The 144,179-nt window shown below is 44.9% G+C and overlaps 1 long non-coding RNA gene across 1 annotated transcript; it reads right to left on the bottom strand.

Annotated features, from left to right (window-relative positions):
* Positions 1 to 55,145: 55,145 nt before the first annotated feature.
* On the bottom strand, positions 55,146 to 117,500 carry LOC144761275 (uncharacterized). The gene is made up of 2 exons (XR_013595657.1): positions 117,355 to 117,500; positions 55,146 to 55,653 (listed from the first exon to the last, which is right to left on the bottom strand). It is a non-coding gene; the product is annotated as an uncharacterized LOC144761275 (long non-coding RNA).
* Between the last annotated feature and the right edge of the window lie 26,679 nt (positions 117,501 to 144,179).

Here is a 144,179-nt window from a genome sequence, read left to right on the forward strand (position 1 = left end):
AGTTGGCGCTATCTTAGGCTGCTGACCAGTCAGATGTTGTTGAAATCAAGGTGATGTTTTTAAAACGCTCAGCTATAGCTGTCTGTTTTTTTTTCTCTGAGTTTTATATAGCGCAAACTTGATCCGAGGGTATCAGTGCGCTTTTCATGAGCACCAGTTGCGTTACATAAGGACACATTCATTTTTGTTAGGCACAGGGAGATTAAGTGATTTGCCCAGAATCATAGGATGTTGAGAATTGTTGCCGAGACTTGAACTCAGTTCGCCAGATTTGAGGTCCGCCACCCTAGCCGTTAAGAATTTGTTAAATAATTAATTTATATGATATATCAAATACATTAATTTATATTCCCCCTCTCTCCTGCACACTTGCAAAAGGACTTCAGGATGTTTGTCCCTGCTTAAAAACATACTTGTGTAGAGTATGGGAAGGGATGGGCCATGAAAATGCGACAGACATTTCCTACAATGCGTTAGTCCCTTAATGTTTCTCTCGTGTTGAGTAAATGAGGACAGAGCATTCAAAGTAAAGGGAACAAGAGTGACACACTTTTCGTATTTGTTCAGGGAATTTGCACAGTTTGGTTGTATGTCTGTAAGACTCTTGAGGAAAGGGCAGATGAAGGTACAACCTCTGTATATCGGCCTAACTCTATTAATGACTGGAATGGCTTCAATCACTAGAGAACTCTCCACTTTCGTGAGTGAGTGCCTTGTGTCCTACCCAGAAGACAAGAACATGGTCTTTGTCTGACAGTAGCAGACAACAAGTAGTGTAACAGCCTAATCTAAGGATGCTCTTTCAAAACGGTGACTCCAGGCTCAAGACTTCGGAGTTACTTCTTATGTAAAAAGGAAGCATTACAAACAACAGATGGGGTGATGATGCCCTGAAGCTGTAAAAAATTGCAGGAACTGCTTGCAAATATGGGGACAGGCAAAGTATGAGTCTTATCCTAAGCAAGGACTCAAAGAAGAACGTTTTCCATGAGTGTATGGCTTTCAATTTTGTGGAAAGATCAACATGTGAGTTGCTGCAATGCTGACAAACTAATTTATTTAGTCACATGTCCATGTCAACTGCGGTATGTGGGTATGACCACTGGCAGGGTCAAACTTCACATTTTAGAACACAAAAGCAGGTGTAACAAACAAGCAACTAAGCTTACAAATAATTTCTTAGCTCACAAACACACAGCCGATGAACTTCATTGGACAGCGCTGGAGCAACCACACAGTCCCTTGCACATAACAGATGTGTCTAAATTCCTGTTTATCAGAGAACAACGTTGGGTTTTCAAACAACAGAGTGACAAGAAGGGTCTTAATGATGAGATACCCTGGACCCTACTTTAGGCTACCCTGACAACTAACGATGATCACGTTGGACACTGTAGCCTCAATAAGCTTCATTGTGCTTAGAAAATACCTGTGTGTCTTATTAACATGAACATTATCAGCATTCAAACTGGCCAATTAATCTTTTACAAGATATATTTGTGATGACTTGGGAGGTCTCTGTTTTCACCCAAATGCTCGTTGTCAGTATAATAAATACACTTGATGTTCCTTGACTTAAAAAAACATCCTTTCTGTACACTCTCTCATAGGTGCATTCAGAGTCAGAGTCAAAATTAGCTTTATTTGGTTAAAATTTAAAACCATCAAAGCACAGGACAATATTTCATAATGTAAACAATCCCATTAAAAGGCACAATATGATATTTACGACCTATTACAAGATATACAAAAACTATCACTAAAACATAAAGCAAAAAAATAACATAACACCATCGAAAAAAACACTTGGCATATAAATATACAATTTAAAAAGTTTGTCACCTTTCGAGCACTCCTTTTAAAATCCAGTAATTCATCATATAAGTTGTCACACCACAAATTTCTATTTAAAAATCGCAACAGATAAAAAGGACGGGGACGGTTGCAATTATAACTGTACTTTGTTTCTTCGCCTAATAGCCCCGGTAATGTAACTGGCTACCCCAAAGCACACCACTGATGATCCAAGCATTTGCAAGTAGGCCAACGCTGGTCTAACTTGCTTGAAGTTACAACCCCTTAATAATGGCAAAATGAATTTCTTACGTAGGGTAACATAAAAATCGCAGAAGAAAACCATATGTAACGTATTCTGCTCAGAGAAGTTATCACAGGGGCAAGACTCCAAGGCCCCTTCTTTAGAAAAACCTTTCGGAATGATAATAACCATGGGAGCATGTTATACTTGAACCTCAATAAAACAAACAGATGGTATGGCTTGTTTATATAGGTCAAGTATGGCTGGATTTCTCTTCCTATACTCAGCATTACAAAACTCCTAACTGAGGGTTTTACCAATTCCGCTTCCTCCCTTTTTAACATTGCCATGTTCAGGAACTGAGACTTTACGGCCTTGATAGCCGTCTTACCTAGTGCACTAGGATTTGTAAACAGATCAGGGTTGCCGAGTGAATCCATTTGGGTCTTAATATAACGGATCCACGGGATAGTAAGGGCCCTATCTAAAGACATACAGTCTTGAATAATTAGTTGGTTTAGATTTGGAGGCTGCTGTGCCCAGATTCTCAGCCAACCCAGTGAAGGGGCAACAGCAATCTGATCTGAAATATAACCCGCCCCAAGGTCCTCGTGAATGTTAAAAGTAGCAAAAGAAGTGGGGAGCAACAACACCTTTCTTAGGAAAACATTTTCTGCTATTTGGATTTCGCTCACATCTGCGTAGCCCCATACCTCACTCCCATATAGCACCATTGGAACACACTTTGCATTATAAATTTTCATGAGGGCCGGGAGTGGCTTGCAACCTAATCGCTTTGCAAACCCTAACAAAGCCCCCGATGCCCTGGCGAGGGTATTCTTTTTATGGGCGCGCTGCATGACCCATGACCTTCTGTCATCAAAAAGCATCCCTAAATAAGGGAAGGCTGGGACTTTAATAAGCTTGTGCCCTTTGCAGAAAAATTTTACCTTTTTTGCCCGTCCTCCAACTAATTACATTGAGTGTGACTTTTTAAAATTAGTTACCAGGTCTAGAGAATCCATAAAATTAATAAACCAATCTAAAAGCGATTGTAGCCCTCTTGCCGTTCTAGCCACTAAGACTGCATCGTCTGCATATAACAATGCGGTGATAATTTTTGAGCCAGCTCTTGGAATATCTTTACAAGATGAAATGAATTGGTCTCCCAAGTTATTAATGTAAAGGGTAAACAGCAAGGGAGCAAGAATACATTCTTGCCTTACCCCTCGCTTAACTGGCCAAGCATCTGTCAGGCTCCCGTTCTCATTATATCGGACCGCTGCCGTCGTATTTTCATGGATATAAGCCAGAAAAGATATCAATACAGGGTCCAATCCTAAGCCATATAGGGAAACCCAGAGCTTATCCCTGTTCACAAGGTCGAAAGCAGTTGACAAATCCATAAAAGCTAAATAGATATCCCACTGCTTTGCGACCGTGTATTTCCCTATCACCAGATGTAAATTAAGGCATTGTACCCCTTCCCTGTCTGAACCCATACTGTAGGTCGGAGACAACAGAGTTTTTATCCAGACAATCTGTCAAGCTGGCCAATACAGCTTTTCCCATAATTTTTGCAGCCAAGTCCAAGAGCGAGATAGGCCTATAACAGGCCGGATCTTCTCTTGAGCCCTTTTTAGGTCGAGCTAGAATACGCATGCTTGCATGCGTCTAGCTCGACAACTATAGCCGTCCGTCTCCTGGGAATCTGAGACAGGGGCCGGGCACAAGCGTCAACTTCACCTCGTGGGCGCGCACGCCCAGCCCGGCGCCGTGCACATCCCTTGCCTCAGATTCACAGCAAGACAGGCTCTCGCCGCTCTAAATCGCGCGCTTGCGCACACACAGACACACACACGCACACACACACATGCACGCCCCCCCCCGCTCACGCGCACACACGCACAGCCACGCACGCACCCTCCTCTCCCCCCCACTACAGTAGACAGCGAGCTTGCCCTCCGCTGCTGCCGGTCCTCTGCTTTAATCCGACTCCCGACCGCAGCCTCACTTCATGCCTTTCAATCACGCCCCACGCCGCTGCCCGCTCCCTGGCCACACACCGAGCAAGGTGTCTCCGCTCCCCGCTGCCGCCGCCACCAAACGCTGTAAAAATGAGCCAGGAGGAGTCTCGTACCTGGTGACGCGCTCCTCCTGCCCCCACTGCAGCTTATTTTCAGTTTCTGCTCTCGCGTTTCTTGTCCTCCCCGCCCTACTTGTAAGCCCCGCCCCCGTGCACCTCCCTCCTCTGGGCGACAACTTGTTTTGCATTTGTTCCCCGGACCCGCCTTGCATCTGGGCTTCGGCGGAGCGGGCAAGGAAGATGCTTATCAGCACAGGCCGTGCCGGCTCCCAAGGAAGGCAGCAGCTCCCCGAATCCACTCTGCCTGCCCGTTGGAGCCAGCCCAGCAGACAACCCGAGGGTGGAGAACCGACAACCCCACCCTGTCCGCCCGTCGAAAAGCACTACATCTCGCTCCGCCTGACGAAAGCACAACATCCTCGCTCCCCCTCCCTCAGCAGCACCCTGGCAACACACAAGCACACAGCCTCGTCACACAGCAGCACCCTCTTTCTACATCCCCGCTCCCCCTCCCCGCTTCCCAGTACCTTAGGGTGACCAGATTCTCAAAACAAAAAACGGGGACAGGTCATGGACATAGAAGTAGGACTTCGGTTTGCATTAACCATCGACATAAAAGTAGGATTATTTGACAGCTGTCATAGACATAGAAAAAGGACTACAATGACCACTCCCTCCGGTTGTATGTCAGCACAACGCGGGCTATTACCACGCGTGCCATTACAACGCTGTTTTTACAACGCAAGTCGTTACAATGACTTGCGCTGTAAGCGCTGGATAGTGGAATAGTTTAATTAAACTCCAGCCCACGTTACAGTAGGGAAGGTGTTGGAATAGAAAATTAAACTATTCCTTGTCCAACAGCTCCCTCCAGTGCAAGTCGTTGAAACGACGTGCGTTGTAAAAGCAGCGTAGTAATGGCAGCGCGTGATAATGCCCGCATTGTAAAGGCTGTTCCCCCTCCCTCCACAGACCGAGATGAAGGATTACAGAAAACAAATCCGAGGTCTTTTATTGGCACCCCTCTCCTTTACACAGCAGCATTAGTACTTTTTATTACATTTACATTTTTAAGGACTATAGCATATATTTGCCAAAAATCAATAAAACATCACAGGCTAGCAAACGCCAGTGCAAAGAGAGCATGCGGGCGCATGCTCACCCGGAACAATGAAAAACAGGGACATTTCTGTGTTTAACCGGGACACTGTTTGAAAACGGGGACATTTGAGTCACTTGGAGAAAAGTGTCGGGACACAGGGACACTTCTCCAAAAACGGGGACCGTCCTGGGAAAACGGGGACGTCTGGTCACCCTACAGTACCTCCGCCATGGGCATCACAGATGCTGCATAACAGAGCCCAATTGAACAGCGGCGCCACGCCATCCCCTGGGAAATACAACACCGGCCAGCTGAAAGCGCTTCATCTGCGCCTCCACCACTGCCCATTGCGCAGCCCCAACGCACCCGTGACTGACCTGAAGGTGTAACCACGAAGCCCCCCAGCCCCCAATCACCGGCGTCCCTATGGTGGTGCCAACACTATCAGTCACGCTCACACCTGGTCAGCACCCAGGACATGCTAACATGCAGTCCAGCCTCCCGGGACTGCAGTATCATCCCCGCGTATCACCACTGCCTCGCGCCCCTAGAGCCCCCTCCCCCCTTTCCTGAAGGTGACCGTCCGCTCCCCAACCATCTGCGCAAAGTACCTCCCGGCTCCCCTGAATTTCTCCCTGTATTGCGCATATCCCCTCTTGTTTTAGGATGTTATTTACTGAGCGCTAAAGGGGTTCAAGGCATTGATGGATCTTCCATCGGCGTCAGCAAGCATGGCATGTTACATTCTCAGACTTAGTAAAGTATTTTGTATTTGTTGTTTGCAGTGTGCTAACATCTGATTGCTTCCTCCGGTTGGGATTCTTTTACCCAAAAAGGAGATTCTGTCATCGCATTGCAGGGGTTGGGACTCAGTGGACTAACGCATCCACTGCAGGGAGCTGTGTTTGACCTACGGTCACGGGTTCGAACTGCGACATGTCCACTCCACTTTCATTCTTCCGATGTTGATAAAAAAGGTACCATTGTTTTGGTAAAAACAATATAAAAAATGATTTATCACTGTCAATAGCACCAACATGCCCCCAAGTAAACGTGCGCCCTATGCATATTATGTAATAGAGGGGTCCGCCTTCTACTGTTATCACGTTTTGCACGCTGCTGACGTTAGACAACAGAGGAATGTGTCAGCCCCTCAAACAGCTTTTTAGTCCTCTGTACGTATACTTGGATATTGTGTATTGCGAACTAAGACGAAGCAGATCTCACGGACACCGAGGCGATATCCTTGTGCAACAGTGAACTCTTTTCTAAAAGGGACTGTCCTGCCACTCACCCGGGGACCCCTGCTCAATGAGCAGGCACAGTGGGCCCCAGCCTTATAAAATAAAACTCCACCCGTTATATAAGTTGCTTGGACAGCGGATACTGCGGTCATTTTCCTCTAGTTGCCCAGAGAGGGAGGGGGAGGGATGGGGCTGTTGCAGTTCATGAACTGAGTGGTTGCCACTGACCCCATGTGTGACCTTGGGCTAAGTTACATCCCAGTTTAGCCATTGCACATTTTGGGACAAATATCACCGGGCGTCTCAAGTTGGGAGACTGCAACACCCCAGGGGTGGTTTCATGTAATTAAAAAACTGCTGGCAAAATAAACCTACGTGTGGAGAATACCACTACACATTAGTACGTAATTCCAAAGCTAACGCGTGCACATTCCAAAGTTTGAATTCTTTAAAACAAACTGAAAAGTTGTATGACAGACAAAGCTATCTGTAGTGTCTGTGTGGTAATTTCATTATATTGGAATTATATAGCGCTAACTACCTCGACAAGGCGTTGAAGCGCTTTATTATGTATTTTTTTGCTCCCTAAGAACGGCGAACCCTAGCATTGCCTCATTGCTGCCAAAACCTTCGGTTGTATAGTTGTGAAATTGCGCCTCGCTCTTGTTATTTCACATCGACACTTTGTGTGGGAGCCACAAATGTTAGCAGGCAGTTTGGACGCATTTTTGGCAGGTCTGTTTCTCCCCGTCTCTGCTGTTGCAGAATGTAAGCAGCATATTCTATACCGTGGGAAGAGCAAGCATGTCTGCTGGCACAGTGCTGCAGACGCCGGAGCAGCGTGGTGTGGGTTTTTTCACCCTGCAGTAACGCTTCCCAACACCCCTTAGCTGCACAGGGGCTGACGGCAGCGTGCGCCCCGTGGTTAGCCTCGCATTGTCTCACTTTTCCGTCTCCGTGCTGTAATCTTTCTGTCTCCCTGGCAGGCTTCCTCTCTGTTCCCTAGGCCTGCTTTGTGGCAGCGCTTCCTCCCATTAGCCCTCTGCTGGCTCTCCTCCAGCCCTGGTATAGTTCCTTTCTTCGCCAGGGGAAGCCATGGCTCAGGCTCAAAATGAGCATCGCAGGCCGATTGAGCAGTGCTTGTTCATCCAAACTTTTTAGAGACGCCCAGCCTAGGTGCTTAATCCAATTCAAAGTATGTATCCACACAAGCATTTTCGTTGTGTTCTGTTACTCGTTTTTGCGCCATTCCTTTATTAATTCAGGAGACTACAAGTACCAGAATGCACAGTAAGGGCATTGCTGTAAGTGCCAGGGACCCCAGCAAAGGAAGGCTTGTGTGCTCTTAGACCAGGTCGTGTCGGTGTGCTGGAAAAAACATGTTCTGGTTCTAAGTTTAAGCAAACTTGATGTCTGCTGGCTGTGTGACGAAACATCCACTTAGACTTGCGTAGTCATCAGAACACCCAAGCGGGTTTGTGAAAGGTCACCAAAAAAGGTTGCTGAGAAAATACACCACCACATCACACAGCCCAACCACACCATCACTCAGCACCACAACAGCACTGTCCTTGCTTGCTACCAACAAGCATTGCCATAGCCAATAGGACTCGCATTTGGAAAATGTAAGCTATTGGCTTTGGGAATAACAATGCTATTAATTTATATATTTTCAAAGCCAACACATATTAAAAAAAAATTGTAATTTACAATACCAATAGCTCACACTTTCCTAATGCGAGACCTATTGCATTGCAAATGCTTGTTAAATATTGGGACTATAACTGCTTTACCCCAAGACGTTGGCAGACCAGCTTTAGAAGCTGCATTAAAAACAGAAGTTAAAATCTTCGCCCAGAGGTTAGCCCTATATAAATCGTCCGGGACCCCATCTGGTCCTGGTGCCTTTCCCTTTGGCGTGCCCACCATTCCATTTGTGATGCCTGGCTGTTTGTGTGACGCTTTGTCCAGGTCCAGGTTAACACATTGTTGTTAAAATATTTCTAGCCAATCTGCGTAACATGTATAAAATACTGTGGCTGCTGGTTTAAAACGAACTGACAAAAGCTGCAAGCCCACTGATCCCGTGGAACATTGGCCCACATGCATCAAGCATTTTTGGAGTCGCAAACGGTGCGATTCCTTAAAATCGGCCGTTTGCGATTCCAAAAGTGCTGTTTGGGATGCATCATGTTATTTTAGAAGTTGCAACTTTTTTACGATTTCCAAAATTGCGATAGCATATAAGAAATCGCAATTGTGCGATTTCTTAAATGCTATGCATCATTTAAAAAAAAGTGCGATTTTTCAAATAGGAAGTGCAAATTACCACGAAGTTCAACCTTGTGGTAATTTGCGAAATTGTTTAAAAATGCACAAAAATGCATTTTTTAAACTGTTAAGTTACAGACACACATGTCCTTAGGACATGTGTGTATGTAACTTATACTGAAAAGTACATTTCATGGGTGCAGGGGGGGGTCATTTGGACCCCCCTCTCCACCCTTGAAATGCATTGATGAATTGCGATTTCAAATAGCGAATTCGCAATTCCCATTCATTCCTATGGGCATTTTGGCCCATAGGAATGAATGGGAATTGTGAATTCGCAATTGAAAATTTGCATTTTTTATGAAATTCGGTAAAAATAGCGATTTTTACCGAATTGCAAAAAAAATGCAAAAATATTCATGCATAGGCTTTTACAATTTCTAAATTGCAAATCGTTATTTTTCGCAATTTAGAACTCGCAAAAGCCGATATTGATGCATGTGGGCCATTAAAACTACAACTCCCATGGTTTTCGTAATTTTACTTAAATTGCGAGTCTATATGTGCTTTAAAAAACTAATTTCCCAGCAACACTGAGGTATGAAGAGTAGTTCTATTGTGTCATCCTTGAGCGCAATGCTAATTAGGTCACAAGGACCACAAGGGCTAATTACTTTTGTATAAATACAACTACCTCCGTGATCGGCATTACCTCCGACTACGGCTTGGGGAAGCCAGGGGTACCTATGAAGAGGTGAGATACCTGTCAAGTTCTCCAATATTAGCGATTGTTAAAGCTAGTTTTTTACTTTGCCCCGTTGTCTTTATATCATCGCTCTCGAGCCAGACTACTCGCTTGGGCTCCCGAGCGATACTCGTATGTCCAGTGACCTGGTTTTAAAGGTCTTTAAATCGCCTTTAGCCAGGAAGAGTAGTCTGCACAACTCTATACTATAGAGTGGGGAAGATATGTGCTTCAGATATGAACCTGTTAATTAGTCTCTATGAGCTAAGTTATTTAACTGACACAAGTTTAGTGTCAGTTCTTTTTACGACGTACAACTCCCTTTTGTATTGACAGTCGTTACAGCTCACAACAGGCAGTCGTTATATATAGCCTTCGTGTTACTTTTTATTCTCTCTGCTTGTTATTTTCTCTGCCATTAGAATCCGTACAGAGGTCTCTGCAAAATAATGAGCACTACCCATACTAATTGAGTCCCACTGTAGGCTTCACACATGCTTTTTATTAGTCTGAGTGAAGCTTCGCATGGTTCTATGCAAACTCAATATTACACAATATGATATACAGTTAGATACACTAGCCCGTCTTTTGTCTGGTAGCAGACTTATTCTACTTCGTGCTAGAGGCTGGCCTATCGCCCCTCATTTATATTACTCATTACACAGTTGGGGCGACACCTAGCAGGGTTGTAGGGAGGGGAGAGTTGGGTAAAATGTTTAAATTTATTATGTGGGATTGCATGTGCGCTCAAGACCATCGCAGCCGGACAACACAGCAGGTTGACGGAAGACCAACACAAGGGAGGGGAGGATTAACAGGAGTGAATTTCATGACCGTAAGTTATGGGAGACGTAGATAAAATACAAATGTGGACCAGGAATGTAAACAGGCTATGGAACAAGATCAAGCGCACATTGGTATTCCAACACATTAAGAGGCATTCCCCGGACGTCCCACCTGAGAGGGAGCAAATGTAAGGCTCTAGATCGATTTGGCTATAGACTAGTGGCCCGCTCTGGATATTCGCTGGGGGCTCAGGAGTGGGAATCCTGGTTCGCAACACATTGTCTATGGCTGTGACTGGCTCCTGGGTAGATGATGCAGGTTGCTGTGTTGCAGTAGAGGGTAAATGGGAGGGGCGCTCGATTATATTATGTTCAATTTATACACCGCTCGGACTTTACAGCATTATTTTTCCAAAAGTTGGTTTGTTCCTGATTAAACTGCTTCTGGGCACGCTTCTAGTGGTAGGAGACACAAACGCTGTTATGAACCCGGAACTAGATTGGTCTGGTTCTCGAGAGGGCCAGAAGGGAGAGCAAGACCTGCCAGGCTTCCTGGTGGTCATGGGTCTAGTAGATTTGTGGCGGGTGTACCCTACCTACACTAACCAAAGAAGCGCGTGAGGCCCTGGAGGCTAACCTCACAGATGAAGAACTAGGGGGGCCCTAGGACTCCTTAATTCAGGGAAGGCAGGGGGTCTATCTATCTGAATTCAGGTATGGCAGCGGGTCTAACCTTGTCTATCAGCTCCCTCTGCTGTTCCCTGTGATGGATAACAATAGTCCCAACACCACAAGTGTCCTTTTGGGCACCTCGCTTTAAATTAGTCTGCACCCTTACAGTATCACTCCTAAACTTCCTCACCCCATCCTCCATGGTGTCAATAAAGTTTCAATACAGGGGTGAACATCCCTTCTTTCACTTATCTGTTCATTGTCTCTGATCAGGGCTGTTTGGCCTTTGCTCAGTCTCTGGCCCTTTGGTGGTGTGACCGTTCCTAGGCAATGTTCGTCTTTTGCCCCCTTTTCATTAAACAGTTCGCTAGCCCTCTAGCCAGTTCCTCGTCTCAGCCAGTGAGTCAAAGAAGTACGCCTTCCCCTCGTCAATTATTTTGAGTTTCGCTGGAAATAGCATCATGTATTTCACATTTTTCTCTCGATGGGCCCTTTTAGACTGCGTAAAATGTACGTCTCTGGCGCTGGACATGGAGCGTAAAATCCGGAAAAAACGGATAATGGCATTTTCATGATAAAGATCCCCATGCTGGCATGCCACTTGTAAGATGTCATCTCTTTCTCTGAAATTCAATATCCGGTCTATGATCGTGCAAAGGGGTGCTCGCAGATGGGGCCTACCTCCCAGGGCCTGGTGTGAACGTTCTATAGGGAAGAATTTGGATAGACGTTTAGGCTTCAATTTATTCAGCATCAGGTCCTCCAGAAAGAGGTCAATCGATGGTCATTCCATTCCCTCTGGCACACACACCGCCCAAATGTTGTTCCGTCGGGCTCTTCCCTCCTGATCTTCAAGACGGGCAAATATTTCACATTTATCCTTAGTGAGTACTGAGACCTGTTCTTCTAGGCATTTGGTTTTGGACTGTGGACCCCCAATACCTGCCTCCACCTTGGATACATTCTCAGACATTTTTCGGAGGTCAGCACGAAGCAGGTTTACCACCTCGGTGACAGAGCCTAGTTTAGGTTCTAGGGTCCCACGCAGTTCCTTAATTGCCTCCATACTGTCTTTTCAGGGAGGGCTCTGGGCACTGAGTAGTTATCTATGTGATTGGCCTGCCCAGGCCTCATCACCTTTTTGCGGCCCATAGTTTAAATGCACAAGACTTTACCGGCGGGCTCGGGTTCTGAGTTCTGCCGTGTCTCCTGACATAGTATGCTATACTGGAACCAGTGTCCAAGGCATCTACTTAGTGTCTCTCTTTCTTGTGGGCGCAACAAAGGGTTTCAGGAGCACCACAGCTTTTGTCGTGCAATCAGAGATTACCTCACAGACTCAGTAAATCAAGGCGGGATTTCACCGGACTCCATCAGCCTTAGCCACATCTTGTAGGCCCCAGATTCTCAAGTAGACTCCTGTGTGGGGCTCCCACTATGCATACATTCCAGAACCCATTGCCTCACTTCCGGGCTTGCTGCTGTCCCTGTATACCCGGGAACTGTGTCTCAGACCAATCAACTCTGAGGCCGCTCCCCACTTGCACCTGCAATGACGGGGAATGAAGGGGGAACGTGTCTCTAGCTTCTGGTCTGCCTTTCAATCACTCCGCTGGCAGGCCTAACCTCCTACACTGTCCCTCGGTCTCGTGCTCCCTCGTCAGCAATTCCTCATACCAGCTTAGTTGTAATCGGCCGGGTCTGGCGCGGAGCTCGATCGCACACACTCCCACTGTGTGGAGCACTCCGACTACTACAGTCTCTGCTCTGGATCGGCACCAGTAATTATGCATGTCGCAGTGGTCGGCACTTCACAATAGCTTTGTACCGGGGCCATGAGCGAATACCTGCTGTGCGACCACGGGGTGTCCTGGCTTCTCGGGCCGTTCGCCAGGGTTTCCTTGCTCCCTGAGCTACACGGGTGACGCCATCTTTCTCCCGCTGGCCAATCTTGCTTCGAGCCACTTTTCCAGTCCCCCGCTGCAATTTAAGGGCCGTTTTAAATTGCAATACAGCCACTGTATGCTTAATTGACTTCCTATACCTGGTTGCACTTCAAACTACGGATTATGCTGGATATTTCGGGCTTGTTTGCTGGCAACTAGAGCAGCTCCCTCACATGGCGACCATCTTCAGAGGCTGCTGGCCGCGTCCCACAACTAAGATTCTTGAAGTCAGAGACCCTAGTCAGGAAAGCGCTTAAGACTTGGATCTTTACAGCTCCAGACTCCCTCTGTCGCTCTTTGGTGTAATCTTTAATGGTCTGAATTTTCTGTTCACACCCGCATAGCGCCAAGATGCTCCTGCCTGAGTGACTGTGCGCTTTATAAATGCACAAATCAAATCAAATCAGACCTCTGAGACCCAGGTGCACAGAGGAAACCTCCCGGTCCCCAGCACCCCATTCGGGTGCTGGGACGCAGGACAGGGCCCAGGACAGGGGTCAGAGCTTATGAAACCAGCCATGCCGAGGAAGGCTCTCGTCATGGAGCCTTGACTGTGCAGCAGTCCAGAGGACAGAGCCAAGTGTGGGAGGGCCCACCTCAAGGATCTCCAAGGCAGTTGGAGCTCCTAGACCCAGGCACGCAGGGGAGGCATGCAGAGGAGGCTTCGACAGGACCCCTTCCGAAGTACTTGGACACGCAGCAGGCTACAGGACAGGGTTCTGAACAGGGGGCCCACACCTGAGGGACTTACGGGGCCCAAGTCAGAGTTCCTGGATCCAGGTGCACAGCGGAGGCCTCCCAAGGCCCGCAAGACCCCAACCCAGGTGCTTGGACAGGTGGCGGCTGCATGACAGGGGACCCCCATCCCAGAGCAGGGGAAGCCTACCTGGGCCCGATTGTCCCTCTCCCCGGGTCCTTGGTGGTGCGACAGGTTGGAGCCCAGGTGGAGGGGGCCATGGACGTGGGCCATCTGGTCACCAGCTGAGAACAGCCGGAACTCGAGGGGGTCTGAGGTACCCTGTCCCTAGTAATCTGGAGGTAGACTGGTCCCCTTTCTTGTAACCCATGTATATCGAATGACAGAGAGGACCAAAGGCGAAGATGCACCTTGCCTCCTGGAGCGCTGGCTGGACTCAAGGAAGCAAATGAGCCCTCACTGGGCCATCTGATCGCCTCATTGGAAAGTATGGCATGCAACCAGATAGCCAGGCTCAGGGGATCCTGCCACCCAGGTGCTTGGAGCCCCAGTTGGGCCTCAAGCACAGGACTGGGAGAGGGGCCCTGATGGAGCTACAAGCAAGGGTCTGCGGGCACCATCACGCCCAGGCAAAGTGAGGGACCAGATGACCAGGAACCCAGGACAGAGGCCAAGGACCCTGGCCCATGACCCACGACCCAGGCTCCTTGACTCAGACACCAGGGGCTATGACCCAGTCCTCAGTACCCAGTACCCAGTTCCTAGACCCCAGGCCCAGGGCTCATGACCCAAGATCTAGTCCCCAGGACCCCTGTCCTGGCCGATCAGCTGGCCGGAGGATGTAGCCCGGCATGGGACTCAGACATGCAGGGGAAGCCTCCCTGGGCCTGGACAATTTGTTATAGCACTTGTTCTACCATTTTTGTTCCCTTAGATTTTTTACCCTATCTCATCCAGCACCTAGGGAAACTTAGCCAACCTAGGGTTATACAGGGTGGTCTGACTTGTGTGGCTCGCACCACATTTTATTACCCAGAACCCCTTGCAAACCTCAAACTTTGACTATAAAAACACATTTTCCTCAAATTTTTGTGATGAAAATTTCTGGTATCTGCAGAGAGCCACAAACTTCCTTCCACCCAGCATTCCCCAAGTCTCCCCATACAACTGGTACCTCACTTGTGTAGGTAGAGCTAGTGCCCACAACAGGAAACGGCCAAAAATGCAACATGAACACGGCAAATTTTTTCATCAAAAAAGGACCCTTTTTTTCCCAATGAGCCAATTGGCTCATTTCACTTTCAATGTAATTATGTCAATGCACCATGGGCACCGATCGTCATTACACAAAAAAAAAAAAAAATGCCTCGGTGGCAGGGGAAGCTCTTCCCCCTGCTCCTGAGGCTGGAAAATAAAAGAAAAGACGAGGGATTTTCTGGACGTGTGTGGAGAATGTAATGGTTACGTCCTCCGTGAGGATGGAAATGCTACATCTTTAGCAGAGAAAGGGTCAATGTGTGTAAAACAGCTACACCAGTTCCTTAGCATTAGAGATAATGGGGTAACCCTGTGTCTCTCAGAACCTGGATGTGTATAATATATAAAAAACTGGTTCTGTCGGGGGAATAGCAATTCCTTTGTTCAATGTACGTAATACATCCTGTGATGTGTTACATACATTAAACAGAACCACTTTTCTATATATTAGCATAAGCATGAGTCACACTGTGTGCCTTGGTAGATGAGCAGGTATTGTAGTGTAAACACCTCAGACCTCCTCAGGGAACATATTCATACTTTGTCACTGTCTTAGTCTGGGTAACTGCAGCAATATGCAACGTATTCAACAAATGCCCAAGGTGTGGACAGGGTCCATCCGATATGGCCCACATGTTCTGTGACTGCAGCAAACTGGATGTATTGAAGGAGGGGATTGAAACGTTTTTATGTCAAAACCTGGGGCGGGCTGTTTCCTTTACTTCAACCATGTTGCTATTTGGTTTTGTCGACAGTCTACAGTCAGAAAGTTGACTTAGCTATTCTAACAGAATCATAGCTCAATGACTCTTCATCTCCATGCCTGGACCTCTTAGACCCTCCCGGTTACAACATTGCCAGACTAGACAAGCAATCTAACAAGAAAGGAGGAGGCATCGCCTGCATCTACCGATCCAACCTCAGTGCCACCGAACTCCTGGCGGATTCTCCTGACTCTTGTGAATACCTTGCACTCTCCATCTGTAGCAACTCCACTCTCTTATGCAAGCTACATATCAACTATCATCCCCCTGGCACGAACGACTCCTTCACTGTCCAACTCATGGAACTTATCACTGCTAAGTCCTCCTCAAACTCTAAAGATATCTTCCTGGGCGATTTCAACCTGCACTGGAATGACTCCAAGGACTCTCATGTCAACGCCATCAAAGACCTCCTGTCCGATCAAGCCCTGAACCAAGCCTTGTCACTCCCAACTCACTTGAAAGGGGCCACCCTCGACTGGATCATCTCTAAGGACTCAACAGTCAAGCTTATCTCTATAGACCCGTGTGACTGGCCGACCACCACGCAATCACATTCCTACTACCTGGCACCCACAAGATAGGGGGACCTCAACCAATGTTTCCTAAATGCTGGATTAGAGACACTAGAAACCTAGACCTCCCTAGACCTCAATGAACTGAAGGCTCACTGCACATCTGACCTCCCCCCTCCCCCCATTTCTCAACGGTCAATGACCTTAATAATCATTACTCTACAACTATCTCAAACATCATGGATGAACTAGCCCCACTAAAGCTAAAAAGAACCCAACAAAAAGATAAGAACCCCTGGTTCACTGGACCCCTCAATGATGAGAGGAGATGCCTCCGGCAATCCGAAAGAATCTGGAGACTGCACCTCTCCGCCTCACATCTTAAACTTCTCCGCCAGGCCAGAAAGGCCTACAATAAGAACATCCTTAACTCAAAAAAAGAATTTTTCAGATCCGAACTAGAAAACGCCAAGAACAGACCTCGCAAACTCTTCGACATGGTCAAACACCAATCCAATATACTGGCTAAAACCTCGAAAGAAACACCCAAGTCCTTAATATCATCGGAGGAATTCTCCTCCTTTTTTGCAGACAAAGTCACAGCCTTAGAAAATGAACTTAGTGCCGCCACATACTCTCTACTCCTCCCAGGCATGCACCCTCCTCCTGTGATGCCCCCACAGACTTCACCTAAGAACTAAGCAATTTGGACTGACTTCAACCTTTATAACGAAGACTCTGTTTCTAAAATCCTATCGTCCCTAAAACGGAACAACCAATTCAACAACCCGCTCCCCTCCAACTGCCTATTGGCCGTGGCCCAATCCATTATCCCTAGCTGGACTGCAATAATTAACGCCTCGCTCCAGCAGGGTTCCATTCCTGACTCTCTTAAAGCCGGCCAAGTCCTCCCCATTTTGAAAAAGCCGTCGCTGGACCCAGCCATTCCAGACAATTTCAGACCTATCTCCAACATCCCCCTCTTAGCCAAAGTATTGGAGAAGTGTGTACAACAGCAACTAAGTCAACACATCAACAACTTCCACCTTCTCGATGACTTCCAATCTGGATTCAGACCTGGGCACAGTACTGAAACGACCATGCTCCACATCGTTAACGACGCCCTCCTAGCTTTAGACCAAGGGAAAACATGCCTTTTAATCCTCCTAGATCTTTTGTAGTGTAGCTCCTATTTTCCCAATAGGCTCTGCGCATTGGAATAGTACCTACAGCAGTAAAGGCCTAGGCCAGACGTTAACTAGGTCTACTACTGTCGATACTAGACTTAATTTTTGGGTTTGCCAGCTAAGCTCAGAGTTCGCTAGAAACTTTCTCGAATGTTCAAGGAAGGATTAACTCCCCTGATTAGACAAGAAGGGATTTAGTTTCTGACAACCATAGAACATGACAACTTTGCTCTCCCCTAATCAAGAGTCAATCTCAAGAGTCGTGTGAGCACAAGGCAATTATTTTACTCAGTCAGTACGTGCATTCTTAGTCTCATCAGAATGTAGAGAAAAGGAAGAGACGGGCGTGTTCAATAAAAGGTGTTATTTATTGATCAGTCTCTTTTCTCGTACAAGAGAAATGGATCGATATTATTGCAATACTTATAGTTAAGTAAAGTGCATACATTAAAAGCAATAGTATAAAATAGTACTGTAAAAACATTGATATGGTTTCTGAGCCATATGATGTTTTAAAATGATTAAAATATATTTACATACACATATACATTTGACTAAACGTACTCAACTGGTGTTTCTAAATACGCCTACCCCGTGTACCTGACCTAAGTCTAATGCGTGGGCGGGAATAGAAAGTTACAGTTTAAGTTAAGTTTGTTTTTGCCAAGTGAATAACTAAAGAATTCTCTGTGAGGGGTTATTCAGTTCTGTACCTGGAATTTAGGATGGATGAGGAATGGTATCTCTTTCTCTGCTCTCGATATTCCAGGCTGCCTGCGAGGGCTGCCCAGAAGCGCCGGTGCTGGGTCTCTCGGCTTGAGATAGCAGCGCGTCTCTCAGCGCGTCAGGAAGGCGGGGCTGCTGCCAGCGGGGTCTGCTTCTGCTCTCGGCTTCGGCAAGTATGGCTGCTCCGTCTTGTCACCACGCGTGTGTTTGCATAGGGCAAGGTCGGCAATATTTATACCTTAAAGGTGCCGAGATTGACGTAAGGATGGACATAGGTACGTCAATAAAGATGTCATACGACTTGCTCGTTAGCACATTCTTTTGCAAAAGTTCTCTGTGAAATCAAAACAATGGCCGCACGGATTTTCCAGGTTGTCATAGGTTTGATTTGTTATGAGAACGTCGTATGCCTTATCAGGGGCTGGAGGAATGTCGCTTGTCTAATTAGATCTCAAGCGTTATGACCTAATCAGATAACACGTTCCTGTGCCGTAGTGTGACTGCGTCAGATAACGGTATCTGCATCATGGGGGTTTTCTTGCCTCATGGGCTGACTGTTAGTTAACTAGCTAGGTAGTTTAACCAGAATAGGGTCAGGAATAGGGGGATCGATTCAGAACCTATAGAAATACACGACACCCACTCCACGCTAACTATGGTCATATCTACTAATCTATGCATAGTATAACATAGTACAACATACTATAGAGTATAGTGTATACCTTACCACCCCAAAATACATAAATGCATTTCGAAATTTTCAAATATACTGAAAAATTGCAGTCATATATATTGTATGCACTTAAGCTATGAATTAAATGCAAAAGTAAACACGCATTGTAATGCATTATTGCTTTTTGGTATATGAGAAATACACATGAAATGGCTCTTAATATAGCTATACAGAAAGGAAAGTCGAGACCATTTCATCACATAATAAAATATTTGTGAACATACCAGCGGGCAGCTAAAGTCTATATAAAGTATCTAAAAATAGAAATCTTAGTTCTCTAGGAATAGTTTCTTACTTTAAGCAGAAGATCAGTGTCCCGGGGAAAAAATATATAGAAAAATATTTTATGGGCTTGCTGAAAAAAATTGCTGTCCGTGAACTGGATTGTAATTGTTCATGTGACTTTATTTTTTAAAAGTTGAAGGCCGAATTCAGGGAACGCCGTGTGCGAGTTTACTCAAAAGTCTCTATTTCTGTTCCGGAGAGAACATCATATCATTCAGGCTTTCGAAAAAACTGTCAACAGCTTCATGGGAAAGTTCCACTAAGTCAGAAATAGGGGTAACCATGCATTCATGCGCATGATTGTCTCCATTGACATTCTGAATTGCATTGCTGACAGAAGGTCGTACCTGTTCGATGTTGCTTTCATCTTGAACTTCACTACTCTTCAATCGTAGTGGTGAAGATTCCAGGAATGCCGTCATCAGAATTGGCAGCCTTTGAGGGCAGCACAGTGCGTGAACCTTGGTAGGAACCAACAGTGTATCTGCATCCACTGGCGCATCCGATTGTAGCGTCAGACAGGTGTCTAACACGCATTCTTCTCCGCATAGCAGACACCTTAGTACAGGTAAAACACACCTTTGTCACATTGGTCGAAATGATAGAAACCAAGTCATGTTTAGGTCTCTAAGCCGGGAGAGTCCCAGGATTTTTGATATCCGGTCCCGGTATCCAATGGCTAGGATCGTATCTTCCATTGTCGCGAGAGTTTGATCTGTGACATGGGTTGCCATAACGAAAAATAAGGACTAGGAATAGGATTCCTGCAATTAGTCCCAGGATCAGGGGAAGTCCGCCAAAAATCGAATGAACGAAATCTGGAAAAATACCCAGTATGGCTTTGAATGGTGTTAATGCCATCGAAAATACTGTCTTAAATACCTTTGAGACCCCAGTGGTATCAGAAATATTTAAGATTTCGCTCAGGATTTCCGCGAAATGTACGGGGGAATTAGTCGATAATAATGTATGTATCTCTGCAGTCGTCCTTGCGACTTGTAGATCATATGTTTCTTTTGATGACGTGAGCCTTGTAGGCGTCTGTAGAAGCACTGTTTTCATTCTGCTTAAAGTATCTATTCGAATAGAAGTAATTTTCAAACCGGGCCATGCCCTTGCCTCCCTGTCTGGTAAGGAGCTGGGGAACAAAGAACGTCCACAGCACTTGACCTTCGCCGTCGTGGTGACGAGATAAGGAGTCCCGGGCATAAGACTACAACATCTGCGGTCTACAATAAGAATGTAACTCCCATTATAGAGTCTTTGAAAGAATGGTTCTATTTCAGTTGCAGGTGCGCCTTGCTGGTGACATGAAAGGTTGTATGAATTCCCTTCACAGGCTCCGTGCAAACTAATTCCGTTACACAGAAGCGTGCCGCTTAGTGACATAGCACAATTGTTGCCACTAAGAAACACTTTCTGTCCTTTATTACTGACACATGCATGTGAATAGGGCAGGTTCCAAGTTGTTTTAAGGTACCCCTTTCCCAATTTCTCGTACATGCCAGCCTGTATATATTTTTGGCAGTATTGAAACCTGAAGGTTGAGATTGGAATATTTATGATTCCGTGGATTATCCATTCACTGACAGGTCGTTCTGACATTGTCATCGGTAATCTTTCTAGTTTTTCAATGCTCAAGATTGTATAATCAGCACCCTTCTGCGCCATACCGATTTGTCTATCAGTAAGGTTAAAGATTTGGAATAGTGACGTTGTGTTGATTAAACGCCAAGGCACATAGCCTGAACGCAGATTTTGTAACGTCCAGCCAAGCTGTACAATAGAGCGCAATTGTGACTGACCATGTTGTAATAACAGTAAGTCTTGCGATAATATATCGATTGCTGAAGACACAATGCTGTCCAATGAAAAAATTCTGGAGGACAGAGTCATTAACCCATTGTCCACTACAGAAAGTGATTTTTCCAAATGAATACGATCAATTTCACGTATTCTCTCTGCTGTTTCAATTTGAGTAACCTTCCAGGCCTCATTGTATGCTGCATATACAGAGGCTGCTATGAAACGCTTTTGACGCTGTTTGCGTGGTCCCAGTATGAAATCACGCAAGTCAGCACCATTAGTAAGTAAAGTTAGGTGTTGCTTAATTTCAGGCAGTGTGGAAGACTGTAGCCATTGAAGGCATAATTTGCCCACACTGTAGGTTGTTATTATCCCTGGGTGATGTCTTTGGGGATATCTAGGGTCTGGCCTGGTCATTTTGAAACCCTGTGTTTTATTCAGGAATCTATCTTGACAGTGATTTGTATCTGTGGGCCAGATCAACCATTGTTTCCAATCAGGATGTGTTCTGTTTTGGTTAAGTATATGGTTTATGTCTATTTCTTCATCTGTTTCAGAGCTATTGCTAAACATTGTTGGCTTTGGAATAGACGGGTTATTTAAATCTTTGATTTTGGCTAAGCCAAGACAGGTGGTTTGTTGAACAGTGTCATTTAAAAATATCATTTGTTCTGGGATCATGCAGGCTCTAAACAAAGCTTCTATACCCTGTACTTGCCATTCTTTTGTACCCCAAACACTTTTCAAATCAACATTTTTGTCCCAATAATCAAATCCAAATGTATTCATTTTTTCAAAGAATGAATCTGAATATATCAATTTTGTGTTGGTTATCATGGTTTTCATCCCTGTCTTGTTTGACAATTTGTAATAAAATGTTTCAGCATTAGTTATGTTAAAACCTGAAAAATATGAATATTTGTCATAAACGGTTCTAGAGCTCCCTTTTGGAGGTGTAGCACAATGTTCCCATTGATTATAATTTAAAACATTTCTAGGTTGTGCAGATTTATGCAAGAAATGGTTACCATAATGGTTATAGCAATACATACTATCATAATTTGTAGAACCTTGCAAATAATCATGTTTTGTAAATTTAGCAGACATTACTAAGTCAGACATCATATTGTTTATACTTTCAAAGTCCCAATCATCAGCAAATGAGTTTGGTTTTGCAAAATCACTCAAGGAGATCTTGATTTGGTGTGGATATTTCAGGATCTCGACCGGACCATAAATTTCATAGTCAGTGTTGTCCCAGGCTACCCCACCAGGTATTGGAATTGCTGTGAAGTTGGCTGAAGAAAGTTCTGAAGAAAGTTCTCGTTTCTCGACGTGTGAAGATGTGTGTGGTTTGAGGACCAAGTTGATGTTCTGACTTGCTGTGTCCATTTTAGCATATTTTCCCTCAATGAAGCGTCCCAAGGTAAATACCATGATGAGCCAAAGTATGAGGATAAATGCACCAAAACCCACCCAAAATTCAATCCATGGAGTAACCAGATATGTTTCTTTCAGTTGTTTCAAAATTTCCTTAGCTTTGTCTTTAAAGGATTTTGATGATGGCTGTGTCTTTTGTTCGCTGAAACCTTCAGAGGAATCATCGAAGTTGATGAAGTAACCAGATGCAGTTCTGTCAATTGTTCCAATTGGTTCAGGATTTTTGTTTCTTGCATTTTCACTTGGAACTTCATTGTAGATTGGTGTGTCTCTGCTAAATGTCTTTATTTGGGTTTTCAGAGGTCTGAGTTCTATTGCATTGTTGCATAGTCCTTGTTGTTCTTCTTTAGGCGTTTCGAATGTGATGAGCCTCTTTGTTAGGACCTCTGTACTGGTAGCAAACCTTGGTGTTCTGCTACTTATTGGGAGTCCACTTGGCCTACTGTTTGTTATCGGCCACATGTTGTGGTTTTACCAGGTCGATGGATACAACTCGGTTCTCCTTTTTTCCAGCAAGTGGCGGTAGTACAACTGATCTTGTCCCGTTGACAGACAAGACAGGAACTGCTTTTCTGTAAGAAGGCCCAAATTCCTTCTTTACCGCGATCTTCTCCCTGACTAGATCCCCGACTTTTGGAATCCAGACAGGTCTTGCTGGGACAGGTGGTGATTCTTCAGTGGTTGTTGGCTGTTGTTTCAACTGTATGTTGCTCAGGTCTTTTCTTGTTTTGTTTAAGTCCTGCAAAATAGCCAAACGGTCTTTGACATCAAAGGTTTTTTCTATTACCACTGAAGTCTGACTATCAAGGTCAGAGATCAACATCCTAGTTCCGAATAATAATTCGTACGGACTGAATCCCTTCAGAGAATTTCTTGGCAAGTTATTTAGACTACGTTGGACACTTATTAGATGTTTGACCCACCCAGCTCCCGAACCTAATGTCCTTTCCATTATAGATTGCTTTCTGCCTTGGTTTTTTCTTTACACCATCCCATACCCTCAGGAAGGAAGTGAGAAGATTCCCGCTGGGCTGTGCTCATTTGGCCATTCTTTCCCCCCCCAGGCTGGATTGCCTGAGAGAAAAAAAAAAAATGGTCGAACGTAGCATGCTCTTAGCGTATATGCCATTTAGACTCGCAAATCTTGTATAACAGTCCGGACGTCAGCCGAGTGCTGTGGATCTACATTATAAGTGGAACTAGCCTGTGTATGTTAATCGCAAGCCATTCTTTTTGTTGGTAATATTATCTGCCTTGATACGACGAGGTATTAAGCTGCTTCTCTCCCCACTGCGATCTCTGTTGCAGTTTGGGCAGTTTTTTACAAACATGGTGTAGTGCAGGCTCATGCCTGGCCACCAGTACCGTGATTGTAATTCTTCCAGAGAATCTTTTAATTTAAGGTGTCTGAGACCCTCGCCCATGTGTGCGTCTGCGATTAACAAGGGTCTCCTGTCCATGTTTGGAATCACTCTATCCCCCACTCCAGGGATTCGAGCAAAAGGGACGGAGTTTGCATCGATTATGTATGTATAATTGAGTGGATAGTTGATCGGTAACGCTGAGCAGTCGCCTTTTGATGACGTTTTCACCGCCAGCATTGTTTCACCGTCAATGTATTTTAATGTACGCTTTTTTCGATCTACGGGAGCCGATTTAGTGGCTGCCGCTGCGGCTGTTTCAGCCAATGAATTCCCTACAACGTGAACGCCATCACGTTGATGACTCAGTGAGTGTGTCACGTGAGTCTTTGGTAGTTCTTTTTTCAAAAGAGCTACTTGTTCCCAGAGTAGTCTCTGCTTTATTGGTGCATCTGTGTCATCTTTATAACCGTTCTGAATCCATGTCTGCAAATCCTTGTTATATGCTTTGAAGCAGTAATATGAATCTGACACTATAAGTGTCGGGAATTCGCGATCCGCATTATCCAGCGCCATTTTCAAACCTATTATTTCAGTTTGTAGTTCTGAATTAGTTTCTACTTAGTGTGATTTTGTTAATAGAGGTTTTAGTTTACCTCCGCGCCACACTTCTTTTGTAATCTCACATGTGGGGTTGTATGCATGTTCTCCCCAAACGGAGGGTTGAGCATGTCCGTCTGTATAGATTACACAGGCGTAATGTCGTAGAGGCAGAATGTCGATTGGCAAAGGATACGTCTTTTCATATTTTAGATTTTTTAATTCTTCTAGTTCTTAAAAGACTGTCAACCAGGCAATACTTGATAATTCATATCCTCCGTACTGGATTTTCAGATGGGCAATTCTGGATTTTTTGAAGTTGAATTTGTAACCCTCTGCAGCGAAACCAAGTATTATGGTGTTCACTCTTTTCAAGTGAGTCTCCAAGTCATCATCTGTTAAGTAAATGTCATCGACATAAGATAATGCTTCATCATCATATAGTTGTAGTAATTCTGTTACTCTTGCTGAGAATACCCCCGGGCTGTTCTTGTACCCCTGGGCTAACCGACAGAATTGTTTTTGAGTGCCATTTACTGAGAAAGCTGTTAAATATCTGCTCTCTGGTGCTATGTTTTGACAAAAGAATCCATTGGAGATGTCCAAGGTTGTTTTGTATTTTTTGCGCACTATGTTATTCATTAGTGCAGCACTGTGTGAGTTTTGCACTGCAAAAGTTTTGCAACATGTGTTAAGGTGTCGGTAATCCAAAACTAGATGGTATGAATTGTCTGGTTTGGAGACCGGAAACAAAGGATTGTTCATTTGTGAGGTGCAAGTTTCAATCACCCCCTGGTATTCTAGCTGATCTAGTATTTCATTTACTTGTTTTTTAGCTTCTTGCTTAATTGGGTACTGCCTTTGTGCAGTAGGTTGTGATTTTAACTGGATTTTGTGAGGAGGAGAGTCCTCATCCCATCCTACATGATTTTTGTATAAAGCAGGTGCTAAGGCCACTGCCCACTTTCTAGCAAGTGTGTATTTTTTATGAATCGGTATTTGATTCGAGAAGGCAGGCATAATTACTTCTTCGCCATGAGGGCACTCCCTGACAAACTCTGGTGGCCAGTCTTTTTCAGCTAGAAGGATGTCATAGCCCTTGGATAGGTTATCCCAAAATAGTCCCCTTATTTTCCTAGTCTTATCTCCCTCTATACGTAATGTTATCTCGTATATTTTGTGGGGCTTGCTAACTCTGGTATCTGCAGTTTCCACTTGAAGGTATTCATTCGTGTCCACTGTCTCCAGATGATTCATAAGGACTTTGCGAGCTATGCTCACCTCTGCTGCGCTGTCTAGCATTGTCTGAGCCCACTCTCCGTTTTTCAGTTGTGTCCTCAGTATTCTCGGCATTGTTAACTACCTTGATACTGGCTACCTTCTTTTTTGGAAATTGTGATTTCTTTTTCAGTTGAGCAGGTTCCTTGTCTTTGGACTTGGCGTGCTCTTCTGATCGTCCTCTTCTTTCCGATTTCTGCGAGGAATTCTGAAAAGATTGAGAGGGACGTGTATCAATGTCTTGATATCTGTCAGGTTTTTTAATATTATCCCTATTTCTAAGGTTATATCTATTCCCAGAGGGGTCACTCTGGGGTGACCTTTGTCTCGGGTTTGGAGATTTCTCTCTTCGCCTAGGAGACCTTCCTCTGGACTGGAATTTCTTTTCTTTAGGATTGGATTGTTTGTTCCCATCCCAGTTCTTTTTTGGTGAATTATTATTATTATTAAAAAAAAAAAATTCTGGACTTGTAGTCAGTTGCGGTTTTACCGGTATTCCACCTAGACTATCTCTGCCTAGTTCTTCATAGGATTTTTCTATGATTCTGGCAATTTCAGCTGGTTGGTCTGCTATATCTGTCTCTTTTAACCTCTGGCGGATCGCCACGTTTGCTGCTTCACCCTTTATGTTGGCTAGTAATATAGCCGAAACCTGTTTGAAGTCTTTTAGTAATTTCATACCAAGAGTTAAAGCAGGTTCTGGACCGTATTCATCTTGAATTTGTTTAAGCACATCTGGTATTACCGAAATGGATGGAACACCGTGCGTTTTTGTATAGATGGAAGCAAAGACTGTACCCCAAGTGTCACAGTCCTCAATGTGTGGTGCGATTCCCATTGGGAGACATATAGTCAGAATCCTGTGTTTTTCCAGCGGGGTGGTGTCAGGAAACACCGCCTCTATTTGGGTAATTTTCTGTGCCAACCAGAATGGTATCTGTTCCCGTTTAGCTGGAACTTTACCTAGGCAGGATTGGATGTTCTGTGGTGTAATTTTATTTGTGTTCCCCTGGTGAGGGGTCAGCTGTGGAAGTTTAATCGCTGGCTGAATTGTTGAAGTCCGCATTACATACTGAACTAATTGTCTGTGAATTTTTAGTAGTTGTTTTAGCTGTATTAACAGCTCTGCTGCAGGCATTCTTTCGATGTCTGGATGTGGTGTGTATCCGGCTAGGACCGGCCACGTTGCTCCTGGTCTTCCTAAAGGACCGAGCCTTGTAATGTGATTGTTATGTATTAGGGCGCCATCAAATAAGAGCAAATGCTCTTGGAATTTGAGTGGTACTTCCACCTCCTCGAAAGGAGTGTACGTTTCAGGAGGTTCCTCTACTTTGTAATAGTGGAAGTACTTTGTTACAGCATTTGCTGCTGGAAAATGTATCCATGTATAGTATACCTCTGTCTGCCGATATTCGTGTGCCTCAATTACGAATATGACTGTGCCACCTCTAGGTGTCAGTCCATTTTCTATAAGTTTTAAGGTTATAGATCTCCTTTTAATGACCGGAATGAGTATTATATCCGCGTCTGCTGCTTGCATGGTAGCATCAGCATCTGCTATTTCAGTAGCTAATCTAATTGCCTCTCTTTCTCCATCACTGTCTCCCATTTTACTGACAGGATGGTATTATTTTTATTTGCAGATCAGGTTTCTTTATGGAAACAGAGATTAGATGCACAATATTCTGGAACTGTTTTATCCTTCAACGTTGACTAGACCAAAAACCATACATAGGAGTTCCCTCCTGCGAGGTTTTGGAGGATATAATAACCTTTCACCCACTCCAGACGTCTTTGGAGTATTTGGGAAAAGGGGTCTGAGTGAGAAAGCACGACTGAGTTACTCTAAATGTCTTACGTTAGTTTTATCGCCCTTTCCAAACGCGTTGGGCGCCATGTAGTGTAGCTCCTATTTTCCCAATAGGCTCTGCGCATTGGAATAGTACCTACAGCAGTAAAGGCCTAGGCCAGACGTTAACTAGGTCTACTACTGTCGATACTAGACTTAATTTTTGGGTTTGCCAGCTAAGCTCAGAGTTCGCTAGAAACTTTCTCGAATGTTCAAGGAAGGATTAACTCCCCTGATTAGACAAGAAGGGATTTAGTTTCTGACAACCATAGAACATGACAACTTTGCTCTCCCCTAATCAAGAGTCAATCTCAAGAGTCGTGTGAGCACAAGGCAATTATTTTACTCAGTCAGTACGTGCATTCTTAGTCTCATCAGAATGTAGAGAAAAGGAAGAGACGGGCGTGTTCAATAAAAGGTGTTATTTATTGATCAGTCTCTTTTCTCGTACAAGAGAAATGGATCGATATTATTGCAATACTTATAGTTAAGTAAAGTGCATACATTAAAAGCAATAGTATAAAATAGTACTGTAAAAACATTGATATGGTTTCTGAGCCATATGATGTTTTAAAATGATTAAAATATATTTACATACACATATACATTTGACTAAACGTACTCAACTGGTGTTTCTAAATACGCCTACCCCGTGTACCTGACCTAAGTCTAATGCGTGGGCGGGAATAGAAAGTTACAGTTTAAGTTAAGTTTGTTTTTGCCAAGTGAATAACTAAAGAATTCTCTGTGAGGGGTTATTCAGTTCTGTACCTGGAATTTAGGATGGATGAGGAATGGTATCTCTTTCTCTGCTCTCGATATTCCAGGCTGCCTGCGAGGGCTGCCCAGAAGCGCCGGTGCTGGGTCTCTCGGCTTGAGATAGCAGCGCGTCTCTCAGCGCGTCAGGAAGGCGGGGCTGCTGCCAGCGGGGTCTGCTTCTGCTCTCGGCTTCGGCAAGTATGGCTGCTCCGTCTTGTCACCACGCGTGTGTTTGCATAGGGCAAGGTCGGCAATATTTATACCTTAAAGGTGCCGAGATTGACGTAAGGATGGACATAGGTACGTCAATAAAGATGTCATACGACTTGCTCGTTAGCACATTCTTTTGCAAAAGTTCTCTGTGAAATCAAAACAATGGCCGCACGGATTTTCCAGGTTGTCATAGGTTTGATTTGTTATGAGAACGTCGTATGCCTTATCAGGGGCTGGAGGAATGTCGCTTGTCTAATTAGATCTCAAGCGTTATGACCTAATCAGATAACACGTTCCTGTGCCGTAGTGTGACTGCGTCAGATAACGGTATCTGCATCATGGGGGTTTTCTTGCCTCATGGGCTGACTGTTAGTTAACTAGCTAGGTAGTTTAACCAGAATAGGGTCAGGAATAGGGGGATCGATTCAGAACCTATAGAAATACACGACACTTTCATCGGCCTTCGACATGGTCAACCACGAAAAACTAATCGAACACCTCAAACTCAGGATGGGATTGAATGGCGCTGTTCTAAATTGGTTTAGATCTTTCCTCCAAAACCGTTTGCAGCGATTCCTAATCAACGGCAACCTCTCTGCTCCCTCTCCGGTCAAAGTTGGAGTCCCCCAAGGATCAACCCTGTCCCCTACCCTCTTCAACCTCTACCTTGAACCACTTGCCGAACTATTAAGCTCAGCAAATATCTCCTACCATATGTATGTTGACGACACCCTACTCTACATCAAAGCCTCCTCTCTCGAGGATATTCTCTCCCTGAATGAGGCCCTGAAATCAACCATCCACTGGCTCACCTCCAATCAACTCAAGCTCAACGCCAAGAAAACAGAATTTCTCTTAATTTCCCCTCCAAAAACCAATCCCGAGACGCAGCTTTGGATCAAGTCTATCACAGCCCTAGATTGCCCACCGACCATCGTGGACTCAGCAAAATCTCTGGGAATAACCCTTGACTGCAAGTTGAACATGCGGGACTACATCAACCTGATGGCCAAATCAGCCAGATTCCACTTAAGCTCCCTCTGGAAACTGAAACCCTTCCTTGACACTACCGACCTAAAAAGTGCAGTCCAAGCACTGGTAATCTCTAGACTGGAATATGGATGCTCCACTCTCTCTGGTTTACCTAAGATCTCCCTGGCACCTCTGAGAGCCTGCCTCAATTCTGCCGCCAGACTTCTTACAAGCTCAAAAAAATCTGACCATATAACCCCACACCTGAAAGCACTGAACTGGCTTCCCCTCGAGGACAGAATACAACTCAAACTGGCCTGCAATACATACAAGGCCGTATACTCAAAGTCCCCGGCTTATCTTGCACAGAAACTGGTGATATCTGGTGGAATCAGAAACTCCCGGTCTGCCAGAGACCTCTTACTCCAACCTGCTCGGTTCCGGGGAAAAAAAAACTTTTAACCGGGCTTTCTCTGGATCCGCCCCAAGAATATGGAACTCTCTCCCGCCTGCCATCAGAAGAATCCCCTCTTTGGCACGTTTCAAAAAGGAGGCCTAACCCTTCCTTATGGGTAAATTCCTCCCCTAAATGCTGCCTCCTACAAATACATAGACTTTGACTTACTACTGGCTAGCGACTCCCTTCGGAATACCAAGCTACCTCATCAGGAAACCTGGGGCCGTATCTGGAGCTATTTAAATGTAACTGTACATACTTGTCCTCTACCCTTAATGTGTTTCCTTGCCTAATGTGATCTCATGTAAAGCGCTCTGATACCCTAACGGGTCAAGTTCGCACTCTATAAAACAATAAACAAACAAACTAGTTTATCTTTGCTTTGTGGTAACAGCTATTTTCCGTATAATGATTGCTTCTAAGTGGAAGGATGAGGACCCTCTGACATATCAGGCATGGTATGCCAGGCTTTTTCACGTATTTAATTTGGAGATTGCATTATATAAATGTACGGGCAGGAGAGTGAAGAAAAGGGGTTGGTTAGTCTGGGGGCCCCTGATGGAACAGTAGCTGAAATTGGAGGGTCTCCAATTATGCATATTATTGTCTTTTCTTTTTTCATACATATGTGTTCTTTTGTTATGATGTCTGTCTTTTGTTGATTTTCTCCAGATGTGTGTGTCTTAAAGAATAGAATGTAACTACTGCTTCCTGGAATTTAAAATTTTTTTTAAAAAGAAACAAAGCAAACATTTGCTATGTTCTAAATAGTTAGGTTCGTTACAGCATGTGCGTGATATCAGGGGTCCATACTATTTGGTCACCAGAGAGTTATAGTGATTTCAAATTGTGGTTTGCACAGTAACATTTCTGGTCCTGTTTTAGGACACTACTACAGAGTTAACTGACTGGCAATAGTCCATGTCAGCACACAACACAAAACATACATGTATTGATACATGTGGATACAAAAAGGGGCTTTTGGCAGCCACTTTCATCAATTGGCTACTGTGATTCAGCTTGCCTTAGGCACTGACATTAGGAGTTGTCCGCTTACTCTCCCCTAGCTCCTTAACTCTCTCTAATTGTGCCCCCTTCCAGCCATTCCACTCATCCATTTTTCCCGAGGGCATATCCTTCCCTGTCTCAATTCCTGCTGTTTTTTAATTTTTTTTATTGAGGGCCCAGTTGCTGTACAGTGCTACTCGGCTGTCCCTTGCAGTTTTCATGTTATCAAGGCACTTAAAAAAAATGTTTTACTTTAGTTTTCTAACTTGGTCACTCCTTTTGGAATGGTAAGGAAAATATAGAAAAATGGTTGCAGTGTGTCACAATGCATCTGTTGCTATACATAACTGCATCACATACATTTGCAGAGCTGTGACATGCAATACATGCACGCATGTGGTACACACTTTGAATGGTTTCTCTTATCATTCCAAAATGGCCACCATGTAGCCCATGAAGGTGCACTGTCACTTCATGGTTACATTTTATTTATTTTTATTTTATTTATTTGAGGAGTTTTATGTCGCACGAACATGACCCGTCAGGGTATCAGAGCGATGCACAAATACAAGTATTACAAATAGTGGACAGGTTGTAGATACAGGTTGAGATGCAATCAGGATTAAGCGAGCAGCAATACAGTTATTTCATACCAGACGGCTGGCAAATTCATGATTGGGAGATGCCCTCAGGAAAAATAGTAAAGTTGACGGGCTTTTGGGCGTCTACTGGCAGAGTTAATTCATTATAAGCATTTCTTTTGAAGGAGGTAGTCGAGGTATTTGACCAGATTTTAGGAGGCAGTGTATTACATATTTTTGGGGCTAGACCAGAGAAGGAGTGGTTGTATGTTTTCTTTTTGTTGAACTTCTGTGGTTTCACGAGTAGGGAGTTGGTGCTTCTCAAGGTACTACTACCACCAGACAGAGTTTATTTGCCAGGTAGATGGGAGTATTATGGTGAAGGCCCTTGTGTGTCATTCAGGCTATCTTCAACTGGATCATTGCTTAAAACCAGAGCCGTTTCAGATGTATTCGGTTTGGAGTAATGTGGTTAAATCTTTTGGCTCCAGTTTTGAGCCTAACAGCTGAGTTCAGTGTGGTTCTTAGCAGCGCCAGGCTAACATTTGGTAGGCCTGCAAGAGTCGCACTCCCATTATCTAGGCAGGAGATAACCAGGGATTGGACTGCTAATTAAATCATCTGAGTGCAAAGAAGGTTTGAAAGTCCTTAGTGGTTCGGTTAGACATTGGCTCCCCTAGTGGTTCCACTGATATGAGCTTGCATATTCAAGTGTTTGCCCAATGTTATATCTAGCAACCTAATGGAGGGAAGAGTGAGTGTGGGGGGCAATCAAGAGGAATTCTGTTTTGAGTAAAAGAGTATTGCCTGTTAACCATTGTTAGGTTTTCAGTATGGTGCAGTTGAGTGTTTTGATATTTTCGGATGTGGAGATTTTCAGTTACAACTGTGCCTCATCAGCGTACATGTGGTAATGATTGTTTGATTGGTTCAGAATTTCGATAATAGAGTCCAAGAACCAGGAGAATAACATGGGTGTGAGAATGGATCCTTGGGGCCCATTTAAACGAGACGGACTAGAGTCAGAAAGGGGTTGGTTGACTTTGATTCTATGAGCTCTGATACGAAGGAATGAGGCAAACTAATTTAACACAGAAACACACAGCCCCATCCTTCGTTCCAGAAGTTCCATCATGCTGTTGTTTTTGACTGTGTTGAACACAGAGGAGATATCAAGAAGTATAAGCAGGCATGGATCATTCTGGTCAAGCAGTCTCGGGGGGGGAGGTCAACATTTGAATTTTAAAGTACAGAGCTACTGTCTTTGCCAATGCAAGTTCTAAATAACTCTATTGTTTATAGAGCCTGGTCATGAGCTATATTAGTATCAAGTGATTCAATATCTATTTCGAGTCTGGATGGCACTTTTAATGTGAGGAATTGTTCACTAAAGAAAGTACATCAGAGCTGTATATGGAGGGTACACCCAGGAACAGTTTTAAGGTCTAACTCCCAGCAACTGGAAAAGAAAGATATGTAATTCCTCCTTTGAGCCATTTGAAAAACATTCACATGGACTGGCCCTACCAGTGCTCATAGAATGGATATCACACACGCTTACTATCATGAATTTTGACACAATTGTCTGCTTGCATATGCTTACACATATAAGAACAGATTAAATTAGCTCCTGCCTAAATGGATGTTTTGCTGTCAGCATTCACTTTAAATGAACAATGTGTTTCCCTACATGGAATTCTGCTGAGAAATAAATGGCTAGAAACCTGTGAATATACTGACAGTAACTATAATCAGTGCCAGATTGGCCATTTAACTCATCGGGTATTTCCCTGGTAGGCTGAAGCCACTGCAGGCTAATTTTTGAAGGTCGATGGCCACTGCCTCTGTCACTCTCACCAGCGATTCATGTGTATGACGGTAGGTAAAAAGGAAGAGGGAATGAGAGTGAGAGATAGAAAGAGTGAGAGAGAGCACAAATACGGCAGAGAATGAAAGAGAGGAAGAAAGTGAGATTGGTTTGAATACATTTGCCAGGGATGCTTTTGGTTCCCAGACTGACCCTGACCATAATTGACAACTGAATACCATATCTCATAGTTTGAACCAGGGTTCTCCAAAGTCAGTCCTAGAGGGCCGGATCCATGCTAGATTTTTTAGAAAACTGCATTTATATAAATGGGGATATGATAAAAATCTGGAATGGGTCCGGCCCTCCAGTTTAAACAAACACTTGCAGACCCCAAGGCTGAAATGGACTTTGTTAGATTTGGGGGTCTCTAGTTGGCATAGGTAGGTACCTGAGTCAAATAGGGACCCTTGCCTCTAGTCAGGATAAGGGGGTACACTCCTAAAATAACCCCTGCTCACCCCCTTGGTAGCTTGGCACGAGTAGACAGGCTTAGACAGTTAAGCAAGAAAATACCTACTTTCTAAAAGCGGTATTTTCAAACACACAATGTTAAAAACAACTTCACTAAAAGATGTACAGGCGTACTAAACTCTAATTTCTACCTAGTTGCCTGAGTCAGTTAGGATTATAAAATGTAATATTCAAACTGCTTATTCTGGCCTATGGGGAACGGGTAGCCTTAAAACACACAAGATGATGGACGGAATGTTTCACAATGGCAAAACATTCATCCCCAGTCACAGATCTGGGTTTAATCCATTGTTATTTTGCTCACCAAGCCACCCCAGTTCTGACATGGCCATATGCAAATCAGTCTTGACCCTGTGCCTCATGGGAACAGTCCAGCCCGAACTGCCAAGCCATGTCTTCCCTGGAGCGGAATCAAGCACCCTAGGACCAGTTTCTGGCTATCAACCGTCTTCAGCCAGGATAGCTTGACTCCAGTGGCTTAGTGAGCACGGAACCCACATCTGGGCATACCCTTCCCACATAGGGTGAACACCAAAACACACAAGATGATGGACGGAATGTTTCACAATGGCAAAACATTCACCCCAGTCACAGATCTGGGTTTAATCCATTGTTATTTTGCTAACCAAGCCACCCCAGTTCAGACATGGCCATATGAAAATCAGTCTTGACCCTGTGCCTCATGGGAACAGTCCAGCCCGAACTGCCAAGCCATGTCTTCCCTGGAGCGGAATCAAGCATCCTAGGACCGGTTTCTGGCTATCAGCCGTCTTCAGCCAGGATAGCTTGACTCCAGTGGCTTAGTGAGCACGGGACCCACGTCTGGGCATACCCTTCCCACATAGGGTGAACACCAAAACACACAAGATGATGGACAGAATGTTGCAGAATGGCAAAACATTCACCCCCAGTCACAGATCTGGGTTTAATCCATTATTATTTTGCTCACCAAGCCACCCCAGTTCAGACATGGCCATATGAAAATCAGTCTTGACCCTGTGCCTCATGGGAACAGTCCAGCCCGAACTGCCAAGCCATGTCTGCCCTGGACCGGAATCAAGCATCCTAGGACCGGTTTCTGGCTATCAGCCGTCTTCAGCCAGGATAGCTTGACTCCAGTGGCTTAGTGAACAGGTAGCCTTGCAATAGTGAAAAACGAAAATGGCTTTAATTCACTATTAAGACATGTCACACACCCCAGGGCATGTCCTACCTTTTACCTACAATGTACCCTGCTCTTTGCCCTACCATAGGGGTGACTAATATGCAGAAAAGGGAAGGTTTAGGGACTGGCAAGTGGGTGCTCTTGCCCAGTCAACATGGCAGTACCAAACTGCACGCAGGCTCTGCGATGGCAGACCTGAGACACACTTTTACAGGCTGCTTCTGTGGGTGGCACAAAAAGTGCTGCAAGCCCACCAACAGCATATGGTTTACAAGCCCTGGGCACACTCAATGCACTATACTAGGGTCTGACAAGTAAACCAAACCAGCCAATCATGGAATCACTAATCCAATCATCAATTTACCATAGGGAGAGCATATGCACTTTAGCACTGATCAGCAGTGGTAAAGTGCCCAGAGTCATAAAACAGGCAACAACAGATCAGAAAAAATAAAGAAGGCAAAAAGTTCAGGGATGACCCTGCAAAAAGGGCCAAGTCCAACAGACTTTTACCGCTAACACACACCCAGAAGTTACTGAATGTGCTTCCCTTTATGTTCACACAGTTTCTTTTCAACATTCGTTGAAATAATTTTATCGGGCAGGCTCTGTTTAAAAATACTACAGACAACTGTGCCTGAGGTATATTTACATTCAGACGTGTTTTCCAACTGTCCAAGAGATTTGAACTGGGCTTTATTTTCTGGGACTGATTTTCAAGTAGGGGCATGTTCTCTTAATAATACATTCCATCATACACACAACACTGGAACACAATTAAAGATTATTGCAGCTTTAATCCCATATCTGCACACAAACATGATCTACTATGGAAATACTGCGATCACCATCATAGCACAAACTACATCTGTTAGAGTGAAACACCTTTTTTTCTGATACGTCACCTTTGATTTGACCAAGAGTGCTATGAAAAACTACACTACATATTTGTCTTCGGTTATTTAGGAATAGTTTACCATGATGATTTACTAACCGATAACTTAAGCTAATAAGTAATTTCCTCGCATGTATGTTTATAGAAAAATCAGTATTTGCATCGTTCTTGATATAGCATTATACAATTGTTAATCACCAAGTAACTCAGGAGGGGCAAATTCCTGAAAAATTGGAAATTCACTTTTTTAGGGTCATTGCTTAGGTTGAAGTTTGGGCTTCTCTAGAAGTAAAAAAGACAGCAACATTTCTAGATATCTATAAACGTCGTTGCTATCCAGGAGTATTCAAATGCATAACTATTTCTGTATATGAAAATGTAACAAGTGTGCAGTTTGATAAGTGGAAATATAATACAAAAGTGCTTGATGGGATAGGGAACATGACGGCCGTGAGCTGAGCGGTCGCATGCTGGCGCCGGAAGCTCTTCTGCTCCATTAACTGTATAGCACGCTGTAGCCATATCTAAAAATACGGGGAACGGTCAGCCTGTTGTTTTGTTAATTTAAAACATTAAGAAGAAGAAAAAGTGGAGACAGCACCAATCGCAAAATAAATTGCATGAAACCAAAATTTTGCAAAAATAGAATTTTCTTTTATTTTCTTTTTTTCAAAGTGCACAGGACAGCCAACGCGTTTCACTCCCCAACCATGGGAGCTTCATCGGGGCTGAAAGCAAGGTGAGATATATATATATATATTAATGACATGTACTCACACATGACAACAAATACATCACAATACATACATAATCATGAACACAATATACAAAATCTAAAAACACGAAAGGTGGCACTTAACACAATAAAATCACATGTACATGTACATTAGGGCAACAGACTTCGTGGGTTGGGAGAGATCCATAACTGAAAGATGGCAGTAAAATCGCCACTCAGTTCAATATGAGGCAGGGCTTCCCCACAATGTCATCATTACTGAATATTGAGAAAAACGCATAAGAAATACAAGAAATTGTAACAAAATGGTAAAGAAATGGGAAGAAAATGAACATTGAAATGACCAGACATTAAATCTTTAGGATAAATTAAATACTAATGATTGGAAAGAATAATAGGTGTAAATAAATATTGTCACCAAGATTCAAAAGATATATGTCCACCGCCAATGCAGTATAAAGTATGGATGAAAAGGACTAGATGCACCGATATAGAGGTGCAGCTACTGAAAAAGGAAGAGTACAGTGAGCTATACATAACATTCAGGTATAAAAATATAAGTGTCAAAAGAAAACAATTGAATCCAACCAAACAAGGTATAGATCCGAAGTCTATAAGTATCTTTAGTATAGAAAAGAGCCATATCTCCTCACCTAATCAAAGGTTCCGTGATGCGACTGAATGAAGGGCCATGTAATATGTCGATGCAAAAAGTATCAAATCGTCATCATTAGGTATATTTGTATAGCAAAAAGTAGAGAAATGGGTATAACAAAGTGTGAAAACATCTCAATGCAACCCTATCAGTCTTAAAGCGTTTAGCTGTGTACAAGAATACTAATTTAAAAGGTATAAAATCTCTAATCCACATAATACGGAGCCATGACGTGACCCCCATCTACAATTGGAATTTGAGACACAGAAACAGTAAAATAGAACTCACAACGTCATAGGCAACCAGATATGAGAACTCAAAGTTAAAACACATGATGTCCAAAAGCGTAATATCATAGTACCAACATTAAATATAATGTAAGTAATATGAGGCAATATCGAAAAGACGATTTTATCAGTCAGTGGATGAATAAGAATGAAAGTGACAACTTACATGTATACCCTTTGAGATGTCTCAGGACAAATAAGTGAAAAAACAGTCCTTGATAAGCCGCTAACTCAAATATCTACAATAAATATAAGGATATAAGGTATAGTACAATCACATGTACACCCATCCATAGCCAGTATAACAAAGTCCATAAGCGCATATGCGCAGCACTTAAAAAAAGAAAATGTAAATAAACAGTAATATGTATCTCCACATATTGTTGAAACTTCGAATCACTAAACACATGTGCGTTGTATTTAAAAGGATAGAACACAGATAAAGTCTAAACTGGGTCCATTATTCGAACATCACGTGGAAATCGAAAAATACTTGAAAAATGATTTATTAATTAAACACTCGGAATGGCCCGGATAGAGCCCGTATCCATTCGTCATTCACAGCAAAACGTGAGTAACGCAGTCACGTAACCAAAATCGGGCACATCGGGCAGGGACAAAATGGTACATATGTCTCCGCCTTTCATAGTCTACAAACAAGTATCGAGTCCCTTGTAAGTTACCGTATCTTATAATTATCCTCGTATACTAGAGCATTAGTTTTAGCTACAGGTACCGAGGGACCCTAAGGAATTGTTGACTTAAGAAACAACTTTTTTGAGAGGAAAATTCTACAACGAATTCCCTCCATACATTATATCATCTAAGAAGTGCTTACCTCGAAACAAAGTTCTAAGCACACCACCGGCCTCAGCAAAATTTGGCAAACGACCTAAAGGAAACCGGGCAGATTTTAAAGACCGGCATGCCAATCACATGGTCACACTCCCTGGTAATGGTAGTGGAAGTAGGACAAGTCCGAAATCGGAAATGTGGTGGCCATATTAGACTGGCTACGATATAATATAAAGAAAAAAGAAATAGGCACCCGAAGCCCTATAAAGCTTATGTCATAGTCATTTAGAAAGATGACATGAGTATCTGGAGCCACTAGACTGGTGTAAAATATCATAGTCATGTAAAATAAAAAATCGGATTAAATATATACTGGAATAGGCATGTGTAGGTGTAAACTACAAGATATAGAAATAGAAAAGGCTGATCAACCGCCGACAGGTGTTTGTTAGTCCATATAACAAGATATATGCTACGGTATATGGAATGCCAAAAGGGCCATCGGAGAAATATTAAGTTCCGTTTTCATGAATTAACATTTAGACGGAATTGATACCTCGAGCTCCCAACTGACAAGACTCAAATCTTGATTTAAAAGGAGAATAACAATATTGGATAGAAAAGGAACTATGGTATTGAGACCCTATATAGGGCATACTATAATTTGGCATGCACATAGTAAAATAGATAAAAAAAGTTCTATAGTACTGACACAATCAAATACCTAAGATTCTTGTGTAAAGATCAGATAACAAACCAATCTGATATCACAGTTAACATAATTCATACTTATCATCATTGCACATTGTTGTTAAAGGAAACTCTTTGGTATTATATACAGGCATATGAAGTAGTTGGATATACAGTTAGACCATGCCTAGGAAATATCGATCACAAAGATTTGTACAAAAACAAATGGAAACAGGGAATATGGCAGAAAATGCATTATAAGAAATGATGCGTTTCGTTCGTTCTATTAGAAGATTTCAGATTTTTCTTGGTGTTGACAGGTTGTTCAGGTACTGATGTTACTCTTGGATTGTTTTAGGCTTCTAAAATCGAAAGATTTCTTCTGTAATAGAGGTTTGAGCAATGACAATACAACAGAGAGAATAGGTGAGCGTGAACATTCTGTTGCCTCTATCCGTGCTGTTCATTGCCTCATGACATTGGATGAGGATGAACAGATGGAGTTACCTGCCTTGATGGAAGAATTGGGTATCAGTCAAGAAATTACCAACGATAGTGGTTTACATCCCAAATCTAAATTTGTTCCCACCTTTGGTTATCGTCCCAATATAGATCTCTTTCACAAGAAGGTGACGGATGAACTATATAAATTGGACAAATTGCAACCAATCAGCCTAGGAACCAAAGCTAATCTTAACCATTTAGAGAGACGAGCCCTTAAATGCCTTAGGGATGATCCTGATATTGTAATACGCGAGGCGGACAAGGGTGGGAGTGTGGTAATCATGAACAGGGTTGATTATCTCAGTGAGATTAGACGTCAACTGGATGACCGTCACAGCTACAGAGAAATTATGAGTAATCCCATATCATATGTAGTGAATAACATCAATGAGAGACTGTGTGAATGGAAGGACTCATGTCTATTGACGGAAGACGAATTCAGGTTTTTACACGTGTCACACCCATCCTTCCCTTGTATCTATATTCTTCCAAAAATACACAAGGGAGGGGATGGCTTCCCACCTGGCAGGCCCATCATCTCAGGGGTGGGCTCGCCCACAGAGGGCCTGTCACACTATGTAGACCTTAAACTACAGAAATATGTATTTGGGCTCCCCTCGTACATCCGTGACAGCAAGGACATCCTTGTGAAATTGAATGATTTTGAGTGGTCGGATGACCTCAGTTTTGTGACAATGGATGTCACCAGTCTTTATACATGCATTGACATAACTCATGGCAAAAGGGCAGTTCAGTCGTTTTTAGATAGGGAGGATGCTAAACTCTATTCACAAAATGAAATGATCATGCAAATGATTGACTTGATTTTGCTTAACAACTTTTTCCTTTTTGATGGCCATTGGTACCAACAGACCAGTGGTACCTCGATGGGTTCCAGGTTTGCCCCCTCGTACGCCTGCCTCTTTATGGGGTGGTACAAGAGGGAGCATGCCTGGGCCCGATGTGCCTCCCCCTGGACCAATTACATCGTGTTCTGGGGGAGGTACATCGATGATGTGATTTGCCTCTGGTCAGGTTCCACTGAAGAACTTGATAGCTATTTCCTTTACTTGAATGACAATGCTTATAATGTTAAGTTCACGATGTCACATGATAAGAACAGCATCAACTTCTTGGATGTTACATTTTATGTATAAAACGGTCGGGTTCAAAGCAAACTCTATCGTAAAGAAACCTCCTGTAATTCAGTACTGCATGCGTCTAGTGCGCATGCCAGCTCAGTAATCAACAACATCCCCTTTGGGGGAACTTACCAGGGTACGCAGGACTTGTAGTGAACATAATACGTTCAAGGAAAATGTAAATGAGACCAAAGTGAGATTCCTTAGACGTGGCTATGATCGAAAAGTCCTTGATAGAGCAGTATCTAGGATTGAGTCACTGGACAGGGAATCAACCCTTAAGAATGATTGTGAGAGAACCGGACGGGATAAAGGGTTGAGCAAAGTCAGATTTGTTACGCAATACACGTCACACAGCGACAAAATATTCAATGTCTTTCGGAGGAACTGGCACTTGCTGACCGGAATTGTGGGTATCAAGAATCATATAGGCGACAAGCCATCGGTCACCTATAGGATGGGTGTTTCTTTGCGTAACCAGCTTTGTCCAAGCTATATTACCACGCCTCCCAATGAAGGCAACTGGTTACCCCCCAAACCGGCAGGTTTCTTCACCTGTGGGGTGTGCATTGTGTGTGATATGGGTAGGAACAAGACCACCACTTTTTCATACAATGGCGACCAAAGGTTTAAGATGACTCATTTTTGCAACTGCAATACTCCCTTTACTGTTTATGTCCTAGGCTGCCCATGTGGTCGTATATATGTTGGAAGCAGTATACGACCACTCAAATTAAGAATACAAGAACATCGTAGGGCAATCATTAACAGGGACATCAGACATCCACTCATTGAACATTATAATTCTGTGCATGCCAGTGATGACACTTTCTGGTTCCATGCAATTCAACACATTCCCTATAATAAGAGAGGTGGAAATAGGGAGTTGATCTTGAGGAGGGAGGAAGCGAAATGGATTTGTCGTCTTCGGGCGATCAACCATGGACATAATTCTGACAACGAAATGCATCATTTCTTATAATGCATTTTCTGCCATAATACCTGTTGCCATTTGTTTTTGTACAAATCTTTGTGATCGATATTTCCTAGGGATGGTCTAACTGTATATCCAACTACTTCATATGCCTGTATATAATAACAAAGAGTTTCCTTTAACAACAATGTGCAATGATGATAAGTATGAATTATGTTAACTGTTATATCAGATTGGTTTGTTATCTGATCTTTACACAAGAATCCTAGGTATTTGATCGTGTCAGTACTATAGAACTTTTTTTTATCTATTTTACTATGTGCATGCCAAATTATAGTATGCCCTATATAGGGTCTCAATACCATAGTTCCTTTTCTATCCAATATTGTTAATCTCCTTTTAAATCAAGATTTGAGTCTTGTCAGTTGGGAGCTCGAGGTATCAATTCCGTCTAAATGTTAATTCATGAAAACGGAACTTAATATTTCTCCGATGGCCCTTTTGGCATTCCATATACCGTAGCATATATCTTGTTATATGGACTAACAAACACCTGTCGGCGGTTGATCAGCCTTTTCTATTTCTATATCTTGTAGTTTACACCTACACATGCCTATTCCAGTATATATTTAATCTGATTTTTATTTTACATGACTATGATATTTTACACCAGTCTAGTGGCTCCAGATACTCATGTCATCTTTCTAACTGACTATGACATAAGCTTTATAGGGCTTCGGGTGTCTATTTCTTTTTTCTTTATATTATATCGTAGCCAGTCTAATATGGCCGCCACATTTCCGATTTCGGACTTGTCCTACTTCCACTACCATTACCAGGGAGTGTGACCATGTGATCAGCATGCCAGTCTTTAAAATCTGCCCGGTTTCCTTTAGGTCGTTTGCCAAATTTTGCTGAGGCCGGTGGTGTGCTTAGAACTTTGTTTCGAGGTAAGCACTTCTTAGATGATATAATGTATGGAGGGAATTCGATGTGGAATTTTCCTCTCAAAAAAGTTGTTTCTTTAGTCAACAATTCCTTAGGGTCCCTCGGTACCTGTAGTTAAAACTAATGCTCAATAGTATACGAGGATAATTATAAGATACGGTAACTTACAAGGGACTTGATACTTGTTTGTAGACTATGAAAGGCGGAGACATATGTACCATTTTGTCCCTGCCCGATGTGCCCGATTTTGGTTACGTGACTGCGTTACTCACGTTTTACTGTGAATGACGAATGGATACGGGCTCTATCCGGGCCATTCCGAGTGTTTAATTAATAAATCATTTTTCAAGTATTTTTCGATTTCCACGTGATGTTCGAATAATGGACCCAGTTTAGACTTTATCTGTGTTCTATCCTTTTAAATACAACGCACATGTGTTTAGTGATTCGAAGTATCAACAATATGTGGAGATACATATTACTGTTTATTTACATTTTCTTTTTTTAAGTGCTGCGCATATGCGCATATGGACTTTGTTATACTGGCTATGGATGGGTGTACATGTGATTGTTCTATACCTTATATCCTTATATTTATTGTAGATATTTGAGTTAGCGGCTTATCAAGGACTGTTTTTTCACTTATTTGTCCTGAGACATCTCAAAGGGTATACATGTAAGTTGTCACTTTCATTCTTATTTATCCACTGACTGATAAAATTGTCTTTTCGATATTGCCTCACATTACTTACATTATATTTAATGTTGGTAGTATGATATAACGCTTTTGGACATCATGTGTTTTACCTTTGAGTTCCCATATCTGGTTGCCTATGACGTTGTGAGTTCTATTTTACTGTTTCTGTGTCTCCAATTCCAATTGTAGATGGGGGGGCACGTCATGGCTCCGTATTATGTGGATTAGAGATTTTATACCTTTCAAATTAGTATTCTTGTACACAGCTAAACGCTTTAAGACTGATAGGGTGGCATTGAGATGTTTTCACACTTTGTTATACCCATTTCTCTACTTTTTGCTATACAGATATACCTAATGATGACAATTTGATACTTTTTGCATCGACATATTACATGGCCCTTCATTCAGTCGCATCACGGAACCTTTGATTAGGTGAGGAGATATGGCTCTTTTCTATATTAAAGATACTTATAGACTTCGGATCTATACCTGTTTGGTTGGATTCAATTGTTTTATTTTGACACTTACATTTTTATACCTGAATGTTATGTATAGCTCACTGTACTCTTCCTTTTTCAGTAGCTGCACCTCTATATCGGTGCATCTCGTCCTTTTCATCCATACTTTATACTGCATTGGCGGTGGACAAATATCTTTTGAATCTTGGTGAGAATATTTATTTACACCTATTATTCTTTCCAATCATTAGTATTTAATTTATCCTAAAGATTTAATGTCTGGTCATTTCAATGTTCATTTTCTTCCCATTTCTTTATCATTTTGTTACAATTTCTTGTATTTCTTATGCGTTTTTCTCAATATTCAGTGATGATAACATTGTGGGGAAGCCCTGCTTCATATTGAACTGAGTGGCGATTTTACTGCCATCTTTCAGTTATGGATCTCTCCCAACCCATGAAGTCTGTTGCCCTAATGTACATGTACATGTGATTTTATTGTGTTAAGTGCCACCTTTCGTGTTTTTAGATTTTGTATATTGTGTTCATGATGATGTATGTATTGTGATGTATTTGTTGTCATGTGTGAGTACATGTCATTAATATATATATATATCTCACGTTGCTTTCAGCCCTGATGAAGCTCCCATGGTTGCGGAGTGAAACGCGTTTGTTGTCCTGTGCACTTTGAAAAAAAGAAAATAAAAGAAAATTCTATTTTTGCAAAATTTTGGTTTCCTGCAATTTATTTTGCGATTGGTGCTGACTCCACTTTTTCTTCAAATTACCTATCTGGGATTCCAGTGGGGCCAAACCACAGCAGGTCTTGGAGGTTGGACAGCACAAAAAAACTTGAACAACTTTACGGGACTTTGGAAATTTGAGGTGCTCTTTCTTTTGGATCCGCTGTGGAGATCTCTTTGACTCAAAACATTAAGACGTCCGAGGAACAACTATCCCACCTGAGATGCGGTTGGAATCTCCGTCGGATCTTCCGCGTTGCTTCAGAGCTGCTCTGGAATTGAGGAGAGGCAGGGAGTTTGCAGCGCTCAGTCTCCTCCGATGCGGTCTTTCCCGTAGCGCTTCCAGGAGAGCAGTGGGCAGAGACAGCACAAGGAACACGGCTGCTGCCGCAGTGTTCATGCTGGAGACGGAGGTGATAGTAGGAGGAGAGAAAGTCGCTGCGGAGGAAAGTGGTCGTCGCCTGGTGGTTATTGAAGAAGAGGACCAAGTCTGTGAGGTATTGGGGCCCAGGGTATCTCTAAGCCTGGTAAGCCTGTTAAGTCCTCCCCACTGTATTGTTTAAGACGCGTGAGTTGGAGGGGGGGCTTTGGGACAGCCAAGGATAGTGCGCCTACGCCACCATTTTCACTGCATATCCTGCCCAGTAGAGACATACAGGAGGTCAAAGACAAAGAAGTAGAGGAAGCCATTAAGACTTCAAGAGGTATAAAAAGAAAGCGGATAAAAATGGCAGGAAGCGTGTGGCAGCCCATGATACTGGTGCTCAAGAACTTAAGGCTCAGGAGAGCACTGAGGGGGATAAAGACACAAACTGAGCACTTTCTGGTAAAAAAGATAATCTAATTAAAGGCTTAGAGGGGATCAGTGGAAAAATCTCCTCGCCCTACCGGGAATCCAAGGGAAAGGGAGCCACAAATTCCAGGAAGAGAGGCATTCCTGCAGACGCTAAAATCAAAATAACTCCCTCATTGAGATCATATTTTAAAGTTCTCCCTCAAGTGTTGGACGTAGTAAAGCAGGGTGATGCTCTTAGGGAGGGTTTCGAGCCGGCAGGGTCAGCAAAGCCTCCTTCTCTTGACATGGATTCTGGGCTCCCCTTGACCTCTGTTCCCGGGTTTGATCCCTCGTTTAATTCTTGCCCCCCTTCTGACCCCTCTCTGTGTATCACTGGGTTAGAAATGCAGCATACTGAGGTACAAGCCAAGCAACCGAGTGCATTAAAGGAGTTTGAAAACTCGGACAATATGTCAATAGCAGTATGTGTGGGGGATCCAATAAAAGATGACGGTGAGTCCGACACAGCGATGGTGGGTGCAGGGGGTGTAGGGGATGTTTCAAGTGGTGCTTCGGGAGCTTTGGGAGGTTGTTTGAAAAATCTCTTTCTCACAATGGCTTCAGACATTAAAAAAGGGTTCGCTGTCTCAGAATCAAACCAGGGAGAGATCCGACTTTTCTGCGAATCGTTAAAGAAAAAACTGGATAACTTAAGCTCAAGGACAGTGGCCTTAGAGAATGCGGTAGAAGTACTTAAAGATGATCTGGGAGTTGTTAAAACTGATATTTCCACGCTTAAAAAAGAGGAAGCTGCCCTTCAAGATAGAGTCGAATCGTTGGAGAATAACTCTAGACGTAACAACCTGTGGTTTTTAAATATTCCAGAAGGGAAAGAAGGCAAGGCTCTTAAATCCTTCATCGTGTCCCTAATTAAAGATTCATTACAGATCGAAGAATCAGAAGATGAATTGAAGAGGGACATCAAAAGAATCCATAGGGATCCTTTCAGAAGACACCTAAATTGGATAAAACCCAGGAAAATCTTAATTAAGATTTGCTGCCCTTAAAATGAAGTCTTTAAAATCAAGAGACTCTTCTTTTTCCTTTGAGATTAGGTCGGACCTCTCACGTATTACTCTAGATAGACAGTGGGAGTTGGGAAGGAGAATGGAGGAATTTAAGAGATTGGGCGCAACCGTCCAATTAAAATTCCCAGCACAACTAAAAATCATGTTTAACAACAAAATGGATTTTGTTAAAACGGTGCAGGAAGTTGATGAGCTCCTAGAAACTCTAAAATAATCTTCTCAGCATCCCTCCGTATGCATAAAAACACATATACATTGTTTTTTTCATCAAAACTGACCAAGACCTCTTTTTGTATTGAAATGAATTTATATTTACAGCTTCAGAAATAGATAAAAGTAAATTTGGAGCAGTATGGAGCATACCGGCCGGCAGAATCTGGACTTGTCCAGATAAATTGGGGTAGCGTTCTCCAGGGTGGTGTGGGTGCGTGTCAAGGGAGGGATAGGGGGAGCACATGAGCGAGCAGCCCGGTGGCAGTGGGCTTGCTAGCAGGAGCTGAGGGCTACGTCTATACTTTTTAACTTTTGCGCGTTGCTACGCTGATTGAGAGCGGAGGCGCGCTTGTACTTTTAACTTTGTCTGTAAATGCATTTATTAACCTGTACTGAACATCAACAGGTTTACTAATCACCCACCTTGCTTCTTAGGGGCTGTGAGGGCTGGCCGGCAGCTAATTCTATCCTGGGCTTGCACCAGCCGTGGCCGCCATCTTGGCTTGGGCTAGATCGCCCGACCCCACCCACGCCACTCCCCCCACGCTGCTTCTCCATTTAAACGTCCCTTATGTATCAGCGCAGCGGACGAGCGCAGCGGGCGTGCCGTAGACGCGCCGGAGTCACGCCAGAGTCCAGCCCGTCTGCGCCCGTCCGCGGCTGGCCGGGGCTAGGGGCACCTCCTAATGTTCCTCTCCTGTCTTATTCCTCCCTCAGTCTTCTGTCACTTTGGACCCCCGGCACCATCAGCCTGTCTATCTCCGATCGGCTGAAACACTTGGGTCTTCTTCCTAGTCTTCCGCCCATTCCTCCAGCTACCACAGCTGGTTTGTTCACTTCGCCCCGCACTGTCCCTCCCACCCCTCCCTTTGTACCTGCCCCCCACACTCCGGCCTTTAACACCAAGGCCGTGCTTCTTAATACTCGATCAGCAGTCAGCCACCAGTATGAGCTATTTGACTATATTGATACCCATAAACCGGATCTCTTGTTTTTAACAGAGACCTGGTTCAAGGCCGACTCCCTGCCCAATGTCCTAGCCGCACTACCTCATCCCATCCGAGCGGATCGACCGGAGGGCAGGAGAGGCGGCGGAGTGGCCCTGATAGCTCATACTGATCTCCACTTTCAGATTCTTCCCTCCCCCCCCATTCCGGAAGTCGACTGCTTGATAATTCGTTCTTGTTCCCACTCCACTCCCTTAACTGTTGTCCTCATCTACCGTCCCCCTCACCCCACTCCCACCTTCGTTTCTAGTCTCCAGGACACTCTCGCAACACTGGTAGTAAACAACTCGTCAGTGTTAGTCCTAGGCGACCTGAATTATTGGCCTAATGATCCCGCCGAAAGCCCCTCCTCCAAAGAATTTACTGATCTTATGATCACTCTCAACTTCACCCCTCATGTCCGCAGTCCTACTCACGTACTTGGCCACTCGCTCGATCAGGTTTGGACCTTGAACATTCCCACCACTCCACCTACCATTTCCCCCTGTTCCTGGTCTGACCACTTTTTAATTTCCTTTTCCCTTGTCTTAGCCCCAGCTGTCAAATCCCTTCTCCCTAAGAACATCTGGGTCAGAAAATGGGGTAAAGCTGACATGCCATCTCTTTGCACACTCCTGGCCAACTCTAGCCCCAACCTTATCGGCCTCGCCGCCCCGGTCCAACTGGACACCATCAACAACTGGTTGACCCACGCAGGCGACGACTTTGCTCCATTAAGACGGATCACGGTTAAGCGAAATCATGCTGCTAACCGTTGGTTCACTCCTGATCTTAAGGTGAAAAAGTTGGCCGCACGCAGAGCAGAGCGCGCATGGAGAAAAACATACTGCCTTTCCCAAAAAACCGCCTACCTTTCCGTGCTCAAGGTTTACAAGCAAGGCATCCTTGATGCTAAGACCGTGTTTTACTCTAATAGGATACTGTCTGCGGAGTCACAACCTAAAGAAATCTTCGCCACGGTACACGAGCTTGCCTCATCTAACAGAGTCACGGCCTCGATCCCCCCCTCCCAACCGCTCTGCGACTCGCTCAACGATTTTTTCGTTGATAAAGTCGCAAAGATTAAGGTTAACATCCCCCCTCCATCCCCCACATTCATCAACCCCTCCCCACCTGCTGCCACTTCCAAACTCACTTCCATTCCCCTTCTGACAAAAGTCACGCTCCCCCCTCTGCTCCAAAAGGTGAAGTCAGGTTCCCCCCTGGACTTTGCCCCTGCCTGCATCCTGAGAGAAATCTTCCTAGCCTGTCCAATTCCACCCCTCACACTCCTGAATGATTCACTCAGGAACGGAGTGGTTCCCGCTGCCCACAAATCTGCGGCTATCATTCCTATCTTAAAAAAGTCTGGTGCCGACCCCTCATCCCCTTCCAACTACCGCCCCATCTCTCTCCTGCCTTACCTGGGCAAGGTCCTGGAAACCCATGTAACCTGCAGCCTGAGCACCTACGTGGAAAACAACCACTGCCTCTCCCCTCGGCAGGCGGGCTTCCGCCCCCTCCACTCAACGGAGAAGGTGGTGATCTCAGTGATGGACAACCTACGCGAGGGCATTGACACCAACCTACCACAGGCCCTCATTCTTTTAGACCTGTCCGCCGCTTTTGACACGGTGGATCACTCCACTCTTCTTACCCGTGTCAGGGCGGCGGGCATAGAGGGCCTTGCCCTCGCTTGGCTCGAGTCCTTCCTGAGTGACAGGGCTCAGGCGGTCCACCTAGCTGGTTTCAGGGCTGCCCCCCGTAAGGTTGCTTGCGGGGTCCCCCAAGGCTCCTCACTTTCCCCTCTTTTGTTTAATTTATACATCTACCCCCTCATTTTTATGTTACAGCAGCTCGAGGTCACGGTGTTCAACTACGCCGATGACCTCCAGCTAATCTTCAACCTTTCTCACTCCCCTTCATCCTCCCAGAATGTTCAATCTGTCATGCTGTTCATACAAGATTGGATGAACTGCAACCACCTCAAACTCAATCCAGACAAGACGGAGCTAGTCTTGACCGGTGTTGGTTGCAGTCCCTGGTCCCCTTCCCATTGGCCGCCTTCACTCGGTGTTTCCCCGCTTCCCGTTCCTAAGGTCAAAACCCTTGGTATCTTCCTTAATTCTTCACTTTCTGTTCACTCACAGGTTAATTCGGTTGTTTCCTCCTGTTTTTTTTCCCTCAGAACTATCAGGAAGATTTCTCGCTTTTTCTCCCTACCTGCCCTAAAGATCATAGTGATGGCCATGGTGCTCTCGCGCCTTGATTATGGTAATATCATCTATAATGGCGCTCCGGCCTAAGCCATCCACCGGCTGCAGCTAGTGCAGAACCAGGCTGCTCGCCTGATCCACGGCCTGCCTAAATATCACCGCTCCACCCCTTTACTGCAGGCACTGCACTGGCTGCCGGTGAGAGAGCGAGCCTTATTCAAGCTTGGTTGTCTCACCTTCCAGGCTAAAATGGGCACTGCCCCGGAGTTTATTTGCTCCGCCGTTAAACCCTATATACCGGGCAGAGAGCTCCGCTCCACCCACCAGGCACTCCTCACCACTCACCGGTTTAGGAAAAAAAAGGCGGGTGGAACCAAATTTGCAGTCCTCGCCCCTATGTTTTGGAACTCCCTCCCTGCGGAACTTCGCATGACATCCTCTTACACTGAGTTCCGTAAAGGCCTTAAAACCCTGCTTTTCTCCCGAGCCCACGTTGTCTAAAACCCCCCCGCTCCTGCTGCCTTCTCGCAATCTAAAAGCGCCAAGAAACCGCGTGGTAAATGTGCGCTATATAAATGTTTTTAAATTCAAAATTCAAATTCAAATTCAAATTCACATGTGTGGGGGCAGTGGGTAAAAAGAGAAAAATTCATTTGCCTTGCAACTTAGCTGATGGTTATTCGTTACCGTTTCTGGTTTGGGGTCGGAACTTTGTAGGATGGGGTAAGGTCAAAGTCCAGTGTCTCAATCCTCCATGAAAACATTACAATGTCTGTCTTGGAATGTAAATGGCCTGCGAGTTAAAAGTAGGAGGGAGAACATTTTCCAATATCTGAGAGATTCACCTGCACAGATAATCATCTTACAAGAAACTCACCTCCAAAAAAAAGAGTTCAGCGAGATCTGTGGGAAGCTCCGGTGGGTGCAGCACTGTGCCTGCTCCTGTCAGACGGCTAACGTTAGAGGCGTGGCGATCTTAGTAAAAAAGCAAACAAACGCTAGCCTCCAGGAAGTCAGAACAGACACAAGTGGTAGGTGGGTCAAAGATCTTTGTGGAAAATACTCTTATCATAGTAGCAGGCTATTATGGCCCCAATCAGGATGACCCGTCAACACTAAAAACCATCTTTTTAAATATTTTGGAGTTTCCTGATATGGTCATTTTCACGGGAGATTTTAACATAGTATTGAATCCAAAACTGGATAAATCTCCAAAAAGTAAGGCCATCATCCCTTCTAAATCTAGGGCATATTTAAAAATGATGATGAAGCAATATGCTATATGTGATATAGGGAGCGAAAGATCTGGCTCTCAGTTGGGAGTATCGTACTATAACAAAAAATACGACCGAAATCAAGAATAGATTATGTTTTAAGTAGCAATGATCTAATGGGTAACATCAAAAATATTGGTTATCTGACTCCCCATTTATCGGACCACGCGGCAGTCTAGATAGACTTGGACCTTTGACCGTACTCTTCTTTTAGATGATGCTGTAACTAGATATCTTATCCAAGACACAACATCTTTCTTGGATATCAATATAGGATCGGCAGACATTATGGTGGTATGGGACGCCCTGAAGTCTTTTTTGAGAGGCCTGATTACAAACACAACCATTTTCAAGAATAGATAGTATAGGGAGGAAATTGCATCTATTGAGCGTCAAATGAAGGTGCAGTAGGATAGGATTAAAATTTAACTGATCAAGAGCAAGAACTCTGTCAGGCACTAGTGGCAGAATTAGAATCTTCAAAAGCCCTATTGGACAATATAATTCAGACCAGAATCTCCAATAGGTGGGAAGTGAGCAAGCTCGCCCACTAATACGGTGAGGGCGCTGGAAGATTATTGGCATGGAAGGCCAAATCAGATAAAGTTCATAATCACATCAAACAAATTAATAATGCATACACTAACTCACCAACAAGTAAGGTAGAGGAGATAGGAGAAGCCTTTCATACTTATTTTAAGGAGATTTATGATGAGGATATCGATCTAGATAAAACATCCAATCAGAATTGGCTAAATCTGATTCAGTTAGCTACATTAGGAGCAATCCAACGAGACAACTTGGAAGCTGTAATAACACACCAAGAAGTCAGGAAGGCACTCGTAGAATGTAAAAAAGGTAAAGCTGCAGGGCCAGATGGGCTGCCTGCTGAGCTTTATAAAAAATTGGGGGAAGCGATAATTCCAGTTTTGGTAGAGGTATTTAATAAGATCTTAATTGATGGAGCTCATCCACCTGCCACATGGGGGGAAGCAAATATCATTTAAATTTTAAAACCAGACAAACCCCCTACAAATTGTGGGTCATATAGACCTATTTCTTTGTTAATTCGGACTAAAAGGTATTTTCTAAGATATTGGCGGATAGATTAGGGGCAGTAGCGGGAGATTTATTCCATACAGACCAAAAGGGTTTATGAAAAGGCAGGAACCTTTTTGACCTTACACATGATTTTATTGGTGCAATAGATTTTGCTTCTAATTTTTCCCTACCTTTGGCAGCAATGACGCTAGATGCAACTAAAGCATTTGATAGTCAACTGGAAATATCTCACTGCAGTTCTTGGGAAGCTGAATCTTGGGCAAGATTTTGTCGAACCATTTGCCTCATATATAGTGACCCCTCTGCCAGGTTGGTGGTAAATGGCAGAGTGACTAGACCGTTTATAATCAAAAGAGGCACTAGACAGCACTGCCCCCTCTCCCCCTTCTTTTCGACCTATATATAGAGCCGTTTGATCAGCATCTTAGGGATGAGACATCTATTTTACCATTCAAGAGCGGTTAATGGGAGAGGAAGGGAGCCCTGTATGCTGATGATATTCTTATTCTCTTGTCAGATTTAGAATCTTCTTTTCCCCTGGTCATCAAGTTGGCGAAAGATTTCGGCCGACTTTCCGGTTATGAGGTAAATGCAGACAAAACTGAGATTATGACCTAGAACTTGCCGGAGTCCCGACACCAAACCAAGAACGAGATGCTGTACTTAGGAGTTAAGATTGTTCCAGAGATAGACAAGATAGCTAAAATAAACCTCGGGAATATCTTAAAAGAGAGTCATAAACTTATGAAAGGCTGGGTTCACCTTCCACTGTCTATTCTGGGAAGAGTGAATCTGATAAAAATTACAATCTTACCAAAAGTAACGTTTTTATTTAACACCATTCCCTTAAATTTTGAGAAAACATTAATGGACAAGTTTCAGCAAGCTATCAATTTGTTTGTGTGAGCCTATAAAGCTTCTAGAATATCGTGGAAAAAGCTAAGACGGAGAAGGGAGAAAGGTGGTCTTGCACTCCCCGATATTCCGTATTATGCTTGGGCTTTCCAGCTAACACATTCCAGAGTGCTGTTAAAATCCCCAGATTCCTCAGCAAGAGCTAAAATGTTTTTAGCTATGTTACAACAATTGGGGCTTCCTTATGAAGGCTTTCTCTTTAAATATGGGGACACATTTTTTTTTTAAGAACGTAAGACTAAAAGTCCTTAGTAGCGCAGCTCAGATTTGGGCCAGAATTAAAAAACTAATGGGTCTCGAATATTATTCAAGGTTAGCTCCCCTGTGGGATAGTCCAGGAACCCCTAATTGCCTTAAAGATCTGCTTGCTGTCCCTTTGAAATCCGCCGGGTTATTAGTAAGGGGAGATCTAGCGGTAGAGGGTTCGCTTTTATCTTGGGCGGAACTGAATGTCAAGCTGGAGGACGGTATGTCTAGATTGAAATACTTGCAGCTAAAAAGCTGGTCCCAGAATTTGAAAAGTCCGCTAGGGCTGGAGAACCCCCTGGAAGAACATCTGGTCAACAAACCACCAGGAAAAAAAGAGATTTCATTTGTTTATTGGGCAATTGAAGAAGCCATTGATGGAGACTTTAGTCTAGCCGGTGAGTTGTGGGAGAAATCCATTCCAGAGACAGACTGGGGGGAACTGTGGCAAACTTCTTATAACACTCTCTTCTCAGTTGTTAAGCCAGCTTGGCTGAGGAAAAAACACTACTTTACCACAAACAGGGCTCACCTCTCCCCGGCAAGGCTCTCCAAAATGTCTAAAGGCCCACTTACTAGATGTAAAAAATGCAACTTGGAAAGCGTCCCAGATGTACATATGTTTTGGACCTGCCCATCTCTCTTGTAATTTTGGGGGGGAGTTGGAAACTCTTTAACATCTATTTTGGGTCACCCAATACAAATTTCCCTTAAGCTTATTATTGTTGGCATATTAAGTGACATCACTGGCTATAACAGAGGTTTTCTATTCTTCGCCATATTATTAGCCAGATGGGAAAGTTGTAAGAGATGGGTTGAGACAACACCCCCCCATACATTCGGACTGGCTATCTGCCCTATATAAAACTTCCAAGACAGACTTGCCCGGACTGAGGAACTCTAAGAGAGCCATTTGGGATTGTTTGTTAAATTGGACTTCAGTCTAACAAGCCTTTTTTTTGCTTTTGTCCTATGATTAAGCCTCAGGGGAGCTCTCAGACGGTGCTGGTTAGAGCTATTACCTTAGGGGGCCCAGCTTTTGATCAAAGGTAGGACGCCAGCATCAGTCGTCAGTCTAAGAAACTTGAAGAGAGCAGGACCACTCTCTCATTAACAGCAGCTGGAAGGAAGTTGGTATGCCACTGGTAGGTGGGGACAAGGGCAAGAAAGATTACCCTAAGGCCTACTTCTCTTTAATGGAGGAACAGTGGCGTCCATCCGATCTCTAGTTAGCTGGGATTGGAGGCGAATGAGTGCTTTTACACTCTATTTTGTTTCTAGTATTTGTCACCATGGTGAAATAATTTTGTCCATGGAGGATCAGCTTTCCCTACTTTTCCATAAATTAGGATAGTGCTTCCTACTGCACTGGAAATCTATTTACTCTAGCAATTGCAAGCAATAATGTTTTTCATATTTAGGGGGATATAACGAGCAACATGCTGGGTTCAGCAATGCCAATGTGATATGCTATTTGGCTTAGTTTGTTCGTTCTGATATTGAGTTTCTATCATATTGAACCATGCGCTCTTGTCATAGACTGATAATCCTTGCATAGAATGACCTGTACTAACTCGGATGGCATTGTATGATGTGCATATTATGACCAAAAAAACTCAATAAAAATTGGTTAATACAAAAGTCAGACCCACAACAAACACCCACAAACGTGCATTTGTAAATAGATTGAGTCTCTCAGGAACTGCATCATACTGACAGAATTTGCTAGTGTGTATGTTCCATTTTTGAGGATAAAACCCTACTATTCTTGATTCTCTGACAAACAAATGAGATATTTTCTTGCAGAAGAGACTTTGTATGCACCTTCGTAGTACTAAGGTGTGCATAATCCTTTGAGATTGTCCTTGGTATTGAAGCATAGGGGAGAAAAAGTTTACATGAGTACCCAGACAGAAGCCACATCTGAAACAGCTGAAGGTGCAAACATCTTTGTGTGCTTCACTGAACTACATCATAATAATTGGAGCAAGAAGTAAGAATTGTTTAATGCATATTCATTTTAATGGAAACAGGCAGGCAGTAATCATCTTACAAATACCTGTATAGATGGGATTGCATACTGCAAGTTTTCATGCAAGCATGAAAGCACAGAATGATAGATACATGAGGCTTTCACTTTCATGTTCTAACAAAATCGTGCTCTTGTCAAAGAAATACGTTAGAAGAAGTGATCAATTGGAGAAACAAAGACTGTGTAAAAGTAAAACTTTAAATTTGGCTGCTGAATTTCACTTGAATGAGCTATATATTTATAATTCTGTTTATTGATTAATCTTTCATTCAATGTGTTTCCAGTGATATCCTCTGGTCTTCTGGGCTTCTTCTGTCACTCTCATTTATAATATGCTTCCACTGCTGTTATGGACACACAGCAGTTCAATATTCCTCCCCTGCAGGGCCCTTTGCGTATCTCATCATGAAAGCAAAGTTCTTGCCGGCAAACACCATGCATCCTCATTTGACAGAAAGTTAAGTCCATGGTAAACGCTACAAGGTAATAAGCAAACATAACAGATTAGTTTTGTAGTTGTATTGTTCAGCAAGTATTCATATGACAATAGATGTATAGGAGTATGAGCCCCCCCTTCATCATCAGTTAAAATGGCAGAGACAATTTGATGTATAGAAGAGGTGCCAAGACTACTTTTTAGGTACTATCTTGAATCTTCAAATTACTTACCTTAAAGAGTTGTGTTAATTTTATATGAGTGCTATTGGCTTTGGCATAGTTGTGAATGACATGAAAATATATATATATATATATATATATATATATATATATATATATATATATATATATATATATATATACTTTTTTTTAAAGGTCAACTTATTGAACGGGTGCTACCTGATAGGGGACTGAAAAACATATACAAAAATGCACTATGATGGTGCCCAATTCAGGCAAAAATTGACAGCTTGCAGACATAATTCTGCAAATGTTTTAAGTATACTGTGGGCCATTTGCTATTTTTTGCATTCTCTCAGCACCCCGGATGCAAGAAAGGACTCCTCAAGGATTTGAGGAAAACAGTCACTATGGGGCTTATTTACAAGCCCGGTGTGCCGCCGGTGCGTCACTTTATATGGGAAACAGCACAAAAATATTTTAAACATTCACAAGTCTGTCTTTCAAAAGCAATCTAAAACTCCCTACCAAAATAAAATATTGAGTTAAGAGCTGTATATTATAGCATCCAGATATGTGGTTACTAAAAAAGCCAAGTGGAGATGTGGTGAAAGGGGCATATGTAAGGGTCTCCGCAGTGCTTAACTAGCTTTCAGCGACTACATATATCCAAGTAGCGTAGACGTATGAACATTTTTACAGAGAACTGAGAGGTAAAAATCTTCACCAGACAAGATGAGGGTCAGGATAAATAAAGACCAAAAGAGCAGAGAAATATGCTTTTAGAAATTACATAGCTGAGAATGATAGAAAAGAATGCAGCATTTATGAGACAAAAAAACAACTTGAAAAAAAACTATTGGCTCATTAGTGAAGGTTAAGATATAATTTAGAGGGTCATATTGCGTATGGTTATTTTGAGGGGAAATAAGGTTAGTTTGTGAGAAAATCAATATTTTATTGTCAAAAATAATAAGGAGCTATGGATATTGAAAACAAGTTGGATGTTAAATCAAAAATGGGAGGAGGAGGGGGGCATGACTCGACTGGTGACGGCGGTAAAGACGAGGGATTTTGCGGCGTGTTCTGAAGAATAGGAACCGCCAGAATGGACGTGCAGCCGTCGGAACCCTAGAAGCAGAATACATTTAGCCACCTGCGGGTGCTCCATGTCTTCCATTCTATAGATTCCTCACCGAGTGGTATGACGCCCGCCATTTTAGAACGATTCAAAAGGGGGTGGTGATGGACAGAGTATCTGAAAGAATTGGCTTGGTAGTTTGGTCTGCCCTGTTCCCATGATGCACTGGGCCAGGGTCAGACTAATTTGCATATAGCCAGGTTCTGAGCTGGGATGGTGCAGTGAGCTAAAAAACGGTGATGGATCAAGCCCTGATCTTTTGACTGGGTATGAGTGTTCTGTTTAACTCAGATGCTCTGTCCATCACCACCCCCTTTTCTGAATCGTTTTGGCCACTATAAGAGTGGCAGGGTATGCTCAGACATGAGTCCCTTGCTCACTGCACCATCAGGATTCAAGCAAGCCGGGCCGAAGACGGCTGCAATGCCAGAAACCGGTCCCCGGAAGCTTGTTTCCTTTCCAGTAAAGAATTGGCTTGGTAGTTTGGTCTGCCCTGTTCCCATGATGCACTGGGCCAGGGTCAGACTAATTTGCATATAGCCAGGTTCTGAGCTGGGATGGTGCAGTGAGCTAAAAAACGGTGATGGATCAAGCCCTGATCTTTTGACTGGGTATGAGTGTTCTGTTTAACTCAGATGCTCTGTCCATCACCACCCCCTTTTCAGAATCGTTTTGGCCACTATAGGAGTGGCAGGGTATGCTCAGACATGAGTCCCTTGCTCACTGCACCATCAGGATTCAAGCAAGCCGGGCCGAAGACGGCTGCAATGCCAGAAACCGGTCCCCGGAATCTTGTTTCCTTACCAGTAAAGAATTGGCTTGGTAGTTTGGTCTGCCCTGTTCCCATGATGCACTGGGCCAGGGTCAGACTAATTTGCATATAGCCAGGTTCTGAGCTGGGATGGTGCAGTGAGCTAAAAAACGGTGATGGATCAAGCCCTGATCTTTTGACTGGGTATGAGTGTTCTGTTTAACTCAGATGCTCTGTCCATCACCACCCCCTTTTCTGGCCCGCCATTTTAGAAGCACTCACGAGATGAGAGGAACCGCAATCCCTGTGAGGCTTCCCTCTTCAATGTCTTTCACTGCTTGCAAGGTTTCGTCTTTTTATCTCATTTTCTTTCTCTACATGGGCAATTGACTTTGAAGTGTTGCAACTGCTGGGTGCCCTCTGGGAATTATGACTTTGAGAGTGGATTCAAGGCTCCTCACTTCCTAATTCTCGGTTTGTCGGCCATTTTGATGCTGAGGTTAAAAGTTCCCTTCATTTTGCGCGCCACACATTTGAAGTGTACTTGAATCTTCCACTATGCACTGCTTAAATGGAATACATTTATGCATCATACTTTGCTCTTCAGTCTGCATACTTATACTTGAGACTGTGGGGAAGCGCAATAATTAATTATAGTGACTTTGGTCGTGTTTTGTGATTTCCTTAGGGAAGCCTATGGTATTTCTATATGTAGACTGAAGGTGAGCATATTATCAACTAAGTGGTCGTAATATTTTTTTGCTGCCAAATACCTGAACCATTCATTGAATGCAACTGCTGATAACCTTGCGACTCTGGAATTCCTATTATACCTCTCTGAGCTGAGATACATTAGTACATTACATCACGCTCTCAAACTGCCAAGCTACTAATTGAGGTTGAAGCGAAATACAATTACCAATTTTAACCAGACTATTTAGTTATTCAATATTTTGAGCGATTACTTGGTCTTTCAACGCTCCATTTTTATTGGGCCTGACTGCCCTTTGTATGGGCTGAATGAAAAAAACAAAACCGCTGTTGGTTCCCACAAATCAAGCTCCCGAGCTTTTGTGAAACATTCTCGTCCACCAAAAATTGAGTAAAATGAATTGACTATAAAACGAGAGGAAAAGGATTAAAACGGTTTAAATAGTGATGAATAAGCAAGAGAGAAGCGAATAAAATATTGATTCATTTGATTCAATTCATAAACGTGGCTGTGCAACCGGACGGAATCGGAAATGGGGATTCCTTGTGAAAGTTATTTTGACACAGCGCACCGAGACGAAGCGCAAAGCAGGTTATTGCACGCTGTTAAAACAAAAAACGGCTAAGAAAAGATTAAACCAGGATGACTAGGTGTGCATCTCTTTCTTTGAACTCATTAGTATAATTTTCATTCGTCTCACATTGAGATTGCACCCAAAATGACAATCGTGAACCGAAGAAAATAGGAAGAACATGAAACGAAAATTTGATTAAAGCAACACCATAAATGACGTCAAGCACGGGACTTGGGTTCTCCCCTATGTTGAAGTATTGAAAAAGACAAGTACTTCATTCGGCGAAATATACAAAAAACTATCTTTTGGAAAATCGGACATTAATTTAGATAATGATTTACAAACAAATTTACCTCAAAGGAAATGTAAGCAGATTAGCGTGGGCACTTTACAAAGAAAAATGTGGAGGGATTTTTCACACGGTACTCTGGGAATTGTAGTGTCACGGTGTGAGAGTGATTAATGAACTAAAATTTGCGTAGTCCTTTGTTAATGTTCATACATAAGTTTTGGAGGTGCACACATGCAATGAATTACTACCTTCTAACGCTGAATATGGGCGGGACCACTTCAAGAAAAGAGTTTTGCAGTGAGGAAATTTCATTTGCATCAGAAGCGTTTTTACACGCTGGGAAAGCACGAAGGAACGTTTGATTTTAAGTAACTTGGGGTCCCATCAGTCATGGTAAGCGCAAACTAGTACATATCAGAAAAAAGAGTACTACGATGTGTAGCAGTCAGTGGGGCAGAATTACTGGGTTACAAAGTGCCGAATACTAATGATGAAATTAAGGAGGGAATGTTCCTGAATATGGGGGTAATCATTGTTTAAAGGGTTTGGGACTCCGGTTATCGTTGTAAAACGGATGACGTTTGGTTCTAAATGTGATAAAGTATTTAACAAAGTTGAACATGTCAGTTAAAATACGTTCTTATATTTGTAGATGCCCCTGAAGAAGGAAATGTACTTTCCGAAATGCATTGGGCTGTTTTAATAAACCTTATGGGATGTGGAACCCACATTGGACTCCCGAGCTTTTGTGAAACATTCTCGTCCACCAAAAATTGAGTAAAATGAATTGACTATAAAACGAGAGGAAAAGGATTAAAACGGTTTAAATAGTGATGAATAAGCAAGAGAGAAGCGAATAAAATATTGATTCATTTGATTCAATTCATAAACGTGGCTGTGCAACCTGACGGAATCGGAAATGGGGATTCCTTGTGAAAGTTATTTTGACACAGCGCACCGAGACGAAGTGCAAAGCAGGTTATTGCGCGCTGTCAAAACCATAAACCAAAAACGGCTAAGAAAAGATTAAACCAGGATGACCAGGTGTGCATCTCTTTCTTTGAACTCATTGGTTCCCACAAATCGCACGTTTATATTTTGTTCAAATCTAAGTGCCCATCTCTCTACAATGGATGACTCTTTAAACTCGCCACCTAAAAGTGTTTCTACATCTAATATTAATGCTTCTTCCACAGTTAGCAAAGCATTAACCAAATGGTTGAAAAAGGATCCTCCTTTTCTGTCATAGCAAACTCATCAGTCTCCGCGGATCTTATTTTGGAGGAAATTCATGCTTTGTGCCCATTTGTAGAAGAGACCAATTCCAAAACTACAAGTCCTAACGGATGAATGAGCAAAGATGGAAGAAAGAATCACTAAGGTTCAACATAGTGTGTAATCTTTAGGATCACCCTTTGTCAAAGTTGAGGCTATTCAATCCTAGGCACATCTCTACAGAGACAGATTTAAAAATCTTGAAAATAGGAATAGGCGAAATAATCTCAGTATATATGGTTTACCTGGAAGGCTCGTAAGGCCATGACCATATCACTTTTTTTCAACACTTTCTTGCAGACAGTATTAAATCTACCTGATGGAACCATTCTAAACATTCAACATGCTCATAGGCTGGGTCCTCCTCACTCAACGTCTTCTAACATAAGGAAATCAATAGGAGTGATATTATACTTTCTTGAATATAGTGACTTTCTCCAGGTATTATCAACAGTCGGGTCCATGAAACGTAATTCATCATCTGGTAGCTATCTCTTTTTCTCACTGGATTATGCAAAGTCCACGGCAGATAGACACAAGGAATTCCTCGCCATGAGACCAGCTCTACACTCTATTGGAGCAAGATTTGGTTTATTCCATCCCTGCTTGTTCAAAGTGACCTTCAATAATAACACCATTACTTGTGAAGATCCAGTCAAGCTATAAAGCTTCCTCAATGTGCGCTGCCCAGAAAGGATGGACATGTCTAACACACGCTTCAAATAACTCTTTTTGTTATACTTAAGAGCTCAAGCCTTTTACACTTAGTATGACGACTTACTTGTAAGGTGTTAGAGAGTTTATCAGTTTAGTAAAACGGTTTGTTTACTTTAATTGAGTTTTATTTTTCAGGTCACAATTCAGTATTGTTAGTATTAAGGTTAAGAAAATTGTTTTAATTTAATGACATATATTCTTCGTATTGTTTGATTTAATCGTCTTGTATGTCGTGTGTCCTGGAGTCTTCCCCGCCTCACCTCATGGAGTCTGGACGTGTCATCGTTCCATATCGCCACATCCCCCCTCACCCTTTATAAGTTTGAGATTATATGTAGGTGCAGTCTTTTATATTCTACTATTTTTAACAGTAATCTTTTTCTTTTCTGCATCTCTCTTATCTTCTTTCCTTAACTTAACTCTTCATAATGTTTCTCTTTATCACATCTCCTTCTTCTGTTCTATCTTCTCCTTATCCTTTCATCAATTGGTTTTCATAGATCTTCTCTTCATACTTATTGCGAGTTTCATATCTGATAATATACAGATTATCACTGGTTCAATTTATTATACATTCTATATGTCTCACTAATGTTTTTAAAAATTGTCACTTGGAATGTCAGAAGCTTAAAATCCCCCATTAAGAGGCAACAAATCTTGTCATACTTGTCTATATTAGATGTTAATATAGCCTCATTACAAGCGTCTCATCTTACGCAGAGCCAGTCGTTAAAGCTTAAAAAGAGTTGGGAGGGTGAAGCTTTTTTCTCACCGGGGGATGGTAAATGAAATGGTGTCATAACATTATGTCATAAAGCTTTAAATGCTAAACTTATCTCTCAAGAATTAGATAGTGGAGGTAAATGGCTATTTACCTCCACTATCTATTTAATGAGAGGAAAATCTCTGGTATCACTGTTTAATATATATGCCCCAACTAATTGTGATGCTTCTTTTTGGTTACAAATGTTTCAACTACTTATAAGGTACCCCTCAGAGAATTTTATTTTTGCAGGGGATTGCAATCAAGTGATTGATCCCTTTAATGATTGCTATTCTTAGACTTTTTTTTACCTCAAAATTACAAACTATAAAACAAAGGAACCACAAGAGAATATACTTTTTTCTCCCCTCCCCATCAAACGCAGTCCAGAATAGACCATATTTTTATTTCACACAATGCCTCCCAATCCCTACGCTCAGCTGATATAGGTCCCATACTTATCTCTGACCATGCTGATGTCTCGATTCAATTGGACATCCTATACCAATCAGTGATACCCAAAATATGGTGTTCTGATAACTTTTTACTTCTAGATTCCAATTTCAATGCTTCTTTTGTTTCCTTTTTTCATGAGTATTTTCCAATCAATCAAACTGATAACATTTCCTTCCCAAAAATTTGGGATGCTTTTAAAGCCTCCTCTTGTGATTTTATTATCTGATATGTATCCAACAAATGTAAAACCTCCTGGGCATTAAACAACAAACTTCTTACTAAAATTAAGACTAGAACAGTCCTTTTACACCTCTAGGTCGAACAAACGTCTAACAGATCTTATGGATGGAAAAACTACTTTTAATAAGACCTCCACTGAATAGACTTCCCTATATTTATTAAAGACTAGCACACATTTTATGGTTGCCAAAACAAATCAGGCAAATTACTTGCTAACTACCTCAAGATTAAGCAAAATAGACCTCAAATAGAGTCCATTGTTGACCAAATACCGAAATTCAAAGATTTCAAAATTCTGCAAGAATGTGTACATTTTTATAAATCTCTTTACACACCAGAAAATGAGCCTTTAGAAGCAGACAATATCCAATATCTCTTTACAATTCAGAAACATACCAGCCCCTGATGAAGTTGGACCTCTTGGAAACTGACATTATGCAGAGGGAAATGTTAAATGCATTAAAGACACTTCAAAAGGATAAAGCTCTGGAGCCTGATGGATTTACAGTTGAATTTTTGCTCACACTTTGCCCAAATATTTCTGCCACACTTATATATCCTTATTTTCTCTTTTACCACATCTTGCAACTCCTCAGGTTCTTTTTTAGAGGCCCTAATATGTTTCATTCCGAAAGATGGTAAGGATCTACAATACTGCATAAATTATAGACTCATATCCCTAATCAATGTGGACTACAAAATGTTCTCAAAAGTGCTGGAATAACACCTTCTGGTGTTGCTAGGTAAAGAACAGTCTAGTTTTGTTAAGGGTTGTAATATTATGGACAATACACATTTTTTTTTTATATTTGATCTAGGACACTACACTATTCAGATCCACTAGTAGTAATTACCTTAGACGCAGAAAAGACCTTTGACAGAGTCTACTGGCCTTTCCTCTTTCATACCCTTAAATGATATGGATTTGGCCCAAAGATCATTTACCTAATTGCTTTACTCTATTCTGAACCCAAGCTGCTATTTTCTGTAATGGTCTTGTGTCCCCCTACTTTACCCTAAAAAGAGGAGTACATCAAGGCTGCCCTTTATCCCCATTTCTTTTTAACTTAGCTTTGGAGCCTTTTCTGTCCACAATCCGTCAAAATCATTCCATAATAGGGGTCCTAGGCGATTCCCAACAGATTAAATTAGCAGCATATGCATATGACATATTAATGTTCATTTCACAACCACAGACTTCGCTTACAGCATTTTTGGAAGAGGTTCAAGCCTATGGACTACTTTCGGGCTACAAATTTATTATTGAGAAATGTGAAATACTACCCTTAACCAAATATACCTTTAAGGAGGATTTTAAGATCTCTAATTTTGTATGGAAGTCTAAACACAAAAAATACCTTGGATTATTGTTTTCTTCTGCTATTAAAACATCTGTCTCTCTAAATTTTAATAAGTTCCTAGATAAATTAAAAACACTCACTATGAAATGGCATCCTCTCTATCTTTCATGGTAGGGCCACCTAGATACCATTAAAATGGTCCTTCCCCCTATTATTCTATACATGATATCTAATATACCAAATTCTATACCAGCCAAACTTTTTCATAAGGTTAACTCTATCCTTTTATCATTTTTATGAAACAATAAAAAGTCAAGAATGTCGATACAGAAATTGATGCCGTCTAAACCAGAAGGTGGTGTACATTTTCCCTGTCTTTTTTAATTATCATAGAGCTTTTCAATTGAGGCAGTTATCGAAGTGGGTATCTGACCAATCAACTGATCTTCCATTATGGGTTGATCTTGAGACCTCATTTATACCACCCTTCTCATTTCAGGAATACCTCTCATTCACTCGTAAACCACAGAATAACTCCACACCAGTAATTAAACATTCCTGTAAGATACTAGATATTCTCCTTAACCCGGTTCTTCATGACTTTGACACCTTCCTCACATCCACAATTTGGCATAAAAATTTACACTTGTCAACAATTAACCTATATACTGGAAAATATGGAGAAGTAAAGGTTTACTTTGCGTGCATCAGTCATTGAACAAGGCATACTTCTTACATTCTCAAAGATACACACCCTTTTTCACTTACCCATCTCCTTTCAACACAAATTTTCAGTTTTACGAAATGCAACCCTTGAAGTCTGCACTCCGTTTCAGTCTGTGCCTCCTTCATCTTCCCAGACAGATTCTATGTGGTATAATTTCATATGTATGAATCCTAAAGCTTGTGTTATTTACTCTCGCCTATCACAACCCCCCATAAATAGTGATAAAACCAAAATAGAGCTTTCTTGCTATACTGATTTGGGCATAGATTAGCCCATTCCCCTATGGAATAGAATATGGACAAAAATCAGGAAATCATCCAGAGCGGCAAGCACTACACATACTATTTTTTTTATAATTTATAATAGACTCCTTTTTACATCTGCACATTTACATAAGATACACAATGGAACTCCTAACACTTGCTGGACAATGCTGATTTACAACATATCTTATTTACAATGCTGATTTACAACATATCTTATTTACTTGCCCGTATATATTCAAATTCTGGGAACAGGTTTGGGACCAAATCAACACCATCTTAAATACTACAGCCCCCCTTTCCTTTACCATCATTATCTTAGGGAGCTTATCAGTTGATTGGAAGAAGAATCACAGGTACAAATACATAGATCTGTTACTGGTGGTTGCTTTCCAGCAGATAACACAAAATTGGAAAGATGCATCTAAATTATCATACTTAGCTTGGTGGTATGCGGTTTGTCATAACCATAGACTGGACACAACCCTTGAATATCCTATATCTCTCGCTAAAAAACAAGTACAACTATGGTCTCCTATTACACAATTTTGTTTCTCAAATTTCTGTTTATTGGCAAGTTTTATTAAAAGCATTCAAACAATCCTGGCTAGTAGCCATCTCAGCATTCCAAATGCCACTCAATGCTAATTCTGTCTTGGTACCTCACCATGCTGGAATGATCAACTTTTGAGGCTCTTCATTAGCCCTTGATTCAATGGAATTTGTAAAAAATACAAATAACTAAGAACTCCAACTCCCATCCAGTCCTTCCCTCCCCCTACCCTGTGGTGGAGAAGCAGTACCCATCTTTCCCTTGCTGCTACTCTACTCCGACTGGTGGGTGGCAGTGTTTTCATGTAGTTTCAGACTTATGTCATTCCTTCAGTAGCTAAATGTCATCTGTGTTATCCCTATTGCAGGATTTAAAACTGAAACAAGTATAGCCCTCATAATGTGGGTGGACATACTGCCAGCAGGAGCCTCTTTTTAAGCACGGCCGGACTGGGAACGAAAACCGGCCCTGGCAAAGTGCTCGGCCTGCCCCCCGGGGAGAGGTTGGGGGTGCGACGAGCTCTTTGCCGGGCCGGTTTTCGGACGATTTTGTTACAGGGCCGATTTTGCAGCTTTGCTGCATAAACAGCCCTGTAACAAAAACGGCCCCCAGGGGCCCAAAACCGGCCCCCACCCTTGCGGCGCACCGGGGGATTGCCCGGTGCCCGCAATGGCCAGTCCGGCCTTGTTTTTAAGATATGACACAAGTGGACCCCACTTATATTCAAAATTCTTATATTCATCTCTAAATATTTCTTGACATACTCTCCATTATGAGTATTTTCCATAAACATGAGTGCCATTGCGCCAGTACTGGTGCGTCTTATTTCTTTCAATTAGCCGTTATCGCCTTCTTAACTGCTCCCAAACAGGCCCACATAATTGCTTTGTCCGTCTTAGTTTGGTTCTCTAGTGTGGTATCCCTGAGACCCAGGAGAATCACGTCTATGGAGCTCGGTAGAGGGCACCCTATCATTCTTTCATTTGGGCCAGAATTTCTTCCCAGAATGGCATAATCATCGGGCAGTCCCACCAAATATGGTGAAATTCTCAGAGGATACTGCATCCTCTCTAACATAGATCCGAGATTAGAAGAAAGATCTTCCTGAGTTTGGCAGGCACTAAGTACCAGTCAAATAATATTTTGTAATGTGCCTCCCTAAAGTCAAGTGAATGGTTACATTTAGTGATGTCTGACCACAGGTGTTTCAATTCCCTTTCTATTGCCTCCCTCCCTAGGGTCTGTTTCCATGTAGATTTTTATGTAGGTTGGGGTGTGATTGTAGTGGAGACCAATAGCTTGGACAAAAAAGAGATAGTACCCCCGGATGTATTAGCATTCTGCACAAAAGTTTCTACCGGGGTCAGGTCTCTAGTTGCCGCCTCTGTAACCTGTGGATTTAGTGCCCAATGCTCATGTTGCAGGTAGTGAAAGTGCTCTGAGTGTGGGACCCTAAAATCACGCTGACAATTTTCAAAAGTGAGATTGTCGTAGTAATGTAATAAGTCTGAGAGCATTCAACAGCCTTCCTCTCACCATGCATTAAATGGCCCCTCTGCGCTATCACAGGCGGAAAGTCTGGGTTAAAGTGTACGGGTAGTTAAGAGGAGGGAAAGGAGGTCCAACCGAGGTTCCTATTCACCTCATCCCAAGTCTTAAGAGTAGTCCTAGTGTTGTATAGCGTTTTAGGACCCTAGTGTAATTTTCCTGATTCATGCCCCTATATAGGTATAAAGTACTGTATCCTTATATAGGCATAGAAATCATAACCATATTAAGACATAGCTCAAGTAGTCCTAATACGGCTTGGCTACTTCCACCAGTTCCGAAAATCTACAACGATTTCTTGGAAAAACCAGCCTTCAGCAGTCAGGGACTGCCCTCTGCATGAATATTAATTTATCCAAGAACTCATGGAGTTTTCAGAGAATTAAGTCTTTAATGACGTTATTATGTCCAACCTTACGTCAAACTCGGCACCTTCAAGGTATAAATATGCCCACGCTTGTCCAAACAAACACACGGTGGTTTGGAGCAGTTCGACTATCTACTTGCTTGACGCGCCCTGCTGCAGCAAGTGCCGAAGGAAGCCGATCCTCCAGCAGACGCACTGAGAGACGCTATACTTTCTCCTGCCGAGAAATCCAGCTCCAGTATTTCCAGGCTACCCTTGCGGGTTGCTGGGAAATCGAGTCCTGAGAGAGAGATAGCAGACCTCCTACATTCTAGAACCAAGCTACGGAGCTGATTAGACCCTTTAGAGAATTCTTGGATTAGATTCTTGGCAAAGCTACACCTCAATTACTTCTTCCCTTGTACTAGACCTAGGTTAGGTACACCGGGGGAGGCGTATTTTAGAAGCACCTGTTGAGTACTTTTAGTCATTATTTTTCAATGTATGTGTTTTATATATTTTATGGCTCAGAAACCATATCATGCTTTTACAGTATTATTTTATAATACTCCTCGTACTGTACACTTTGTACTTTACAACAAGTATTACGATTGCAGCAGTTAATTTCTTTTGCTTGAGAAAGAAGACTGTTCAATAAATATCTTGTTATTGAAAACGCCCGTCTCTCTATTTCTCTGCATCTCTGGTGAAACGAAGCATGCATGATTGACTGAGTGAAATAACTATCTATTGTTTCCGCGAATCTAGAGATATATTTCTTATTCTTGGGAAACAAAGTTGTCATGTTTTAGGCGGGTGTCAGAAACTAATCCCTTCTTGTTCATTCAAGAAAGTTTCTAGTGACCTCTGAGCTAGCTGGCACACACACAATACACTATTCCAATGCGCAGAGCCTATTGGGAATATAGGAACTACACTACACTGCACTGGTAGGGGTGCTTAGGTATGCGTTAGCGGGTCTATCCTTTTTGGGTTTCCACAGCACATCCCAAATTGTCCTACCATCGATGGCCTGCTCCATGTGGAGCCAGTGTTTGTCAGACTTCCACATGGAGCATTCTGTGATTACCCTTAACTGTGCTGCCTTATAACAGAGCCCAATGTCAGGGAGAGCCACCCCCCTCCTCTCTAGGTCACACATAGAAGGGTAACCGTGCTCCACCATCCTGCCAAATGTAGAGTAGTATCATGGAGCGTACTCCTTTTATATAGTCCTTATTCAGCTCTATTGGGAGAGCCTGGAACAAATAAAGCAGTTTAGGGAGAAGAGTCATTTTGACTTCATGAATCCTACCCAGTCATGAAATAAACAAAGGTTTCCAGCATGGTCGTTCCGGTATTAACTGTCTGAGTAGTGGTGGGACGTTTGCCTGGATTATTCCTTCTATGCTTGGGGTAATCTGAATCCCCAAATATGTTAAACTGTGTTTAGCGCATGTATATGAGGATTCCCCCTGTATTTGTAGCTTCTCCCCCTCTGATACTGTTAAGTTTAGTATTGATGAGTTAGCGAAATTAACTCGAAAGGCCGCTGCCCCCTCAAGCGCTTTCAGCTCCAGCTGTAGTGCTTGAGGTGATAATCTAGGAGCTGTGAGAGTTAACAGAATGTCGTCTGCAAATAGTGACACCTTATTTTCATCTCCCCCAAATTGAATCCCCTGAATGACTGGTTTCGCTCTAAGTCGGGCCGCCAGCGGTTCGATGCTCAGAGCAAACAGCAGTAGGGACAATGGGCACCCCTGCCTTACACCTCGACCCAGCTCAAAGAATGTTGGGCTCACCCCATTAACCTGAATCCTAGAGCGCTGGCCTATATAATTAGTTCTTATCATTTGTATGAACCTATCCCCAAAGCTGAACCGCTCCATAGTAAGAAACAAGAAATGCCAATTCACTCGGGCAAAGGCTTTTTCTGCATCCAAGCCCAATACTATAGCTGGTAGTTTGAACTTGTTTGCTTTTTCTATAAGATGGAGCATCCTGCGGATGTTGTCATGCATCTGTCTCCCTATTATAAAACTGTACTGGTCCGTGTGAATATTGTCGGGCATTACATTTTCTAAACGGGCCACTAGAATAGCAGAGTAGAGCTTGGCATCGAGATTTAAGAGAGCTATCCGTCTATATGAGGCTCGGTGCTGCGGGTTCTTCCCCGGCTTTGGAATTACTGTAATAAGCTCTTCTGCCATGGTGGGGGTGACCGCCTGTCTCGTCGCTATGTCATTAAATAGGGTTGTCAGATCGGGCAGTAGTTCGGATGTGTAGGTCTTATAAAAGAGAGACGTTAGTCCATCCCAGGAGACTTATGAGGTCTAAGAGCACCAATCAAAGACTCACCTCTACTTCAGAGATTAGGGCGTCCAGCTGATATCTCCATACTTCTAAAATTTTGGGGTGAGCAAGCGAGTCTAAATAGTCCTTCTGGGCCTTAGAGTCCGGGGGAGCTGCTTTATAGAGATCCTAATAAAAAGCGTTGAACAAAGAAGCTTTACCAATATCGTCTTGTTCTATTTCCCCATCTTTGTGTATTCCTCCAATGTAGTCCCTCGTCTTTTTTCCCTAAGCTGTCTCGCCAGATGTGTGCTTACCTTATTTCCCTGCACGTATGCACTTCGATGAAGTCACAACAGTGTAAATTCAGCTCTGTTAGTATAAATTGCCCCCAGTTTCTCTTATAGGGTACTCAGCTGGCGCTTTAGACTACATGTGGGATTCTTTTTGTATTACTTTTCTACCTGGGACAGGGCTGTTTCGAATTCCTTCCTTTCCTTTGTACTTTCCTTGTTTAACGCCGCGACTATCACTATACATTTGCCCCCTAATCACCTCTCACTCCTTGGGCGACTCTTACCCTACCCCCACTGGTGTTCCCTGGCGAGGAGGAGGAGTCACGCGCAGTCAGCAGCTTGTGCAGTCGGAGTGAGCAGTGAACAATACTGGTGCCGGTGTCAAGGGCTGGTCGCGGTGTCAAGAGCCGGTGCTTGGAGGAGTTGGGGTCGAGCAGAGGGGGTCGAGCTGGGTCAAGCCGAGCTGCGCAGGTTGGTGAAGCGGCAGTTCTTCTTCGGCTCCCAGCTCCAGCTCCCCCCCCCCCCCCCTGCTCTCAGTTCCCCCAGCTCACTCACTCTCACTCCCCTGCCAGTGGTCGAAGTGGGGGAAAAAAAGTAGGGGAACTGTGGGCAGAGAATCAGGGGGCGGGAATAACCTGAGGATTGGATCAGTGGGCGGAGTCAGAGGTGTGGCTAGAAAGAGCAAAACATACCAATTTTTTGTACGTTTGGCATTTCACTGACCAGTTACAGCTTATAACGTTATTTAATTCAAACAATGGATAGACATGTTTATTTGAGGTTTAATGTAGAAGGTATTTACATTGAAATACATTTACAATGTGGTACTTGTTTCCAATCACAGAATACACTTATAAGTGGAATCATAAGCCATTTGTCTCCGAGCCATGCAGTTTCTTTCTTCAGCACTTCTACTCCCTTTTTCTAACAATTTCTGAACAAAACATTTAGGTTTAAATTCTATGACAGGAGGCCCCACAATTTTATGAACATTATAGAAGATAGACGATTGATTGATATTCTGTTCCCCAGTGGTGTGAGCACATCATTCATTACACTCCTCCCGGTGCCTGTCTCCAACAGAGGAGGAGGAGAGAGCATGGAGAGAGCATGGTGGAGGGGTGCATTCCTCCAGAGGGCTCTTCCATCAGATTATGCCTTACCTAGTCCTGTAAGTATAATACACTTTTTACCCAACTCTGTGGTGCTCGTTTTATCACCCTAGGAAGGATGAAAGGGTGAGCGGCTCTGTCAGAGATTTGAACCTGTGACTGTGAGGCCCACAAGGGTCCCTGGAAAGGATGCATTAACCAACTGAGCCACCAGGCCCCGTTTCAAGTACATCTCTTTAAGAGAACCAATGTTTTAAGCTTCTACACCCCACCTCCTTCCTTTAGCCAGAGTTTTTACAGCTAATGGTAATTAGCAGAGCTCTCTCTCGTTAACAAAATTCACCGCGGACTGGAGGGAATTGTGTCATGGAAGCCATTGGCAGCCACCAGTTCACTGCCAGGAACCAAGGGTTTGTTTATTGATGCAAATTAAAGCGTTGCCTCTCTTAGGAGGGATCGGTGCTGATAGAAGCATTTACAAAAAAGTTCTCATGTTAGCATTACACGGATGCAGAACAGGCAATTACTGCTGGACATCCAGATAAGACCTATAGTAAAGATAACTTGTCTTTAGGTAGCACCTCAAACCGCACTTCCGCATTTCTAAGCACTGAATATAACATGTGCTATTTTTTATGCAATTTAATGTTTGTTCAATTTTCCGCCGCAGAAAAAAACAGAACTTAATAGAAAATACATTTGTATTTGTTAGCGAGCGTTTAACTCGGTGAGCTATCTGGCCAGATCCAAAGTGATTGTGTATGCATTCATGGCTTGTTTCGCAAAGCTTCCTTTCCTTTTTTTAAATTTTAGTTCTTTCATACAGAGCTCGGGATGATGTGAGGACACTTTACCAAAATGAGATTGATTGAGACAAGATACCTGATTTGGAGGATAAATGGTCCGGCATTATTATTGAACATTATTATTGTTATTGTGGGTGTTTCGCTGTTTGCTGCTGCACAGACGGGGTGGGGGTGTCTCTGGTGTGTTCTGATGGGTGTTAGTATGTGCATATCATGGGGTGAGTGCTATTGTGCGCACAGATATAGAAAAATAGGGGCCTATTCATGACTTTCACTGTTATGGTGGGGGGGGATGCCACCCCTCCTGAAATTACAGTTACAGCTGGTATCACCTGTGACTTCTGTGCATATACCGGTTTTTGGCTCACAATAGGGAATAACATACTGAGTGCGAAATTACAGCACCCCTTGCTGCTGTTTTCCCACCATTACTTGGTCAAATGCCTGCTTTTGGCAAGTGGATCTGTGTCTTTTGGCAAGTGGATCTGTCTGGGTTTTACTGTACTCAGTACTAAAACATGTAAAGTAAAATCCTGTGCTCGGCATACCACCACCACTCCAGATTTTTGGTGCTTCTCTTTAAGCTTTTGTCAAGGGCCTATCACGCAGTAACAGACATGCCCCTAAACCAAGCCAAACCTGTTGGCTTTGCCAGTGCTTGTAACCAGTATTGGATATTTCATTTTGTTGTGAATAATTAGAACTGAAAAATTGTTCAAGTTTGAAAATATGAGTGAATTAAACCTTGGAAGATATGTGCGACGCGGTGGTAGTCTTCAGAGTGTCTCAAACATTCCCTTTCTTCCAGTCACATTACTTTACTCTGCAGTCTGTCTGCTACACACCTACATCCAGGGCTTTAAGTGGGATGAAAAAATTATGGGGGGCCCTGAAATGTCAGAGCCTAAATTAATTAAGGGCGTTGCTTAAACATATACACTAAAATTCCTCTACAGTACTCAGAACCACTATCCCACACATTTGCATAGAATCACAACAGCAACCGGCATACCGGAATATTGCTCTGTGTGCCTTGCAGCAGCGCTGAAGACTGAACAACCACAATTTCTGAACACTGTTTTGCCCCTGATAGGAATTCAGAGAAATGCACACTACCTTCAGCCACAATTCAATTTTGCCCGTTATAAACACTTGGATGCAACTCAGTTCGAATTATGCCTACACAAGACCAATATGCTGCCTGTAAAAAAAAAAAGTTTACACAACATCCTTGAACAAGTATTAAAAATGCAATATGTTCGCCTTTTATTAAGTTAAAGCCATTTACTTTGCTATACATTACCATTAGCAAGGTAAATGGCTTTAACTTAATCAAAGGCGCGAACATTGCATTTTCAATGCTTGTCTTCTTCTCCAGTAGGCGTCCCTCAGTCTGCGTGAGCCCAAAAATAAAGGGCAGAGGTGTTCAAGGGCGGGGGCCACCAAAGCACCCTGATGTGACCATTGTATTGGTCACAGTAAGGGGAAGGCAGGTAGCCTCGGCAGTAATGAGCTGTAAATCAATGCACAGCAGGGCCATCAGGGGTAGACGTTTTTGCGTGCTAAACCAAGACTGATGGCCCTTTCAGCTTGCTTTGCAGGTCCCTGCCCCCAGATACAGAGGGGAAGGGGGAAGAGGCCGTGGGCACTGGAGAGGCTTTGCTCGATGTGCACAACACAGAGGACACGGCTGAATGCTAAAGTTATCATTTTTAATTAGGAACATTCCTGCCGTCCTGGGACGCTTTTTAAAAATAAAGAAGTAGGGGAACGGACTGTAAAAGAAATTCAAAGTAGGGGCACGCTATGCCCTGCCGTTCCCGCCCACTTCTACCACTGTCTCCTACACATAGTGCCAAACGAGCGGTGCAGAGCGGGGGACTAGAGCCGCTCTCCCGCTGCTCTCAAGGACGACCCGAGGCAGACTCTGATTGGACTCGGAGTTGGGAGGACGCCGCTACGACCGCTACCGCCGCCACCGGTCAGCCTGCCCTTGCCTGCTGCCCTTGCCTGCTGCCTCCCGAGACTAGCGGCCGCAGCTGTGAGGAGTGTGAAGCGAGAGGTGAGTTGCTGGAGCTGGAGCATGAGGACGCAAGGACGCCCAGCGCCGGTCAGGCACCTGGCCCCCCAGCAGTCCCCAAGCAGCTGCTGTTGCGCCGGACCCGCGTCGGTCCCGTGACTCCCAGCACCCCGCACCCCGCACCCCGCACCCCGCACCCCATACCTCCCGTGACTCCTGTGGCTCCCGCAACTCCCGTGACTCCGCGGGGGGGTGGCCCGCCAGCGCACCCCGCCAGAGCGGGAGAGCCGTGGTGAAGCAAGGCGCTTCTGTTCCAGTTGCGGCTGCACCGGTAACTGCGGGACCGACCCGGTGAGTTGGGAGCGAGGAGTAGGGAGCGAGGAGCGGTTCATCACGGTACGGCCACGGCACGGCACGGGTCCCGTGAGGCTGGCTGGCTGGTTGGTGGGGGGTCGCGGAGCAGAGAAGAACAGGCGGCGCCAGGTGTGAGCGCTGAGCTCAGTTGAGCCGAGCGCTGCGAGAACAACACCTGCGCTGGGGGAACAACACCTGGTAAAACTCAAATCTCACCACCAGGTAACCACCGCCGGGGGAAAGGAGCAAGAGAAGGCCAGCCCAGGCCGCGCCCAGGTGTTAGCACCGAGCCCAGCTGAGCCAAGCGCTGGGAGAACAACACCTAGGCGCCAGGGGAACGCCGGGAACCATCGGCAGACGTGAGCTGCTTCCGAAGAGCCTTCACCACAGGTACCTCTGGGTTAGGAGGCGGTGGTGCGAGTGGGGAGCGGACAAGTGGACCAGAAGGAGCAGAATCGCCGCAAGCTGACCTGCACGCCTCACACGCAGCTAGTTTCCACATCCCCCGCCAGCCTAGGCAGCCCATAAACAACACAAGTCACCCACACCCGAGACTGCCACAAAATACCAACCTCATCACAACAGCGGTTGTAATAGCAACCCTAATCACCACCTTAAAAGCGTCCCAATTGTTCTGGGGGGAAGTGTCACCCGGGTAATTTGTTTGAAAATATTCCTTAAATGCTAGTCATATTTCTTCCCGGAGTAACTTATCTCGTGTCAGTGCAGCGGGAAAATACCATTTTGCGAACCCCTGCATGTTCCCTCCCCAGTTTATGCCCACCATTACTGGACTATGGTGGGAAGGATCTTAGCCCCCTGAAGGGCACCCTTTGGCTCCTGTAACATAAACATGTAATCTAGTCTGGAGAATGTTTGGTGGTAATGTAAACAGTATGTGTAATCTTCGGTAGTGGGATTGAGAAATCTCCAGGCGTCAAAGAACAACAAGTCTTGGAAGGCTTGTTTTAGGGTTTTAGGGAAGCTGCCTCCTGTGGACCTATGTAGATGTGAACTATCATTCACAGGGTGCCAGGTGAGGTTAATTGCAATGATTTGACCCCACCATATTAAAAAAATAATTCACAAAAGTCGCTTGTCCCGAATTGGGGAAGTAAACCGAGACAAGGGTAACTGTTCTCCCCCTGAGCTTCCCTTTCACCATCTCTGGTGGAACAGGTCAACCACCCCACCACAGGAGGTAAAATCCTTAGTCACTTGGCAGAACTTTGTCGCCATCTCGGAGGATGATCTCCTTAAATGCATCTGCGAAACCAAACCCTCCAACCATTCTTCTGACCCCATACCCAGTCACATCGCCATTGATTTCAATACTAACACTCTCCGAACTGGACCAGGCTAGTCAATCTCTTCCTCAGTCAAGGATCCCTCCCAGTTGTCCTCAAAACAGGACAGATTTCTAAAAAAAAACTCTGCAGATGCAAATTACCTCAATAAATTCCACCCCATCACCAATCTCCCTTTTCTTTCAAAGATCACAGAAAAATGTGTTGCAAAACAACTTTCCCAACACATTATGGACAATAATCTCATCGACATGTTCCAGTCGGACTTTATTCAAAACTGCAGCACTGAAACAGCCCTGCTGCGAGTGATCGATGATGCGCTGCATATTCTTGATTCGGGGTAATCGCGCCTTCTAATTCTTTTTGACCTCTCTGCAGCTTTTGACACTGTCAATCACAACACCCTCTTTAACATTCTTCAACAGAGAATGGGCGTTGAAGGCACAGTACTCAAATGGTTTGCCTCTTTCCTCTCGGGCAGATCCCAAATGATCAAGATTGCGAGAGGTCTCTCGGCTCCACTGGTGGTTGGTCTAGGCGTCCCTCAAGGTTCTATCCATGCTCCCACTATGTTTAATCTCTATCTGGAACCATTAGGGAACTTCCTAAACTAATCTGGAATCCTCTACCATCTCTATGCGGATGACACCCAAATCTACCTCAAGGTGTCTTCCCCTCATGATCTCTCACTGCTCAACTCTACTCTCAACTCTATTCACAACTGGATGTTAGTACACCAACTCATTCTCAATCCCTCCAAAACTGAATTCCTCCTCTCATCTAGCTCTCTCTCCCCGCCTCCTGTTCAATCCTGGATGGATCAGTTGAATTTACTCAACAGTAAACCCATCATTGTGGACTGCGCTAAATCCTTAGGTGTCATACTTAACAAAAGACTCAACCTAATCCCACACATCAATTCCATTGCCAAGACCACACGTTATCAGCTGCGCCTTCTATGGGGGATTCGGCGGTTCTTCCCGGAGAATGACCTAAAAACCTTGATCCAATCGCTAGTTCTCTCTAGACTGGATTATTGTAATTCTCTTCTGACTGGCCTTCCCAAATCTCACCTCTCCCCCCTCAAATCCGTCCTTCACTCAGCAGCTCGCTTCATTTCAGGGTCCAAACGGAGTGATCACATCACTCCTATCCTGTCTTCACTCCGATGGCTTCCCATCGAGGCTAGAGCTATCTACAAAATGGTGTGCATCACCCACAAAGCTTTGCACTCTTCCTCCCCTCCCTATCTGGCGAATAAACTGAAATAGTCTGGAGGCTCAAAACCTTCTCGGAATGCGGAAAAGTTCCTTCTTCAATCAATCAATCAAGAAATTTATAGAGCGCGCTACTCACCCGGAGGGTCTCAAGGCGCTTGGGGAGGGGGGGTCTGCTACTGCTCGAACAGCCAGGTCTTGAGTTGCTTCCTGAAGGAGAGGTGGTCTTGGGTCTGGCGGAGGTGGATGGGGAGGGAGTTCCATGTCTTGGCTGCCAGGTAGGAGAAGGATCTTCCTCCCATGGTGGCTCTTCGGATGCGTGGAATGGCGGCGAGAGCGTGGCTGGTCGATCGAAGCTGGCGGATGAGGGTGGGGGTGTAGAAGGTCAGGCGGTTGTTGAGGTACCTGGGGCCCAGGTCCTGGAGAGCCTTGTGTGTGTGGGTGAGGAGTCGGAACGTGATTCTTTTGTTGACGGGGAGCCAGTGCAGGTCTCTCAGGTGTCCGGAGATGTGGCTGTGAGGGGGGATGTCCAGGATGAGTCGTGCGGAGGCGTTCTGGATGCGTTGGAGTCTTTTCTGTAGTTTGGCTGTGGTTCCGGTGTAGAGGGTGTTTCCGTAGTCCAGTCGGCTGGTGACGAGTGCCTGGGTGACCGTCTTCCTGGTATCGGTGGCGATCGATCGGAAGATCTTACGGAGCATGCGTAGGATGTTGAAGCATGAAGATGAGACGGCGTTGACTTGTATGGTCATCGAGAGGGAGGAGTCCAGGATGAAGCCCAGGTTGCGTGCGTGATCCGTTGGTTTGGGTGCGCTGCCCAGGGCAGGGGGCCACCAGGAGTCGTCCCAGGCGGAGGGGGATGGTCCCAGGATGGGGACTTCCGTCTTGTCTGAGTTGAGTTTCAGGCGGCTGTTCGTCATCCACTTGGTAACGTCTTTCATCCCTTCGTGTAGGTTGGTTCTGGCGGTGGCTGGGTCGTTGGTGAGGGAGAGGATCAGCTGAGTGTCATCGGCGTAGGAGATGATGTTGAGGTTGTGTTGGCGTGCGATAGCCGCGAGGGGGCTCATGTAGATGTTGAAGAGGGTGGGACTTAGCGATGATCCTTGTGGTACGCCGCAGATGACTTCGGTGGCCTCGGATCTGAACGGGGGGAGGCGGACTGTCTGGGTTCTTCCGGCGAGGAACGAGATGATCCACTTCAGAGCTTTCTCTTGGATTCCGACGTTGCTGAGGCGTTGTACTAGGGTGTGGTGGCAGACAGTGTTGAACGCTGCGGAGAGGTCCAGGAGGATGAGGGCCGCTGTTTCCCCGTTGTCGAGCAGGGCTCGGATGTCGTCCGTGGCCGCGATGAGGGTGGTCTCGGTGCTGTGGTTGGCTCTGAAGCCGGACTGCGAGGGGTCGAGGGATCCGTTCGTCTCGAGGAAGGCGGCAAGCTGTCAGTTGACGGTCTTCTCAATGACTTTGGCAGGAAAAGGGAGGAGCGAGATGGGGCGGTAGTTCTTGAGGTCGGTGGGGTCTGCTGGTGGTTTCTTCAGGACTGCGCTGAGTTCGGCATGCTTCCAGCTCTCCGGGAAGATGGCGGTGTCGAAGGAGGTGTTGATGATGTCCCGGAGGTGGGGTGCGATGACGGAGTCGGCCTTGTTGAAGACGTGGTGAGGGCAGGGGTCGGTTGGTGATCCGGAGTGGATGGAGTTCATCGTGCGGATGGTGTCTTCGGTGTTGACCAGGGTCCAGGCGTGGAGGGTGGTGGTGGGGGGCGTTGGTACGGTGGTAGGGTGCGTAGTTTGAGCATCGAAGCTGTTGTGTATTTCTGCGATCTTGCTGTGGAAGAACGAGGCGAGTGAGTCGCAGAGTTCTTGCGAGGGGGTGATGTTGGTTCCGGCGCTGGGGTTGGAGAGCTCTTTGACGATGTTGAAGAGTTCCTTGCTGTTGTGTGAGTTGTTGTCTAGTCGTTCCTTGAATGCTGTTTTCTTGGTGGTGTGGATCAGCTGGTGGTGTTTGCGGGTGGCGTGCTTGAGGGCAGTCATGTTGTCTGTAGTCGGGTCTTTGCGCCAGGCTTTCTCGAGGGTGCGGCAGTTCTTCTTGGAGTTCTTGAGGTGGTCGCTGAACCAGGAAGCCTTCTTGATGCCGGGCCTCCTGGAATGGTTTTTCAGGGGTGCGAGGTCGTCAGCGCAGTAGGTGATCCACTGGTTGAGGCTGTCGGCTGCTTGGTTGGGGTCCGTTGAACCGGCGGGAGGATTCAGGTTCAGGGATGCGGAGAGCTGGTCGGAGGTGATCTTGTTCCAGTTCCTACGGGGAACCTGTTGCGGGTGGCGGTGTGTCGTGGTCCTTTTGAAGCTGAAGTGGACGCAGCTGTGTTCTGTCCAGTGGAGCCCGGTGGAGTGGCTGAAGGTGATGTCCTTGCTGGAGGAGAAGACGGGGTCCAGCGTGTGTCCGGCATAGTGGGTGGGGGTGTTCACCAGTTGCTTGAGTCCGAGGTTGGCGAGGTTGTCCAGCAGGGTGGTGGTGTTGCCGTCATTGTTGTTCTCCAGGTGGAAGTTGAGGTCCCCTAGGAGGATGTAGTCAGCGGAGGAGAGGGCGTGCGGGCTGACGAAGTCTGCAATGTCTTCGCTGAATTGTGTGCGGGGTCCTGGGGGTCTGTAGATGAGGGTGCCTCTGAGGGTGGTCTTGGGGTCGGTGTGTATCTGGAAGTGAAGATGTTCGGCGGCTGGGAGGGTGTCGTTGGAGTTGGTCGTGATGCGGATGGTGTTCATGTGGACGATGGCGATGCCTCCTCCGGTCTGGTTGTCGCGGTCCCTCCGGGTGATCTTGTATCCGTCCGGGATGGCGATGGCGATGTCGGGCGCTGAGGAGGCGTTCATCCAGGTTTCCGTGAGGAAGGCAACGTCTGGAGATGTGGTGTCGAGCAGGTTCCAGAGTTCCACGGCGTGTCTGTGGACAGAGCGGGTGTTGAGCAGGATGCACTTCAGGTGATTGCTGCTGGTGCTCGGCTTGGCGGGTGTGTTGCGGGTCTGGATGCAGGAGAACTTGCAGGAATGGTAGGTGAAGAGTCCGTGGGTGCGTCTCGGGGATCCGGCCGGTGTTGAGTGCGTTGAGTGTGGCGGCGTCGTAAGTCCGGCGGGTGGGCTGGCGACTGTGGGAGCCAGGGGGTCTGGTGCTGGGCGCGGTCCAGGCGCGGACGGGCGCAGACAGGCTTGCCTTTGGCGTGCCTTCGGCGCACAATCGGCGCATCCGCTGCGCGTGAACGCTGCACGTGCACGGGGGCATCATAAGTAGGGAGCTGGGAGGGAGGGTCAGCGGCGGGGCGGCGAATGGTCTGTCGGGGGGGGCCGCAGGGAGGCAGCGGCGGGAAAGTCTGGTGCGGTCGGGCTGCTCAGCGGCGGCTGGGTCGCCCGGGCAGGACAGCAATGAAGCGGCAATAAGAGAGGAGGCTCAGGGGAGCAAGCAGCAGGAGGAGCGTGGGGGCGACCAGGCCTGGGCACAGGCACAGTGGTCACTCCCGAAATGGTGGACGCGGCTCCCTTAAGTAGGGAGCCGCGAGGGAGGGTCAGCGGCGGGGCAGCGAATGGGCTGTCGGGGGGGCGGGGCCGCAGGGAGGCAGCGGCGGGAAAGTCTGGTGCGGTCGGGCGGCTCAGCGGCGGCTGGGTCGCCCGGGCAGGACAGCAATGAAGCGGCAATGAGCGAGGAGGCTCAGGGGAGCAAGCAGCAGGAGGAGCGTGGGGGCGACCAGGCCTGGGCACAGGCACAGTGGTCGCTCCCGAAATGGTGGACGCGGCTCCCTTAAGTAGGGAGCCGGGCGGGAGGGTCAGCGGCAGGGCGGCGAATGGGCTGTCGGGGTGCGGGCCGCAGGGAGGCAGCGGCGGGAAAGTCTGGTGCGGTCGGGCGGCTCAGCGGCGGCTGGGTCGCCCGGGCAGGACAGCAATGAAGCGGCAATGAGCGAGGAGGCTCAGGGGAGCAAGCAGCAGGAGGAACGTGGGGGCGACCAGGCCTGGGCACAGGCACAGTGGTCGCTCCCGAAATGGTGGACGCCGCTCCCTTAAGTAGGGAGCCGGGAGGGAGGGTCAGCGGCGGGGCGGCGGATGGGCTGTCGGGGGGCGGGGCCGCAGGGAGGCAGCGGCGGGAAAGTCTGGTGCGGTCGGGCGGCTCAGCGGCGGCTGGGTCGCCCGGGCAGGACAGCAATGAGCCCCCCTCCTTCAAAAGGAAAAAATTGATGGCACAATCGTTCTCAGGTAATGCGGTGAGAATCTGGAACTCGCTTCCTCCTTAGCTCCGTGCCATCACCTCCATCCAGATGTTGAAAGCGGACCTCAAATCTCTTCTATTCCAAAGAACCTTTCAGAACTAATTCACTCCTTCACAGACCCCACCAGGAAGTTCTTTAGTCATTGTAAATTTGTCATATATATTTATATTTTGTTTGTACATTCTGTGCTTGCTGCATTTGATATTGTGTTCCTTTTACCTGCGTTGTTTTGATTCTATGGCCTGCTATTTTTTGCCAGGAAGCTCTTTAGTCATTGTAAATTTGTCATATATATTCATATTTTTGCCCGTACATTCTGTGCTCGCTGTGTTTGAGATTGTGTTCCTTTTGCCAGCGCCGTTTTGATTCAATGGCCTGCTACTTTTGTTTTGTTCCGTTCCTGTAACAGTTCTCTCATGTAACGTAACTGGTTCTATTGTACAGAGCTCTGACACCTTCGGGTAAAGTCCGCACTTTATAAAAATGCATTAAATAAATAAAAATAAATAAATAAATTACCACCGGTCCTTCCTTGTCCATCTGAATGCCTTCAGTCTGAAATTTTGTGCTGTTGTGGAACATTAATGCTACCCCATTATGCTCCGTTTTGGCAGATGACCTATATATGTAAATATTTTGTATGGCTAAGCCTTAGCTCTCCCGATCTTTTAAGATGTGTCTCTTGGAGAGACTCCACATCAAATTGGTGGTCCACAAAATACTTCCAGATTTTTTGTCGCTTGATCAGCAAGTTCAGGCCCTTCATGTTCCACGTCGCAATCAATATCATCTTGTTGGGTACCCCCACCCCTTTGCTATTTGCCCCCTGCAGACTCCTTTTTATACCATTTTGCCAGTTACCTCTCTCTAGCCCCTTCTATCCACCACCATCATATTCTGACATTCTGCATAGCAGTGCTCTTCCCACCCCTCCCCTCTGCTTCTACACCCCCCAAAATAAACCCTCTCTTTGAATTCAAATCAAAACCATAGAGATTAATAATGTTTGTCCGCGGGACCCTTATGTGCCCCGCTGTTACTGCAGTCCTCGTTGCGAGACTTGAGCAGGGGTTTCGGCCCTCGCTTGTCACCTTGCTGTCCATGCAACATTATCCAATGTAGCTGTGGACCAGTCCTGGAGTAAGGCCTTTCTTCGCTGCTTGTAACAAATCCTGAGTTAATGTGGGACATACAATACCTAGCTCTACGCCCTCCTTTCGTTTGTCAGCCTTATTCGATTTGTAGCCTTCCGTTGAGCTCTCACAGATTTCCAGTCAATCCTGTAGCCCCTTCCTCAGTTGCTCTGACCTTTTCCTTTTGCCCTCTGAGCCACTGTAGCCACAGTTCGGCCAAGACACGTGCCCTTTTGTCACTGTTTGTAGGAGCTCTAGGGCTAATGTGCATTAAACTTAGTCCATACATCTGTTCTCATTTTCCTTGTTAGTCGTACTCGATGTGTATCCTTTCAAAACCTATTGTGAGCACGCATTTTCAGTTATTCCAACCTTTTCCTTTGTTGTCTTTAAGTCAGGTCCTGGATAAATGCCCTTTAATGGTTGTTTTTCACTGTGTTAAGTTTGACCTAGGAGGCTCATCTCTTCTGGACTGTGAGCTGGAAGCTTCATCCTCTGGTACTGGAATCCCTAGGAGCTCCATGTCCTCCCTGAGCTCGGTGACATGGCGCTGTCTGTTTTTATAATCGAACGCTAGCCCAAAGGGATAAGTCCATTGGTATCATATTCGTTCCTATCGAAGCTCCTCTGTAAGAGAACGGAAGGATTGTCTTCTCTGCAGAGTTGCCTGTGCCAGGTCTTGGAATAGGACACAGTGAAATCCTTGGAAAGTGATGGAGTCTTTCTATATGGACTCTTGTAGAATGGCTTTCTTGACCTTATAGGAGTGAAGCTTAACAAGGATGTCTCGAGTGCGACACCTCTCACCCGTCAGAGCTGGACCCACCTAACTGCCAAGATGGCTTACACTGGGACCTGGTTTGAGGAGCACAAGGGCATGATGGGAGTTGTGGTAAACTTTGACAACAGGCACCAGTGTCAGACATCTTATTGTACATTGAAAACATTGGCAGCACATCACTCTTACTGATGGCCTGGCTGGGCTGCCTTGGAGGAAGAATGTCTGCCCTGCCTACATCTCCCATCAGGCTCTGTGATACACACACCTTCCAACCCAGTTCAAACAGCACTCCTGGGACCATGCTGTCCATGATGGTGAATGGAAAGCTACTTCCAAGATGGCTGACACCGGTGCCTGCTGGCTCATTTGCCCACAAATCCCATCATGCCCTTATGCTCCACACACCAGTACACCGTGTCAGCCATCTTGGCAGTATATTTTCACTCAACATTAGGAATAGCATAGTCCCAGGTCTGCTCTCTGTGCAGGTTGGAAAGATGTGTGGAGGACAGGACATGACGGGAATTAATTCAGTGCAAACACTCCGCTTCACACCCAGGCCAACAAGCCCACATAGAACTGAGCTTCCCACACAGTCAATGAAAATGTACTGGTGAAATGACTGGCACTGCGGGCTGCTGTTTGGAGCTCAAGGCACTGTTGGTGATTTGTGGACAAATCAGACAACAGTCATCAGTGTCAGACATCTTGGCAGCACATTGCCACTTACTGTCAGGATAGCACAGGCACAGGTTAGATATTCAGGATGGGTAGGAAGGTGCGTAGAGTACTGTGCCTGAAGGGAGATGGAGTCAGGGCAAACACTCCTCCTCCCAACTAGCACAAACAGCCCATCTGAGAACAATGATTACCTGACAGTGAGTGGAAATGTACAGGCAATATGTCTGACACTGGGGACTATTGTCTGGACAACTATGCCCTGCTGGGAGTTGGGGACAAATAGGCACCAGTCATCAATGTCACACATCTTGCAAGTACAATCCCACTCACAGTCAGGGAAGCTGAGTGATAGGTTGGCTTTTGGTGCTGGGATGGACGGTGTGTGTGGGATAAGCTATTGAAAATTCTTCATCCTCCCACCTAGCCCTGCTAAGTCCTCTGGGCCTACGCTTACTTCACAGTGGATGGAAGTGTCCTGGCAAGGTAGCTGACACTGCTGCATGGTGTTGACCCTGAAGCCAACTCCCATCAAGGCACTGTGAACCAAATACCATGCAACTGTGTCGGCCATCTTGCTAGTGCACTTCCGTTCACTGTTAGGTAGCCATTGGCCAAGTTGAGCTTCTTGTGCTTGTTGGGAGAAGGAGTGTTAGCCCTGACTACATCTCCCAACAAGCCCTGCTCTACTCACACTTGTACCACCCAGCACATACAGACCACCTGTAACCATGGTTACCTGACAGTGAGTGGATATGTACTGGCAAGTTAGATGACACTGGCAAATGGTGTGTGGGCCACAGGGCCATGATGGGATTTGTGTTCAACACAGACACCAGGCACAAGTGTCACACATCTTGATAATACATTTAAAATCACTGTCACGAAACCATTCTGACATGTGATCAGTTGTCTCCGTGTGTGAATAATGTGTGTAGGACTGAGTCTGATGGGAGTTGGATTAATGGTAAATACAACTAACTCCACCCAACACACCCACTTCATCTGGGCCTATGTCTAACTGACAGTGAATGGAAGTGCAGTAGCAAGATGGCTGACAGTATTAAATGATGTTTGGTGCACAAGACCCTGTTGGAAGTTGCCTAAAAGTTCAACAACATGCAGCAGTGCTAGTAAAACATATCCTCACCCACAGTTAGCCATCGTCTCAGAGGAGTTAGCTGGGCAGGGTGCAAGGAGGAGTAATTGGAAAGGCCACAACTCGCATCAGGCCCTATCCAACATAACCTTCACACACAGCACAAACATCACAACATCAACTAAGCTTACCCACAGTCTGTACAATTTACATAGCAGGATACAATTCAATGGTCACTGGTGTCTGACTGTGACACAACTTACAACAGGACATTGGGCTACAAACACCAGGCACCAGTGTCAGACCTCCTGATCAGTACATATACACTCACTCTCAAGGATACCATAGTTCCAGGGGCGTTTTGATATTTAGAATGGGTGTGTAGTGCAGGGCCTGATGGGAGATCTGGCCATTGAAAACTCTCCACTTTCTTGCCAAAACAGAACAATCTATGTACTTAAATTCATCCTAAGGTTCATTAGCCTCTATAATGGGTATGAATTGAGGGGCTCTGGAGATTCACATCAATCATTGTGTCTTGTATTTACCCACAGCGCCAGCTGGCCACACCTCTGGCACAAACCAGGACAGCCAGTCCCAGACTCTGCTCGACCCTAAGTTCTATAGCGTTGAGGTCTCTCCCCTATTTTCGGATGACGATGAACTATCTGGCACATCAGGTGTGCGTCAGCCTGCAGCACCAGCAGCACTCACATCAGCATCCTCTGCGACCACTCCCGCCTCAGCTGACAACACCCAGCTGACCCCTACCCTCACGGACACACCGGTCCAAGCCACCACTGAAAGTACAACAACACAGGGCACTCTGGAGTTGGCTGAGAACAGCACCACTGTCAATGATGAAGGAGGCTCAGGGTCGACTGTGCCAGCAACAGCTGGATCTGCTCAGGTGGGTAGGGGTGGCGGGAAGGGCCATGGGGACATGCGCCATCATGCAGCTGGTGCTGCTGCTGACGATGCCTCACACATGTCCAGAATCCTCCATTCATATGAGGATAGCAGAGGAGAAGTAGGCCAGAAGTAGGCCAGGTAGGCCAGGTAGTTGGAATCCTCAGGACCATGCAGCAACAGCAGGTAGCCCACTATGACAGAATGAACACATACAAGTCAAACATTAATGACTTGACTGCGGTGAACAGGGACATTCTCACCTGCCTCTGCCAGATTGCCACCAACATGTCCACACCTCCCTGTGCCCACAACATCTGGTGTATCAGCATCTGCACCTGTCACAGGGAGTGATGTAGACTCTGACGGAGAGCCCCCTGCACCTGGGTAGCCTGCACCTGAGGGCCCCCGCTCTAAGCGTGGGAGGGATCATCCAAAGAAGGATCACTGAGATTGAAGGCTGTGTTTCCCCCAGGAAGTGACAACCTGCTCCTGATACCCTCCATTGTGTGCCAAGAGTTCACTTTGTTGACTCCCATAGAACTCTCCTACATAAATCACTTTGGACAAAATACAGGCTCATGTTGTGAATTTTAAACACAAATGTACTGATTTCGATCACACACTAAATAGCAAAGAAGAAAGTGTCAACAAAATTGGCTAAGAAACAATTTACATATGGTGACTACTGCTTGGGAGTAAATGTCACCTGTCACAGCATGATAGATGGACACAACCAGGTTATCACACAAACCGTAGTACGTGGTTCTGATGCAATTGTAGTCTCCTGTCTGCAAGCATAACATCATTTGCAAGCACAAACTACAATGTTTGTCACAAAAACAGATTATCTGGGAATATGTTTTGTTGCAGGATGACCTTTCGATGTGTGCAAACAGATAAGGCACACCTCAATGTGGAGCACAGGTTTATTCAAATTATACAATCTTGCACCTTAACACAAACTGTATTTACATCACACAGTAACAGAATGGTCACATGTACACACAAATGATCATTAGATCAGAAGGAAGTGTGGTTCAGGGAGTTCCACAACTGATCACTGTGGAGTATGGCATAGCTTAATGGGTTTGGTGTGGTCACGACTCTGCAGTTGACATGGTGAATGATCCTGTTAAAGAGTAAAATAGAAAAGTGTCACACACTCAGGAATGATGTTATTTAATGTTACTAACTGTCTCAAATAAAGCGTACAAATGTCTGTCTGAACACAAGCTAGTAGTGAGTGTAGCAATGTCAAAGTCACATGCAAAATGTGTTAAGCAACTCAGTACAAACCGACTGAAGAATAAAATACACTCAGCAGCATACATACACATAGGACAACAGCAACACACAAACAAACATTTTGGGGTTGCCCCTCCCATTGAATACTTACATTTACATGAAGAAGTTGCGGATAAGGTCTTGTCTCACATCCCCAACACCATCCTCATCATCACTGGCATCATGTCCCAAGCTTGGATCCTCCCTTGCTGGCGGCTGCTGGTCTCCGTCATCAAGTATCAGTGAAATGTCCTTCTGGATTGCAAAGTTGTGGAGCATCCATGTGGCAGTAATAATTTTGCACACCTTCAGGAGGCTATATTGTAGTGCTCCTCCTATGCGATCTAGAACCTTGTCTTCAGGAGACCAAATGTACGTTCAACCACTCGCCTGGTACGACCCTGTGCCTCATTGAACCGCACTTCTGCAGGGGTGACTGGGTTGTGCAGGGATTCAGTAACCAGGGAAGGTGGAGGTATCCAGTCACTTACATAGAACACAGATAAAAAGTTCATTCATCAGTCAACAGATCACTATCTGACATGCAAACAACACACACTACAACATACACATGATACATCACCTACCAACAATCCAGGCACAGTCACATTGCAGCTTGGACATCTTATGGGGGACGACACTGTTCCTCAGAATGTTAGCATTATGTGCTGAGCTGAGCCTGGGAAACGTACAGAGATGTGGGATATCAACATATCCGCCAAACACAACACCTGGACATTGATTGAGTAAAAGTGCTTCCTGTTGCGGTACACCTGTTCATTGTCCACGGGTGGTACCAAAGCAACATGGGTTCCATCAATTACGCCAAAGACAGGGGGAATATGTCCCAAGGCGTAGAACTCGCCCTTGATGTCAGCTAACTCTCCTGGTGTGGGGAACTTGATGTATTGGTCCAGGTGACGCAGCAATGCCTCCAACATATCAGGCAGGACATGGCTGAACATAGTCTATGACATGCCACCAGATATTGCCACAGCATACTGGAAAGAACCAGTAGCAAATAAATGTAAGGCGGCCATGACCTTGACCTTGGGGGTCAGTTCAGGTGGATATGTGCGACCAGGAATCAAATCTGGTGTCAACTGGTTAGCCAACTGTTCTATCATTGCCCTGGTGAAATGATATTTTTGGATTTGGTCACGTTCCGCCAGGGTCTGAAGGACTGGGAAGGGCCTGAAGATGGGGGGTCATCTGCGATACCTATGTGTAGAGTGTAAACACAATTGTCATCAGCTACAAAGGTACGAGATAACATGCATCTATACAAACAGAACATGAAAAATATGACAACAAAAAAATAGGTAGCAACATCTGTAACACATGCATTAAATAGTATGGTTGATCTTAGATACATGTCACATCATTATGACCCTTGCCAGATATGTGACCATGGTATGGTCATACAGTATCTTGTGTGCCATACTGACAAAGTCACTAATGCCCATCACCAGTCTAGTCAATCAGGCATCACATAATAAACTAAGCAACACAATGTAAGTTGAGATATAGGAGTGTGACAACAATCGTGTGGTTAAAAGGTACACACATTAGGATTAGGATTTGACAGACATGTGGGACACCAGACATTTACAGTGTAGCACTCTGGAAATTATGCACGCTACTGTCCAGGATGGACATTGTAATGTTGTCTGGTCAGCATCATACATACAGTTACATACACAGACCATTATTGTTATTTTGATATGCATATATGATGTCTTCATACACTTGAATCAGGTACAACAAATATACACTGGGAAAAAACAACTCACACATCATTTGTTTGGGTGCATCTTGTCAGTCTAACCATTTAAATGTAAATGCTTGGACCATTAATCACACACATTTATTATTAGTCATGAATCACACTGATTGCTCTCTGGTTTACAGACTCACATAATGTCTTGATGATCTTAAATGATGGACTTATACATGCCCATGGAGTCATTGGCACTGTGACTAAGCCCAGATTTGAAATTGTGTATGCTAACAAAGACTGTTGGACGTAGCCACAATTACAGTGTGTCATGTGTCCCTCAAATTAGGCTTCTCATGGGTGTGTGAGCTATGCATATAAAATTTAGTTTGACAAACCATGAATATACACATTCATTGATAAACAATTACAACTATCACAGTACGTTCTGCACTGCAGAATGAAAATTCAAAGGACGCGGTAGCCGCACCGTAAATGATTCGGTCACAGCCATTGGATGTTGGTCGTTATGGTGACTGACATGGGTGAATATTCAAAGGGCGCAGTAGCTGCATCCAAAACGATTTGGTCACAGCCATTAGATGTTGTTTGTTATGTTGACCGAGCATCACCATTCCAATCGTCATTGCACTGAAACAGGCTCGGTAACCTCCCATCAACAATGTATCAAAAACACTCGCAGTCCGATGAAGACTTTTTGAACATCGTGGTAGGCGTGCCATTACCAAGCAATCTAAAGCATTGGACCGATTCGGATAATGCGACAGATGCAAACCTATCACTTTAGCAACATGGATTTGAGCCTGCCTCTGCTGTTTAGATATAAGTCTGTCTGTTCCCTAGAGACTTCACTTGCCTGCACTACCTGCATCATTTCTACATCTCCCCCTCTCTCTGCTGCTGTTACCTCTGCTGCTCCTCTGGGAGCTACCTACCATGGCAAGTACAGTGGACAGGGCCCTAGCATTCAGCAAGGAGGAGAACCAGGCCCTGTTCGACACCCTCCTGCCACTGTATAGCCAGCTGTATGGCAAACCAGAGGAGCAGGTGAGTGAAGATCACACTGAATTTTCATTGGACATGTACAATCACCATGCTATACTACCATTAGGAATCTAATTGGGAAGCATGTCAAATATTATCTGTGAGTTCAAAAATGTGTAGATAGCTGTTGTGGGCAGGTACTCTGTTGTAGAAATGTTTGTACTGGGGTTAACATCTAATCACTGTTCTCATGGGATGGAGTTATCAATGAACCCAGGACAACTGCACGGAATGCCATATGCCTAGCCCTTATACCTGGTTAAAAAACTGAGCATTAACAGTGTGTACAGGTGTCTGACTCAGAAACATGTTGCAAGTGCAGTAAGGTTCTGAAACCATGTCATCCTTACATGTCAACGCCCATGAGAAGGCCAGAATTTGGAGGACCATCTCCAAGAAGGTGCGCTCCATGGGGTTGGAACTTCGGTGCGTCCGTCATCGCCGCAAGAGGTAGAGAGGATTGCAGAGGTCCAGCTGGGTCTGTCATGTCCTGGCAAGAGGGGCGGGCGCCGACAACTGACCCCCACATGCCCAGCATCTTAGAGGTGGTCTTCCCTGACCTGGATGGGCAGTTAAAGGCAAGACAGCAGCAAGGAGGGGGTGAGTGGATCACTTTTTGCACACCTTTGTGAAACATGCATGTTACAGTACCTTAGACTGCTGACCCTTTTACTGGTAATAAGTCAGCCAAACCCACAGAACCATTTTGTAAGATGTATATGCACATGGATAGACAGATGTGAAGTTACACCACTTTCATCAGAGGGATGTGAGTCAGTCATGCTCATGGAAGTGACCGTTGTGCACCACAAAGCAGAAAAACATGTGCATAGAGGAAAGCTTCTGTAGTAATGCAAATGCATAACATGTACCCACACATTGACTAATGTATGACTTGTTCTCAGTGTGCTTTCTACAAATGTGTGAGGCATGTTGTTATTGTAGCAAACAGGTGTGAATGGGCAACGCCATGCATCCTGCTGCAGGTGACCTAAACATTGAGGGCTTTGTGAGTTTCGCTTGCTCAATGTGCCACTGTTAGGTCCCAGATATGCTGTTCAGTGTTATCAAATGTATCGCATGGGCCAAGTACATGTATGCTAACGGTCTTCTGTCACACTGGTCGGTCACATGATTGTGTGTAAGGTTCCATTTACTCCATTCACAGGAGTGAGTCCACGTGTCAGACTCTGTAACAGTGACAGCTCATGCCATTCACTGACAAACACAAGTGGTACCTGCTTGAAACATGACTGAGAATGTGACAACTGATGTTAGATACACATTTAAAACAGTAGTGATGTGAGTATCTGTTGTTGCCTATACATACTTGATGCTTTGATAAGCCTGTGTATAATGTATCACTGTCAGCCTGAGAGGTGTGGAATATGCATGGTTCTGAAGAGAATCAACAAAATGATTTGGGAAAGAAGAGCAAGGTAATCTGTAGGAAGTGTGCAATATGTGTAATGGAAGTTTGGGACATTGAGACTTGGGCCCTGCAAATGGGACCTCGACAGTCTAGTCAGGATTGGGACACAGTGTTGACTGGACACATGAAGGGTGGAGGTGCAGTACTGATAGTCTGTACAGACAGTGCACTCAGGTGGGCTATTGGCAAAGTGTGTAGACCATTGTCCACATCTGTTTTTGGTGAGCTACTTACAATGTGCACAACATTCACATTCATCCTCATTACACTGTACATAGATGACACTAGACAGTGTACCAAGTGCCTATCAACCTGGCTATGTCTAATACCTTGGTGAACCCTCAATCAGAGTCAGATGTGTGACCTGACAGTAGAGTGTCTAAATGTCAGGACAAATGAGCCCGATCACTGTTATCTGTGTGCCATGACTCATGCAATGAGTAGAAAAGCTTTAAGTTGGACAAGGATGTCCTTTGACCTGTGACAATCTAGCCAATGTATCAACATTTGTTGACTAGGGATTGCAGAATGGATACCCTGTCTCTCTTAAATTTCAATAATCCTATTCCCAATGTTAGCTCTATACTCTTTGGCAGGAGATAAGACTGGTATGTCAGGACACAAGACCGTCAGGTGCCCAAAATGAATGATATCACATGCTACATAGTGAAGTATTTGCAAGGTGGCTGTGTCAATTGATATTGATGTATCCAATGTTACAGATTACCACATGTGTGAGGGAGCATTGATCAACTTTCAGATTGACAAGTGCCATTATGTAAATATACTTTGGAAGTTCATAGGACAAGTCAAAATAATGTAGTTGTATGAACCGTGATGTTTTGCAAAGTTACCTATGTGTCAAATACATACAGATGACATATTGCATTTCTGTTCACAGCATCAGCACTGGCCCACTGAGGAGAGCAAGCCACTGGTGTAGAGGGAGCAGTTCACCAGTCAAGATCCAGTGCTGACTCGGACGTGGAGGCATCGACTGGCAGGGCAGATGGTGGAGCCACACTGAGGGCAGGTCTGCGAATACAACGGAAACATCCGTGGACCAGTCAAACTCCAGTAATGACTCCCTGGTGGTGGATGAAAAGGAAGAAGATTCCTCAACATCTGAGTCAACCACCACCATTCCCATCTCCATCCTCCCAACTGCTCCCAAGGTCTGAGTCCAATCCTGTGGCAGGGTAACACTCTCCTTTGCGCCAGGCACCTCACCCCCTACCCCCATCTCCCCTGCTGCCCTCAGTGTGGAGGCGGTTGACCTCCTGAAGCAGATGTCTGTGGGACAGACATCAATGCTGTATGTCCTCCATGTGCATACCGCTCTTTTGACACAAATGGTGTCATACATGGAGGGCATTCACTCTGACTTGTCTTCCCTCCAGAGATCCAATCAGACTCTGGCCTCCACACTGATGGCAGCAGTGTCCCAGCTCCAGCAGTCCCTCCCCCTCCTTCCTCTTCTATATCCACAGTCCCAACTCCCATACCTGACCCAAGCAGATGCAAACTGCACATGCACACACATCAACAGGCACACGCTGCACTCCAACACACAGTCACAAGCACAAACCCACACACAAAAACACTCAGGAGACAGACAGCACACACACCATCAGGGACATGCCAGCAAAAGACACACATGCATGCACAGACAATCCGCAGACATCATAACCCTCTGCCTCTAAAACCCCTACCCTTGACTCTCCTGTTCCCCCCTCTGCCCAGAGACTCTTCTTCAGCGACCTTGGCCTCTTTCCTTCCGACCCATCCAAACCCCCTCCCAGAAGGAAGAGGCCAACCACCCCCATCCCAGACATCTAAACTTGCAACCCCCGCCCATGAAAAGTAAGAACTCTAAGCTGCCCAAAAGCTTCTCACAAGACAAAATCCCTTCCACCAACACATACTTCCCCAGCCCAGACTAGTACCTCCCGCAACCGGAAACACCCTCCCAAAGAGTCTGAATCAATACCCATCCCTGTTTATTCCGTCCACCACTACACTATCCCCAAGAAGGTCAAGCCCAGCCCCCCACTTCCAAGAAGCACTCCCATTAACATTCCTACCCTCCTCAATCTTCCCATGCAGGGGACCAAATATCCCCTCAATCTGGCCCATTCACTGCAGTGGAACAACCACCCCTTCCATCTGGCCCATCCACTGCAGTGGCCCAACCATCCCCTTAATCTATCCAATACACTGCAGTGGACCAGCAATCCACACCATCTGGCCCATCCACTGCAGTGTACCCAACAACCCCTCCTGATCCCATCCCTCCCCAATCCCAAACCAATATTTCCTAGTTTTGTCCCTATGGTGCTTGGCATGCCCCCTAGATGCCCCTCCTAGGGGAGGTGACCCCTTGCAGTCACAGTGCAGGCAAGAGTTGATGGGTATGTTTGTTGACCCCATCACAATTTGAACACTTATGGACTGCCCATTGGCCTTGTGGTTTTTCAAATGAACTTGGTTCATACATGCAAAATAAAGCATTTTTAAGTTTATGAATGCTGATTTGTGTGCCCCACAAATTGATCATAAGTCAACTGTCATTAATGTTTAATTATTGGTGTGAGTACACAATGATTTTGGCATGGATTGCATGTGGTCATGGGGTATGTGACCTTTTACAGTCAGTATTCAAGGGTACTTGTCTACATTTGTTGGATGTTGTCACACACATCATATTTGGCTATGAGGGTGAAATGCATTCACCATCCTTTAATTTGTTTGTCACAACTGGACATAGGTCGTGCTACCATATGTCAACATAGTGGCAGTGCTGGAAAGTGCTACAGTTTAGGAGGAGCATGCTAAATGTGTTGGTGAGGTGCAGAGAGTCACCTGTCTCATCAGTACATCTGGGTACATGTGGTGATGAATTTGGACATACCAATGTACACTAGGGAAGGGTACAATACGTGTATGTGACTTGATAGTGGTTGAGCCATGTCTGTGTCTCCTTTTGGTCTAGTAGACCAGTGGCAATGACAAGTTGACACAGGTGGCATTCCACTGAAAGCAATTTCCAATCATGGCTGTGGGTTCATCTGATACATTTTCTGAGCCCATGGTGAGTGTCAGCTGCGCTGTATTCTCACTGTGTTCACACACTGTTGCCTCCAAAGGGTTACGTTTTTGCAGATAGTCCTGTTTGTCAAGATTTCTATGGTCTAAAAAGTCCATAGAATTCTAATTATCATGTGAGTTGTGCCAGCCTGCTTCAGTCTGGCTCCATCATGTTGATGTTGTGTTTGGTCGGTCCAAGATGGAATTTCATGTTTACCGCCACACAACATTCATAGTTGGGCATAAGATTTGTGTGTAGGTAGTTATTTGTGAATGACTGACCTATGACTCTGCTCCCAGGCAGGTCGCTCCCCACGCTGCTGCACGACTCTGCCTGCATTGTTTTTGCCTAATCTTGTATTTTTCCCCTGTGCCTCACTTGCTTTCTTGCCCAGACTTGTTTTTATTCCCCTGTGCCTGTACTTGCTTTCTTGCCCAGACTTGTTTTTATTCCCCTGTGCCTGTACTTGCTTTCTTGCCCAGACTTGTTTTTATTGCCCGGTGCCTAACTTGGTTTCTTGCCCAGACTTGTTTTATTCCTCTGTGCCTGTACTTGTTTTCTTGCCTAAACTTGTTTTTCCTTCCTGTGCCCAGTTCTCCCGCGGCCCCTGCCCGTTTTTCCCGCCGCTGCGTCCCTGCGGCCTCGCCCACCTGCAATCCCATTCGCCGCCCCCTCCCACCTCCCAGCTGCTCCTCCCTCCCACATCTCCTCATATGGAAGCCGCGCAGAGGTGAAAGGAACGACCTATGACCCTGCTCGCAGGCAGGTCGCTCCCCACGCTGCTGCACAGCTCTGCCTGCATTGTTTTTGCCTAATCTTGTATTTTTCCCCTGTGCGTAACTTGCTTTCTTGCCCAGACTTGTTTTTATTCCCCTGTGCTTGTACTTGCTTTCTTGCCCAGACTTGTATTTATTCCCCTAAGCCTGTACTTGCTTTCTTGCCCAGACTTGTTTTTATTCCCCTGTGCCTGTACTTGCTTTCTTGCCCAGACTTGATTTTATTCCCCTGTGCCTAACTTGCTTTCTTGCCCAGACTTGTTTTATTCCTCTGTGCCTGTACTTGTTTTCTTGCCTAAACTTGTTTTTCCTTCCTGTGCCCAGGTCTCCCGAGGCCCGACCGTTTTTCCCACCGCTGCGCCCCTGCGGCCCCGCCCACCTGCAATCCCATTCGCCGCCCGCTCCCGCCTCCCAGCTGCTCCTCCCTCCCACATCCCCTCATATGGAAGCCGCGCTCAGCGGGCGCGCCGGTGGTGCACGTAAGGCAAGCCCGTCTGTGCCCGTCCGTGCCTGGACCGCGCCCAGCGCCAGGACCCCTGGACACCACAAACGCCACGACGCCCGACACCACTACGATGCCAAAACCCTCCACGCACTCAACACCGTACGATCACGCACCTGCTTCCTGGCCGCCCCGAAGCACACCCACGGAGTTTTCGCCTGCCGGGACTGGAGCTTCACAAGCATCCGCCCCACCATGCTGCCGACCAGGAAAGAACCCAACCACCTCAGATGCATCCTTCTCAACACCCGCTCTGCCCGAAACCATGCCGTTGAACTCTGGGACCTACTCAACTCAACCTCCCCAGACGTCGCCTTCCTGGCGGAGACCTGGCTGAACCCCGTCTCGGCACCCGACATAGCCATAGCCGTCCCGGAAGGCTACAAGATCACCCGCAAGGACCGCACCAACAGAGCGAGAGGAGGAATCGCCATCATCCACAGGAACACTCTCAGAGTCTCGACCAACACCGACGACACCCTCAGCACCGCCGAACACCACCTGCACTTCCAGATCCACACCGACCCCAACACCACCCTCAGAGGAACCCTCATCGATAGACCCCGACCACAGTTCAGCGACTCCATCGCCGACTTCGTCAGCACACACGCCCTCGCCTCCATGGACTACATCCTCTTCGGGGACCTGAACTTCCACCTCGAGAACAATGACGACACCAACTCCACCACCCTAATCGACAACCTAGCCAACCTCGGACTCAGACAACTCGTCACAACATCCACCCACTCCGCCGGTCACACGCTTGACCCCATTTTCTCCGCAAGCCCCCACGTCTCCTTCAACCATACCACCGAACTCCACTGGACCGACCACCGCTGCATCCACTTCACCTTCAAGAAACCCACCACACACCACAGCGCCCAACAGATGCCTCACCGCTGCTGGAGCAAAGACCAGCTAACCACCACCCTCACCCAGAGCCCACCCACCGACCATACCGACCCCGACACCGCTGCCCGCAACCTCAGACAGTGGATCAACGACTGCGCCAACACCCTCGCCCCGATCAAGAAACCCTCCAACAATCATACTAACAAGAAAGCCAGCTGGTTCACTGAAGACCTCCGGGCCTCCAAGCAAACTTGCCGAAAGCTGGAGAAGATCTGGCTCCGTGAACGAACAACGGACAGCCACACCGCCCACAAGAATGTCACCCGCAGACACCATCACCTCATCAGATCCGCCAAAGGGGCCTCCTTCAAAGACCGCCTAGACAACTACGCGCACAATAGTAAAGAGCTCTTCAACATCGTGAAGGAACTCTCCAACCCCAGCTCCAACACCAATGACGTCCCACCCTCGCAAGACCTGTGTGACTCACTGGCCACCTTCTTCCACCGCAAGATCACAGACATCCACGACAGTTTCAACGCCATGACCTCCCCGACAACCACTGAGACCTCCGCCCCCACGACCACCATCCGCACCAACCGCCTGCTCTACTGGACCAACATCAACGACGATGACACCATCAAGATCAGCAACACCATCCACTCCGGCTCTCCGTCAGATCCATGCCCACACCACATCTTCAACAAAGCCAGCACATCCATCACACCCCTTCTCCGGAAAGTCATCAACACCTTCATCGACACAGCAACCTTCCTGGAGAGCTGGAAGCACGCCGAGATCAACGCCTTACTCAAGAAACCCAAGGCAGACCCCAAGGACCTCAAGAACTCCCGGCCCATCTCCCTGCTCCCGTTCCCGGCAAAGGTCATCGAGAAGACCGTCAACGAACAACTGACCCGCTACCTTGAGGAGAACAACATCCTGGACCCTTCCCAGTCCGGGTTCCGCAGCAACCACAGCACAGAGACTGCCCTCATTGCCGCCACCGATGACATCAAGTCCCTGCTGGACAACGGAGAAACGGCGGCCCTCATCCTCCTGGACCTGTCAGCCGCCTTCGACACGGTCTGTCACCACACCCTACGAACACGCCTCCACAACGCTGGGATCCAAGAGAAGGCCCTGGACTGGACCACCTCCTTCCTCTCCGGCAGAACACAGAGCATCCGCCTTGCCCCCTTCCGCTCCAAAGCCAACAAGATCATCTGCGGCGTACCCCAGGGCTCATCCCTCAGCCCAACCCTGTTTAACATCTAAATGGCACTGCTCGCCCACGTCGCCCGTCGGCACGACCTCAACATCCTCTCCTACGCCGATGACACCCAGCTGATACTCTCCCTCACCAAGGACCTCCACACCGCCAAAACCAAACTTCACGAAGGAATGAAGGCCGTTGCTGAATGGATGAGGAACAGCCGACTGAAGCTGAACTCGGACAAGACAGATGTCCTCATCCTCGCATCCAACCCTTCGGCCTGGGATGACTCCTGGTGGCCGGCCGCACTGGGAACCGCTCCAACACCCACTGACCACGCACGCAACCTAGGGGTCATCCTCAACTCCACCCTCTCCATGACTAAACAGGTAAACGCTGTCTCCTCCTCCTGCTTCAACACCCTCCGCATGCTCCGTAGGATCTACAAGTGGATCCCCACTGAAACGAGAAGAACAGTCACCCAGGCCCTTGTCAGCAGCAGGTTGGACTATGGAAACGCCCTCTACGCAGGAGCCTCAGCCAAACTCCTGAGACGGCTCCAACACATCCAGAACGCCTCTGCACGCCTGATCCTCGACATCCCTCGCCGCAGCCACATCACACCCCACCTGAGAGACCTGCACTGGCTCCCGGTCAACTAGAGCATAACGTTCAAGCTCCTCACCCACGCACACAAGGCACTCCACAACACCGGACCAACGTACCTCAACAGACGACTCAGCTTCTACACCCCCACCCGCCAGCCCCGCTCTGCCGACCTTGCCCTCGCTACAGTCCCCCGCTTCCGAAGAGCAACCTCAGGCAGCGGATCGTTCTCCCACCTCTCCGCCAAGACCAGGAACACCCTCCCCATCCACCTACGGCAGACCCAAGACCTGCTGACCTTCAGAAAACTCCTCAAGACCTGGCTTTTCGAGCAGTAGCAGCATTCCATACCCCAGCGCCTTGAGACCCTCACGGGTGAGTAGTGCGCTTTACAAATGATATGATTGATTGATTGATTGATTAATAATGTCCTTTTGAGCTATGCGTGATGCTGGGCAAGCTCACACACAGCTGACCTAGGGGTGCTGTGATGTTTGTTGGATTTCCCTGTCCTACATGTGGTAAGCTGAGTGGACAGTGGGTGCACAGATGTGTTGTGTGTCTGTCTGCCGTACAGATGCCACTGGAGCCAGTGTCACATCCATGCTCTTAGTTGCCACACGGGGCAGTATGTGGATTTTTGATTGTGAGGCCTAACTGCAGGTGTGTTTAGCACGATTGATATTGCATGTGAAGAGATGCCACACACAAGGGTAGAGATGATAGAGACTGGTGTTACAAACTTTGATTCGTAGTGGAGACTCCTATGTGATGGGGGCTGGACAAATATTGAGTATGCCTGAGAGTATGAGGTATGAGTTGGGTCCATAAGCAGTTCTCGTGTATGAGACGTGGAGTGTCCATTTTGTCACAATGTGAGTGCATTAAATGCGGGAGTGATTCAAGGTATGCAAGCTTGTTAAACTGCTTTCATCCTGTGCAAGGTATGGTAGGAATTGGTAGATCTGATATGAGAATATTCAGATAGACAAGACTGGATTATTGCAGGTGAAAAGAACTGTAGTCTGTGTCACTATTAAGAGATATAACTGTAACAGTGCATTTTTGATGAGTGCGTTTAGTTGTTATTGTGCATGAGTCCATGGGGTCATTGGGCATGGAAGTCATATGTGGATGTCACTGAACCACAGGTTAAGCTTGTCACATGTGACAGTGTCTATAGGTGTATGTGAAGGCATTTACACCAGTTGAGTAAGTGCTGAATCGGGAAATCTGAGGTGTTGAATAGTTGATGTCTGTTGTGTTCTGATCTGTGGACTTATATTTTTGAAGAGCGACTAGCTGTACAACTAGAGCTGAGTTAGGAGAGGTGTATGGTGATGTGCGAATGACAGAGTACATATTCATTGAGCTATGTAAGTGTCTTGTTGTTAGATGTGGTGATGTGTTCAGTGTGCATATCAGAGTGGGCTGTGATGATGAGTATAGTACATTGTGTGCATGTCATGTATGTGGGAGCTGTTGTGTACATAGTGATGAAGAGTGGTGCTGAAAATGTAGGTGTGGATGTGAGAAGGGCAGAACAAAAGTTATTTAGTATGACTGAGGTTGGTAAAATTTGAGAACATGCCTGGAGCTTGTGGGGCAGACATGCTTTTCCATCTATCTGCACCAGAGTGGGCTTCTTACGTGCTTGTGTATATGTTAGTTTTGAGAGATGAGCATGTACTTTGAGGTGTGTGTGTGTGAGGGGGCATACCTGCAAAAGTTGAGATCTTGCAGGCCTTGCCATTATGTTGCAATCTACATATGTGTGTATTATGTGTATGTCAGTGTGCAGTAGAATTAGCCAGAGTGAATTTGTGGATGTGTGATTTGTGTGCTTCAGCTTGCTGTCTGCCAATGTATGGTCTTGATTGATTGTTGTGATGGCCACTTTGAATCCACGGGCATGTGTAAAACCTATTGACATCACAGGACAAGTGACCTCCACCTAGGCATGCCTTGTCTGAGTTGTGTCTGTATAAGTGGTGAATTGCCCTTCTTAGGTAGTTGTGGTCACTGATTGGTCATTCCTGCCCTTGAATGAAGGACTGGTCTGGAATGGAGGTGGTGATTGCTTCTGATGTTATGTCATGATGCAGGAACATTGGATTGAAGTCCATTGCTCAGGGTGCTATTGCCCCCTCAAAAGTATAGTCATGGATGTGTGTTGCTGTGCCATATAGGTGCATTCAACTCCATGAATGCATCCACACACTTCAACTACACATGCATGTGTATACATGGCATTCTAACTTTGAATGGCCAAGGTGTTTGGGCACCAGGGGGGTGGACTCATTGTGATGATATCTCTGGTTGTGCTGCGGGCAACACTTTGCACTGTGATCAAAATCACATGTGACACTGGAACTGTACACCCTTGGAGTTTTCTCACCTGGTGTGTGGACGATAATTTTTTTGCCTTTCCCTGACCACCAGGTTTTTCCTGGTGATTAGGACAGGAAAAACTAAATACTGTCCCGTCCACTCTAAATAAGACAGACAGTGAACTGTCCTTCCTCCGACGGCCTCTACTTCGTAAGGCAGTCAGAGGAAGTTTTCTGAAGACAGAGTCAATAGGTTTTCCATTAACGGAACACGAAATCTAAATGAGGTGGTCGGATCAACGGTCAGGTGGACAGGGCATTCCGTTGCATTTGTGAGAGAGTACCCTATGCATTAAACTCTAAATGAGGCTGATAGTTATGTCCTGATGGCAAAGACCAGAACTTGCATCACTTTTGGGAAAAACGGTTTTGACCATGATCTTATACTGCACAGTCAGAAAGTATATTAGGGCAAGACCTGTTCTCAAGGACATGACATGGTTTGAGTGTGCTTGCCCAGTCCCGACTAGTTGTGGACTCTGACATAACACTTCTGTTACAGGAAAGGCCTGGGAATGTCATCAGATCTGGAATGGGCTCTTTCCGGCTGAAGATGGTGGACTGAGCCAATCAATACATTGACACAATGGGGATTAGAAGACCAACTGTGTCGAGGTAATGGGCTATAGGGCACAAATCATATTATGCAGGCAGACCCCGTGGCATGGGCGAGCAATGTATGCAGAGGAAAACTGTCTCTATCTGTTCTGTGTTTATTTTACAGATGAATGTCATTTTGTTTACAAAACAATAAACTTCCCAATTTTATATTAAAAGGTAACCATATTTTAATGGCAAATATAAGTCTCTTGTGATTGTTTTACTTATGTAATGAGAGACTACATGGAGGCACTATTTCCGTTAAACAGGCTGATTCCTTAGAGTTGTGTTTACTCTGTGACATACATTTTGTGCCTTTCTCTAGTTTACTATCCTCTTAAGAAGTGTACAAATCCTGGACCTTACAGAAACTGCCAAAGTTGACCCAGCAGAGAGTATGTACACTGAATGATTAACTACAATTCTACTCAAATGTTCCATTGTGATATTTGCCCATCCCTTCCCATTCCTCGCCGACCCTCAGCCTGCCCCCTCTCTCTTTAAAGCTTTTCTCAGTGAAAGTGCAGGTTATAATTTGCTTATTTTGCACACGTCTTCAACTGCTATAATCTCTTAAATTTTAGAATTTGACGGACAAATGTTAGGCCTGTTTTTGTTTTTAAAACCTTACTTTTAAAATATTGTTGTGTTTTGTGTAACTGTGGGGAATTTTAGTCCGATTACGAGGGGGGCTTACCTAACCTCCTGTTAATCCGGTCAGCCAGCCATATACGCCATTTTGAGTTAGTGTGCTCTCTAGTTTTTCTGGCTGCTGGGTTCATAAATATGCATGCTGCATGGACGTGCAGTGGGTGCGCTAAGGCAAGCCCGCCTGCACCTGTCAATTTCCCAGAAGCAGCCAGGGCCAGCTACTCTGCACGTTGCCTTACCGCCACACTGGATAGGATGTGCTATACTAGTAAGACACTTTAGTCACTCCGTCTACCAGCTTGTAACTCTTTTTGCCAGATAGACTTGCTGTCTGCCCATGACAATATCTGTGCTGTGTGTGGCTTTAGGTTGTGCTCAGATACTCTCATACCTGGCCAATTCCCTGCTTAGGCCCTCCAGGTCACCGCCCATCTTGGCGGCTTTGATTAATGTGCATTCTTTAAAGACGCAACACTCAGATTGTATGCAAGCTCCTCTCCGATAAACCAGTGAACCTACTGTTTATTTGTTGCACTAGCCACCCCTAACGGCTATAAGATCACCAGAAATGACCGCCGTGAGGGTAGGGGGGTGGAGTGGCTATTATGTATAGGGACTAATGGGATCTCCTTAAAGGAGACACTAATTCATGGGGTTACTGCGAAGCTTTGGAGTGACTTCCAGGGTGCTTTGATCCTATATGGTGCTGGGGGATCTGAATATCCATCTTGACCAGGCTGATTCTAATGACTCCCTTGCTTTTTGCGACAACCTTCATCTCGCCCAACTTTCTTAATGGGTCAATCTCCCTGCACACCAACAAGGCCATATTCTGGACCCAATTTGTTTCAACTTCTCTATTATGGTTGAAGACCCTCTACCAGTCTCCTGGTTTGACCACTATCTCATGTAGTGTATCAGGGACCCCCTGGTGAGGATAAAGATCCTGGGTCAGGGAAATAGTTCAATGCAAAGGTGTAAACCCAGGCCGAAAAATATTGTATTTTTCGGCCTGGGTTTACACCTTTGCATTGACCACTATCTCACCTACTTCTCCTGGGAGGTTGCCTTGGCCTGCCCTTCTGGCCCCTCCTACCGGAAACCAGCCTTCAAAAAAATAGAACCCTCCAAACTCAGCTCGGTCTTGTTGGCTTCTAGACTTACTTCAGATATTGACGGGAGCCTTGCGGGATTCTCTAACTGCGCAATCAAGCCTACTACCGGCCACGGAGGGCTGGTGTAATACTCTGTCTAAATTTTTCATGGCTAAGATGTTTGTCACCGCCAGTGTTTGCTTTGCCTTAATCCGTATGTTACGGAAAATACTCCCTCTACTTCCTAAGGAGGCTCGTTCTCTGGTAGTAAGTGGCATTGTGGGAAGCAGGCTGGATTACTGCAACTCCCTGTATCTGGGGGCCCCCGCCTACATTCTTGAGGTTCTGCAAAGAATCCAGTCTGCTGCAGCCAAACTGGCCCTTGGTAGGTCATGGAGTTCATCCTCTACCCTGGCCTTGAAAGAGCTTCATTGGCTGCCGATTAGGGAGAGGGTCCACTTCAAGACTCTGTGCTTGGTCTTTAGAGCGGCGCATAACCAAGGTCCCATTCCCCTTCAGGAAAGGTTCACATGGTATCGCCTGACGAGACAACTCCGCTCCTCCAGTGCGTGCCTGCTGATGATTCCCCGGTTCAAACGCTCGAGGCTAGGTGGTAGGGCATTCAGTGTGGCCGGCGCAAGGCTGTGGAATGAACTTCCTCTGAGCCTTAGACAAGCCAACTTCGTGCTTGAGTTCCGTAGGAACTTGAAGACTTGGCTCTTCCCTAAGGTGTAAGCTCTGCCCTCCCCATGATGTTCGGTTGTGACCTGTTCCACCTTGGTCTAGTCTGTTGTGACCTGTTCCATCTTGGTCTAAGTCTGTTGTTTGAAGCTCTGGGATGCCCGTAGGGTGACAGTATGCGCGGTATAAGTGTACAATCAATCAATCAATCAAGATACGCACAAATCAGGTAGCTTTCACTTCCTGCCCCGGACCTCCTTCTGATCCTATGCTTGGTGCCCCTTTGCTTGCCGACCCATGCACGTTCTGCGGACTTTCTCTTCTGTGGATTTGTCTAGCTCTCTTAAAATCCTGAAGGGCTTGAAATCGGGCTCGCCCGCTGACTCTTGCGCGGCTAGATTGGTAGCTGCAGTCGCACAGATAATCAATCCCGAAGTAAATGCCATCATAAAAGCCTCCTTTCTTGAGGCCCGTGCACCGGAGGCCTGGAAGCAGGCAAAAATCCTCCTCCTTCTTAAAAAGCCCACCCTTGACCCCCTAATCCCAGGGAATTATCACTCTATTTTCCTCCTGCCCACCCTTGCAAAAGTCTGTGAAAAGGGGGTGACCAGACAACTTACGGAGTTTGTTGGAGGGTCAGATGTCCTGCATCCAGCACAGTCTGGGTTTCGTTCTTCTTACAGCACCGAGACAGCACTGGTGGAGATTTCTGAGGCCATTCGTGAGTGTTTATATGCCGGTGGGAGAGCAGCATTAGTAATGCTACTCACTGCTGCTCACCCAGCTCACTGAGATTGGTGTCTCAGGTGCCACCTGGGGTTGGCTGAGGTTCTTCCTTGAAGAGTGGGTTCAATAGGTCTGGCTGCCGACAGCCCCTTCAGACCCGCAGCCGGTCACCACTGGTGTCCCGCAGGGGTCTTCCGTTAACCCCATCCTTTTTAACATCTATGTGAATCCTCTGGTCTATCTGGCCGAGGACTTGGGGGTTAAGGTGATAGCCTATCCAGAGAACACCCAGCTCCTCTTTACCTGGGAAAAAGGTAAGGATGCTGTATTGTTTGTCCAGCACTACTTGTCTTCGGTCTTTGAGTGGCTGGCAGACGCTCAACTCAAATGTAACGAAGACAAGTCAGGGATGCTCCTCTATGGAAATAACGCTTTGTATGTGGGCATCCCAGGATATTCTTTGAACAGACTCCAGGGCATTCAGAATGCTGCTGCCAGGCTTCTAGGAACTTCTAAAAGGAGTAGCATGCACAAATATGTTCGCTCACTCCACTGCTCCACTGGCTTCCTGTGGCCGATCGGGTCAAATTGACATCCCTGGTTATCGCCCATCGAGCCCTCCATGGTCATGGTCCCGCCTATTTGTAGAAGCGTTTTTCTTTCTATGTCCCGCTGAGACAACTACGATCATCAGCTCTTCTCTTAGCTAAAGTGCCCCGTTTCATTCGCCACAAGATGGGCGGGTGCTCCCTAGCTGTCAAAGCTGCCCAGACTTGGAATGCCCTTCCTTTTCCATTGCGCAAAACCCAAGACCCGTTAGCTTCCAAGAAACTTTTTAAAACGTATCTATTCCCCTAGTGACAGTTCGGTGACTCCACTTGGACTCCCGCAGGGACACTCCTCGGAGTAGCTGTGTGCGTTAAAAGAGTATATAACATAACATAACATAACATAATCTCTCCAGAAGCACATCACTATTCTATCGGTTTACGCTTATTGGTCATTTATGTATTACTAATGTTAGCATTCTGAATGCTCTCGGTTTTTGCAGGTATGAAAACGACATGACGGCAAGCAAGAAAAGTAGGAAATAAACTTAGGTGCCAACAACATAACCGCTGGGACATACCTCCATAGGTTATTAGAACTCTGAGTCCTATTGGAAAGTCCGTTTTCATTAAATATGACTGTTACGCAGTGAGTATGCACCCTGAGCAAAGCTTGTAAAGACAGGACGCAAATCCACTAATTGCACTGTGTAAAGGACAGGCTGTTGTTTACCACATCTTGATCCAATGATCAACTGCACCTTTACTGCACATAGATACTTTTGGTAAATTCTCGTTTGGGAGAATCTTCTACTTACATAATTTTTTATTGAATTTGTATAGCACTTTTAATAAAAGTCCTAAAAATGCAAGATGCAAACCAATTTGATAAAAACGTTTTTAAGCATCATGCACAAGTTTTTGCAGAAATTGTATCTAGGTGGATCCTTTGTTAAAATGTCTTTGGCTTTATACTCAGAACCTAGTGCTGCGTCAGGGGGGAGTATTTGTAAATCCTATCCCCTTAAACAAGGCACCTGACAAGACTGATCCTTGTCATCCGCTTTACTCATTTTTAGTCCTTGAGCCCCTTCTGTATAACATCAGGACTAATGAAAATATTGCAGGCATTCAATTTTAAAATCTGATGGTCAAGACATCAATATTTTCTGACGATATCTTAATAATAACGGTATAGGCGACCCAATCCATCCAGGCATTTTCTAAAATATTGGGATATACTCTTAATAAAGATAAGTCTAAAGTGATACTGCTAAATATCTAGGAACCAAAGAGTTTCTAGGCAATAAAGGTCTTGCTTGGCAGCCATACCACCCAAATATCTCGGTTTAGAATTTTCACAAAATCTGATGAACACCATTAAACACAACAAGACTCTAGCAAGTAAAATTCTCAGACCTACTAGAAGGCTTGTTCCCAAAATTTCCCTATTGGCAACCTAGTTTCATTTCTGTCCATGAACAAAGAAATCTCCCACATTCCAAATATATCCTGAACAACACTAGAGGAGCTATACTGAAAGTTGACAATAACATTTGTATTTCTAACTTTGCCTTCATTTGCAACAACCCTAAAATGAAACAGCTAATCGTGCCGTTGCACAGACAGAATATCGAGTTGAAAATGTTGACATACAAAATATAGAGTTTTAAATATTGTGATACAGAAATATCGCCAGCTAAAAACTTCCCTATCTCTCCTTAGGAACAGTTCAGCAACCCTTCTATTGCTTGCTCGATACAGAAATATCGACAGGAAGAATATCGTGGTCAGGAATATCGACTTGCAGGTAAGAAATATAGTTTTGGGAAATATTGATTATATAGTTTGCAAACATAAAGAGGCCCATTAGGATGTCGGGCGGATCGCTACCGCCATGCAGGCGGTGGCGATCCGCCCGACATCCATCACTGGCCGCCACCCATTTCCCCCCCGCCATATTACAAAGGCGGGAGTGACCGCAGCGGAAGTAAACACCGTCCGCCGCTTTTCCGCCCCGGTCGCCTTGCGGCCAGGGCGGAAAAGGGTTCATATGGCTGGCGGTGTCTTTCAGACACCGCCAGCCATATGAGGATTGCCAGGATCAGATGCCATTCCGTGGCGGCAATGCCATCACGGAAAGGCATGCGGTCTTCACTTTGGGGGCCCCCTGTGGGCCCCCATGGTGAAGGCAAGGGGGGGTGCACATGGGAGGGTACCTGTGGTACCCCCCTGCATTTGCATATGCAATGCATCCGGCACCGCACGGTGCCTGCCGCTTTGTGTATGCAAATGCATCACAAGCATTTATAGCATTGCGTCAGGTGCTGGTGTGAAAACCGCCCACCGCAATGTTATAAATGCATGATGCGCCCGTCACTGTGGCGAGCGCATCATAATATGCTAGGTGGGACCGTCACACAGTTCGCGGGCGGTCCTGTTTTCTGCGAGGATGGCGGGCAGGCAAAGTCCGCCCGCCATCCTAATGGGGGCCATAGTTGTTTACAATATCGATGTTTTAATTAGTGTTATGTATTTTGGTATGTATGTGATCTATTTTTTTGTATAAGATTTGTTTTTATATATATGTGTTACATTTTTAGGAGTTATTCATTTTATCTTAATTAAATTTTGCGTTTTTAAGTTATGTAGTGGGTTGTGGGTTTATAGGGGCATAGGGTGGGAATTAATTTAATTATAATAAATTAATAATTATTTGTATTAGTATTTATTTAATTTAGATTTTATAGTGTTAACCGTAGGAATTATTTATTATTAATTATTAATTAATTGGCAGTTGATTAATTCATTGTCAATTATGTTAATTATGTCATTTCTTTAGGACCGGGTTGTGGGTTTGTAGGGGAATAGGGTGGGAAGTAATTTAATTATAATAAATGTATAATTTTTAATGTATTAATATGTATTTAATTTATATTTTATAGTGTTAATTGTGGGAGTTATTCTATTATTAATACATTAATATGTATTTTTTGATTGTTAATTAAATTGTAGTTAATTATGTTAATTATGTCATTATTTAGGAGTGGGTTATGGGGTTCATAGGAGAATAGGGTGGGAAGCAATTTATTCATAATTGATAATTGTTTGTTAATTAAAGCTAGTTAATTAATTAAAATTAAAATATGGCAATTGTGTAATTAACTGTTGATGTAGGTTGTGGGATTTATAGTGGTAAAAGGTGGAAAGTTCTTATTTTTAAATTAATTAATAAGTTAATTGATATTAATTTATTAAAGTAAAATTAGTTATGGAAATTGTGTAATGATTTTTAGGTGTGGGTTATGATGTTTATTGGGGTAGGGGGCGGAAAGTAATTAATAATTAGTTGATTATTAATATTAATATATACATTGTTATTTATGGTAAGTGTTTATTGTTATTTTGTGTGTGTTTTGTTTTTATAGGGGTAACGTTTGGGGAGTAAATACATTTTCAATAGTTTGAAATTTTTTAAAATTAATAATATTTGTTTAATTCATAATTAATTATGTTAATAATTGAGGTACTTTAAAAAAAATATGAATGTGGGTTGTGAATTGTGAGGTGTTACAGGGTAGGAAATAAAAAATATTACATTTATATAATAAATAAGTTTTTTGTTTATAAAAAATTCTATTACAAAATAGTTTTTTGTCTTTAAATTATTTTTGAATGTTTTTATATAATCTTTCTAGGTATTTGTTAGATCTTTTGATCATTCTAATCTGTTTCTATCTTTTGTAATATTTAAAACTTTTATATATGTTTTATTTTTTTGTTTTTTTTTAAATCTTTTGTATTGTTGGTGTTAATTTGTTTGTTTTTAATTTTGAACTGAGTCCAGTGGAAATATAAATGTTCACCCCTCTGCTATCCAACACTTTTCCTACTGTTGCACTCACTGAAGTGGGAATAGTAATTTTTACCCTTCCGCTATCCAACAATTTCCCTACTGTTGCACTCACTAGAGTGGGAATGGTAATTCTTACCCCTCCGCTATCCAACACTTTCCCTACTGTTGCACTCACTGGAGCGGGAATGGTATTTTTTACCTCTCCGCTATCCAACACTTTCCCTACTGTTGCACCCACTGGAGTGGGAATAGTAGTTTTAATCCATCCGCTATTCAATACTTTCCCTACTGTTGCACCCTCTGGAGTGGGAATAGTAATTTTTAACACACCGCTATCCAACACTTTCTCTACTGTTGCACCCACTGGAGTGGCAATAGTACCCCTCCACTATTAAACATTTTCCCTACTGTTGCTCTCTCTGGAGTGGGAATATTAAGGGGCCTATCAGGATGCCGCCATCCTAGTCGGAACGGGACCGGCCGCCTGCCATGTGGCAGTCCTGCACCCCTGATCATGATGCGACCGCAATCGCGGCGGTCGCATCTTGCCTTTTAATATTGCAGCTGGTGCTGCTGGCTGGAGCACCTGCAGCAATATTAAAATGCCATGTTGTGCATTTCCATGCACAAAGTGGCAGGCACCGTGCTGTGCCTGCCACCTTGTGCATGGACATGTAGGGGGTACCATAGATACTCTCCCACGTGCCCACTCACAATCCCCCTGGGGCCCGCAACAGGTCCCCAAAGCATGTCCCCACCAGCCTTCCCATGGCGGCATCGCCACCATAAAAAGGCCTCAAAAGTCAAGCATCAGAATACGGATGGTGGTGCCTGCTAGGCACTGCCACCATACATGAGCCCCAGCTCCGCCATCATAACGATTGCCGACCGGTGGCAAAGCGGCGGACGGACGCTTTCCATCGTGATATGGCAGTGGGTAAATCACGTTACGATGGCGTGACGGACGCCACCGCCGGCATGGTGGTGGCGATTGTTACGCCATTATAATCACCCCCTAAGTTTTACCCCTACACTATCCAACACTTTCCCTACTGTTGCAACCATTGGAGTGGGAATAGTCATTTTTACCCCTCCGCTATCCAACACTTTCCCTTCTGTTGCACTCAATTGAATGAAAAATTTAATTTGAAAGACTATTATATATTTTAATGTTTTAATCTATATTATAAGGTTTTTTAAATTAGATTTTATGTTATAAGTGTATGTAAACATACACATCATTATTTGTAGATTTTATTATATTTATAAAATTATAAAATAAATTAAAATTGATAGTATATTAATTGTTTTAAAGGAAATATATATATATATATATCACATTTTATGTATGTATGTTTCAATATTTATTTTTAAATTATTATATTTGGTAAAAATGTTATTACATCTAAATATTTTTTTGAAGTTAATTTTTTTATTTAATATATTTAACATAAATTTGTATTTAAATAAAAAAATTGATATTTTGTACATCTTTATTTTTCACATCGATATTTTCGTACTTACAATTTTAAATATAGGATGTCGATATTTTTGACATTGTTATTTTCGCATCGATATTTGTTTATGGGGATATTTTGGGAATCGATATTCTATCAGTGAACCATCATGCCTTTGAATCAACTGGACCAATTGGGTTCTTTTCACTATTAAACAAATAGGGACAGACAAAATTCCCTTGTCTTTGCTAACTTACAACATGCCTCTGCTCTGGATAAAGTAGATTTCTGAAAATTCTTGAAATTAATAACATGTTTATGTAAACTAACATTTCCTGACACAAAACATGCCATTCCATAATCTGCTCATATCCTTACTAAGGGGCTGATTAGGATGGTGAGCAAACTTCAGTCCGCTCGCCACCCTGGTGGGACTGGTACCGGCACCCATACGTGCGGCAGTCCCGCACTTCTAATTAGGATGCAACCACCACCCTGGCAGTCGCATTCCGCATATTTGAAATTGCGGCGGATGCTTCTGGAAGCAGCACCCACCGCAATGCCGAAGTGCTTTGTTGTGCATTGCCATGCACAAAGTGGCAGGCACCATTCGGTGCCTTCCACCTTGTGCATGGCAATGTAGGGTGGGTGCTATAGGTACCCCCCCAAGTGCAGCCACCCACATCCAGGGACCCGCAATGGGCCCCCAAAGCAGTTCCCCACCAGCCTTTCCGTAGCGGCCATGGAAAGGCCTGTTACACCCTGCATCCTAATATGGATAGCGGTGCATGCTAGGCAGCAGCACCATATTGAGGCCCAAGTCAGCCCGGCTGCCAATCAGAACGATTGCCGACCAGCAGAAAAGCGGCTGACGCCCTTTGCGTCCGCCGCGACACCCCGCCATCATAATATGGTGGGGGGTAAATCGGGTTGGGATGGCGGGCGAATCGCCACTCCCGGGCCGGCGGTCGTGATCCGCCGGGGCAGCGGTGGCGATCCGCCTGCCATCCTAATGACCCCCTGAAGTCTGGGCATGAAGTCTCTAAAATCTACAGACATTTTCAACCTAAATTAATGAAATTATTAGGGAAATTACAGAAAAAGGGATAAGAGATAGTCAGAATGACAGTGATTCCTTTAATTGGGTGAAGATTAACCCTGGGCGAAGCACTACGCTATGCTTGCGTAGTTTGCGAAGTTTGCGCAACTTCGCACTACGCGAGCTGCACGTAGCACAGTGCGAACACGCGTAGTGCAGCGTAGCGTAGTGCAGCAGTCATTTTTTGCTTGTTCGTGGTCCACAACGTCATTTTCGTGACCGCGAGTAAGCAAAATGACATCCCGGCGAGATTCTCAACGCGGGGAGGTCAGGTTTGAGAAAGCGTTGAGAAAGCTGCCGCTCGAGTAAAAATCAACTCGAGCAGCAGAAAACTACAGCTCGCACTGTGCAAGATGCCGTTTTCAATGATTGCACAGTGCTGTATGCTTGTCCGCACTGTGCAATCATTGAAAACGCATCTTGCACAGTGCGAACATGCTACTACGCAACTCGCGTAGTGCTACGTGAAGTTCGCGTAGTGCGAAGTGCACTTTGCGTAGCTTCGCGTAGCGCTACTTCGCGAACTATGCCCACCCTTAGTGAAGATATCCTTTTACTGACAGGTTCACCCCAATCCTAGCACAAACCAAAAACATGCCCGTAAATAGGACCTTTTCAACTTTTTTGAACCTTAGACAGAGTCTCACCTGTTAGAATTGCAACAATAACATTGGTGCCTACCTCAAATGCTTTTCTTTTGCCCCACCCTAAAAACATTTTGAAAAGTATGTAGTATCCTTCTGACGTCAACAGACCACCATATATGTAATCGGGGTGGGTGGAATTTGCGTAGTCGCGTTACGCAAAGCTCCGCAAAACGGTAAAAAATCTCCGCAAGCACGCAAAAGTTCTGCGAACATGCCGAATTGCTTGTTCCGCGTGCTTGCGATGCTTTTTTCCTGTTCGCGAACGCTGTTTGCATGCTCGGGGAGAAATATCTTGCGAACACGCACCTTGAAAGAGAGAACAAGCAAAAAAATCCGTGAAGACGCGGAACGTGGAATTTGTGCAATTCCGCGTTTTCCGCGGATCGCGAATTTACCCAAATTACCCAAATTATGCAAATTACGCGAGCGGAACGGAATTCGCCGCCCAGGCCCAGTCTGTAACTGCTTTTTAATAAAAGGCAGTGGGACCACTGCCTGCTCTAAAAAAAAAATTTACATTCTCAAAGGGGAAAGGGTCCCCAAGGCACCCCTTCCCCTTTGTGAGTAGGTGAAACCCAGTTTACTGTTTTGCAGCCTTAATTTGGTCTCAAAACATGAATATATACCGGTTTGATTCAGTATTTGGAACGGACACTCTAAACATGCCAGTTCCAAATTCAAAATCAGTAGATGGTAGCAAATTATGATTCAGTAACAAGTTTTTTCCGGTAGCATGCAGCCTTATTGTTTGCGGCCGGAAAAATGCTTTGTGCATCTGGCCCATGGTTTGAAGAAAGCAGAGGTTGACAGTACTAACATTCGTGACTCCCGAGCAATTTTATGGCTTTTGGTGGCACCTTTGACTAAAAACAGACTCCATACTGCACGACTCCAACGGGCAGGTGGAGTACCCGTGCTGCAAGAGAATTCCCTTTCACAGACCACAACCTCCTGATGTAGGTCTCCGTTTCTATCGAGTTGGACACCCTGACTTTTCATCAGGACGTATGTATGCATATCTCTATTTAATCAAACAATAGGATCACAGACATCATTTCCAATCCCTTAAAGCATGCGGCTGTCCAAAACCCCCATTGTCTTAGTCCTAATGCGTATCAAGCTGCGCTACCATTAAGGGTCAAAACATTGATGTTATTACCACTCTAGTCCATACAGTCTCCTGGACCCAAATTTAAAATCAGATCTGGGTCTTGTATTCATGTGTAACTCAATGGACAGAAAAGAATAAGCTTGTCAATTCACTACACTTGTGTCACTCATGTTTGTCATACCTGTATAGCACCATTGACCACATGTATCACTACAAGTCACTTGTCCTGCACTATAGTCACTAATGTATCACTGAAAAACCTATTGACAGCCATATTTATTATCTGTTATGATTAACAATTTAGTAAATAATTGAATCTTTGACAATTGTTCTTGCCTTTGTGGTGTGTTCTCCTTTTCTCTCCTTGTGTGAAAAAAACATATGTCTACCACACGGAATTGAAAATTCAAACTGTATTATATGCATTTATCAAAGTAATTGTATCTTCCCAACAAAATCACTTGTTTCATATATTACAAATACCCAGGTGTTGAGGGACACAGGGTCAACCCATTATTGCTCATTGTTTGAGCCAGGTCTCCCATTTGATCAAACCAAAAACACTAACTTCCATATCATGTTGCTCAGAAGGAACATTCTAACGTCCACAATTATCACCAGACTGACAAGAGGCCTGGTTCTATTGATACTATAATAATATAACATACTCTACACAGGAGTACCTATGAAAGGAATTCAGAAACTCCAGAGACTGCAACCCAAAGGAGCCAGATTTGGATTTAGCCTAAGAAAACCTTTGCACGTTGCACCAGCCCTGAAAGAATTGCACTGGCTTTGGTGGTGCAGAGAATACAGTTTACAGCCCTGTGCGCCTTCCTCAAAGCTTGGACAGGAATCAGCCTAATATTCATGCTGTCACTTTTCACCCAAAACATCCAGAAGAGAAATCAGTGATCCAGAAGGGCTGACCTGCTCATTCAGACAAGTTCAAACGAAAGACACATGTTGAAAAGTCAATCTGTGTGGTGTGTGTCAAGGTCTGGAAAACGTTGCGCACACACCTGAAAAACAAACTGAACTTGGCAGCCTACAATAAGAAACAGAAAATAGGATTCTTTAAAGAAGTCTTTCAGGAAATTCAGAAAGACATTGGGACTACCACACCTCAAGAAGGTCCTTTAAATGCAGTTTGATCACATCTGAAGCACAGGTCTGAAGTAGCAACCTTTTTGACCCGATAGCCTACAATTTTGGTTGGTAGTTAATAGATCAAGTAGCTCCAGGAACAGTGTCCTTAGTTACCCATTCTTAGAGCTTTAATATGAAAATGCAACATAAGACAGTACTCCACAAAGGTCCATAAGTAGATACATTTTGCACTTTGGAGATCAAATGCCATCTTCAAGATACAGTCACACAGACAGACAGGTGGTCACAGATTGTAGGAAAAAGCTTTAATCTTCACATGTGTACACAGAAGACATATTACTTGAGGAAAGGAGGAAAGATAATTCTGGTGAGTGGGTGAATAGTGGTCTGGAGGGGATAATACTGGTGTTTGACTACCAGAATAAAATGAAGAAGGAATAGTAAAAATCTTTGGAAGATCACATGATCCTCAGCTGTGTGAATCTTTATACATATTCCTTTGTGGCAATGAAGAGCAAAGTGAGTAGCTATGAGGGCAGGGATGGGAGAAGGCTAGGGAGATATGCAAGAAGAACTTAGGGAGAATGAGAATTCTGGTCATCCACTGCAGACTGAGTAGTGAGCCGGAGCCAAGGTGTAGAGAAGAAAACTATTTCAGTGGTGGAAGCAAGAATATACTTGAATCAAACATGAAAGGCACAAAGCTAACTAAAAAACATCAAACTAAAGCTGTAGGGATAAACAAGAAAGGAGGAAATGTGAGTTAAAAGAAATAGAAAAGATATGATTATCAGTGCAAAGAATAATGAAGTCAGGTTATGGGGGCAGATAGAAGGATTGAAGAAACGACCAAGTCCATAGAGGCACCTAAAGTAGGAGAGGCTACAAAACCTGGACAGAAGAGAGCATTAGTTGTACAAAGATTGGGAAAAGTCACTTTAAAAAAAGAGTGAGGAGGAGGGTAGAAGAACATACTGTAGAAAGGAGATGATAGATTAAATTAGTTTTGCAAGAAGTGGAATGTATTTAAAAGAGGAAAATACAGGAAAGGTCAGGAGTGTAGCATGAATCCAAGTGGAGTAGGAAAAGATCCCAGTTCCAGCACTTCAGCCCATCTCTGAGGGACAAGAAGAACAGGAGAAGATTGGGGCATAGATCAAACAGTAATAATAATGCTAAACTGAGAAATTCAAGTTTTGCTGATCCAAAGATATTGTAAGTTAAGCCAAAAGAAGAGAGACATTAAACTCTGTGTCTATGGTTATTGACAATTCCAGTAAATGTGTTTTCCTATTATATTCTTCTACATTATTTTGTGAATGTATGTCTATTGCTATTCTTTATCAGGGCATGTCGGAGTCAAAATAATTTTGTACAAGTGAGTATGATATGCAAATAATTTCCAGGTGCACTGAAATACTCATCTCGATGTGATTTAAAGTCTGGGGGATGGAGACAAAAAAGTCATACTTTCAGATGTTTTGCTCCATTTACATTTTCCAATCTTTCATAGCATGCATTGCATACCAGTTTGTATTAAGCTGTTTAATCAACGTGTGTTAATATAATGCAGTTTATCAGTATTAATGCATTGTATACTGTTAGGTAAGTGAGCGAAATTGACTCATTAACTTACCCCAGTCCTGGTTTGACAATTTCCGATCTCTTTCTTTCTTCCTATTTCATCTTATGTCTACTGCTCCTGTTCTTTATTGTGAAAGGGCAAGATTAAACCTTCTCCCTAGTACATTACTCATAAAGAATACATTTAGAGGAGTCAATTGTTTTTCAGAGGATCTGAGCAAATTAGATCAATTGGTTCCTAACTGCCAAATTATGGGGCCTATTACTATGGCGGGCGAATCGCCACCGCCGGGCCAGCGGTGGCTACCGCCGACCCGGTGGTGGCCATCCGCCTGCCAAATGTCCCTGGTTCTCCCCCTGCCATATTAGTATGGAGGGGGCACAGCGGCGGATGGAAAGACCGTCCGCCACTTTTCCGACGGTTGAATTGTCGACCGGCGGAAAAGGGACCCAATATGGTGGCGGTGTGACACCGCCATTCATATTATGATGCAGGCATGAATTGACCTTTCCATGGCGGCGATGCCGCCATGGATAGGCATGCAGACCTGAACATTGGGGGCCTGTTGTGGGCCGCCAGGGTGTTGGAGGGGTGGGGGGTGCACATGGGGAGTACCTATGGTACCCCCCCTCATTGCAATGCACTACGTGGCAGGCACCAAATGGTGCCTGCCATGTAGTGCATGGCAATGCTGTGCACAGTCCTTTTTCATTCCGAGGGGTCTGCCACGAGTAGACCCACCCAGTGTGGTGGGCGCATCCTAATTAGCATGGCGGGACCGCTGCAACATCGGCGGCCTGTCCTGTATGCCTTTACGGTGGCTGGGGGGACTTTGTCCGCCCGCCATCGTAATGACGCCCTATGTTTTTAAACTTGATTCTCTTTCCATTACCTGTTCTTATATCAGTCCCTGCTTTAACTGTCCTCACTTTCAATTGCTAGGTTCTCCCATGAAAGTCTTCCATAGCAATGGAAAGCCCTGACTGAGACCAAGGTGAGGATGACAAGACAAACTTTACTGTAGGGAAGCTGGAATCATTAAAACTATTCCCTGGTTCTGGCTGACTGACAATGCCAGCTCAATAGCTCTTTAAATCTGGCAGTGCCACTTGTTCTCCTAGTACTAGATCCTCTGATCGGAGGCAAAACTCTTTGGGTGCCCATCCCCTGACTCACTGCAGCATCACTGGCTACCATGATAGAAGAAACCAAGACCCAAGCACTGTGTGGCGATCATTGATGCACCATGGCAGGTGCTCAGATCTCCATGGTCCCTGTATCTGTATTAAGCTCTTTGTGGTTGCAGTCACTTCAAAACTGTAAAATCTGCAATTGATCCATGGGTATCTCATCTGTCATAAACTCCTCCTTGGTTAAATCACTCTTATTTCAAACACTACACTTCATGAAATTTGTCACCTGAGAGAGCTGCATAAAGAGTTTGGATTTACAAGTGCGACGTATAAATACAAACAAATTCTCTCACTATATCCGCAGGTACTACAATCCATAAGGCTGCGCTGTTAGGGCCCACTTGTATTTTCCTAGAAAGGACCTTACCAGAGGCGCTGACAGAGAAGATGATAATCATAAGCAATACACAGAGAATCTTCATGTTGCCGTCAACTTCACGGTACAGAGAGAAGAAAGCCCAGAAGCTTTGCCTCGGCCAGTTCCTGGGACCTTTTAGTGGAAGCAGAGGAGGGACGGCTGTCAACGCTAGAAACAGGCAGTCCTGACCTCGGTAGGTGTATGCTGTTGGATCCTGCCTCTATGTATACTGGAGAAACACTATTTCACAAAGCCTGGAGATAAATTCAGAAAATGTATTGATGTACCAAGTGTAGAGTCGACATAAATATTGTTGTAAAAAAGTAAACATTCGAAGATTAATGTCCCTTTCTCTGGGCAAAATATATATTTCCACCCATTTAAATAAAAACACATTTAGATACTTTTAAACATACATATCGTGAAAAAAGGGCAATCACTCTCATGTTCTGTATCCAAGATCTAATATTTTGCACTGTTGTGTGATGGGATATTTAACAGATGCCAAATCCTTTAGGTTTCCGAGCTCATATTCTGGTTCTCACAAGCAGAAAAAGGACTTCACATCGAGGCAAAGATAAGTCCTATAAAAAGTAAATGCTGTCATAATTTGTAGATAGAGAAAATCGGACGAAATTCCCTGAATCCTCCTCACTAAAGAGAAAAGGAAGCAGCTGTTTGATGCCACACCCATAGACGCAGTCTCCCCAGGGGAAATTGTTTTCACTGGAGCGCTCAACATTCCAATGTTCTGATAGAGTGGTATACATTCTGAAGTACCTGTGGATTGGAGGAATAAAGGGGAGGGGAAATAATCATTCAGAAGAAGATGGAAAAAGAACAAATGTGCAGAACTAAAGAACAAACTAACACTAGAGGGAACCAAGCAACCAAACAAATTGCAGGACAACATAATTCTGCTTTAGACGCTTCAGCAAGTAATAACATAACATAACATAACATAACAGGTGTATTTGTAAAGCGCACAACTACCCAAAGGTGTCCTGGTGCTGAATAACAGATGTTTATTGTTACCCAACTCAATGGTACTCATTTTATCGACCTCAAATGGATAAAAGGCTGAGTGGACCCGCCGGGATTTGAACATACCTTGGTACACTGCCTAGCACTAGCCACTCCTTTCAACCACAACTAGGCAGTGTTCACACACCTATGGGCGGGTTAAACTATTGAACTGGCACTAACCCATGTCCCTCTAGCTATCTACTATGGGACATGTGAAGAAATAGAATGTATTTCCATGTTATTGTCAATAGAGCCAGTTAAGTTCTTTTAAGCAAGTGCTATTTGGGAGACAATGCCATAAGGTAGCAAATATAGTGTTGGTGGTGAGCTTATTTAAGTCCTATTTTGTCTCAGGCACAGAGCAAGAAAAAGGTAGTGGGCCCGATTCACAAAGGTAAAGTGGGACGAAGGTCTAACTTTGTGACTTTCAGTATTCACAAAGGTTATTTACTACTCATAAATGCCTTTTCTGAATACCGAAAGTCCTAAAGTTCGACCTTTGGTATTCACAAAGGGCACTTAGGAGTAGTAAATACCCTTTGTGAATACCAAAAGTCGTGAAGTTAGACTTTCGTCTCACTTTACCTTTGTGAATAAGGCCTGTGTCCTTAAATTTGCTACATTCACTAAAAATGTTAAGATGTTCAGAAAAAAAAATCAAACACCTCTAAGCCTTGTTCCATGATGGAATAGTAGGTATGCAAGGCAAGCAAAGATTGGCAAATGTTCAACTTATAGGGAATAAATCGCCAAGCCATACTGCACCAAGTGTGCAGAGCCAGAGGAGCGAGAAAGTTTACAAACCATAGGTGAACAATTATGTTCTAAACATAAACTCTTTAAAAATACACTCATTTTGCTTTACCAACATTTCCTAAACTATCTACTTGATATTTTCTAAAAGTGCACTCTTTTTGCCTTCAAATACCTTTTTTTCATTTTTGGTAAATAGGCAAAAACGTGTCAATTCTGATTTGCACAGCAGCAGCAGTCTGGCATCAGTTGGAAGAGCATTATTAGTATGCTCAGCCCCTAAGCGGTTGTATGATGGTACAATGCATGCCTGCACCACCCAGTCTCAACCACGACCGCGTCTATTCCATGATGCCTTTACCACGCATGCCTTTACAACACAATTTCGTGGGAAGGACATGATGGGTAAAGGGACATGCGTGCTGAAGATCCTACTCCTGCCCTGTAAACCTATCCCTTTCCACCCAAAAACGTCTCTGACCCCAGCCCCCCACCCCCACCCTGATGCTCCGGAGTTAGCCGCTCTGGCCGCTGCGCCTCTCCTCTCTAGCACTAAGTCGAAATTTGCCACTCTATAACAGGGGTGAGCACCAGATTCAGCCTTGTTCTCCAGAAGAATTTGTGGGCCACCATATCCTAGGGATACCCTGCAAAAGGCTGTGTTGCTGATGCATTTCCCTCTGCTCTGGCGCTAATTTCAGCTGTCTAGTGCCAACACAGGCACCGGTGCCTGGGTTGGGGGAGTGATTGTTTATGTGCAGGAAGGTGTCCCTTAGTGCACATAAACAATCTTAACTAGCGATATGCAACTTCTATGTGTTCTGCTTTCTGCAGCACACACAGATGCTGCAACTCGTTACTTTTAAAATGATTGTTTATGTGCACTTGTACCTCCTTGCACATAAACAATCATGCATTGAGTTTTGCTGTTTCTATGTGTGCTGCACAATGCAGTACACACAGAAACAGCAAATACGAGGAGAAATAAAGCATTTCTCCTTGTTTCGCCATGTTAAAACCAGTTTTTTTAATCTTAATTTTGGTGCTGCCTGGTATTTATGCCAACCTTCTAAATAGGGAGCAGCGCCAAAATCAATGGGTTTTGGGGCGGAACGCCGACCGCAACACCCATTGGCCACCCCTTTCACTCTATATAGGGCGTGAAAGGGTGCCTTATTTACAAGGCAGCATTAATACACAGAGAGTGGCTTAACACTGCCTTGTAAATAAGGCGAAGCCGTATCGTCACAGTGACATCTTTAAAAGTGATGTTCATGTGGCGATAGGGGCTTGTAAATATGCCCCTTTGTTTCCATCCCATATCTCTTCAATAATCACTTGTGAGGTTCTACTTGGGTAAATTCTTAAATCTGTGAATCTTCTATAGTTCGAATTCTCTTGAAATTTCATTAGTTCAAAATCACTTTCTGAGAAAATTTACAAGTTAACTTGGTACATGGATTTACTCATTCTTCCATAGAGGGAAAGAGAGTACACCTTTGTGCACACCTTATGAAACTCTTCACAGGTGTTAGGTTTAGTTCTGAATGCTCCAGCACTTCTCTCTTAATTCCTAACGTTTTCTTTAATTCGTGTACTCTAGGACCAGTATTTCTTTTACTAATGCGACTACTAATTATCTATAGTGTTAGAGGCTTTGACTTATGTCTTCAACATTAATCTAACACGCACTTACAAAGTGACAGTAAAGAAACAGCCAGTTTTACCAATGTCTTTTTTTAAAAGGTCCCAGCCTAAAAAGGTTTGTGCCTTACAACCTTAAATTGTCCTGCAAATTCCAATAGTTCTATAGTCTTCCAAAGGTATAAAAATTCCCCGGGGCTCAAGTCCTCATCCTGGACTTAGCACTTATGTGGCTTAACGTTACCTTTTAAATAAGGTGAAGCCCGTATCGGCACAGGACATTCATGTGGTGATAGGGACTTGTAAATATGCCCCTTTGTTTCCACCCCATATGTCTTCATTAATCACTTGTGAGGGTCTACTTGGGAAAACTCTTGAGTCTATGAATCTCCTATAGTTTGACATTGTGATTCTCCTAATTACAAGACAACCTGGATTTCATTAAAGACATGGAGGCAACCATTATGGCATATTTATTTTAATGCTAACTCCATGCAGCCACTTAGTAGCAATACAATATAAAACAAATAGTTCTAGAACAGAACTGTTGTGATGTATAATAGACATGCACACAGGCTAGGCTGCCTCTTTTAAATGCAAAAGTATTAAGGTGATTTCTTCTTCCTGTAACTCTTTCCTATCTTCTTTCTTTTTCCTTTTGTTCACAGTTCAAAACGAGACAAGGAAAATGAACTTAAAGGTTGGGTCACAGAGTGAATCTCATCTGAAAGACTTCCTTCTGGTTAGAGGAATATAAGAAAAAGTTCCAGTTATGTTGAAGTATCTGAAAATAAAGAACAATATAAGTGCACTGTTGTGATGTTAAAATGAAGAGAATGTAGCAGTGATTTTCATGCAGTATGAGATGTAGTAGCAATTCTAAATTGATTAAAGATTGTAATATAAACAATGCATCTCTTTGTTTAATAATTCATGTATTAACCCTTCATTTGGTTAGAAAGGGTTGGATAATGTTAGCCTCCGTGTCTTCAATGAATTCCAGATTCTTTTGGCATGTAATTAGGAGAATCACAATTTCATTACATGACTGGAGGCTACTATTATGCATGTTGGTAGCTTTGTGATACCACATCTGACATATGTTCAATTGGTTTACAATAGTGCTTTGCAAACGTATTAGAATTCCACTCAGGGGCTCTGAGGATGTCATCTATTTTACCACCCTTGCAGAAGCATTTGCTAGCCATGGCTCCCCTGGCTGAGTGTGCTTAAAAAATGTTACGGTCAATACCAGATAACTCCATTGCCCTTTTAACCCATCTTGCGATAGAGGTTGAAGTTATGGGTTTAAAAGGTCTCACAAATTATATAAATATTTTATTGACACCATTTACACGATGTTCACTCATTCTAGAGTCACATTCTTTCATGCAATCTACCACACAAAGTTTCTTGCATGCGCCGAATTTTGGCAAAACAGTTGTATCCGACATAGTCTTAGTTCTCCTGATAATTACGAATATGACACCAAAGGTATCATAAATTCTATTACTTACCTCTAGTGCTTTAATGTCCGATACGCTATGACAGGAGATTAGGCAAAGGAGAGAGGCTAGGTTTATCGATAGTCTCTTTTTATCTAGGTATCTGTTATTAGGCCAACTAGTGAATAAGTCTAACATTAGTTTAACATCCCATAGGGTCTCCTGTCTAGGTTTAGGGGCTCTCCTCAGGCAAATCCTTTTGAGAATTCTGCACACTATAACATTTTTCCCTATTGTCTTGTCATTAATTAAAGCATGGCCTGCTAAAATTGCCGATCGTTAGCAATTAATTGATCTATAACTAAGGCCCCTCTCAAATTATTCTACTAAAAAGTTAACTACATGCTCTATAGGTGCCTCCACAAGATCAAGGCCGGACTGGCCATAGCGGGCACCGGAGGTGGGGGGCCGGTTTGGAGCCCATGGGGGCCGTTTTTGTTAAAGGGCTGTTTTTGCAGCATAGCTGCAAAATCGGCCTTGTAACAAAATCCGCCAAAAACCGGCCTTGGCATAGAGCTTGGTGGCACCCACAACCCCTGGTGGGGGCTGGGGGGCGGCCGAGCACTTTGCCAGGGCCGGTTTTGGTTCCCAGTCCGGGCCTGCACGGGATCCAGATCCCTCTCCAAGCACCTGCGTAACTATGTTCTCCAAATGTTGTTGTATCTACAGTGGGTGCCTGGGGCCCATGATTCTCCGAGGAGTAGTGCAGCTCTTCTCGAAAGGCATGTGATTTTTTGGGATCTCCTGACATCTTTCAGGCAAGAAGGTTCAAAGTTCCTGTCTGGATAAGGGGATGTTCTCCTTCTTTGTCTCTTAAGAGGCCTTCCTCAGCTGGTGGTAGTAAGGGAATGCTGCAGGCTAATTTCAAGGTTACATGGAACCACGCTTCGGACAGCCAGAAGGATGTTACTAGTACTAGTGAGCCCTACTCCTGCCTCACTTTCTGGAGGACTCTCTGGATCACTGCAAGGGGAGGAAAGGTGTAAGCTTAAATTCCTTTCCAGGGTTGAAGAAAGAAATTGACTGCTCAAGCACCCAGATCAGGCATCCAGCTAAAATTGTTTTTTAGTTGGAATGTCTTTCTGCTTGTGAACAGATCTACATCTAGAGGGCCCCAGAGGTGATTGAGAGTTCTGAAGAGTTTCTCTTCAGCTTACAGTCACTGTGGTCTAACAGGAATCTCGAGTCCCACTCTGCAATGATGGTGCTCTTCCCTGGTAAGTATTCTGCTTTCAGGCTTATTCTGTGTTCTAGGCAGAACATCCAGAGTGTTTTGGGTAGGTTCTACATGTCTGGGGATTTTGTTCCTCCCAGGTGATTTATGTATGCCACAGCTGATATGTTGTCCATTTATAGAATGACCGATCTACCTAGCAGGGATTGTTTGAAGCTCATCAGGGCATAAAGCTCTGCTGTCAATTCTAAATAGTTTAGGTGGTGTGAACTCTCTGTATAGGACCATACACCTGCCGTGCTCTGGTTGTTCAGAGAAGCTCCCCAGCCATGAAGGCTCACATCTGATTATAGGATATACTCTGGAGAAGAACTGAAAATTGCCTTCCTATTCCGGGCGTCTAGGTTCTCTAGCCACCAGCTCAGTTCTGCTTTTGGCCTCGTGGTCTAAGGATACTATGTCTCCGAACCATAGTCCAGCTCACAAGGCTTTTGCCTTTATCCTCTGAAGGGCCCGATAATGTAAAGTTTCTGGAAAAATACCTTGATTAGAGGAAGATATGAAGCCCAGCAGTCTAGCCAGTTCTTGTTTCAGTACAAATCTTATTTATTTCCGTATTTTGCTGATTTTCTTCTTGGGTAGTAAGAGAAGGGACTTTATTGTGTCTACCATGAATCCCAAGAATTCCAGTGATCTGGAAGGAGTTGAGATAGATTTTTCTTTGTTTACTATGAAACCTAAATTCTCTATAAGATTAAGTACCATATTCAGATCCTGTAGAATCTGAGATTAGTGTTGGGACATAATGAGGACGTAGTCGAGATAGACAATCATTCGTATCCTTCTCTCTCAAGAAGGATGCAATAGCTCTCATTATTTTGGTGAAACAACTTGGATCTGAAGATAAACCAAAGGGGAGGTGAGGGGGCTGAAATTGGAAGAGGTAATTGTTCCATTTGAATTGGAGGTAGGGTTGGTATTCTGTAGCCATGAGGGGTGGGGAAGTAGGCATACTTTAGATCCATGTTCACTAGCCAATCTTTCTCTAGTACCATGCCCCTTGAGAGGTGGATGGCACCTATTTTTATATGACTGTAGATGAGGGATTTGTTCAATTATCTGAGATTTATAACTGGTCTCTATCCCATTTTTCCTACCAGCAAGAGTGTTTTTTCAGATTTCACACATTCCCACTGGACCTCTATAATTGACCCTTTGTGTAGCATGGAGACTACCTATTCCTCCACAATTTCTGTTGTTGTGTGTTGAGTTTTAGCTGTCTTGGTGGGAAGGTTTGTACTGGGTTATTTCAAGAATGTATTTTGAAGCCTTTAATGGTTTCTAGGATGTAGGCATCTTGTGTAATTATTTTCCAGGCTTGAGAAAATTATCTGAGTCGACCTCCCAATTTTCCCAGGGAAAAAGAAGAAGAATGAGAGAACTTGATACTCACTCTGGAAATTGCTGGTTCCTTGTCAGCGGAATCTGAATCCTCTGGAGTCAGTTGATCTTTCTCTCTGGGGTAGAATGATAGGGGGTTGCTCATTTGATAAACTCTACCGAAACCTCTCTGTCTCTAGTAGGGCCTTTGGGTGGTCCGGCCAGTAGAAAGTCCCTTTCTTCCTGCCCAACCAAAACCACTAGGGTTGAAGGCTCATCTAATGCTGTTCTGTGGTTTGTCGAGAGCTGTAAAGGTTGCGACGTATTTACTTAAGCTCTTTATCATGTCTTCCCAAACAAGAGACCTTTGGAGTTTGCTGAAGGCTCTCTGTCAACCATATCACACAATTTGGGGTTGATTTTAGTAAGGACTACTCTCCGTCATTCTGCATTTATGCCTGCATTCGCGTTTCCTAGGAGGATTAGGGCTCTCTGGCTCTAGCCCCTGAGTAGGTTTGTGTCTGGCGGCGTGTCTTTGACATGGCTTTCTTCTGCCATGTTGATAATTTTTGTTAGAGGTCCTAGAATGTTGAGAAGGTGATACTGGCAGGCCTTGAGTGACCTTTCCATGCCTATCTTGGGGTCCCTACCAAGTTTAAATTGGAATTTGATAAGTTCTGGGTCTAGTTTAGCTGTTAGATAGATCTTGTCTTGGATGACGAGTCTGGAGCATTCTGCTCTTAGGATGTTGTGTGTTTCCTTCTCTAGGGATTTCGAATCCACCTCTTTATAATTTTGCCCACGTCGTCTTTAGGCCACCATTCCACGCTACTTAAATTTCTAAGATTGTATGGGGAGAACATCTCCTCGCCTAGTGGGTCGATTATAATTTCTTTGGAGGATAAACAGCGCTCCTCTTCTCATGGGGGGGTCTCAAAGTAAAAGTCATCTTGATCTTTATCAAGGATGTATTCGTCCACTAGGTTTGCACCTTGTTGTTCCTGATCCTCTATTTCTATGATTTGGGTATCTTGAGGAGCCGCTCTGGACATCTTTAAGAGTTGTGCCGTTTAAGACACCTGATACCTTTGAGGTGGGTAGACCTCCCTTATAATTTGAGGTGCTTAGACCTCCTTTACAGTTTGAGGTGCTTAGACCTCCAATATTTGAGGTGCTTAGACCCTCTCACAGGGTTATTCCCTCCATATTGTTTGTTTTCTTTAGTCTTTTGCCCCCGTTTTCTTATTATACTCGTCTGCTCCCACTGTCAGGCTTTCAATAGTGCCATCTTCCTCATCAGTTAAGATCCTTTTGGTTGACATAACCTGGCTCAGCATTTCTCGCATGAAGGAGTGCTTTCTTGTTGAATCATTGTTTTAATATCTTCACTGTTTAGGTTAGGAGTGGGCATGACAATGTCATCGGATTCTACATCAGACATGGTTGTTCTTAGTATTTAGTATGGCTTATGATAATGTAAATATCATCCTTTTGTCCTAATTTGATATTTAGATAAATATATAAGCAGATATTGTAGTCTTGAAAGAAGGGGTGTGTAAATATAAATATTAGTATACAAGAAGGCAGCTTTTGTGATTTGCGATCGTAACAATCGTAGGGTAGTCCAGCAGTTGATCGCCGAGGTGAAAAAACTGGCAGGAATTTCCTGACATCATGGTATCTATTGAGCAAGCAACTGCTTTGTTGTCAGGCTGTTGCTTAGGCAGCATAATGGCTGCTGAGCAGCTTCCTAGGCGGCATTAGTGTTGCAGAAGGAAGGTGGGAGCGTGGCTTTGCTCACCTCAAAGGTATCTAATGCCGCTGAGGGCGTTGCCAAAGATCTTTCCTCGGCTCCTTTTTGCGATGCGTCCTTGTTGAGGGTGTCAGCGAGGGTCGAATGAGCGCTCGTTTGGGGGACAGCGGTGAATATGGTTCAGATGTGAAAGCAGCAGAGGGCAGCAGAGACACAGCCCGGACAGTGGAAGCAAACACAGGAGATTAGCTCGTCGGGCATCAAGAGGTAGCGATGGGAGTGCTCCGCTATCAATGCTGAAGGGATGTGCTTCAGGTAGGCGCTGCACAGCGTGGCAAGTGTGGTTCGGGGAATTAAGGTCCCCTTTCGATTATGGTGATATGAAAAACGCGCATGATTTTCAGTTTAAGCTAGAAATCAAATAGGAGGGTTTCCGTAAATTGGAAAGCGGATAAGAACATAAAACAAAAAATACATCAAACAGAAGTTATTATGAAAAAGGTACAAATTGAACAGAAGCATTCACATATCAAAGAGAAAGATTGGTAACAATGTGTACTTATCTGCATGGAGCCGCATTTAAAAGAGGCAGTCTAACCTGTGTGCATGCCTAATATACATCAGGACAGTTCTGTTCTAAAACTATTTGTTCTATGATGTATTGCTTCTAAGAGGCTGCATGGAGTTAGTATTAAAAGAAATATGCCATAATGGTACCATTTGCTCTTGTAATGAAATCTCTTGAAATTTTGTTAGTTAAAATTCTCTTTCTGAGAAAGTTTACAAGTTAACCAGGTACATGGATTTACTCATTCTTCCAAAGAGGGAAAGAGAGCACACCCAATGAAACCCTTCACAGATACTAGGTGTAGTTCTGAGTGATCCAGCACTTCTCTCTTAATTCCTAAGTGTTCTTTAATTCATGTACTCTACAACCAGTCTTTCTCCTACTAATGTGACTACTAATTTCCTACAGTGTTAGAGGCTTTGACTTACGTCTTCACCAACATTAGTCTAACAAGCACTTACGACGTGACACTCACAGAACAGTCAGTTTTACCAATGTCTTTTTTTTTTAAAGGTCAGAGCCTAAAAAGGTTTGTGCCTTAAGACTCCAAATTGTCCCGCAAATTCAAATTGTTCTATAGTCTTCAAAAGGTATAAAAAAGCCCCTGGGGCTCAAGTCTTCATCCATGGATTTAGCACTTACTTGAAAGATCCTGCTTGAAATAGGAAAGTCTGCTGCTCCTGACTGTATAGCCACTGAAACACAGAATCTAAGGCAAGGGGATGTCCACTTTTTAACAATCAACAAACCCTAAACTAACCTCCCTACAGGCATCCATCGTCCTTAAGATCTACCACAAACCATTTTGGGTGCATTAAAAATGTTTAAGCTGGATTATGGCAATGCATTATTCCCCAACATCATGGCATAGAGTGGGTTTGCCAATGTCTTTTAGCCATGTGGTACAGCGGCGTGGCCGTCGTTCAGCATGCTAAAGGTTAGTGGTGTTGAATAGAGTAGACTGGCATGAAGGAGAGTGACGTAGAGAAGAGTGGAGTAGAGTTGTGTAGAGTGGAGTGGTGTAGGGTGGCATGGAGTAGAGTTGAGTACCTTGGCGGAGAGTGGAGTGGCCTTCAGTAAAGTGGCATGCAGTAGAGTGGAAAAGTGACCAAGATAGGCAGATTTGCCTGCTGCAGCGGCTAGATTCACTCGCGCTGCACTGAAACTGCTTTTTAACCTTCACTTGATGCCCTGTATCACTGCTAGCTCTCGCTGCACTTGTAATCAATAAGGAACCTTTTTAAATATTGTCACATGTTTTATAAGTTGCACACAATTCGATTTTTAACTGTTGTACATAAACTTTCTGCAAAAAGTATCCAGACTTGCTCACCTGACTCTGCCCAATCCACTGCAGCTTCGGTAGCTGATTGAGTGGCGGGAGAACCTTATGCTGGAAATACTCACTTCCGGGAGGCCAACAGATGGACGCCATTTTCAGAGTTTGCGGTCTAGTCTGAGCGCAAAGGCACTTCCAGGATCTGCATTTAAGAGCGGGATGGTGCCGACTCGCAATTGACCAAGATAGGCATTTTTGACAGATTACCGCGCTGAAGTGGCTAAATTCACTCGCGCTGCACTGAAACTGCTTCTTAACCTTCACTTGATGCCCTGCATTGCTGCTAGCGCTCGCTGCACTTGGAATCAAAATGAACCTTTGTAAAATGTTGTCACATGTTCTATAAGTTGCACGCAATTCGTTTTTAACTGTTGCACATAAACTTGCTGCAAACAGTATTTTAACAAATACCTCCAGACTTGCTCACCTGACTCTCCCCGGTCCAACGCAGCTTTGGTAGCTGATTGAGTGGAGGGAGAACCTCACGACGGAAACACTCACTTCCGGGCGGTCAACAGACGGACGCCTTTTTCAGAGTTGGCGGTCTAGTCTGAGCGCAAACGCACTTCCAGGATCTGCATTTAAGAGCGGGATGGCGCCGACACGCAGCGTACGCGCGCAGCAGGCGAGCCGCTCGTGCAAAAAGGCGCGCCTAAGGCAAGCCCGTCTGTGCCTGTCAGCGCCCGCCTGGAACCAGGAACCCTGCCCAAACCACCCGGGACCCTCCAAAAGGTCATACATACACAAATACAGAGCTCCAGGCAATGAATACCGGTGTCCACCCCACCTGCCTACACTCTATGAGTGCGAATGATCCCCTGACATGTCCCGTCTGTGAATTCGCAGGTAAGACCAAGCCTCTACAGAGACAGGTCACAGGAGAAAAGTTAGACTATACCAACCACTGGAAGATGGGACTAATCAACTGCAGATCCCTTCTAAAACACGCAATCGAGATTAAGCTTCTAATAGAGGAGGAAGACCTGGAGGCCCTGTTTTTGACGGAAACCTGGCTCCGTGACAGTTCGAGCCCAGGCATTGTAAATGCCATCCCCCAGGGCTTTGAAATCCATCACCTCGACAGAGAGGGTGCGATAGGAGGTCACACCTTGCCTGTGCCATCACCCCCCTAAACATAGCTAAGTGTGAGGCGTTCACTTTCAGACTGTCCCTCACCCTTGAATGCGCCTTATCAGGATGCCTTATCTGTAAGCCACCAGGGACATGTACACAGTTCCTAGAAGCCAACCCAGACATTTCAGCTAGTCTGATAATAGAGAAAAGCGCCTTTACTGTACTAGGCGACTTTAACATCCACTTCGACAATCACGCTAATCCCTCAGATGTCTAGCCGAACTAGACTCACTACAGCTTACTCAGCTTGTACATCTGCCCACTCACAAAAAAGGCCACATTTTGGACCCCATTTTTCAAACGACCCCAGACTGGAAACACTCGACCCCATCCAGATGCCATGGACAGGCCACTCCCTCGTCCCTATCGGGTTTCTAAAACCCAATGTCACAGAACAAAAAAATAAAATCTCATCCCTGGGAAGTAAATGGCCATGGGAGGCCCCCGCAGCATGGGTCACAGACCTTGAGTCATCAGCTCTAACAGAATCCATCGATCCAGAAGAAGCCCATAAAAGTTGGTTATCTTGGATAAAAGGATCCATAGACCGTAACTTCAGGAAGCCAGTCCCAATAGAACCAAAAAACACTAACAGATCTTCTTGGTTCATTCCTGAGCTGGTCACCCAAAAGAAAACTTGTAAAAAGCTTGAACGAAGTTAAAGAAAAACGTATGACCCCAAGCTCAGAATAGCCTACAAATCAGCCATCCAGCAACACACAAGCAGCCTACTTCGAGGAAAAAATTGAGAACTCCTCCAACTCCTTAAAGGAGCTGTTTAAAATGGTAAAGTCCCTCTCCACAATCAGCCCAAGGCTCAAAAGAGAGATGCAATGAGCTAGCCTCATTCTTCAAGAGTAAGGTGGAAAAAATCTACAACTCACTACACACCAACACAAGCTCGATTGCAATATCCACTGAAGCCCCCACCACCTCCACAGAACCTCTCAAGACCGCAGAACTGCCACCACCCCATCCCCATCCGGAACTATATTCTTTCCCCAAACTGAACGAGGATCAGGTTGGCGCCCTGTTATTAAACATAAAATCAAGATCACCCTTAGACCCAGCACCCCGGCACATCTTTGCGCAAGGGTGGAAAAGTATTCTTACCCAACTCTCCCACCTCATCTCCTTATCCCTCCAAAGTGGCACAGTACCCAAATAGTGAAAACATGCCATTGTGAAACCCCTTCTGAAAAAACCCCAACTCGACCCCGACTCACTGGCAAACTACCGTCCAATCTCACTGCTACCCATCATGGGAAAGATCACGGAAAAACTTGTGAATAGGATTGTTTCACAATTTCTGGAGGACAATATAATCATACACCAAACACAGAATGGATTTTGACCAGGACACAGCACGGAATCGGCCCTACTTGTTGTCACTGAGAAACTAAACCTCATCCAAGATCAGGGAAGAGCCACAGCACTCGTGCTCCTGGATCTCAGTGCGGCCTTCGATACCATTGACTATGCGGTGCTGATAAATAGACTCAAGGACTTTGGAATCAAAGGCACGGCCAACAAATGGCTAGCATCCTTCCTGAACAGTATATCCTTCCAATGCATGGAGGCTGGAATCTTCTCAGACGCTCTTTCAGCTCCATGCGGGGTTCATCAGGGATCTTCCCTGAGCCCAACCCTCTTTAATATTTACCTGAGCCCACTTGCCCATATAGTACAGGAGTTCGGCCTGTCCATCGTATCATACGCCGATGACAGACAACTAGTGGTCTCAATCTCAGAATCCATCAACTCGAACCACAGGCAACTTTCCCCTTTGCCTGGAAAAAATCGGGTTCTGAATGGCCGTGTGCAGCCGTAAGCTAAATGGGAATAAAGCAGAGCTCATGATCCTGGGCAGTAACTTTAACCCACGCTCAGAGATCCCCTGGCCAGCAAAATGGGGTGCCCCCCCAACCACAACCTTTACAAAAAACTTAGGAATGTGGCTGGACCAGAATCTAACGATGGAGATCCAAGCAAAAAAACTGGCAAACATCTGCTTTGGGATGCTCCGAATGATTAGAAAAATATTGAGCCTGCTCCCAGAAAAATCAAGGAAGACAATGGTTCAAGCCTTAGTGGTTTTCAATGCTTGACTACGGGAACTCATTATATCTTGGTTCCCCCACATATGTTACAGACAGGCTGCAAACAGTACAGAACGCTGCAGTCCGACTGCTCCGTAAGATACCCAAATACCAGTCAGCAAGGGCCTCCCTCAGGGAGCTACACTGGCTTCCGGTCAGTGCCAGGATTAAATTCAAGTCCCTCTGTTTGGCCCACAGAGCTATGCACGGGAAAGGTCCTGCGCTGGTACGAGACCTGATCTCCCAGTACTCACCACTCCGGCATCTCAGGTCAGGATCAAAGTTCTTGAAGAACACCTGACGAATCAAGAGATCCAGATGGGGTGGAAGGTCATTCAAACACCTGGATCCCAAGCTGTGGAACAGTATGGACCCAGAGCTGCGGATGATCGAGAACAAAACAACCTTCAAAAAGAGACTAAAAACATGGTTGTTCCCCTAAAATATCCACAAAACTCCCATATCTTGCTTCACAATTAGCACTGGGATGCCTATGGGTAACCATGCGCTGTATAAATCACTAAACCTAAACCTAGAGGGCCTTAGAAAAGAGTGCCATAGGCTGGAGAGGCATAGAGTGGAGTTGCTTAGAGTAGAGTGGCATAGAGTTCAGTGGAGTGGCCTATAGTTCAGTGGAATAGTGTGGGGTGACTTACAGAGCCATTAAGGGCCATTGTGTGCAGTGCAGTGGAGAGGAGTTGAGTGGCACGGTGTGGAGTGACATAGAGTGATGTAGAGTGGAGTAGTGTAGAAAACATTTATAAATGTGGAGTGGAGTGGCATGGTGTAGAGTGGAGTGGTGCACAGTAGAATCCATATAGTAGAGTGGTGTGGCACAGGTTTCATAAAGTGGAGTGGCGTAGAGTGGAGTGGCATAGAGTGGAGTGGCTTAGAGTCAAGTGGCATACAATTGGAGTGGAATAGAATAGAGTGGCATATAGTGGAGCAGAGTAGAGTAGAGTTGTATAGAGTAGAGTTTTTTTGTGAAAAAGAACAAGGGAACCTGCAAGGTAGATAAGGACCTTGGGTATCAGTTTTATATTAACCCCTTCGCTGCTGGCCCGTTTCCGCCGCTGTGCGGTAAACAAACGAACAGGGCGGGGCCGTGACGAACCCCAGCCGTCATCCGCACACGAGCACCGCGGAGCATGACGGCTGGGGTTCGTCACCAGCATGCAAGGGGTTAAAACAATGGTCCTTATATAGTGCAAAAATGGAGAAGATAAAAATAGACTAGAATCAGTGGTCTATTGGGAGTGTCCAGCAGTACATTCAATTTAATGAAACAATGGATTCATAAAAGTATGAAGAGCACATCAATATAGTCGTATAGTGGGGAACAGTCCTGCATCATACAAAATCACATGACAGTTACAAAAGGACAGACATTTCGAGCAAGACAAGGGGAGCTTGTCAATTATAAATTGTAGCAAGCTTAGTAAAAACAGTGAATGCACTCCTTTTAACACAATGGATTAATGTGCATGCTGTTTACATGGGTCAATGACGTTTCGATCCTTTCAAAACAATAGTAGGATCATCATCAGGACAAGATACAAGCCTGAGTTATAAAGTGCCTCGGATGATAAAATATACACACAACGAAAGCCAAGGATATCCAAGATATTCGATCCTAGACCTCACGGCAGACCGTGCATTGCCACTTCGCAGTTTGAACTCATCCTTCCACAAATTCATGTACGTTTCTTCTGTACCATCAATACATAAGATCGCATATTGTTGCGAGCCTCTGGACTTCCTGGGCCACCCGGGTCACCACAGACCTCCACAGACCTCCTCTCAGGCTTCTGTACCAAAATGAAGAGTTGGTCAGACAGTGGAGAATACAAACCAATAACTTTTTATTCATATACACTCAGAGTGGAGCCCCATTTGTAAAGTCACCGGGAGTGCTACAGAGGGAACTAAAAAACAGCAAGCATAGAGATACATTATGTACGATGGAGAAGTGTGGCTCAGGGGTTAGAGGCGGCAGACCCGGAAGCTGAGATCGGTCCTGGACCAGGGTTCAATTCCCCGCCTCGGCGGGTCTTGGGCTCAAAAATTCCACGGACTCGATAATTCACGCTCCGGTGCCTACTCGACTCACGGGTTCACACTCTGCGACTCTGGGCAATAGCTTGCTTAATCTCCACTACGGCCCCTCGCGGCGGGATGCCTGGCTTTCACCTTGTGGATACCCTGCCGGGGTTATCTCACAGCAGGGGAATACCAGGACGGGTTCCCTAAGCAAGCGCTTAGATACCGTGTCGGTGATTTGCGCTATATAAATACATGTACATTTACATTTACATTTACATTTACATTTACACGATTCATACCCGGGCAAGAACACACCCACAGTGGAATTTTCCAGGCATATGCAGCTGGACAGTGAAATACAGAAAAAAGGTTTTAGTTCTTGTACCTTACACATTCTAGCATAGTCCAAGGTCATTTCACCCTGTGCCCGCCACCAGACAAGTGGGAGAGGGCCTCTCTATCTACTGAGAATACCTGGTAGACCTACCTGTCTAAGTCCGCACACGGGGGCTGATCTTGTCATCCTTCCTTCCCGCCCCAGTCCGACGCGGTGGCTAGCACCGTTGTGCGGAGGGCGTGGAAGGTAGAGACAGCCACTTCCGGTGCGCGGTAGGCCGATCAGCGGTCTAGTGTTCCTGAGGCAGATGGGCTGCGGGATACTTAAGGCGGATGCCTACCCGGCCGCGCAGCGGGCGCGCCAAAGGCAAGCCCGTCTGCGCCCGTCCGCGGCCGGACAGGGGCAGGGGCCACAACCCCTGGACAAAATGGGGCAATAATACGGTGGAGTGCGCGTCAACTCCGCGCCCTTTGTCCCAACACCGCTAAGGCTTGCCTTCATAGCTTGAAGGCTGAAGAGGATAGTAGCTGCAAAGAGTGCCAGTACAATTGGCGCATTAGAGACACACAGAAGGCTGAGGATATTAGGCTCATATGCGGGTTATTGAATGCCAGATCCATGCGTAAGCATAAGTTGGATATATATGATCTGCTCACTGATATGAAATTCGATCTCCTATTCCTCACCGAAACATGGCTAGATTCCAACTCAGAGCCAGATGTAGTTGCTTCCCTCCCGGGAGGATACACCATGGTAAGGTTGGATAGAGCCTCGGGTAGAGGTGGTGGAATAGCGATAATATCTAAGCTACCGCTATGCTGTCAACTGGAACCACTCACTACTGTTGACAGCGAGACAGGAGCATTTTCCATAAAGGTTAATGCAGGTAATACGGTGAAGGGCTTCCTGGTCTATCACTCTCCGGGCCCATTCACTCGTTTTACTACCAGCTTGATGGAAGGCATAACGGAAGCGGCCCTACGTAGGGATACGTTTTTGCTATTGGGCGACCTCAATATTCATTTGGTGATCCACTGGACAAGGTAGCTACTGACTTCTGCCGGGAACTACATGCTCTCCAACTCCACCTTAGATCTCAGGCCCCCACCCATCAAAAGGGCCACCTATTGGACCCCATTTTTGCCAACTGGGAGGAAATCGAAGTAAATACCCCTATACCGATTCCCTGGTCCGATCACTTTTTATAGCCTTTTGTTATAAGTGTCCCGGCAGGTAACACCCAAGAGCGGGCCAATCCGAAATACCCTAGTCGTAAATGGGCGGCTTTTTCTAAAGCCAAGTTCGATATTGCCCTGGTCAAAGGAGGTAGACCAGGAGGTCAGGATGCTAATTCCGCATCCGAAAGACTGGAAGGTCGTATTAATGATACCTTGGACGATATAGCTCCTCTGTGTCTAAAGAATCCCTGTAGTAGACCCCGGAAATCCGCCCCTGGTTCAGCGATGAGCTCCGCCGAGCTAAGGCGGAGTGTAAACAACTCGAAAGGCAGTGGAGGGTTGCCTTTCTTGATCAGGCTAAACAGGAGTATAGAGCTAAACGAAGAGCTTATCATAGCTCAATCAGGCGTTCCAAGGCTACTTATTTTGCAGGCAGAATAGGGGAAGCTGAAAACTACACAAAGGAGCTATTCAAGATTTATAAAGAGATCTCTCTCTGTGGATCATCTGTTGACCCGTCTAGTGTCTCAGAAGAATCATGTAACTGTATTGCAGCTTTCTTCTCTGAAAAAGTGGTTGCCATATACTCCGCTTTTTCGGGAGGAGACAGAAGGGGTTCGGATTTCAGAGAGATTGAACAGGATGCTGTGGGTGAAAATAGGCTGGAGAATTTTCTCACTCTACCCCCAGAAAGCCTGCTGCAGATATGCTGCTCCATCAAGTCAGGATCCCCTCGTGACCCGACTTCGCCAAAGCTGCTCGCGGGGAGTATCGAGATCCTGAAGCCCTATATTAGGGATGTCCTGGATCTATCGTTCAGGACTCATACCGTACCTGAAAGATGGAAGCAAGCAGTGGTACTTCCGCTTCAAAAAAAGCCAAATTTAAGTTGGGAAAGATTGGACAATCTCCGCCCTATTTCACTCTTACCCTACCTGGCCAAAGTGGCAGAGAAGGTGGCCAATCTTCAACTGATGGCTCATGTGGAGAAGGCCAGTCTGCTTCATCCAACTCAGTTTGGCTTTCGCTCTCGCCACTCCACTGAGTCAGCGCTGCTTATGGCCACTGAGACCATCAGGCAAGGGGTAGATGAAGGGCAGACGATGGCCCTCATCCTACTCGACCTGAGCGCTGCGTTCGACACTGTAGCACATTTCACCTTGCTACAGTGTCTGAACAAGGGCGGAGTCACAGGGGCAGCGCTGAAGTGGATCCAATCCTTTTTGTCCAATAGGGGCTTTCAGGTTAGACAGGGGGAATATTACTCTCGTATGATCAACTTGGATTAAGGAGTGCCACAGGGCTCTGCCCTGAGCCCAACCCTGTTTAATCTGTACGTGTCCCCCGTAGCAAATATTGTGGAGAGCCACGGCATGCAAATTGTGTCATACGCCAATGACACACAGCTGGTCATCTCGCTGTCCCGGGCGCCCAAGTTTGCGGCATCTAGCTTCAGTGCCTGCATGCAGGAGCTTGCCTCCTGGATGTCTAACAACTGCCTCAAGCTGAATGGTGCCAAAACTGAGGTGCTCGTGGTGGGGGGTGGCCCGTCTGTGTGGTCCTCGGCATGGTAGCCAGCATGCCTAGGCACTACTCCTGTGCCTTGTCAGCAGGCCAAAAATCTCGGGGTGATGTTTGACTCTGACCTGTCATTCACTCCCCAGATTGGTCGTGTGGTTGGGGTGTGTTTTGGCGTCCTTAAGGGCCTGCGGAAGATCTTGGACCTGCTCCCCGTTGGTGCTAGGCGGACGCTGGTGCACGCCCTTGTAACCTCGCAACTAGATTACGCCAACCTTCTCTATCTGGGGCTACGGTCAAAAGTCTGAATCGCCTTCAGGTGCTACAGAACGCCGCAGCCCGGCTGGTGCTGAGGCTCCCTAGAAGAGCATCCTCTAAAGCTGCCTTGGAGGCTCTCCACTGGCTTCCAGTCAGGGAGAGGATCGCCTTTAAGGCGCTATGCACATGTCATCGCATTATTGGGGGCAAGGCGCCCAGTCCCTTACTGAGCCTTATCACACCTTACAGACCTAAGCGGACGCTTAGATCCACTGGTGCTGGCTTGGTAGCTGTCCCCAAAATTAACAAGGCGCGCATGGGGGGCAGATCCTTCAGGCACCTTGCAGCCAAGAGTTGGAACATGCTCCCGCTAGAGCTGCGTCTGGAACCTTCAGAGGTTAAGTTCCGAAGAGCTCTCAAAACCCACTTGATCCGTCCAACACTTGTGTAGCTGTTCTAGTTAGGCCTCCTCACTGTCTCTCACCATAGCGCGGGGACACGCCGGTGGGCGTAACCAGGCGCTTTAGAAACGTCCTTAATAATAATAAAAAAAGAAAGCTATGCACTGACATGAACGGTTTTCTCATTACGGTAACAGAACTTAACATTTCAGAAACAAAACTTAGCAAAGGGTATTTCTCAGAAATGGACAACATCAGTTTCGAACAGCCTAAAATAGCACCTGCAAGAAAATGGTGTAGCGAATGCTAACTAAAACATGACATTGAGTGAGCATTTACGGGCCTAATCTAACAATGTACAGTGGAGTGGCATACAGTAGAGTGGAATAGGGTAGAGTCACATGAAGTAGTGTGGTGCAGAGTAGAGTGGCACAGAGTAGAGTGGCATTAACTGGAGTGGCATTGAGTAGAGTGGCATAGAGTGGAGTGGTATAGAGTGTACTGGTGTACAGTACAGTGACGAGGAGTGGAGTGGTGTAGGGTGAAGTAGCGAGTAGTTGAATGGTGTAGAGTGGAGTGGCAAAGAGTAGAGTGGCTTACAATAGAGTGATGTAGAATAGTGTGGAGTGGCATAGAGCATCATTGAGTGGTGTAGAGTGGAGTGACAGATTAGAGTGACATACAGTAGAGTAGAGTAGCATAAACCTGAGTGGCATAGAGTAGAGTGCTAGAGAGCGGCACAGAATAGAGTGGCATAGTGTAGAGTGGCATAGTTTAGAGTGGTGTACATGGCATAGAGTGGCGTAGAGTGGAGTGCAGTAGAGTGGCAATCAGTGGAGCTGTGTAGAATAGAGTGGTGTTGAGTAGAGTGACAAAGTGTGCAGTAGAACAGCAATGTGTGGAGTGGAATGGCATAGAGTGGAGTGGCATAGATTGGCTTGGAATAGAGTGACGTAGAGTAGTGTGGCATAAAACAGGGTGGCATAGAGTGGCATGGCAAACAGTGGTGTGAAGTAGATTAAAGCAGAGTTGTGTGGAGTACAGTGCAAGGAGTGGTATACAGAAGAGTGCTGTAAAGTGGCATTGAGTGGAGTGGAGCAGCGTAGAGTGAAGTGGTGTAGGATGACGTAGAGTAGAGTGGTGCGGAGTAGAGTGGCGTGGAGTAGAGTGACACAGAGTTAAATGTCATTGAGTGGAGTGACATAGATTAGAGTGCCGTAGAGTATAGTATTGAAGTGTAAAGTGAAGTGGCATAAAGTGGCGTAGCATAGAGTAGAATGGCACACAATCAATAGAGTAGCATAGAATAGAGTGGCATAGACTGGAGTGGCATAGAGAAGAGTAGCATAGAGTGAAGTGGAATAGAATAGAGTGGAGAAGCTTAGAGTGGCATACAGTGGAGTGGTGTAGAGTAGAGTGGTAATGAGTAGAGTGGCATTAGAGAAGAGTGGCATTGAGTGGTGAGAATAGAATGGTATAGAGTGGAGTGGCGTAGAGTGATAATGAGTAGAGTAGCATAGAGTGGCATGGAGAATAGTGGTGTAGAATGGAGTGGCGTAGAGTGGCATTGTATGCAGTGGAGTTGTGTAGAGTTGAGTGGAATAGGGTGGCAAAGAATGGAGTGATGTAGAGTGAATTGACGTAGATTAGAGCGAAATATAGAAGAGTGTTGAGTAGAGTGGCAAATAGTGGAGTAACATAGAGTGGCCTGCAGCACAGTGGCATAGAGTAGAATGGTATAGAGTGGAGTAGCGTAGAGTAGAATGGTACAGAGCAGAGTGGCATAGAATGGAGTGATGTAGAATAGAGTGGAGTGTCGTAGAGTGGTATAGACTGGAGTGTTAAAAAGTAGAGTGATATACAGTAGAGTAGACTGGCGTAGAGTAGAGTTGCATAGAGTAGCGTGCACAGAATTGAGTGGTGTGGAATATAATGGCATACAGTAGCAAAGAGTGACAGAGTGAAATGCAGTGGAGTAGAGTAGAGTGGCGTAGAGTGGAATGGCTCTGAGGAGAGTAGCATAGAGTAGAGTGGCATTGAGCAGAGGAGCATAGAGTGCAGTAGAGTAGCTATGTGTGGACTGTAGTGGTGTGGTGTGAAGTGGTAAAGAGAGGTGTAAAGTAGAGTGGTATATAGTAGAGTGGTGTAGAGTAGATTGGTATTGAGTGGAGTAGAGTGACTTAGAATGGAGTAGCATAGAGTGACGTAGAGTAAATTGGTGTAGAGCAAAGTGACATTGAATAGGGTGTCATAAAGTGGCATGGAGAAAAGTAGTGTGAATTAGCATAGAGTAGGGTGATGTTGTGTACAGTGGTGTAGATTGGTGTAGATTAGCATAGAGTGGCATGGAGTGGTATAGAGTAGAGTGCCATCTAGTCGTTGTAGAGTGGCACAGAGTCATTCAGTAGAGTTACGTAGAGTGGAGTGACATAGAGAAGAGTGGCATAGAGTGGATTGGAGTGGTGTAGAATAAAGTGGAGTGGTGTTAGGTGGTGTGGAGTAGAGTGGCATGGAGTAGTGTAGAATGGAATAGAGTGGAGTAGAGGGTATGGAGTGTCATAGAGTGGATTGGCATAGAGTGGAGTGGTGTGGACTGAGAGTAGAGTGGCGTAGAGTGGAATGAAGTGCCATTGAGTAGAGTGGTATATAGTGGAGTGTCGCAGAGTGGGGAGGGGTGGGGTGGCGTGGAGTTGAGTGGTGTGGCCAAGAGTGGATCGGCATAGAGTAAAGTGGTGTAGGATGTTTTGGAGTGGCATAGAGTATAATGCTAAAGAGTAGAGTGGTGAAGTATATAGTGGAGTGGCATACAGGGGAGTAGCGTAAAATGGAGTGGCATATAGTGGCCTAGAGTAAGGTGCCGTAGAATAGAGTGCAATAGGGTTGGTGAATTAGAGTTGTGTGGAGTGGAGTGGTATATAGTTGAGTGGCGTAGAGTAGAGATGCATAGATAAGGGTGGCCTAGAGTGATGTGGAGCAGAGTGGCATGGAGTAGAGTGGCATAGAATGGAGCGGCAAAGAGTCCAGTAGAGTGGTATTGTATGTAGTGGGGTGGCTTAGAGTAGAGTGGCGTAGAGTTGAGTGGTGGAGAGTAGAATGGTATTGGTATAGAGTGAAGCGCCCTAATGTAGCATAGAGTAGAGTGGCATAGACTGGAGTGGTGTTGAGTGGAGTGGCATAGAGTGGAGTGGTGTTAAATAAAGTGGCATGGCATTGATTGGCATAGAGCAGAGTGGCATAGACTATAGTGGAGTAGAGTGGCATGGAGTGGAGTGGCATACAGTATATTTGCTTTGAATACAGTGCTGTAGAATAGAGTGGAGTGGCATAAAGTGGCATAGAGTGGTGTTGAGTAGAGTAGAGTAGAGTGGCACAGAGTGGAGTAGCATAAGCTTCTGTGGCATAGAGTAGAGTGCCATAGAATGGAGAGGAGTACTGTGGAGTGGCATAGATTGGAGAGGCAAGCAATGGCATAGAGTGACGCAGAGTGGAATGGAGTAGAGTATACAGTGATGTGGCATATGGTGGCATTGAGTAGACTGGCATAGAGTTGAGTGACATTGGGCAGGTGGCATTGAGTTGAGCAGTATAGCACTGTGTGGAATGCAGTGGCATAGTGTGGCGTGGTGAAGAGTGAAGCAAAGTTGTGTGGCTTAGAGAGGTATATAGTAGAGCGGCATAAAGTAGAGTGGTGCAGCGTAAAGTGGAGTGGCATAGAGTGGTGTGACATAGAGTGACATAGAGTGGAGTTAGGCAGAGTAGAGGGGCATAGAGTGGCTTGGAGAATAGTGGTATGAAGTAGCATAGCATAGAGTGGCTGGAAATAGAGTGGCATAGGGTGAAGTGGCATAGAGTGGCATAGAGTCAAGTGGCATAGAATAAAGGGGAATAGAGTAGGGTGACATAGAGTGGCTTTGAGTAGAGTAGTGTGGTGTGAAGGAGAGTGGCGTAGAGTGGCATGGAGTGGTGTAGAGTAGAGTGGCAAAGTATAGAGTGCCCTAGAGTAGAGTGGCATAGAGTGGAGTGGCATAGAGTGGCGTAGAGTCGATTGGCATAGAATAGAGGGGCATAGTGTAGGGTGGCATAGAATGGCCAGGAAAAAAGTGATGTGAAGGAGAGTGGCGTGGATTGGATAGGCATTGTCATATACACTGTGTTAAGTTAGCATGAGCTTATTAGGAGTTTAAACGCCATTTTACCTTTCTGCTGCTTCTGCACACGGCACATATTGTTATTAGAGCTTTGAGCCTAGTAGAATATTTTGCTTAACACAAGAATAATATGTTTTGCTATTGGCTTTGCTTGGTAAGCTATGTCTATACAGTGAGTGCCAAGCCTTCAAGGTTATTTCAACACAGTGGTTGTTGTGAGGTCTGATCTTCACACGTTCTAGACATAACATATATGCAGCTGCCGCCAACTCTAGCTTTAGGTGCGTTTAATATTGCACTGCACAGAGCATGCAGACACACTTGATGATTCTTCGCATGCAGAGAGCTGGTGGAAGATGATGTGATCCCTTTCCACTAGGATCAGAGGTATGGGGCCGCCATTCTAAAACCGAAAGAGACCTTCTTTAGATATAATATAATATACTAGCAAGGGAGGGTAAGAGTTAGGTGCCATTTAGCCTTCTTCCCTCTAGAATTTTAACATGCTTTCTCCCTTTGTATTTTATGGACTAGTAACTATGCTGATTACTTTGTTTCTTATAATATGTTTGCTTGTATTAGCTAAGATACTGCGCCTGAGAACACTGCATTAGAAATAAACATTTCAAAGTTGCACGTGTCTTCATTTACTCCTCGTTCTGGATTGATATGTTGGTATAACGAAAGAGTGTTCATGTGTTCCACGTTACCTGAGGTGTTCTAAGTGCATGTTCTGGGTTGTCTAAACATTGGGAGTTTGTAAGAACCAATGAAACACTGATTGCTAGTCTGGTAGGGGATTTTGGGTACTAAGGTGAGTTTTGGCACACCCTAATTCACTGAGGTTCCAAGTCTCTACGCACAGTTCTGTGTGAGAGCAGGATCCCTGCGACATGGCGCCAAACCGTTGGTGGTCCTATTACATGACACTTGAGTAGTACTTCATTCAGTCCTTAACACCTTCGCTATTGTTTCCGGTTAACAGTGGTGTCGGACAAACCTACCTATAGTTATATAGGTCTATTCAAGCTTGATTCTTTCTAAAACGGCTTCCTTGAATTACTACCCAGTTGTGCTACGTAATTTTTATTGTACCTCTTGCTTCCTGTGTCGCTAGGGCTAATGCCGTAGATATTCCACAGCATAGTCGGATTGCGGTACGCAATCATTTGCAGACTTATAATGTCCCTGTGGAGGGCATGGCTGTGATCATGGTGGTGAGTGCGGAAGTGGCTTACCCGTATGAAATTTTTTACTCATGGGTGACCTTCCCGGCTGTGAATGCAAATACTAATGTGTTCGACACATACACTGCGACTGCCATGCCGCAGGAATATGTTCCCTATAGGACACAGGAAGTTCCTATTAATGCCTGGCAGCACCGAGTTTGGTTTAATGGCACCCTCCCCCACTCTTTGTTAACTCCAAGGTTAGGTCCTTTGTCCATTCCAGGCGCAACTTGGCCTGTTTTGGCTGGATTTATATCGCATCCTAGACATGGAGCGGTTCCCGTTGCAGATTTACGGCTGTTACATACAGTCGCTATTAGTGTAATTCGGTCGTTAATGCAGTACATTACCCGTAATGTCCCGGGCGGGGCACCGGGTGCTGCGGCGCTTCCTGCCGGACAGGGCAGAATAAAGCTCAGTCCTGTGATGGTGAACGCAGTAATGGGCAAGCGCCCCCAGAAAAGGGATGATTTTCCTTTCTGGCTTGCCGAGAAGTTTGTTTTTTTGGAAAAGAACAGGGGCCCCTGTATAATTGGATAAAACCCTCACAGGGAAATAACTTAATTGGAAAAAGATTTTGCACCGGGTTCAGTGCACATATAAGACACATCACAAACTCATATATTTGGACCACAATGAAAAGCAGAAGACTGTATAACATATATATCTTGAAAAATATTTTATCTTTTTATTTTTTTTAACTTCATTTGTTATACGATCAAAAATATATTTTAACAAAAATCAAAAAAGTACATACATAAATAAACATCATAAAAATACATTCATTTGATAAGAATAATTCATTAATACATAAGAATCAATAAGATCATATTTCAACCACCAGACATTATATAGTTTCTCTCTACCCTGAAAGATGAAAAGGGTTGGGAGACAAAAACTGGAACAAAATACCCCTAAAGAATATAGTTGACCCATCACAAATGTATCTAAACATATGTGTTTAATCTTGAAAGCACTGGTTGCAGATGTAAAAGACCAACGCGTTTCGGCAAAGCCTTCCTCAGGGCATATACTTCATACCAGTGGTTTACTTCTTCCTGTCTGTCATTTTTGCCATGCTTTAGCCATATGGATGTTGAAACAAGATTATGACATCACAGCTAATTTCCCGTATATCTATTCAATACGAAGACCAGGTACATACTATCCGTTCGAAAGTAAACTCCCTATATATGTACAAGGAACGGTTGATAGCTAAGAGGATCCAGGGAAGCCGCATTCACTGATATCTTGCAGATTTCTCAAGGCGGCAGTCCGATACTGATCTCAATTAATCTTGCTTATAGAGAAGACTCGACCGAGGTTCTCAAATATAGTAATCTTGCA

Source organism: Lissotriton helveticus, chromosome 6 (assembly GCF_964261635.1).
Source record: "Lissotriton helveticus chromosome 6, aLisHel1.1, whole genome shotgun sequence".
Classification (NCBI taxonomy): Eukaryota; Metazoa; Chordata; class Amphibia; order Caudata; family Salamandridae; genus Lissotriton; species Lissotriton helveticus.